This window comes from Rana temporaria, chromosome 1 (genome assembly GCF_905171775.1).
Source record: "Rana temporaria chromosome 1, aRanTem1.1, whole genome shotgun sequence".
NCBI lineage: Eukaryota > Metazoa > Chordata > Amphibia > Anura > Ranidae > Rana > Rana temporaria.
The window spans coordinates 242345707-242489885 of NC_053489.1; the positions used below are offsets into that span (position 1 = coordinate 242345707).

Sequence of the window (144179 nt, forward strand, 5' to 3'; positions counted from 1 at the left end):
TTTTAAATGACGTTTTTAAAAATGTTGGTTTTTTTTCATCACAAAAAACGACCATGTGTACGCGGCATAAGGGTGAGGCAGTGTGGGCCGAGCCTATACTAAAAATATCATTTGTGCAACCATCACAGGACATACAAAATTAGTAGCATCTTTTTTTTTTGTACTGCTCTTGTGCTTTCAGAAATTGAATTGTCCGAGATGGTGTTTTGCAAACTCTGAAAATAAATAAATAAAACAAGTGAAAAATTGCCAAAATGGTCTATTCACAGTGGAGAGCAGTGAAAAGGTTAAAGTGGGCGCTCTCTGTAGAGGAAGTCACATGACCCCGTCCGTGTCCATTCATTGGGCGATCTCGGTCAGAACGTGCCTGGGACTGTCTAACAATATTAGTATTGAGCTTAGAGCGCAGAGACCTGTGTGTATCTCTTGTCATGTATCGCTTCCTCAGAGCGGCTGCTGGGCTGTTATATAACGGGCAGCCTCGGTGACATTGCTGCAGACAACATGACTATTACAAGCCGTGACTTTACCACATAACCATTTTATATGTCTCTGTAATGGAGTGGAGTGAGAGAGAGGCGCTGGAGTGGTATGGCGCAGCCGCTGTAGAGTGGATGTTGCTTGTCTAGCGGTGCCGAGGGCAAAGTTATCAGTCTGTCCCATGTGTGTAGCCTCGCCTCAGTGTGTGTGAGGAGGCAGTGCTCATACCTGTGTGTGTGTGTGTGTGTTCTTATCTTGTGTGACTCTCCCTGACTGTCCTACCCCAAACCAGACTACTGACTTCCTGGCCAGCAGCAGGCATGGCTCCTCATACCCAGGAGGGTGCACAGCCTGACCTCTACAGGGACACGTGGGTCAGGTACCTGGGTAAGTGACTTCTGCTGGGCACACTCATAGCATAGGAGACACTCAGCATAGAGCCACACTGCTTTCTCCTTAATTACTTTGTCACTTCTAATGACCTTCACAGTGGGCTGAGAGAGAACATGTCACCCGAAATCCACATATGTGACAGCAAAGTATTTCACTCTCTGTTCACTTTCAGTTTTTATTGGTGTACTTTACTGACTTGGGCTCACGTCACCACTGTTAATTTTAGTCGACTAAAATACAGCTAAAACCATTCAGATGACTAAAACTCAAATGGCGTTTTAGTCTAAAAGACTACATCGAAATTTGATGTAAAAATAAACACTGCCTGTCACTCCGGAGGTCCAATCGGAAGCTCAGCAGGTAAATGTAAACAGACATGTGATGTGTCTGTTTACATGCAGTTACCTCCTAGGTCCAAAAGCAAAAATAGAAAAAGTGCTCTCCTTTTTCTTTTCCCCCTTCTTTTTTTTTTCTTCTCTCGCGCTCTCTCTTTCGCTCGCGCGCTTTCTCTTTCGCTCACACGCTCTCTTTCGCTCGCTGGTCGCAAGTTGGAGGGGAAAAAAAAAATGAACAGATGAGGATGGCACAAAAGTGACATCTGTTTTGTTTGGCTCCACTTCAGCAGCGGATCTGTTTATGGATCTTGCTGCCAAAATGTTAAAATAAAAAGATCCTTATAAGTAAAAATCAATAATACTCATTCTGGCAGGCAGCGAGTCCTATCTTTATTCTCCTTCAGCATGTGTCTTGTAGTGACATCGGCAGATTGAACTGCAGCGGAGGACTGGGAACCCTGATATATAGGGAAATGTTGGATGCCTAAAGTGGAACTATAAGCAAAACCCCCCCCCCCTTTTTTTTTTGGATAGAGCAAGGGAGGTTATAACTACTCTCAGATTTTTTTTTCACCATCTGTGTCCCATTGCGGAGATTTCCCTTCATTTCCTATACCATAGCCAAACATGAAGTTAGAGGAAATCTCTTCAAATCAAGGGAATTCCTAGGTCCCTGATCTGCCGTGCTAGTTCCAGCTATCGTGGAAGTTCCAGTGCATGCGCAAGCTGATGTGCTCAGATGGTTCCAGCTATCGGGAAGGTTCCTTCAAGGACTGCGCAGGCGCAAACTTGCTGACGGAAATCCCCGAACCGCGACGTGGATTTCGAGGTAAGTGGCCAGTCGGCCTCACGTCCTCGCTGCTCTCAGACGGCTCGCTCCGCTCGCTCGGCCTCCTGGCTCTTTTTTTTTTAACATCCTCCAATCCACGGGGATGTTAAAGAATGAGCCTGGATGCCGGGCGAGGTTCAGAGATTTCCGTCGGGAAGTTTGCGCCTGCGCAGTCAATGAAGGAACTTCCCCGTTAGGGGAACATTGAGGACAAGTCACCGGCAATAAAAACTGTCTGGTAATCGAATCCCTCTTCACTATCCAAAACAAAAAAAAAGACTTTTAAAGTGGTTGTAAACCCTTACATATACCCAGTGAAGGGACTGGACTCAGGTGGCCCACAGAGAATAAACAAATCCTCCTACATCAATTGTACCTGTCTATCTACAGTTCTCTCTACATCTTTTCCAGAATTATAAAGCTTGTCTGAGAGTTCAGAAAAAAAGGGGACAGAGAGCTGATGTTACACTGCAGAGCTAAACAAGGAGAGTTCTGAGAGCTGATTGGAGGAAAGACACACACACACACCATAGGAACAGAGCTGAGGCTGTCAATCTGTCGGAGGACCCTCCCCTGTCACCATTTTTTTTTCTCTTGGCATCAGAAAAAATTGTCAGAAGTGAATAATGCTGATGGCAGAGAAACAAAGCGGCAGACAGACATTACACATGGTGTTTTTTTTTTTACACAAGCACACACTATAGGGATATGCTTTGTTCATATTTCATGTCAGAGGTTTACAACCCCTTGAACCGCTTCGATACCAGGCACTTTTACCCCCTTCCTGCCCAGGCCAATTTTCAGCTTTCAGCTCTGTCACACTATAAATGACAATTGTGCAACACTGTACCCATAAGATTTTTATTTATTTTTTTCTTCACACAAATAGAGCTTTAATTCATTGGTATTTGATCACTGCTGTTCATTTTTTGCAAAACAAATTATTAAAGACTGAAAATTTAGAAAAAAAAACATATTTTTATTTGTTTCTGTTAGATTGTTTATTTGCTAAATTTTATTTCTTCATAAATTTCAGCCAAAATGTATACTGCTACATTTTGTTGGTGGAAATAACACAAATAGGTGTATATTATAGGGAAGTTATGGAATCCGTATGTATGTGAAAATCGATCAGTTCTGATGTACTAATGGCCTATCTAATTTCATGCACTTAAAAAAAACCAGGACAATTTTTACATACTGTCACCAGTGCGGTACAGCGTCTTCCTATAATTGGTGCAGCGGTGATCAGGGAAACTGGTGACAGAATGTAAAATATGTTACATTCAGTGACTGGAGCAATACAGAGTTACCATAGTAACACTACTACTCTGGGGAAGTGATCAGGATTTATTTTTCTTTACACACTATAACTGTAAATTTTAGAGTTATAAGCAACCATTTTTTTTTTTCCTGAATAAAGACTACTCATTCAGTGTTTACTATTGTGATTAGCCACAGTTAATTACATGGTACAAATGGACTGTGATTGGCCCTGTCTGTACCATGTGATGACTGTGACCAATCACAGAGCTCATTGCAATAGTTCACAATGAAAAGCCTGGGATTGGTCACATGGTATCGACAGCGGGCTAGTACAGTGATCTGTCATCGCCCATGTCCGGTGGACACAGCGGGTGACAGATTGCACTGGAGCATGGCCCGATCCTGACAGGGCGTCAGGTTAAGGTGGTTGACCCTTTTTTGTCTCATACCAACTTCCCTGTAAAAGGAAGTTGCATATACTTACCTTTTCTCGGAGTGCTCTGATCCAGTCATGTGATCTCCCCAGCGGCCAGCTTCATGGGAGTTCAACAATGACTGACATGCCTGTGCAGTGATGTCAGTGATCTGTCGTCGCCCATGTCCGGTGGACACAGCGGGAGACAGATTGCAGTGAAGCGTGGTCTTGCAGCCTAAATGACAGAAAGGGGGGGGGGGGGGTATAGGGCTGGCCAAAAAAAATAAAAACGGTCCCCACAAAATGTTTATTTATTGTGGAGGGTTTGGCAGCTGCTAAAATGGAACTGACCCTCTTGGGAGATGAGGCCCAGTTTGAATAGAATGTTTAAAGTGAAATATAACAGTATACATGTGCTAAAATTAGCCTACAGAAGTTAGAGATTGCCTAGCATAAAATACTGAACACACCTTTAACAAATATGGATAAAAGGGGTGTAAGTGCATTCATGTTCATTTCTTACTGCGAATACGCTATAGAAGTTAACATTCCTGTTATGTCTGTTTTTTCACTTTAGAAGCCACTGCATTTGTTTGCCTGTTTACAAAAAAAAATTACTCAACTTGAGTGCTGCAGATGTCATCAAATGCTCATCAACACTGGCATAAAAAAACATTACAGTGGTATAAAGGCACAATTTTTTTTTTTTTTTTTTTTACCTTAAAGCGGGGGTTCACCCTTAGAGGGCACTTTTTCCCCTTAGATTCCTGCTCGTTTTCTCTAGGGGAATCGGCTATTTGTTTTAAAATATGTGCAGTACTTACCCGTTTACGAGATGCATCCTCTCCGTCGCTTCCGGGTATGGGCTGCGGGAATGGGCGTTCCTTCTTGATTGACAGTCTTCCGAGAGGCTTCCGACGGTCGCATCCATCGCGTCACGATTTTCCGAAAGAAGCCGAACGTCGGTGCGCAGGCGCAGTATAGAGCCGCACCGACGTTCGGCTTCTTTCGGGTACGAGTGACGCGATGGATGCGACCGTCGGAAGCCTCTCGGAAGACTGTCAATCAAGAAGGAACGCCCGCTCCCGAAGACCCATACCCGGAAGCGACGGAAGAAGATGCATCTCGAAAACGGGTAAGTACTGCTCATATTTTAATACAAATAGCCGATTCCCCTAGACCGAACGAGCAGGAATCCAAGGGGAGAAAAAAAAAAAAATAATAAATGGGTGAACTCCCTCTTTAACCACTTAAGCCCCGGACCAATACGCTGCCTAAAGACCCAAGGTGTTTTTACAATTTGGCACTGCGCTGCTTTAACTGGTAATTGCGCGGTCATGCAATGTTGTACCGAAACGAAACTTGCGTCCTTTTCTTCCCACAAATAGAGATTTCTTTTGATGGTATTTGATTGCCTCTGCGATGTTAATTTTTTGCGATATAAACGGAAAAAGATCAAAAATTTTGAAAAAAAAAAGATTTTTCTTATAACAAAAAGTAAAAAATATCGAATAAACAAAATTTTAGTCAAACATTTAGGCCAAAATGTATTCAGCCAAATGTCTTTAGTAAAAAAAAATCGCAATAAGCGTATATTTATTGGTTTTCGCTAAAATTATAGCGTCTACAAACTAGGGTACATTTTCTGGAATTTACACAGCTTTTATTTTATGACTGCCTATCTCATTTCTTGAGGTGCTAAAATGGCAAGGCAGTACAAACCCCCCCCCCCCCAAATGACCCCATTTTGAAAAGTAGACACCCCAAGGAAACTGCTGAGAGGCATGTTGAGTCCATTGATTTTTTTTTTTTTTTTTTTGTCCCAAGTGATTGAATAATGACAAAAAAAAATAAAACATTTTACAAAAAGTTGTCACTAAATGATATATTGCTCACACATGCCATGGTTATATGTGGAATTGCACCCCAAAATACATTCTGCTGCTTCTCCTGAGTACGGGGATACCACATGTTTGGGACTTGTTGGGAGCCTAGCTACGTACGGGACCCCGAAAACCAAGCACCGCCTTCAGCATTTCTAAGGGCGCAAATTTTTGATTTCACTCCTCACTACCTATCACAGTTTCTAAGGCCATAAAATGCCAAAATAGCACAAAACCCCCCCCAAATGACCCCATTTTGGAAAGTAGACACCCCAAGCTATTTGCTGAGAAGCATGTCGAGTCCATGGAATATTTTATATTTTGACACAAGTTGCGGGAATATGACAAACTGATTTTTTTTTTGCACAAAGTTGTCACTAAATTATATATTTCTCACACATGCCCTGGTTATATGTGGAATTGCACCCCAAAATACATTCTGCTGCTTCTCCTGAGTACAGGGATACCACATGTGTGTGACTTTTTGGGAGCCTAGCCGCGTACGGGGCCCCGAAAACCAAGCACCGCCTTCAAGATTTCTAAGGGCATACATTTTTGATTTCACTCCTCACTACCTATCATAGTTTTGAAGGCCATACAATGCCAAGATGGCACACAACCCCCCCAAATGACCCCATTTTGGAAAGAAGACACCCCAAGCTATTTGCTGAGAGGCATGTTGAGTCCATGGAATATTTTTTTTTTTTGCCCCAAGTGACTGAATATTGACCAAAAAAATAAATAAAAAATAAATTACAAAACGTTGTCACTAAATGATATATTTCTCACACATGCCATGGTTATATGTGGTATTGCACCCCAAAATACATTCTGCTGCTTCTCCTGAGTACGGGGATACCACATGTGTGGGACTTTTTGGGAGCTTAGCCGCGTACGGGACCCCGAAAACCAATCACCACCTTCAAGATTTCTAAGGACATACATTTTTGATTTCACTCGCACAAATCTTGAAGGCGGTGATTGGTTTTTGGGGTCCCGTACGCGGCTAGGCTCCCAAAAAGTCCCACACATGTGGTATCTCCGTACTCAGGAGAAGCAGCAGAATGTATTTTGGGGTGCAATTCCACATATAACCATGGCATGTGTGAGAAATAGATAATTTAGTGACAACGTTTTGTAATTTATTTTTTTTGGTCAATATTCAATCACTTGGGGCAAAAAAATTAAATATTCCTGCCTCTCAACATGCCTCTCAGCAAATAGCTTGGGGTGTCTTCTTTCCAAAATGGGGTCATTTGGGGGGGTTGTGTGCCATCTTGGCATTTTATGGCCTTCAAAACTATGATAGGTAGTGAGGAGTGAAATCAAAAATGTATGCCCTTAGAAATCTTGAAGGCTTTTCGGGGCCCCGTACGCGGCTAGGCTCCCAAAAAGTCCCACACATGTGGTATCCCCGTACTCAGGAGAAGCAGCAGAATGTATTTTGGGGCGCAATTCCACATATAACCATGGCATGTGTGAGCAATATATCATTTAGTGACAACTTTGTGCACAAAAAAATCAGTTTATCATATTCCCGCAACTTGTGTCAAAATATAAAATATTCCATGGACTCGACATCCCTCTCAGAAAATAGCTTGGGGTGTCTACTTTCCAAAATGGGGTCATTTGGGGGGGTTGTGTGCCATCTTGGCATTTTATGGCCTTCAAAACTATGATAGGTAGTGAGGAGTGAAATCAAAAATGTATGCCCTTAGAAATCTTGAAGGCTTTTCGGGGCCCCGTACGCGGCTAGGCTCCCAAAAAGTCCCACACATGTGGTATCCCCGTACTCAGGAGAAGCAGCAGAATGTATTTTGGGGCGCAATTCCACATATAACCATGGCATGTGTGAGCAATATATCATTTAGTGACAACTTTGTGCACAAAAAAATCAGTTTATCATATTCCCGCAACTTGTGTCAAAATATAAAATATTCCATGGACTCGACATCCCTCTCAGAAAATAGCTTGGGGTGTCTACTTTACAAAATGGGGTCATTTGGGGGGTTTTTGTGCTATTTTGGCATTTTATGGCCTTCGAAACTGTGATAGGTAGTGAGGAGTGAAATCAAAAATTTACACCCTTAGAAAGCCTGAAGGCGGTGATTGGTTTTTGGGATCCCGTACGCGGCTAGGCTCCCAAAAAGTCTCACATGTGGTATCCCCGTATGCTTTGCGCGTGGGTGTAAGCGTTACTGGCACTAACTAGCTACCTAGCGGCACCAGCGACACTAATACAGCGATCAGAAAAATGATCGCTTTGTGACGCTGGCAATAGGGGGGTGAAAGGGTTATCTCTAGGGGCAATTAGGGGTTAAAACCTTTATTAGAAAATGTATGGGGGTACCTAACGCTATAAAAACCTAGCGGCGGACCTCAAAAAATAACTAGCTACCTAGCAGCACTAATACAGCGAACAGAAAAACAATCGCTTAGTGACGCTGGTAAAAGGGTTAACTCTAGAGGCAATCAGGGGTTAAAACCTTTATTAGAAAATTTATGGGGGTACCTAATGCTATAAAAACCTGTCGGGCGAACCTCAAAAAATAACTAGCTACCTAGCGGCACGAGCGACACTAATACAGCGATCAGAAAAACGATCGCTTAGTGACGCTGGCAAAAGGGGGGTGAAAGGGTTAACTAGGGGGTGATCAAGGGGTTAAAAGTGTTAGGTCCAGGGTAGCCCCCTACCCCCCCCCCCCAATAAAGGTTTTAACCCCTTGATCACCCCCTAGTTAACCCTTTCACCCCCCTTTTGCCAGCGTCACTAAGCGATCGTTTTTCTGATCGCTGTATTAGTGTCGCTCGTGCCGCTAGGTAGCTATTTTTTTTTTGAGGTTCGCCGCCATGTTTTTATAGCGTTAGGTACCCCCATAAATTTTCTAACGCTATAAAACATGGCGGCGAACCTCAAAAAAAAACTAGCTACCTAGTGGCACAAGCGACACTAATACAGCGATCAGAAAAACGATCGCTTAGTGATGCTGGCAAAAGGGGGGTGAAAGGGTTAACTAGGGGGTGATCAAGGGGTTAAAACCTTTATTGGGGGGGGGTAGGGGGCTACCCTGGACATAACACTAACTGCCTGTCACACTGACACTAAATGCAGTGATCAGTAAATGATCACTGCTATTTAGTGACAGGGGGGGGGGCTGGGGGGATTGTATGCCTATGTGTACAGGTGTTAGTGTAGTGCTTGTGTACTCACTGTGTAATTTCTCCACTCCTCCGCCGGACGAATATACCGGCGGGAGGAGCGGTGACATCACTTCCTCCTCTGCCTGTGTTTGCAATGCAGGCGGAGGAAGGCGGGGGAGGAAGCGGATTGGCTGGGGAGCGATCCGGAGGGGGCGGACAAAAACGAACCGCCGCCCCCTCATCCCGGATCGCTCCTGAAGCTTACCGGACCGCCGCAAGTACCGGGGGGGGTCCCGATTGGACCCCCGACCCACGTCAAGCAGAGCACGTACAGGTACGTTGATGTGCCTGTCCGTGCCATTCTGCTGACGTATATGTACATGAGGCGGTCCGGAAGTGGTTAAAGTTGATGTGTATGTGTGTGTGTGTGTGTGTGTGTGTGTATATACATATATATATATATATATATATATATATATATATATATATATATATATATATATATATATATATATACATACATATATACACACACACACACACACACACACACACACACACACACACACACATATATTATTATATATATGTGTGTGTGTGTGTATGTATATATATATACAGGTGGTTCTCAAAAAATGTGCATATTGTGATAAAGTTCATTATTTTCTGTAATGTACTGATAAACATTAGACTTTCATATATTTTTAGATTCATTACACACAACTGAAGTAGTTCAAGCCTTTTTATTGTTTTAATATTGATGATTTTGGCATAAAGCTCATGAAAACCCAAAATTCCTATCTCAAAAAATTAGCATATCATGAAAAGGATATCTAAACGAGCTCTTAACCTAATCATCTGAATCAACTAATTAAATCTAAACACCTGCAAAAGATTCCTGAGGCTTTTAAAAACTCCCAGCCTGGTTCATTACTCCAAACCGCAATCATGGGTAAGACTGCCGACCTGACTGCTGTCCAGAAGGCCATCATTGACACCCTCAAGCAAGAGGGTAAGACACAGAAAGAAATTTCTGAACGAATAGGCTGTTCCCAGAGTGCTGTATCAAGGCACCTCAGTGGGAAGTCTGTGGGAAGGAAAAAGTGTGGCAGAAAACGCTGCACAACGAGAAGAGGTGACCGGACCCTGAGGAAGATTGTGGAGAAGGACCGATTCCAGACCTTGGGGGACCTGTGGAAGCAGTGGACTGAGTCTGGAGTAGAAACATCCAGAGCCACCGTGTACAGGCGTGTGCAGAAAATGGGCTACAGGTGCCGCATTCCCCAGGTCAAGCCACTTTTGAACCAGAAACAGCTGCAGAATCGCCTGACCTGGGCTACAGAGAAGCAACACTGGACTGTTGCTCAGTGGTCCAAAGTACTTTTTTCGGATGAAAGCAAATTTTGCATGTCATTCGGTAATCAAGGTGCCAGAGTCTGGAGGAAGACTGGGGAGAGGGAAATGCCAAAATGCCTGAAGTCCAATGTCAAGTACCCACAGTCAGTGATGGTCTGGGGTGCCATGTCAGCTGCTGGTGTTGGTCCACTGTGTTTTATCAAGGGCAGGGTGAATGCAGCTAGCTATCAGGAGATTTTGGAGCACTTCATGCTTCCATCTGCTGAAAAGCTTTATGGAGATGAAGATTTCATTTTTCAGCACGACCTGGCACCTGCTCACAATGCCAAAACCACTGGTAAATGGTTTACTGACCATGGTATTACTGTGCTCAATTGGCCTGCCAACTCTCCTGACCTGAACCCCATAGAGAATCTGTGGGATATTGGGAAGAGTATGTTGAGAGACGCAAGACCCAACACTCTGGATGAGCTTAAGGCCGCTACCGAAGCATCCTGGGGCTCCATAACACCTCAGCAGTGCCACAGGCTGATTGCCTCCATGCCACGCCGCATTGAAGCAGTCATTTCTGCAAAAGGATTCCCGACCAAGTATTGAGTGCATAACTCAACATAATTATTTGAAGGTTGACTTTTTTTTTATTAAAAACACTTTTCTTTTATTAGTCGGATGAAATATGCTAATTTTTTGAGATAGGAATTTGGGGTTTTCATGAGCTGTATGCCAAAATCATCAATATTAAATCAATAAAAAGGCTTGAACTACTTCAGGTGGGTGTGTGTGTATGTATGTATGTATGTGTATATATATATATTATATATTATATATTATATATATATATATTATATATATATATATATTATGTATGTATGTATTTGTGTGTGTGTATATGTGTGTGTGTATGTATGTGTATGTGTATGTGTATATATATATATATATATATATATATATATATATATATATATATATATATATATATATATATATATATATATTATTTTTTTTTTTTTTTTTTTATTTTTTTTTTTTATTAAGGTTTGCATCTTGTACAGTATAGGATTTCATATCATCTGTGCCCAGTCTTGCCACCAACAGGTAATCCAGCTCTGAGCAATCCTCTTATCTTTTTTCGGTGAGATAAAAACTGACACACAGAGAAATAGGAGTCAGTTCTTCCCCCTTGCTGTGAGTGACAGGCTCATGCATAAGATATATAAATCACCTAAGGGAGACATTATGTGTACTTTAGACCCCCTCCTCCTTTCTTCTCCAGCTCTCGCAGGTTTGGCTGCTCCACCCCTCAGCATGATAGGGATTGCTGAATGTGTTGACTTTTGTGGGTTTTGACTGGATGTTAGTGATCATGGCAGAAGTTCAGTATAAGAAATGCACAGGAGAAAATGCATATTGACAAGGGGAGTGTAGAAGTGGGCGGGGAATCGACTGACATCGTGATTCCACCCACCGAGCTCCGGACAACAGAACCACCCACAGAATCTGCAGTTTTTTTAGGTCTCATAACAGAGGGGAGACATTTAACAGGTAAGGATACATGCAGGAAGCATGTATATCTTTATAGATAACCACTATGGCAGTAGTTTAGAAAGGATGAGAGTGGGTTTACATCCACTTTAATACATTCATTAACCACTTAAGCCCCGGACCAATATGCTGGCTAAAGACCCAAGGGGTTTTTACAGTTCGGGACTGCGTCGCTTTAACAGACAATTGCGCGGTCGTGCGACGTGGCTCCCAAACAAAATTGGTGTCCTTTTTTCCCCACAAATAGAGCTTTCTTTTGGTGGTATTTGATCACCTCTGCGGTTTTTATTTTTTGCGCTATAAACAAAAATAGAGCGACAATTTTGAAAAAAATGCAATATTTTTTACTTTTTGCTGTAATAAATATCCCCCAAAAACATATATACATTTTTTTTTTTTCCTCAGTTTAGGCCGATACGTATTCTTCTACCTATTTTTGGTAAAAAAAAATTGCAATGATCGTTTATCGGTTGGTTTGCGCAAAATTTATAGCGTTTACAAAATAGGGGATAGTTTTTTTTTTTTTTTTTTTTTACTAGTAATGGCGGCGATCAGCGATTTTTTTCGTGACTGCGACATTATGGCGGACACTTCGGACAATTTTGACACATTTTTGGGACCATTGTCATTTTCACAGCAAAAAATGCATTTAAATTGCATTCTTTATTGTGAAAATGACAGTTGCAGTTTGGGAGTTAAACACAGGGGGCGCTGTAACATTTAGGGATCACTGTGTATGTGTTTACTAGTGTAGGGGGGTGTGGCTGTAGGACTGACATCATCGATCGAGTCTCCCTAATAAAAGGGATCACTCGATCGATGCGCCGCCACAGTGAAGCACGGGGAAACCGTGTTTACACACGGCTCTCCCCGTTCTTCAGCTCCGGGGAGCGATCGCGACGGAGCGGCTATAAACAAATAGCCGCGCCGTCGTTCCGGATTGCTCCCCGAGTGGACCCGACCTCCGCATGTACCGGGGGGGTCCCGATCGGACCCCCCCACCCACGTCTAGGCAGGCATGTACAGGTACGTGATTGTGCCTGTCCGTGCCATTCTGCCGACGTAAATGTACATGAGGAGGTCGGGAAGTGGTTAAAGGGTTACTAAAGGGAAAACATTTTTTTTTTTTTTAAATAACAATCATGTTATACTTACCTTCACTGTGCAGTTAGTTTTGCACAGAGTGCCCCCGATCCACGTCTTCTGGGGTCCCTCGGTGGCTGTCTCTGGTCCTCCCCGCAATTAGTCACCACAGTCATGCGAGAGCTCGCATTGTGGTCACTAATTGCGGTTGCGCTCCCGTGATACAGCGAGCGGCCATAGCCATCACTGTATCACTCGACCCCGCCCCTCGGCGCGCCGCGTCACTTTAATGTGTACACTTTAAAAATGGTAAGGAACTGTACTTTAAAACACATTGAAGTATTTTGATATGGCCAAGCACATGGAAAAACTTTGCAGAGATTATACATAATATAATCTATATTGCTCTAAGAGTTGTCATCTCAGATCCGGGTTAATATAAGCATTGCTTAAAGCGGAGTTCCACCCAAAAATGGAGCTTCCGCTTTTCGGATACCTGCCTAATTCAGTCATTTGCTCCCACTTCGGGCATAGATCGCTGCAGTATCCGCGACGATCTACACCATGTCTGCACCCCCCCCACGCTGTCTTCTCCGTCCCTCCCGCAGTGCAACTCGCTTGAAAGCGCAGTAGGGAACCAGGAAGTGAAGCCACAAGACTTCACTTCCTGATTCCCTTACCAAAGATGGTGGCTCTTCCACCTGAGAGCTGAGGGACAGATCGGCTTCGGGTGCCGAAATTGCTGGCGCCCTGCATAGGTAAGTGTCCTAATATTAGGCAGCTGCAGTATTTTTAACTTCTGACTTAAAATTTTATTTTTGGGAGGAACTCCGCTTTAAGGCTCGGTTCACACTATGAATCGCACAGGAACCGCAACGCATTGGTGCTCAATTCACATGTGGTTCGATTTGAGCCCATTCATTTTGAATGGGCTCAAATCACACTAAAGAATTCAATGCACCTTTTTTGAGATACAAAGCAACTGGATCTTATGGTCTTTTTGTATTATGCAACCCGGTGCAGGCAAAAGCGCTGTGTTTAGGGTTTTGTTCGTTTTTTTATTGACACCCACAGCAGATTGCAAGGGCCTTGTGACTTGCAAGCACTGCATAAGTGTGTGATCTTAGCTTAAAAGCGTGTAGGCAGTGTCAGGAAGAATTAACCATTTTATGACCAGGCCATTTTTTGCATTACTTTAACTGACAGTTGTACAGATATGCAACACTGTACCCAAATAACATTTGTAATTTTTTTCCCCCACCAATAGAGCTTTCTTTTGGTGGTATTTGATCACCTCTGCGTTTATTTTTTGCACTATAAACAAAAAAAGACTGACATTTTGAATAAAAATTTAAATATTTTTACGTTCTGCTATAAAACATACCCAATAAAACTAATTTCTTCATCAATATGTATTTTGCTACATATTTTTAGTAATCCCAATAAGCGTTTATTGGTTTGCGCAAAAGTTTTCTAGCATCTATAAACAGTGGGATATTTTTATTTTTATTAGTTATGTCGGCGATCAGCGACTTATAGCGGGACTACTATTGCGGCGGACATTCCGGCACTAACTGACACTTTTTGGGAACCAGCAACACTAATATAGTGATCAGTGGTAAAAATACACACGGTCACTGTACTAATGAAACTGGCTGTGAAGGGGTTGACATCAAGGGCAATCAAAGGGTTAACTGTGTACCTAGCCTGGGTTTTACTACAGTGTGGGAGGTGCTTTTACAAGAGGAATACTTGGATCCTAGTCCCTGCTTTAGGCTCGATTCACACCTGTGCATATTGCTTTTGAGCACTTTTTGCGGTGCTTGCTGCGTTTTTTGACACACTTTTTTACCGCGATTTGCGTTTTTACATTTTTTTTTTTTAGCTGACAATTTTTTTCTTCTTACATTTCCTTTAACAACCAGCTATAAACAGGTTAAAAAAAAAACTCAGTACTTGCGTTTTGGATGCGGGTCCATTGAATTCTATTACATGCAAAACGCTGCTTTTTGCAGGAAAAAAGGTCCCGACCCTTACCAAAAATGCAGAGGCACAAAAAAAGCATTGATGTGAACATGTTCCATAGGAAACCATGTTAAAAACTTTCCCTGCATTTCTGCAAAATGCATAAAAAAAAGGCATTAGTGTGAATGGAGCCTTACAGAGACACAGGATCCATGCCTTTCCCCGTCAGAACGTCAGTTTGCCTTGTTCATATAGGCAGATTGCAATTCTGTCTCTGTGGCTGAGGATCGACGGGTGCTGGCGGACATTGAGTCCACTGTACCCTCTGATCGGCTCCCGCTGTGTGTAATCAGTGGGAGTGAGCCGCCGGCAGGTACGCACTTGCGCCTCCTACCAGGAAGCACAGGATCGTGTATGTATGTGTGTGTAAAATATATATATATATATATATATATATATATATATATATATATATATATACACACACCTCAACATTTCAAGTCCTGAGCTACTAGCCAGGCCTTAAGAGTTACTCGCCACAAGTTGCCCCACCCAACCTGCCCCTTGTAAATGATCATATTTTATTCAGATCATACATGGTCGTCTAATGTTAATTGGACCCTGGGCAAGCATTTCTGTGCCCACTGTAGAAACACTACAGGAGAGGGTCAGAAAAACTTTAGACATACTACAGGAAAGGACCAGAGAGACTGCAGACATGGCAAGGAGAGGGTCAGAGAGACTGCAGACATGGCAAGGAGAGGGTCAGAGAGACTGCAGGCATGGCAGGGAGAGGGTCAGAGAGACTGCAGGCATGGTAGGGAGAGGGTCAGAGAGACTGCAGGCATGGCAGGGAGAGGGTCAGAGAGATGGCAGGGAGAGGGTCAGAGAGACTGCAGGCAGGGAGAGGGTCAGAGAGACTGCAGGCATGGCAGAGAGATGGTCAGAGAGACTGCAGGCATGGCAGGGAGATGGTCAGAGAGACTGCAGGCATGGCAGGGAGAGGGTCAGAGAGACTGCAGGCATGGCAGGGAGAGGGTCAGAGAGACTGCAGGCATGGGGTACAGGTACTGTGGATGGTGTGGTGATGAATGGCTCCCCCATCCCTCCACATTTCTGTAGAGGGGGAGATGTTGCAGATCAGTGTACACAGCTCTAGGACCTGGGAGAGCATGTCTTCCCTCTACACTTGTTCAGTGTGATCCCTGACCCCTCCCCCTGCTCTGAGTGCCGGACTCCTCTGCTCACTTTCTCCCCAGGATCCTCACTCAAATTGTCAGCAGTGTCCAGATCCAGACAGCACACAGGTCCCCCCATACTCACAGCCAGTCATCTCAGAAGTGTCTGAGAGCAGACAGCATGTCCTCTCCTGTTCCCTTCCATTGTCAGCAGGTCGGAAGTCGGGAAGGAGGAAGTTACATCTTCATCCTCTGAATGCCGGGTCCTCCAAGCACCTGAATGGTTGTTGGGACGCTAGCAACCAATCATTTTAACAGGTGGGACTTGGGAGACAACAGGAGAAAGCCAGTAGTTCCACTTGATTGGGCACCTTTTCTGCTACTCGCAACCAGTTAAAATGTACTCGCCAAATGCGAGCAGGCGAGTACAAATTTTGAGGGATATATATATATATATATATACACACACACATATACATACACACACACTGTGTTTGATTCTGCACACAAAGGCCGCCCCCAAGCAGTAAAACTGCTATAGGGTGGTCGGCAAGTGGTTAAGGGCTTGTTCACATGAAGTGTGGTGAGGGAATGCACAAAAACTAGTCACAAAGGTTTTAGATATGTTGTCTGTTTACATATTTTTGTGTACAATTAAAATAAAACAATTTATTTGTATAATGCAAAAGATAATGTTACACTGATTAACCTCTTGACCACTGGGCACTTAAACCCCCTTCCTAACCAGATACATTTTCAGCTTTCGGTGCTCTCACAATTTGAATGACAATTACTCAGTTATACACCACTGTAGTCATTATTTTCACACAAATAGAGCTTTCTTTTGGTGGTATTTAATCACCGTTGGGTTTTTTATTTTTTGCGCTATAAAAGAAAAAAGACTGAAAATTCTGTAAAAAAAAAAAAAAAAATGAATTCTTGTTTCTGTTCTAAAATTTTGAAAATTTAGTTATTTTTCTTCATAAATTTTGGCCAAAATGTATACTGCTGCATATCTTTGGTAAAAAAAAAAGTACAAATTGGTGCATATTATTTGGTCTTTGTGAAAGTTATAGCGTCCACAAGCTATGGTGCCAATATCTGAAAATTAATCACACCTGAAGTACTGACATTTCTTGAGACCCTAACATGCCAGAAAAGTACAAATACCCCCCAAATGACCCCTTTTTGGAAAGAAGACATTCCAAGGTATTTAGAAAAAGGCATGGTGAGTTTTTTGAAGTTGTCATATTTTCCCCCACAATTCTTTGCAAAATCAAGTCTTTTTTTTTTTTTTTTTTAATTGTCATATTAGCAGGTTATTTCTCACACACAGCATATGCATACCACAAATTACACTCCAAAACACATTCTGCTATTCCTCCCGAGTATGACGATACCACGTGTGAGACTTTTACACAGCGTGGCCACATACAGAGGCCCAACATGCAGGGAGCACCTTCAGGCGTTCCTCTCCTACATGTAAAAATCATAATTTATTTGCTAGAAAATTACATAGAACCCCAAAACATATATATATATATATATATATATATATATATATATATATATATATATATATATATATATACTTGTTTAGTAAAGACCCTAGAGAATACAATGGCGGTCATTTTAAAACGTTATCTTGCACGGTATTTGCGCAGCAATATTTCGAACGCGTTTTAAAAAAAACAAAAACAGTTTTGTGCTTAACAGTTTTTTACTGTCTTTAAAAAATAAATAAAACATCCCTTGTGACCGTAATAGGCAGTGATAGTTACTCTTTATAGAGAGATCTGAGGTCTATAAGACCCCCCAAATCCCACCTTTGCACTTAAAAGCATTTTAAAACGCCAAGTTTGACAGTTTTGAATGCTCACATTTATTATTTTTTTTTGCGCCTTTTAGTCTTCAGTAAACCGGAGGCGATGTCATGACTGTACGTGCAGTACCCTGTTTTGCCTGAGGTGGGGATCGCTGAAGCCAAATGGCGCCGTTCGGAAATGCACAGAAAGGAGTCATTCCGAGGTGTGCTGAGGTGTACTTGGGCCTTTCCGACCATTTCCGAGGCTCTCTGGCGCGCCCCCCCCCCCCCCCACACCTCTGGCCGCATGCGGTATTGCATGCCATTGAAGTCAATGCGGAACAAATTATTTTCATTTCCATTGACTTCAATGGGGAAACTCGCTTTGATATGCAAGTACTTTGGATTATGAGCATTCTCCTGGATTTCCATTCTGTGACCTGTATATTAACCCCATCACCTCTGCCTTCCTCTGTATGACCTGTACAGTATATTAATAATGCACAGTATCTAGTACAACAATATCAAGCTTTGTGTTTTATGCACTTTGTGGCTAAAAAATTAGATCACCTTGGGGTGTCTACTCTTCAAAAAGATTATTTTGGGCGTTTTATTACCTTCTTGGCATTTTTATGTGCTATATTTCATTAAAAAAAAAGCCTGGTACACTTGGGCCAAATATCGGCCATTTCAACAGAAACCAGTCGACATTCCTGCATGTGTATTAGGGAACCGGGTAGTGAAGCTGCAACGCTTCACTTCCCGATTCCCTCACCGAGGATGGCGGCGGGGGAAGCCGAGAGAGAAGTGATTGCTCAGCCTCGGCTGCCAACATTGTGGGCGTGCTGGACAGGTAAGTGTCCATTTTTGAAAAGTCAGCGGCTGCGGTATTTGTAAATGCTGGCGTTTAGAAAAAAAATTAAAATTCGGATGGACCTCTGCTTTAAATAGTATAACATAAACAGCCATGGGGTTATTAAATATCCCAAAATAAAGCTCTGTCTCAAATCCCCGTTCTTCAGCTCTGTGACCCGATCACGGGACATCGAGCCCAGGGAGTCGGGGAGCTCGCGAGTGCGCCGCCGGTGGCAAATTAAAGGGGATGTATATATACGCCCATTTGCGCAGCCGTGGCATTCTGTCGATGTAAAAACTCATGCGGCAAGTGGTTAAAGCCAACCTCTGCCCTTCACACTTTCGGAATAAACCCACTCTTTCAAAGAATACATAAGCAGAAATTGTACTATATTGTTTTAACTAATGTAATGGTTTTAAGAAATGTTTTGTGAATTACACACCAAGGACCCATTTGAATTGTTGGCTGTAGTTCTGGAACCATGCCTTGGCTGCTACAGTACTGCGTCCTTTTTAAAGACCATGTTTTGTAAGTATGAGGTGTGAAATCACTCCTGACCCTGGATATAGGGAAAATAAAGGTCTCTGAAATGGCACTACTCCCTGCCAGCTGCAGGAACCAAAAATACAAGTTAAAAGAGGCCTATATATATATTTTTTTTATTTTTTTTTTAAATCTAAGAGGAAAAGAATTCTAATGCTAGCAGTTTTTGAAAATGTTCCCTTTCCCTCTTTCCTATTCTGCCTAGCCGGTGTATATAAAAAAATGTGAAGGAGGGGGGAAAGGAAATGTTTTAAGTTCTCTCTCTGGGGCCACTGTACTTTACTTAAATTTAGGCTTAGAAACACAAGAACATTTAAAGCGGATGTGCCACGGGAACAAAATATTAAAAGACAGCAGCTACAAATACTGCAGCTGCTGACTTTTAATATTAGGACACTTACCTGTCCTGGAGTCCAGCGCCGATCGCAGCAGAGCACGAGCGATCGCTCGTCACTCTGCTGCTCCCCCCGCCATCCACGCTGAGGGAACCAGGAAGTGAAGCGCTGCGGCTTCACTGCCCGGTTCCCTACGGCGCATGCGCGAGTCGCGCTGCGCCCGCCGATTGGCTCACACGCTGTGTGCTGGGAGCCGAGTGTTCCCAGCACACAACGGGCGACAGACGGGATGTGACGGAATGCCCGTCTTTCGCCCGTAGCGTGTGGCCGGAAGTGGGTGCAAATACCTGTCTTTAGACAGGTGTCTGCACCCCCCTCCCCCCTGAAAGGTGTCAAATGTGACACCGGAGGGGGGGAGGGTTCCGATCAGCGGGACTCCACTTTAGGGTGGAGGACCGCTTTAAAAGCATCAGACAGACAATATAAGCTCTTTACCGTACCTTTCTAAACATGTTTATATTTTTATATTTGTTGCCACCGTTGTTTATTCATTTATTGGAGATTATTCTTTGATGGTTTATTCTACAGTGGGTATAGAAAAGAATCACCCCCTTTTTAAAATCACATTTTGTTGCTTTGCAGCCTGAAATGAAGACAGGAGAAACACGTGAATGTCCTTGCTTGGCCTATTCAGAGCCTAGACTTAAATCCCTTCGAAAATCTGTGGAATGACTTGGAAGGCTGCAGTCTACAAATGGTCACATAACATTTAACTGAACTTGAGTAGTTCTGCAAAGAAGAGTGGGCAAATATTGCAAAGTCTAGATGTGCAAAGTTAGTAGAGACATATCCCAATGGATTAAAGAAGGCTGTAATTAAAGTAAAAAAAAAAGGTGCTTCAACAAAATACTGACACAAGGGTATCCTTATTTACAACTCAGTGATTTTTTTTTTTTAGAAGGTTTTATTTTTTTTTTATTTTTTTTTCTGTCACGTTGGTGTGTTATCTTTCACTTGCATGTTATACGTTGCACTAATAAATACAGCTGATTTAAAAAAAAAAAACGTGTCTGTCTTCATTCATTTTAGTCTGCAAAGCTACAGAATGTGATTATTTTACAGGGGGTGATTATTTTCTATACCCACTATACTCTTGTTTTGTAATAGAAACTGTTGGACACACATTGTTTTGTGTATATACAATGTTAATGTTATGCAAACAAAATGACTAGCCCTTCCTAAAATCAAAGCCCTTGTGGAAGAGAGGAGAGAAACGAAATGAAAATACACAGAGGGACTATAGTCACGTGTTGACTAGATAGACATAATTCTATCATAGCATATCTATAACAGTAGTTTTCAGTGATAGTGTTTGAAGATGATATTTGTCTCTTTCTTTTTTAGGCTATGCCAATGAAGTTGGAGAGTCATTTCGTGCCTTGGTACCTAAAGCCCTAGTTTGGGCTACCTATGGTGTGGCAACAGCCTATGTTACTGCAGATGCTGCAGATAAAGGACGTAAAGCAGCAGAGGTATCCACAGTTTTACAGCATTAAAAATTTAAAATCACAATAGCAACTCTTCTGTTATGAGATAGTATTGTTTCCTGTTTCTGTCAATTGTAGCTGAAAATCAAGCTGCCCTACTGTCTTCTTTAGATAATTCATGGTGATTTGGGAATCCTTTGTCATGTGTTAAATGATTCTTAATCGTATATTAAAGTGATTGTAAACCTTTACAGACCACTTTAACCTACAGGTAAGCCTACATTAAGGCTTACCTGTAGGTGCAACAAATATCTCCTAAACCTACACGGTTTAGGAGATATTTGCAGAAAGAACTGCACCGCATGCGCGCCGTAGACAACGGCGCAAGGGCACTCAGTGTGCCGTTAGTGAAGGCGATCGTGCTGTCACTGACGGCTCCAGCCAATCACAGCGCCGAAGCCGCGATACCCGGAAGTCACTCGGGTGTCATGGCGGAGGAGAGGAAAGAGAGTCGCTTTGGGGGCTTCGATCTCAGGTTTCATCCAGCAAATGTTTTAATTGGCTACAGAGCCAGAAAGGGCACATTTTGCAGCTCATCCTCGGCTCTACTACAGAAGACGTACTCTGTCGATTAGAATATGTAATGTGTCTTTTGGCACTGCACTCTGCTGAAGGTGCTTGCATTGGTACTTAAATGCACCGTGTTGGATAGGCCACAGTGTGCTTTGCAGGTCCAGGGCCATGGTGCATACCCATCTGGTGGAACCCTGTCCCTGAAAATCTCTTGTGCCTGCCAAGGGAATGAAGACTATCAGGAGTCTCAAGCTCCTTGGATCTTTGCCTGTGGGGGGTGCTGCCAGGCCTTTAATGGACCTTATCTCAGCGAGTAGGTTTTTGTTCTTGCTTACAGGGAGCCTGTTTGGTGCATACAGTACTGGTTTGCTCTAAGTAGTCAGTCTGCTTGGTTCTGACCACAATACTAATGATTGCACAGCTGGTGGTGGAAAGAGTAGCTGCACCAGTGTTTAAAATGGACACTTGAACAGCTTTTTCAATGGCTGTGTGGGCTCTGGGCCCTTCTACTCCTGCATTAGTCTCCTCTCTTGGGGCTATACTGCACGTGTGTACCATCTTTCTTTTTTGTACATCACGGGACACAGAGCTGGATACTAATAACTATATGGGTTATAGGCCTACCTTCAGGTGATGGACACTGGCACACCCAAGACAGGAAGTCCCCTTCCCCTATATAACCCCTCCCATACTGGGAGTAACTCAGTTTTTTTACCAGTGTCTAAGGTGTTGGTCATGGTTAGCTTGTGCTATCAAGAGCTTCGCTGGAGGATCCTTTTTTTGGGTAAAGCAAGCTTGTAACCGCATCCATCCAAAGTGCCATTGAGGCCAAAGTGGATGGTACCCAGGCCTCGGTAAAGAAGAGCAAGGTTTTGCCTGTAATGCCTCTCTTCGGAGGGCTGGATCCTGGTTTTCCAGTACCTTGGTTATACCAAAGGTTTTTCTGGCAGGATGCGGTACAAGTCCAGGGGAGTGAAAACCCTGTCCAGGATCCTGGTCTCTGAAGGTTTAATTACTTAACCTGCCGTGATGGATGAAGATTGGGTCTGTCTGAGTTTTCAGCATAATCCTGCGACGTGAGAGGTAAGTGAAGGTTCCTGAGGAACTTTGTTCACTCAGGAAACCTTTTAAGCTGATGGTGTCGTGCCTGTGCTACCACTAGAGGGTGTGAGCATACCTGGTTTACTTGTCTCCTCTACATCCACTCTGTGTGCTGAGGGGGTCTGTCTGCAGCCGCCTTGGTGGCCGGGTTGTTCACAAGCCACTGCTGGTATAGAGTTCTGGGAGTTCCCATAGCAACGGAAGCCTACCCACGCTCCAGGCCACTCGCGGCCGCCCTGCTCTAAGTGGTGTGCGCATGCGCTGAAATGATGTCTTGCATAGACAAGCATTTCAGGAAGGGGAAGAAAGGGGCGTGGCTTAGCGCCATAGACGTTGCGTGCCCCAGCGTCTACATTGCTGGGCTCGGCGCAGGACAGCCCTACCCTTATAAATCTGTTTTTAATATAATCTGGCTGTTGGAGGGACACAGAGCGTTGGGAGCAGGCTAAGCTGGTGTATACAGGCATTCCCAAAAGATACATCTTGCTCAGCATCAGGCTGAACTTTAATAGCAGCTCTTTTTAGCTGGACTATAGCTCAGCAGTTGATGCATGTTTGTTTGTAAAGTACCTCTGCTTTTGTGCTCAGGACTATTCCTCCCAAGAGTACTGGGGCTAAACTTCCAAAGAAGCCTCTAAGGGTATCGCTGTCAGGCTCTGAGGATCTGGTCATGCTTCCACAGTACCATCCTCCCCTGATAAAACCGATATGGATGCCCAGGGTGAGCCATCAGGGCTGTCAGGTGCTGTAGCCGCCCATGTCCCACCTGGTCCTGTGTATGTTGCTGAGGAGATTTTTGCCTCAGCCCTGGGAGGGTTAGAGGAGAGATTGACTGCATTGATCGCATCTTCTTTCCAGTCTTTGTTAAAGACCTCTTTTTCTTTAGCGGGTGCTGTAGCTCAACCTGCAGGTCCTCAGGGTTATCCCTGCTCAAGTGCAGGATTTAGCCGAGCTGCTGAGGGCGTTGTGTTTTTCGGCTGACGCCATTAAGGATTCTATTCATCAGGCCTCGTGTCTTTCGCTTCTGTTGCATATGCGCAGAATCCTGTGGTTGAAAAATTGGTCAGCCGAGGTGCCCTGTAATAAGCTCTTAGCTGGGTTTCCCTTTCACGGGGAACGGTTGTTCAGGGAGGATTTGGACAAATATATCCAAAAAATTTCAAATGGGAAGAGTTCCCTTTTACCAGTTAAAAGAAGCAGTAGGCGCCCTTATTTTAAACAGTCTTCCTCTCCAGTGCTGGGGTCACCAGCCTCTAGGCAGTCTTGACGGCCTCTGCCATCAGGTGCTAGAAGAGAGACTCAAAGTCAAGCCCAGGGGCACAAGAAACCCTGGGGGCGGAAACCAACTAAACCAAGCCCCAAGGCCTCTTTTTGAAGGGGCGCCCCCATTCGATCGAGTGGGGGGAAGGCTTCGGCAATTCTCAGCAACCTGGCAGGAAGAAATCCATCTTTACTGCATCTCTAGGTTACAGACTGGAGTTCACAGTTCACAATGGCCCGGATTCACAGACACTGGCGCATATTTATGCCGCCGTAGCGTATCTCCTTTACGCTCGGCCGACGCAGCGCAGAGAGGCAAGCACTGAATTCACAAAGCACTTTCTCCCAAATCTGCGCTGGGTTTCTCAGGCGTAAGTCGGAGTAAGTGGAAGTGGATGTGAGCCATGCTAATGAGGCGTGACCCCATGCAAATGATGGGCCGAGCGCCAGACGGATACGTATCGCCAACTGTGCATGTGCCGCCCCGTGGGCGCATCTCATTGTGCATGCTCACAATCACGTCGGAACAACTGCCTGAGATACATCGGATCACTGCCTACGGCGTGAACGTAACCTACGCCTAGTCATATTCACGTTCTACGTAAAATACGTTGGCTTGTGTTCCCTGCTGCACCCCTTTGCACCCCTTTTACGCCGGACGTATGACTCTATGTGCACTGCATCGGACGGACGTTCGTTCGTGAATCGGCGTATCTCCCTTATTTGCGTATGTGAATAGAAAATCAATGGGAGCGCCAAATACGTCCAGCATAAATATGCGCTCACTCTACGCCGGCGTAGGCAAGTTACGTCGGTCGGATGAAGCCTATTTTCAGGCATATCTTGGCTTTGTGGGCACGGCGCACAGATACGACGGCGCATATTTGCACTTACGCGGCGTATCTCGAGATACGTCGGCGCAAGTGCTTTGTGAATCCGGGCCAATATTTTTATTTCTGGCACTAGGTTCCCGCAGAGGAACACGGTTTGGGTTTTTATTCAAATCTCTTCACAGTTCCAAAGCCAAATGGAGATGTCAGACCAATCCTAGATCTCAAGGGTCTGAACCAATTCTTAAATGTCTGCTCCTTTCGCATGGAGACAATCCGGTCGGTTTTCCCCTTCAGGGGGGAAAACTACTAGCGTCAATAGACATCAAAGACGCAAATCTGCATGTGCCCATCTTTCCCGCTCACCAGAAACTTATGCGATTTGGAGTTGGAACAGCACCACTATCAGTTAGTAGCCTTGCCCTTCAGTCTATCCACTGCACCCAGAGTGTTTACCAAAGTTCTGGCCCCGCTTATGGCCAGGCTAAGAGCTCAGGGTGTAACAATAATGGCGTACTTGGACGATCTGCAGCTAGTGGATTAATCAGTAGCTTGCTTGAACCAGGGCATACTCGGTACAGTCAGGTATCTGGAGTCCTTAGGTTGGATTCTCAATCTGGAGAAATCGGCCCTGTGTCCAGTAAAAAGGCTGGAGTACTTGTGTCTAGAGATAGATACAGACCAGAGGAAGGTATTTTTGCCCCCGGCAAAGATCACCTCTATAAAAGAACTGTTCCAGGTGGTCAGGGCGAAGAGGTATCCCTCCATTCGCCTTTGCATGAAGTTGTTGGAAGATGGTGGCTTAATTCGAAGCTGTTCCATATGCCCAATTCCATTCAAGACTGTTGCAAAACAGTATCCTATCCGCCTGGAACAAGAAGATTCAGGCTCTGGAATTTCCGATGTGTTTGTCCTCAAGACTGCGTCAAACCCTCTCTTGGTGGTTGGTGCCCAGAAATCTGCAGAAGGGGAAATCCTTTCTCCCAGTTACCTGGAAAGTGGTGACAACAGACGCCAGCATTCTGGGTTGGAGCAGTCCTAGGAAAGATGACTGTCCAGGGCAGGTGGTCAGTACTCGAGAAGGCATTGCCCATCAACATCCTGGAAATTCAGGCAGCTCACCTAGCCCTAAGGGCCCGGACTCTCGAGTTGCAGGATTGTCCTGTCAGAATTCAATCCGACAATTCCACTGCAGTGGCTTATATCAATCACCAATGGGGCACCAAAAATCACGCTGCCCAGAACGAGGTAAACCAAATCCTGGCCTGGGCAGAGAAGCATGTTCCTTGCATATCTGCTGTCTTTATCCCAGGAATAGAGAATTGGCAGGCGGTCTTCTTGAGGAGTCAGTAGTTGGTTCCGGGGGATTGGTCTCTTCACCCCAACATCTTTCTGACCATATGTCAAAGATGGGGGACCCCGGACATAGATCTGATGGCGTCCAGATTCAACAAGAAAGTGAACAACTTTGTATCTCGGACAAGGGACCCACTCGCATACGGGTCTGATGCGCTGGTAACTCCTTGGGATCAGTTTTCACTAATTTATGTGTTCCCCGGATTCAGCTTTTGCCACGGCTTCTTCACAGAATCAGGGTGGAAGGGAAGCCGGTGATTCTTGTAGCTCCGGCATGGCCCAGAAGGTCCTGGTGCACAGAAATCGTGAGGATGTCCATGAGGGACCCATGAACCCTTCCACTTTGTCCAGAACTACTCCACCTTTCCTTAACGATTTGGCTATTGAATCCCACATTCTAAGGAATCGGTTGCTTTCTGGGTCAGTAGGGTCTACCCTGATTAATGCAAGGAAGCCGGCTTCCAGAGTCATATATTATAGAATCTGGAAGGCTTATGTGTCTTGGTGCAAAACCAAGGTTTGGCATCCTCGTAAGTATGTCATAGGTAGAATTCTGGCCTTTTTACTAGGGTTGTCCCGATACGGAGTACAAGTACCGATACTTTTTTTCAAGTACTCGCCGATACCGAATACCGATACTTGTTTTTAATGTGACAGTGTTGGTATTTTTTATTTATTTTTTACACAATTTTTTATAATTTTTTTTAGGGGGGGGGGGGGGGTTGTAGTGGATTGTCAGTGTGTTTTTTATTTGTTTGTTTTTTATTATTTACATTTTATTTTTTTAATTATTTATTGCAATTTTTTTTTAATCAGCCCTGTTGGTCTTAACAGACCTCTGACATCTCCCCTTTAAGACAGAGAAAGGGACTAAGGACACAGATTCCCCGGTCCCTTTCTCTGCAGCCTCAGCTGAAATTAATGGACAGAAGCTCCTCTCCATTCATAAACTGAAGCATCGTAAACACAGGTTACGATGCTCAGTTATGTGAATGGACAGAGTCAGTAATCACTGACTATGTCCATTCGGAAAAGGTAGGAGCCGGATTTAGCGGCTCCTACCTCCGCTCTCCTTCCTGACAAATTGAGGGGGGAGAGCGGCACGGAGGGGGGGAGAAGACGGCTCGGAGGGAGAGCACAGCACGGAGGGGGACAGAAGACGGCACGGGGGAGAGAAGATGGCACGGGGAGAGCACAGCACGGAGTTGGACAGAAGATGGCACGGGGAGCACAGCACGGAGTTGGACAGAAGACGGCAGGGGGAAGAGAAGATGGCACGGGGGGAGAGAAGATGGCACGGGGGGAGCACAGCACAGATTTGGACAGAAGACGTCAGGGGGAAGAGAAGATGGCACAGGGGGAGCACAGCACAGAGGGGGACAGAAGACGGCACGGGGGAGAGCACAGCACAGAGGGGGACAGAAGACGGCACGGGGGGAGAGAAGATGGCACCGAGGGGGGTAGAAGACAGCAGGGGGGGAGCACAGCACGGAGGGGGACGAGAAGGCGGCACGGGGGACGAGAAGGCGGCACGGGGGACGAGAAGGCGGCACGGGGGACGAGAAGGCGGCACGGGGGACGAGAAGGCAGCACGGGGGACGAAAAGGCAGCACGGGGGACGAAAAGACAGCACGGGGGGAGAAGACAACACTGAGAAGACTTGTAACTCCCCCCACCACCCGATACCTGTCTGCCCAGGTATCGGGTGAAGCATCGGAGCATTTCCCCCGAGTACAAGTACTCGGGGAAATGCTCGGTACCGGTACTGATACCAATACTAGTATCGGTATCGGGACATCCCTACTTTTTACAATTGGGTGTGGAAATGAAGCTGGCCTTGAGCACTATCAAGGGTCAGGTCTCGCCTTGTCAGTATTGTTTCAAAGACCGCTGGCTACACATTCTTCGGTTCGGGCCTTTATACAGGGGGTAGCTTGGATCAATCCACCAGTTGGGGGACCTTTGTGTCCATGGGACTTAAATTTGGTTCTGTCTGCACTGCAAAAACAGCCTTTTGAGCCTATATACGCCATATTACCTTAGTTCTTCTGACTAGGAAATAGATTTTTCTGGTAGCTATATCATCTGCTAGAAGAGTGTCAGAGTTGGCTGCTCTTTCTTGTAAAGAGCCATATATGATTGTCTATAAGGATAAGGTGGTACTTCCTCCTCATCCGGCCTTTCTGCCTAAGGTGGTGTCAGGTTTTCATTTGAACCAAGATGTGGTTCTCCCTTCATTTTTTCCAGAACCTAGTTCTGCAGAAGAAAAGTCATTACATTGTTTGGATGTAGTGAGAGCAGTTAACCGGTTAAGACCTGGACCAATATGTAGGTTAAGGACCTTGCCCCTTTTTGCAATTTGGCACTGCATTGCTTTAACTGACAATTGCGCAGTCGTGCGACGTGGCTCCCAAACAAAATTAATGTCCTTTTTTTTCCCCCACAAATAGAGCTTTCTTTTCGTGGTATTTGATCACCTCCTGCAGTTTTTATTTTTTGCACTATAGTTTTATGGCATTTTTATTAATAATTATTTTTTTTACTACTAATGGCGGCGATCAGCATTTTTTTTTATGACTGCGACATTATGGCGGACACATTTTTGGGACCATTGTCATTTTCACAGCGAAAAGTGCTATAAAAATGCACTGATTACTGTGAAAATGACAATGGCAGTGAAGGGGTTAACCACTAGGGGGCGCTGTAGGGGTTAAGTGTGACCTCATGTGTTTCTAACTGTAGGGGGGCGGGGCTGGACGTGTGACGTCAGTGATCGTCGTTCCCTATATCAGGGAACAGGCAATCACTGACATTGCCACAGAAAAGAACAGGGAAGGTTTGTTTACACTCACCTCTCCCCATTCTTCAGCTCCTGTGACCCGATCGTGGGACACCCACGACGATCGGGTCCACGGTTACGGAGATACGTCCATGTGCCCAGCCATGCCATTCTACCGACGTATATGGTCGTGCGGCGGTCCTTAAGTGGTTAAAGTCTATTTGAAGGCTACTGCTCAGATCCAGAAGACGGATTTTTTGTTTGTGTTGCCAGAATGGCCCAGGAAAGGGCAGGCAGCATCGAAGTCTACTGTTTCCAAGTGGATTTGGCAAGTTCTTGTTCAGGCTTATGGTTTGAAGGGGAAGGGTTCCAACTTTTCAAGTCAAAGCGCACTCTACCAGGCCTCCATGACTCAGGTCTGCAGGGCTGCAACCTGGCCTTCAGTACATACATTCACTAAATTCTATCAGTTGGATGTAAAAAGGCAGGAGGGTATCGCCTTTGGGCACAGTGTGCTGTGGGCAGCACTAAAGGTCCTCGCATCTGGTGGTGCCCTGCTTTATTTGGTATCTCCCTCCCCTCAGGGGACATTGCTTTAGGACATCCCATATAGTTATTACTATCCAGCTCTGTCCCGTGATATACGAAAAAGAAAATAGGATTTTTATAACTGCTTACCTGTAAAATCCTTTTCTTGGAGTACATCACAGGACACAGAGCTCCCATCCCTCTTCTTGGGGTACGTATTGCTTTGCCTCAAAACTGAGGTACTCTCGGTATGGGAGGGGTTACATCGGGGAGGGGACTTCCTGTTTTGGGTGTGCCAGTGTCCATCACCTGAAGGTAGGCCTATAACCCATATTGTAATTACTATCCAGCTCTGTGTCCCATGATGTACTCCAAGAAAACGATTTTACAGGTAAGCTGTTGTAAAAATCCTATTTTTCTGGGTGCACAGACTTTGCTGGCTTCCCAACATCTTTACGCCAATATCAGATCTACAATCCTCTGGGCATTACAGGGACTCCTAGCTGCCGTACTGGTCACAAACTGTATTGACCCTTCCTGATTACCCTCGTCGACAGTCTTTCGCTCTTTACCACAGTTCAGTAGATCCTGTGTGCAAGAGCAGCGGTCAAGGGAGCATGGACGACTTGCAATCCTCTAACAATGCCAGGGGGCTCTTGCAGTGTCCCCTCCAAAGGACCAGACACCAATAGCCTGAATGACTGTCCCCCTACCTAAATCGCAGCACTCATCTGAATTTTTCTTAAACCCTTCCTCAGTATTACCCTGGAAGATATACTCAGCTGGCATGTCTTGAGTTTCCAGGCAAAATTGGACATAATAGCAACCTCCGAACACAGGGGCCACATGCGTCCACCTCTAAATTTCCTAAGGCTCCAATTGCTTTTGCATAGTCAGCCGAGAATGAGGGGGGGTTTGAAGAATTGGTACACCAGGAGTCTGTCTGCAGACAATACTCCAAAACCCAAAGGCATTGTACACTTTTAAATGTTTTATTTTATTTTAGTGCAGTTATATTGCCTGTTCATTTGTCCTATTTTTTTAGTAATGGGCTTGTGTTGTGGCTGCAATTTTTGTAGTGTCATGACTTATCAATTCCTCCTATGTGTATTAATTCACCTAGCTTGTCCCTATTTGCAACTTCTTCCAGGTCACACAGCTTCCATTTTTTTTTATTTGTAAACTTGGAATATTAGCAATTTGTTGTCCTTCCCATTGGTCTGTCCACTGCACATCAAAACGCTGGCCCCTGTTCTTGCTCTATTTCCCTCTCAGGGCATACCCATCTTGGGATCTCTGGACAACCTTCTTTGGCTAACGAAACGCGTTATCACACACGTGACGTCTCTGGTGGGATCACAGCCAGCGGGCCAGCACGGACAGTGAGGTGGTTGGGACACACTACCTGGATTGAGCTGCAAGCCTGGTCAGCAATTGGTGTACCCGAGCGGTACTATAGGACGGGATGTACCGATGTGGACTATGAACTGGACTTGAGACATAGGTGGTGAGACCTTTTTAATATGTCCACAGCATCTTCCCTTTACACCCATCATCTATAGGAGCCCATCTCTAGCTGCAGGTCCAATCTACATCAGCATATCCGCCTCATTTGAGAAGTGATAGTCTGCTCAGATCCTCCATTCATAGAAGAGAATTTTGTTTGTATGTGGAGAGTCTGTCCCTATACTGATTAGGAGGCTTTCAGACAACTCTGCTCACAGGCTGACCCATCCTGACATAAGGCAATAATCTATGCAATTGTGTTGCTCATGAGAACTGAACCTAACTATGTATGAAGCGTTGTCTACATCTGACCATCTGATCATAAGTGGATACCTCGGATGAAGTCTTCTGTTTACCAAAACTGCTGCAACTGTGGTGTTATCAAGTTCTACATGAGAGAATGGCTGAATATATGGGTGACTGTGCAGCTGTTTTCCCTGCAATTAGACAACGTTAAAATGAGCCTATAAATGGCTTATGAGTCCAATACTCATGTACTGCAATGGTAAATTTGACTACACGACGATTCAGCTTGCTAGGCAGCTTAGCTTCTACCCGGGACTTACGAAGGAAAATTTGAGCCTGAGCATTTGGAGCCATATTCCTGAGTGAGCAGAGGCAGCAGCCTTCATGACAAGCGTCTTTTATCTTTATTTGTGTAAGCATGAGCGGGTAGCAGGGGTTTTACTGTTTAAATAAAAGGATTTTACACTATGCAAAGTTTCTCTTGCCTCCCTGCATGACTGCCAAGCTACACTGATTGAAGAGCACACGGATCATTACCACACACCAGAGGAGGAGAACCGATGCGTGATCACTACAAGTGGATGTATCCAATGATTTTAAAGTACTACATTCTGGTGAGTACAAAACCTTAGGGGGAAATCACAGAGAGTCCCTATCAGCATTTGAGCAGACAAACGTCTACACTGTGAGATCACTCCTAACAAAGAACTGTACATCTGAGGAATTGCATGGACTACCATTAATGAAATTACAAAGAGTGGGAACACATGTTATATATCCACTAGGCAAATTTAATGTGATGTATATATAGTCCTACAAACTTTTTCTCAAATTTACCATTGCAGTACATGAGTATTGGACTCATAAGCCATTTATAGGCTCATTTTAGCGCTGTTAATGTTTTGTTAATATCTTTTAATAACACATTGTTTTTTAGTACTATTTTATTATAATAGCTGCTTTTCTACTGCACAAAACAATTATCCATTCAACTATCTTTCCATTGAGCGCTAGGATCAGAATAATCCGTAGGTTTCTTTCTGATACAATTTTTTTTTCAATTAGACAACGTTGTTTTTATTTTTAACTGTGGTTGGTAAAGGTACTTATCGTTTGGTATTGGAATTTTTTATATAATTTATTAACGCTGTCATTCGTTATTTAACTGAATAGAGCACTAAGTGGCATGTCTTTTATAAGACTTTTTAAAACAAAACTATATGAAGTAATATATTCCCCTCTTATTAATATTATTGATAACTTTTTTTTTTTTTCTTTAGCTGAATGAAGGCAGTCGAGGAAGAACAAAGGGTGTGACTGTGGCAGTTATAGATACTTTTGTCTGGCAAGCTCTTGCATCTGTGGCTATTCCAGGATTTACCATCAACAGATTATGTGCTGCTTCACTGTATATAATGGGACGTGTAACCCGGTGGCCTCTCCCAGCACGAAAATGGGCTACTACTGCAATAGGTCTTTCTGCTATTCCAGTTATTATAACACCAATAGACAGGTAACAGATATTTTCTAGCTTTGTTTACCTGTGAAATACCAAATAACTGGCATTCTCAGTGAAGATGCTAAAACTGACAGTTTTTTGTTTTATTTTTTTAACAGCAATCATTGAGTCTTTACTATAATATGTTACATAGATTTAGATCAGATTTAGTCATAATGTATATGTCATATAAATACATTTTGACCTAATTTGATGTGATTTTAAGTCAGCCCTTCTTTTTTAGGCCTTGCTCACACTGACAATGTTGTTTAGCTTTTCTAAATGTAGGAAAAGTTATCTGGGAAGTATGAAAAACTTTTATTCCTCTAAGATCACTTTTTAGTGCATTCTTAGATGTTCTTGCTTGTGTTTATATTCATTTAGCATTATTAATCGAATCCTGTTTGCACAGAATTCTATTTTCTCATAATGCAGCTAAAGCCTTATTTTAAGAAACGCCAATGTACATATAAGTGATTGGAGGGGACTGAAAACATTTTGTGTTCTCTTTTTTTTTTTTTTAATACAGGTTAGGCAGCATAGGTGGGAGGAGGGGGAATGGGAACATTTCTAAACATAGTTTTAGGCTGGAATTCTACTTTAAGATCGTAATAGGATTTTTGTATTTGTCATAAAGGAATTTTGACTTCTCTGTAAATGTTGTATCTTGGAGTACAGGACACATGCTGATTATTCATAGACCCTGAATTATAGGCTCATACCTTTGATTGGACACTGGCAAAGCTTTTTAAGGACACTTCCCCTGGGCACCATCCCTGTGAGCCTACCCCACTCCATACCTTCAGGTGATTGGACAGTGAAAAAGCTTTTGAGGACATGCCCTTGAGTGCCTTTTGTATGACCCTACCTTATTCTGTGCATTCAGAAATAAAAGGGAGAGTGGCCTGTGTTCTGTGCTGTACTCCAAGATATGGACTTTACAGGCAAGTCAAAATTCCCCTTCTCTTGTACAGCACTGGACACAGGCTGAGTATTCATAGACCCTGAGATGTCCCTAGTGAATGAGAAGGGTGGGTGGGCAACACTTTGGCAAATAGAACTGTGTCAACAGACCCAACTTTATAGTGACGTGGCATTAACCTTACACCCAAAAACTGCATGTATAGAAGGGGGAGAAGTTTAAAAAGGTATGAACAGAGGGTCATGTGGCAGCCTTGCTGGGTAACAGAGGCTCAGGTGGTGTTTTTTCCTTTTTAGAGTGTAAGCTATAGTGAATCGTTGTCTTATCCATCTAATAAAGCTTCAGTTTTGGGGTAGACACTGATGGGTGTACTGACTAAGTACAAGCTCTGAAAAAACAGTTTCTCTTATGTGCTTCTAAGTAGGGTACAAAGATGGAAGACTATGTCTTGCTAAGGTGGTATAAGTCTTCCAACTCAATGATTAAAGTTGGTCTTGGGCATGATTACCTTGTCTTTGTGAAGAAATCTGTCACCCTTGTAAGGAGTTGTTCCCCTGAGACATTTCTGACATACGCGATGGCAACCAAGAAGGCTACTTTGAGAACAGGTCAAAGGCGAGGACAGATGATTGTAGGAAGCTGTGAATGTGAGGCACAGAGTAATCTTTGGAATTGAATTGCCTGTGTTCACATTGGTCAAAGAATGGTTTCTTGGTACAAAAATAGATCTTTCTAGAAGTGGCTTTTCTTGCTGTAAGCATAGTAAGGAATACTAAAATCAGAGATCCTGCTGTCTCTTAAGACCTGGTTTTCAACAGCCATGTAATAGAGGGCCCTGAGACAACAGGTCTGGCCTGTTGGAAAAAGAGCATGGGCCATCTCCTAGTAGTCTGGGTGTGTCTATGTACTAGGGGTGTTAAAAATAATCGTAGTAGCGGTGCAGCCTTGAACGATTCTGCATCGATGCAGAGACCGGCTGCATCGCGATTGCGAGAGCATGGCCCGCTGGCTGGGCCCGGAGTGCTTTTCCATTACCCCGGGGTCTGTATAGCAAACTGCCGCCCGTCTCACGGACGGCCGCCCCCAATAGATTGCTTGAGCAGACCCTGCCCGCCCTGCTCTCCGACGGCACCATCCGCTCCGCTCTGTTTTGAGCTTCGAGTGCCCGACATCATGAGGTTCATCACCTGGGACCTGTCCGAGCCCTACTCCCATCTGCACCTTCCCCCTCCTTCATTCACAGCTGGCTCTGTTTCCTTGTAAGTTAGGGCACTGCAAGGCCCAGCGTTCCTCCTCACCAGGGCCTCCTTCACCACAACTGGGTTGACTACAGGTCCCAGCATTCTTCCCCACCAGGGCCTCGTACAAGATCCAGCATTTCCTCTGTCCTAACCAGGGCCCGCTACAGTGCAGCTGAGAATTTGGGGAAGGGGGGGATGCAGCCTTTAATTCTGAGCTCTTGAATTTTTTTGGGAAAACAATGGGCAGTAATCGTGATGCATTGCGGAATCGAATTGTTGACAGGATAATCATAATCAAATCATGAGGCCAGTGAAGATGCACACCTCTATTATGTACCAGGTTCTTTTGGGCCAGTTTGGTTTAATGAGAATCAATGCTTGAAGACTTCATACCAGAGGTTCCTTGGTCCTGCCTAGCAATGAGCTCAGATGTCTTCAGGTCCTAGTCCCATGGACAGAGATTCTTTATCCAGGGATTACTGCTGCCCGCATCCCATGAAGTGGACAACTGGAAGGCGGATTAACTCAGCCGCCACCATATGGACCAATGGAAAATGGGTCTTTAACTGTGACAGCTTTAACCTGATATGTCAGAGATGGGGGACTCTGGACATAGATATCCTGGCCTCTAGATTCAACAAGCTACCTTTTTTGTTTTTGCCAAGGGATGAGATCCTAGTCTGAACTCGCCTGAGCTGTCCTGCTAGAAAGTTGTCACTGTGCACCGTCCAAAGCATTCCCTGCAATCGCATGTATACAAGGGGTTTGTATACATGCAGTTGCAGGGTCGGGAATACCTTGGCCGCCTCTGATTAGCAGTATGCAGTAACATCTTTCTGGAGGGCCTGGCTGAGCCCTGTGACAGATCTGCACGGTTGTGAGGATGTGGCGCGATTAGGAAAGTACAGGAAACACAAAGTTCTATACCTTCCTAATTGCATCGTGTTCACAGATATACAGAAGGTACTGAAGGCTAGAGAGAATCCTTTTCCACATCTGCACATGGGTGGATCAGGAGCAAAGTAATTCTCACCTAGGGGAGAAAGGCAGAAGTTCTGCCCTGCAGCACAAATAAAGTAGGTAATAAATACAAAAATAAATATCCACATACATACATGTGCTTTCTTGAGGAGGGGGACCTTGCGGGCACTGCACGATTTCAGTCCTTCATTGAGTAGTGTGTTACCAATTGTTTTCTTGGTGACTATGGTCCCAGCTGCCTTGAGGTCATAGACAACATTCTCCCATGTAGTTCTTGGCTGATTCCTCACCCTTCTCATGACCATTGAAACTCCACAAGGTGAGATCTTGCATGGAGCCCCAGACAGAGGGAGATTGACTATTATTTTGTGTTTCTTCCAATTGTAAATAATCACGCACCAACTGTTACCCTCTCATCAAGCTTCTTGGCGATGGTCTTGTAGCCCATTCCAGTCTTGTGTAGGACTACTATCTTGTCCCTGACATTCTTGGACAGCTCTTTGGTCTTGGCCATGATGGAGAGATTGAAATCGGATTGATTGCTTCTGTGGACAGGTGTCTTTTTTATACAGGTAACAAGCTGAGATTAGGAGCACTTACTTTGAGGCTGGGTTCACATCTAAGTCGCAGGAGTCTGGTGCATCTCTATTCACTGTTTCAGGTCCGATTTCAGCCTGAATTTTTAAGCACTCTTTTTTTTCACTGGACAGAGCTGGGCAATGATTTTGAGAGGAGTGAAAATGTTTTCTGGATATACTCAATAGTTAAAAAAAAAAAAAAGCAAGCCTTTGTGCACAGCAGAAATGCATGAATCTGCAACTTCAGGTGTATAGGAATCTGAGGTTGCAAAATTTTCTGCAGCCTCCTCTAGTATTGCCTCTGAATAATTTTCATTTTACTCTGTCCACCTATTTTAGATGTGACATATTGGAATCCAACTTGGGTAGAGATGGTGGAGCAGGGGAATGAGCATGGTTTTGGGAGCCCTGGACAGAGATGGCTGTATTAGAGTCATCCAAAGAACTGTAAATTGGATGCAGAAAAATCTGTCAGGTAGGCCACTTGTTGCGTGAAAAAGAAATAAAATCTGATGCAGAGAAAGGTGTTAAAATCAGGTAGTGCTCTAGTGCCAGATAAGTATCACTCTGAGGTTGAGTGTTGCACTGCAGCCTAGGTGCAGACCGTCCTTGTGGCAAAAAGGGGAGGAAGAAGTACCTTTTTTATAAAGGCTGTAGGCAAAAGTTGTGGTAAAGTGTGCAACCTGGGGACACAGTGGTTGATTTACAAAAGGCAGATCTACTGTGCACTTCAAGTGCATTTGCTCTGAAATGAGGGGAAGCTCTGCTGGTTTCTGTCATCCAATCATGTACAAGCAAAAATTTTCATATGACTAAGTATTCTTATCAAAGTGAAGCTTTACCTCATTTACAGCTCTGGAGCCAGTGCACTCTATTTGCCTTTAGTAAATCAATCCCTAGGAGAGATTGAATTTTGGCACCAAGTTTGAAAAGTTTATACTTTAAAGTGAACACATTCCAAATCAGCCCAATCTTTTTACAGTAACTGTTAGAGATGCAGGCTAACTACATGCATTGCACAAAGTGCTTAGACGAGCACCCATGCAGGATCCAGTGCCTGCAGCAACATTACAGGCCATCCCCAGGATATAGGGTCTGGGTACGGCTATTAATGTTTTTCTGGGCTTGCACTAATCCAGATGTAATGCTTCTATTGTTGTATCAGAAGACAATGAAGAGTTGATTGCAAGTGAATTGCTATCTGGCAGCGACTTCACCTTCATTTCATCACTGGTCACGTTTATGGCTAACCTGAGTAAATTGCCTGGTTATATCTAAGGGGTTCAAATCATTCATGAACTTACAGAACCAATACAAACGCTCTAGATCACAGATCTTTCAGTATCTCCAGCTAACATTTTTACACCACTAAATTCTCGTTTGCTGCTGCTGATCCTAGTGTTATCTTCATGTACAAATGATTTTGCGTGGTGGACCTCAATGCAAAGGGAGTGATTTCTAAACTCTACAAAATGTTGCTATCTACTCCCACAGCCTTCTCCCCCAAGCTATGTAGCCAAATGAACATCTGACTTGAGCTAACCTTAGATCTCACGCCTGAAGATTGTCAGGACATTTTTCAAGTTATCTACAAGGTATCCCAAAATATTGCAGCATTGGAAACTTCTAGTGTAGCGTGACAGTGGTAATTATTGCCATATAGGATAGCACAGTGTGTTTCGGGCTATAGGTCAGTCTGTTTTCGGGACTATGGCGATCTCGAAATTTACCTACTACACTCATGGTGGGCCTGTCCCTTAGTAGGTCCTTTTGGGACAAAATCTTTTCCATTTTAATGAACCTATTTGACAGAGCCATTCAACCCAATCCTCAGCCCTGTTAAATGTTGCACCTTCAGAGCCGGCCAGGAACTAATCTTATCTTCTATGTCACAACAGCTGCAAAACAGACAACTGGCAGAATCTTCAAAGACACCAGTAATATGCACAATTGCAGCTAAAAACTGAGTCACTTAGGCGATGGTATGCGTTGAGATCGAGGTATGAATCTATCTGTGACCACCCCCTATTCATGCGTCCGGCCCCTTTCAGGACACCGGGCACCTGAATTTACATCAGTGGGGATGTTTTCAAAATAGGGTGGGCTTGAAGCGCAGAGTATTGATGACAACAGCAAATTACTATTCGCTGTTGTAGCACTGATCCTCAATCTGGCCAATCAGAAGCAGGTCTGAGACCTGTTCTCCGATTGGTCGAAAAGAGAAGACTCCAGATTGGCCGCCGCCGAGGAGGGAGGGAGGAAACGGAAGCTGCAGATGCCCGTGGAGAGCAGAGAAAGGGAAAGCTGTTGCAGCTGCTGAGAAGCAAGGGAAGCCGCTGTGAAGTGCTGCATAAATGGGGTACGTGCACCAGACCTGCCAACCGATTGGGGGGGGGGGCCTTCTACTCCAGTGGGCACTCCTTTAATTTTCATAGCCAGATTGAAGGACACTGACATTTTTTTAACAATTAGTCAGATTCAGGTACACGTGCCTATCTTTAGGCGGGCGTAGAGCATCTCATATACGCTACACCCCCGTAAGTTAGAGAGGCAAGTACAGTATTCACAAAGAACTTGCGTCCTAAGTTACGGCGGCGTAGCGTAAATGGGGGCGTAAGCGCGCGTAATTCAAAGTAGGCTGTAGTGGGCATGTTGTATGCTAATGAATTGTGACCTCACGTAAATGACACGCCTAACAAACGGCGCATGCGCCGTCAGTGAACGTATCCCAGTGCGCATGCTCAAAATCACGTCGCAAATGGTCAATGCTTTCGACGTGAACGTAACCTACGCTCAGCCCCATTCTGAATCGACTTACGCAAACGACGTGAAATTCGACGGCTGTCCCGACGTCCATACTTAACATTGGCTGCGCCATCTTTACGCCTGAAAACGCCTCTACTGACACGACGTCGTAAGTCTTTATGAATCTGCCTAATAGTCTTTTATCAAGCACAAAAGGCTGTTCAGCAGCAAAAAAATAGCTCATATCCACAAAGGAGAACTCAAAAGCAAATTTTCAGGTCAATAAAGTCCATCTACCAGAAAAGAACATGCTTCCTTCAGCTAGGAAAAGCTTCATCCGAAAAGTCCAGACACAGTGGTGCCACATGGCCCAGCCAGCAATGAAGCTTTTCTATGTGTATCCAGACTTAATCATGTGCAGCGTTAGCAGGCCTCCAATCGCTCCCTTTCCGTCTGCTATTCCCTTTTTTAGCTTTTTCATTCATTAACTCCTGCTGTGTCTCTTAAAGCAGTAATAAATCAGAAAAATTATTGCAGTTTACCAATCCTTAAATGTGATGGCTACATTTATTTTCTTCTTTTAGGCTTCCCCCCCAGTTTTCACCTGGTGATATGACAGAATATACAACTTCAGAAGGGACGTAATGTGTAGAATAGTTTTGTATGTATTAATTTCTGAGCATGCATAGTTTTACTAATTATGGTGTCCGTTTATGAAGCAGTGAATTCTATTCACTGCTTCGTTCTCCGGCTATCACAGTGAAGATTTTTCTCCTCTGTGTGCCGGTTTATCAAGCGGAGAAGATCGCTTCACCCTCGGAGGAGTGAAGTGATCTTCCAACGCTTCTAACACTGGAGAACGGCCCCGGATACTGGAATCTCGTGAGACTTTACGAGATTACAGTACCAGAAATTCACAGAAACACCGAGATGTCAGTTGATTGAGCGGTGATAAATTATCACCGCTCATTACACTGACAGACTGCGTGGTCAATGTAATTTAAAATAACGAGTCCCCCTTCATAATATATATGTATACACACACATACACTATATATACACATGTATTTACACACACACACACACAAAATATATATATATATATATATATATATATATATATACACACATGTACACATTATATATATGTATACACATAAATATTACAGGGGACATGGTTACAGTGTTGAGGGGTCTGAACGAGGTAGAAGGAAGTTAAAAATCTTCCTCCTTCCTCCTCAGAACCCCCTCTTCACTCCCCGCTTCACCAGCTCTGAGATGGTGAATCAGGGAGTGTGAATTCTGACACAGATCACCAGTGAAGAGCTCAGATCACAGCTTCATAAACTGGCCGTTTCTGTGTCAGTCTATGAGACTTCACTGTGTGTAGAGATAATGGGCGGGAGAACAAATTCAAACACTTCTCCCCCGATTATCTCTGTTTCATAAACTGTTTATGGGCTGTGATTACTGGTGATCCCTGGGATCACCGCTCTTCACTGCTTCATAAACAGACACCTAAATGAAAATTGGACGTTGAGTTCACATATGACAAAAATGTTGTCTGTACATCCAGCTTTGGCCTGACGAAAAAAACAGAATCGGCTGTCAAAAGTACCCTACTAACGTCCCAAAAATTGTCAGGTCGTCCTTTCGACAAAATTTTACTTCCGATTTTTTGTATCGTGTGTACGAGCCTAGATGAACTAGCAGATTTAGGATGGCCATACATTATACAATTTTCTTATTCAATTTCCTTTGGATTTCCCTAACTATGTAGTGTGATGGCCTTCCTGATTGCATACACATTGAAAGTGTTTAGTGTGACCTCATATTACACGATTTTGGTAAATCTAAAGGAAAATTGAATAATGTATGGCCAGCCTTAGAACTAAAGCCAAACACCAGATAACACTTTATTTTTCTTTACAAATTTTTTATTTAGTCATCAAAGGGCATAGTTCAAGGACATACAGCGTCATATGAACAGTTTTGGCATACAATTCATCATTGCAAACATGCATTACATAGAGTGAAATGCTGTAAACCCAAGATGACAATATGTCTCAGATAACACTTTATAAGCAGTGACAGCAATAGTTTATGTAAAACCTTTATCCCAAAACGAAAAATAAAGAAGAAAAGCTGATCATTGAGACACAGCTGGGTAAAGGGATTGTTTCATCTCTGTAACTACTACATCTGCAGGAGAGCTTATTCTTTTGAAAACCAACAGACTTAGGCCCCTTTCACATGTGTGGACCGTATCTCCGTTTTTTCATCCATCCGTTTGCGGATGAAAAAGGCACATACCCACTCACCCCCTTGACGAATAACCCTGGATTTATACCGGGATTGGAAAGGGGATTCTTAGGTCCCAATGCTGCTAAAGTCCCTCTGCTCGCACGGCACTGCTTCAACAACCAAGCAATGAAAGACATGACACAATTTAGGACGGACAATAATCTGCCCCTACTGCCCTGGTGGTCATACCTTCAAATACGTAGCTTCGTAACCAACCACGCTCACGAAACTCACCTAACCAGAGACCTTACCGAACTTGAGAAGGTATGCGACAAGGGGGAACAGGTCCATAGATCAACTTCTGTGGCCTATTCGTGGCTACAGGAGGTGACAGATTCCGACTCGAACAAATATAGGGAGAGGTGGTCGGGCGCCTTGGGCATTCAGATCACGGAGGCACAGTGGGCCAGAGCTTGTGTCCTGTCTCACAAATGCTCTATTAGCACTAGACTACAGGAGACGGCATACAAGCTCTTAACACAGTGGTATGCCACACCGGAGAGGGTCAATAGGTGGTTCCCACAGGCCTCGGATGAGTGTTGGAGGTGCCATAGAGAGAAGGGAACTTTATTGCACATCTGGTGGCAGTGTGACATGATAACACCTTATTGGTCGGAGGTCAGGGAAGTGGTGAGGCGGATCACGGAGACCACACTTTCCCTGGATGCGGCATGTTGTCTGTTACACGTCTCTCATTTCTCCCTTGGAGCGTATAAAAAATCCCTATCCAGACACCTACTCAATGCAGCCAAATCACTGGTTCCATTGCACTGGAAGTCCACAAAGGTCCCCACTGTGTCTGATTGGTTACGCAAAGTTGCAGACGTCTGCGAAATGGAAGACACCACAGCCCAATCCACCGAATGTGTGGAGAGATATCACAAAACTTGGTCTCCCTGGTTCGCCTTCAGGTTTTCGCAAGATTACGACCTCCTGTTACAGAAATAAAAATGATTGACAGGACTGTAGGTCCCACTATACATGTGTAATGTTACTTGCTTTTATTTAACCTCATACTTGGTTATCTGTATGTCTTTCCTCAATGCTTAATGAACCACCCACTAATGTGACCCCGATGACCTCTAAAGATGCATAACTGTCCGAATTATGGTCAGCTGCCTCTTTGTAATCACGATCACTGATATACGTCTATACCCACTCTTCAACAAGCAAAGAGGTCTTAACGAATAATACTTCACCACCCTTCATGCTCTACTCTCATCCCCCCCCCCCCCCCCCTATTATCCCTCTTCCCACTATTCTTATTTTTTATCATTGCCACATGGAAGATCCTTTAGATCTTGTGAAGGGGAAACTCCTCATTTAACCGGACCCAGGGACCTGGCCCTACACCGGTACTGCCCTAGTTAAGCATACCCCCCTTACAGTGATATATGCTTTACATCTATATAATGTTACATGCTTTACAGCTATGCATTTCATTAATGTTTGATTGCTTTTCAAATACTGTCGGAATGTGACTTCCATTTGTACTTGTACATTTATTTCCTTTTTCTAATAAACTTTGATGTGAAAAAGGCACATACATGGATCCCAATGAGATTGGGGTGTCAGCGGATTACCTCCGCAAAGATCCGATTTTGCAGAGGGAAGAAAACCCTAATTTTTTTTCTTCCGTCTGCGGATCGGATGAACACGGACATACGGTCCGTGTTCATCCGATCCACCCATAGGGAAGAGTGGAGAAAAGACAGGACGGTCCCGCACAGTGTGCGGGGACCGCCCTGTCATCCGCCGGCTCAGCGGGGATCAACGGAGCAATCCCCGCTGAGCATAAGGAGGCGGATCATTACTGATCCGCCCCGTGTGAAAGGGGCCTTACTGACCAGATCACCAGGTGAAAATAAGGGAAAGAAAGCTTAAAAAATAATTATTATTAATGCAGCCATCACATCGTTTTCTTGTAGTTTACCTTTTGACTTTTAAATAGTGTGGGTCAAGCTGGCCTAATTGAACCATTTCCTTCACCAACGTGCGCCCACTGGACACACTGTATAAACACCACTTCCTTTGGCTGAGTCGGAGGGGTGAGCTGATGACATCATGATCTCTGACTCGGTCATTGATAGAATATAAAGCTGCCTATGAATGCATGCAGAGCAGGGTGGGGAATGCTTTGGCTGCATTCACACCTAAGCGTAGGCGATTTGCGGCGTTATTTACCGCGACAAATTGCAGCGTTTTTTACCGTGACAAAACGCAGCGCTTTTTACCGCGGTTTTGTACAGGTCATTGGTACCAATGGAAAACGCCCAAGCCGCCCGATTCGCGTGTCAAAAAAGGGTCCGGGACTTGTTTGAAATTCAGGAGTTTTGCGTTGGAGATGTGAACCATCTCCATAGAGAATAATGTTATTTTTCCCCTCTAGCGTCTTTGAGTGTCGCGCTTCAGGCGACAAAACGCTCAGGTGTGAATGCAGCCTTATGGTTTGTGGTGTGCTGTGAAAGCTTCCTGGTGGGATAGTTCAGGTAGGTATGGACTAGGAACCAAGCCTGAACCTCGTCCCTAGTCCATGACCAGCTCATATTCAACATCCTCCTTTTATTGGTTGTACAAGTTAGGCGCTGGTTCGGATATAGCCCTAGATGAACCCTTAAATAAGGGAAATACTGTACATTTGCCAATATGTCTGTTGATAAATGGTTGCAATGTTACATATGGCCACAAGATGGGGGAAGTTTACAGCAGCTGCTGCAAGCTCAGTGTGTAATGTAATTGACTAATCTGAAAAATAGCTCCTTTTCTCACCTTCCAAATGGATTGTTGATTGCAATGTGTTATATTTTAGACACAAACTTTTATAAATGAGGCCATGTTTGCTTCTGAAGATATTACACTAGCATCATCTCCCCAGTGACCGAATGATCAAAGTACAATTCTGCTTTACCTATTAGAGTCTTTCCCTCAAGAGCAGGATGCTGCAGACTTATTATTGCTAAGGAGGAAGCAGCAACAGTGCATCTTGACTATCTACAATAAAGAAGCACTTTTCTAGTTAGAATATATTAAACTAAATTTTTTGACTGTTTTTCATTGCTTTTCAGGTTTGTGGACATCTTGCTGGATTCCAGTCTTCGTAAAATCTATGACACTCATTCAGAAAAGCCAGATGGCCCCCGTACTTCTTGACAGACTGTACAGGAAGCAATACTTTCCTACCTTAATCTTTGTACAGCACAAGTTGAACCAAAAAGAAACGCCATGAAAGCAGACTGTGAAGTTGTATGCATCTAAGTTATTACCCCTCTATCAGCAGAATTTCCCCTTCTAGCCTCAAACAGCAATACTTCAACACAGCAACAAAACAAAGATGTTAAATAAAATCCATCAAAATGTCATGGGGGTATTTGATGTGTTCAGCTGCAATAAAGGACAAGTTAAAGCTAGAATACTGTCTAGAGTTGATGTTATTAGGGTTGTGTGATTAGTGCTAGCCATACCTTTCCTTCTGCATCACTAGAGAAAACACTAGCTGTCTATTTTATTTGGGCCACTAAAGCCTCGTACACATGGGGAGAATGTCAGAAGACATCGGCCTGTTAAAAAAAAAAAACAGCCAACATTTGGCACGTGTGTAATATCAGTCATGCCGACAGACGCTGGCCGAGCATGCTGGAAAAACAGCAGCTGAACGGCTCCCTGTCAAAACTAAACAGCCCGGCGGGGGAGATCGCTGTACTAACATTGGGTGGTTAGTACAGCGTCTCTGATCGAAGCTGTTTTTTATTCAACCTGCTGGGTTAGCGTGTGCCAGGTTTTACGTGAGTAAGTTTGCATTGTTTTAGGCAGCAGTTCAATGTTTTAAAGCCATAGATGGTGAGAGCATGGGAGCCAGGGAACTAGCATCTCGAAAAAGAAAGTGAGCAGCCCATGTGTATATCAACAGCTTTGAAGGAAGTTGAGCCAAATTTTGTGTACTTCTCCTATGGATCACAAGAGTGCTGTTCATTCTGCACTCCTGTGTCGTTTTTATCAGACGGCAGGCTGATGTTACAGCTGGTCCAGGCTTGGGCAATATCGCAACAATGAAGTTAGGATCCCCCCCCACATGCATGGGCAGACACCCGGCTAAGCCTCTCAGCGAGCTGCTGAGAGCCTGAACTAGCCACTCTTGCCCCCACCACAGCGCAGTGAGTGCGGGGGGCAAAGCAGAGAGCACTGAGAACCGAGCGATCTGCGGTGTTTGATTACTCGGTTTTCAGTGTTAGAACCTGTGGGGGACCGACGCTGCATCTGCCTAGGTAAATATGATTCGCAAAAAAAGAAAAACAGTAGGATTTTTAATAACAGCTTACCTGTAAAAATCCTTTTCTTTGAGTACACAACGGGAAACAGAGCCTTAGTCATTACATAGTGGGTTGAATGGTCACCAGAGGTGATTGGACACTGGCACAACCAATGAGAACAACTTCCTCTCCGTATAACCAACCAATACAGGAAGTACCTTCGTTTTTGTAACAAAGCAGTAGGGATCCCATAGAAGGGGGGGACCTCTATGTTCCTTGGTGTACTCAAAGAAAAGGATTTTACAGATAAGCCGTTAATAAAAATCCTACTTTCTTTATCGTGGGACACAGAGCCTTAGCCATTACATAGTGGGACGTCCCAGAGCAATGCTCAATATGAAGGGTGGGAGACACCAGATCAATCAGACTGCCAACGGACAAGAAGCCCTAGACCGCTGCCTGCAGCACACTACTCCTGAAGGCAGAATCCTTATGTCCTCTTACAGCTACAGGGTATTTGGTAAATGTATGGACTGAAGACCAAGTTGCAGCTTTACAGATCTGAGCCATCAAAGCCTGGTGATGCACTGCCCATGAAGCACTTATTGCCCTGGTTGAGTGCGCCTTTACAGGAAAAGGAGGAACCTCATTTCTTAAACCATAAGCTTGAACAATTACTTGTTAAATCCACCTAGCAATGGTGGATTTTGATGCCAGCTTGCCCTTCTTGGGACCATCTGGCACAATGAACAAAACGTCTGTTTTACATATCTGAGCCGTAGCCTGCAGAGAAAGTTTTACTGCTCGCACTACATCTACTGAGAATGCAATAACTTCTCCCCCGCTGTTCAGGAAAAAAAAAAAAAAGGGAAGGCAAAACATTTAAATTGAAGATTTTAATGAAACGTCAATGCCACCTTTGGAAGACTGGTAGGATGAGGGTGTAGTCCAATTTTGTCTGACAAATTAAATAACGCTCTTTACACGAAAGAGGTGCTAACTCCAATACCCTTCTAGCAGAAGAGATAGCAATCAGAAAGGCCAAATTTCCTGCTTAAAAGAATCAAAGGAATATGGCGGATAGGTTCAAAAGGTTGCTTTTGCAAAACTGATAATACCAAGTTCAAATCCCAGGGACACAAGGGCACCTTAACTGGCGGATTTATTCGTAGTACTCCCTGAATGAATGCCTGGACTAGGGAATGAGATGCCAATGGTCTCTGAAAAAAAGTCTGAGCCAATATTTGACCCTTGATGGTACTCAGGGCCAATTTAATATCCACTCCTAATTGGCAAAAGGCAAGAATCCTACTTATGGCATACTTTAGAGGATTCAATCCTCTGGATTCACACCAAGAAACATACGCCTTCCAGACTCTGTAGTATTTTAGCCTGGCTTTCTTGCATTAATGAGTGTAGAAAGAACTGGACCTGAAAGCCCTGGTTTCTTCAAAATGTGGGTTTCAGTAGCCAGACCGTCAAATTTAGCTTCTGTAAAGGAAGGGTGGAACACTGAACCCTGTGACAGCAGGTCTTGACGGAGCGGAAGCACCCATGGTCTTCCTACCGCTATTTTTATGATCTCGGCGTACAAAGACCTCCTGGGCCAATTTGGGGTCACTAGGAGTACTGGTATTCCCTCCTCTTTGATCCTGCACAGTAATCTCTGTAATAGAGGGATCGGAGGGAATGCATAGATCAGTAAAAACTGATTCCAAGGAATTGTCAGAGCATCTGTTCCATAGACCAGTGGATCTTTTGTCCTGGACACAAAGTTGTCCAACTATCTGCTAAGCCTGGAAGCTAGCAGGTCTATATCCGGGGTCCCTCCCATCTCTGGCATATTGCCTGAAAGACGTTTTCTACCCCTGGAATGAAGATTGCAGAAAGACAAGGAACATGTTTTTCTGCCCATATCAAAATCCGATTCACCTCTTTCTGAGCATCCCGGCTTGGGGTGCCTCCTTGGTGACTGATAAGCTACTGCAGTAGCATTGTCGGATTGAATCGGGTGTCCCTGTAACCTGCGTGTCCAGGTTCTGAGGGCCAAGTATACTGCCTGAATCTCCAGTATGTTTATGGGCAGGCTCCCCTCGGTTTTGGCACAGGTACCCTGGGCTGAAGCTTCTAAATACTGCTCCCCAGCCGAACAGGCTGGCATCCGTCGACACCACCTTCCAGGTGACTGGGAGAAAGGACCTTCCTTTCCACAAGTTTTTGGTCTTTAACCACCAACTGAAGCTTTGGCGCACCTGTGGAAACAGGTGCATGGGTAGATCCAGGGCTTGGCTTCTCCTGTTCCAGGCAGCCAGACTACTGCCCTGCAGTAGTCTTGAATGAAACTGGGTGTAAGGAACCACCTTGAAGGAGGCCACCATCTTCCCCAATAGCCTCATGCAAAGGCAAATTTATGATCCCTTCTTCGTCCTGACTTTGTGGATCAATTCTCTTAGGGACTTGATCTTTGGTTCTGGCAGGAATACCCTGCTTTGGTATGATCATACCAAAGTACTCTACCCTTCTTATGCCCCATACAGACGGTCGTTTTTTGTGATGAAAAAAAGACATTTTTGAAACTTCATTTTCAAAAACGATGGAGCATACACACCATCGTTTTGAAAAATGATGAACAAAGTGACGGCACTCTAAAGGGGAAGTTCTATTCGCCTTGAGGCTGCTTTTAGCTGGTTACTTGTTAGTAAAAGATGATTCGTGCTTTTTTGTCTGTTAAAGCGTGATGAATGTGCTTACTCCATTATGAATGGTAGTTTTACCTCCCGTCTCAAAACTTGCTTCTGGGCATGTGCGGGTTTAAAAACGTCGTTTTGCCCACACACTATCATTTTCATTGACACAAAAAATGACATTTTGAAAAACGACACAAAAAATTCGAGCATGTTCGAATTTTTTTTTGGTCGTTTTTCTGAAGACATAAAACGACATTTTCCCCACACACTATCATTTTAAATGACGTTTTCAAAAACGTCATTTTTTTTCATCACAAAAAACGATCGTCTGTATGGGGCATTAGGGCTTGTAGAGAGAATTTCTGTAGGTTTATGATCCATCCTAAATGCTCCAGGTATCTCACTGTATTGAGCACTGCGTGATCTAATCCTGCCACTGACTGACTTATCACAAGTAGATCATCTAGATAGGCTGTCACCGTTATGCCCTGTGCTCTCAAGTTTTGTAAATACCCGGGGTGCAGTGGCCAAACCAAAAGGCAGCGTCACAAACTGAAAGTGGCGATGCTCTACCGCGACTCTTAGGAACTTTTGGTGAGTGGGATAAATAGGCACATGTAAATAGGCATCCTTGATGTCTATAGATGCCAAATACTCCCCACTTTGTAGGGTGGCAACCACAGACCGAATGGTTTCCATTCGGAAATGACGAATGTTCAGAAACTGGTTTAGATACTTTAGGTCCAGAATGGGTCCGACATCTCCATTTGGTTTTGGAACCACAGAGTTTTGAATAAAACCCTGCACCTTGCTCTTTTAGGGGGACTTCCTTGATTACCCCCTGACAGCAAATGATCCAAACCTCAGAAGAAAGAATCTTTCTTGCATCTTTGGAGACCCCTGAACCGATAGGGTGGGGTGTCTCGAAATTCCAGCTTGTACCACAGGGATACAGCAGAAACCACCCATTTGTCCTGGATCTCTGTCTGCCAAGCTGCTGAAAACTGCCGAAGCCATCCCCCCCCCCACTTGGCCGAGCGGGGGCATCCCTTCATGAGGAAGATTTGGGGCTTTGCTTGTTATCGCTTTGCCCCCACTAATTCCTATTCTTCAGGGCCTGGTCCTTTGCCTTCACAGCTGTAAGAGAATGCCATCGCCACTGCTTTGAGGCAGATGTTTCAGGAGCTGGAGAGAGATCGCTCTCTCCCCAGCAATAGAGTAGTCTTTCAAAAAAAAAAAAAGTTGGCCCTTGCTAAAGCTAAGCGCTCATAGAAGCAGTAAAGCTCTGGTGAGCTATACAGTGGGAGGGTGGGACTACAATACACCTCCCTTCAACTAATATACTGGTGCCAAATGACAGCTGTAACTGCTACCGTTCCCGATCAATTGACAGGTAAAAACATAAAAAAAAACACAAGCACATAGGCAGCGCTGCAAAAGAATTAAACATACAACAATATACAAGTGCAAAACAAAAGATCTGAGAAAAGACCGGGTTTGAATCCCGTGATCAAAGCATATGAGAAAGTCCCAGCTGATTATGAAACCACCCCCGTTGAAAATGCTCTTACCAGACGTTGCTGGAAAAACAGCCTCAAATGGTTTCAGGTGTTACTGAATAGATGGGACTCTCCTCTCACAGACGCTGAGGGGGAGGATCTCAAACGGATACTCTCATGCAGAGGAAAAAAAGAATGACATCCATAGCGCAATTCCATTTAACCTTTTATTCACCATAAAACAAAACCCCGCCTATTGAAATTGCACTTACAATGTTAAAAAATAACTAAACTAAGGCAATACATCACTTAGACATCCATCAACGTCCGGGAACAGTGATATACCAGAGTGGCATCTCCTACCTGGTTCTGCCAAACTCACTATCGCACGCTAGTGCCAATCAACGTGGTAACGTCATTTACTGGCAGTAGTTATGCCCAACCCAGACGAGTTTTGTCATCACTCGACATCTGTGGGTTTGGCCTAACAGCGCAACATGCCATGTTTATTTACAGCACATTCCCAGCTAATTTGGTTTAATGAGAGATTCATTAGTGGACAACCGCTCTGATAACTCCTCAGTCAGTTGGTAACTGTATACACCCCTCCAGTTAGGGGGTGTATACAGTCAACACCCCAAATCTTAAGAGGGGTCTTGGTTGTGAAACATTTTGAAGTGTAAGCATACACTGAGGTACTTGAATCCAATTTCAATATTATGTATGTACTCAAATCCAAATTTTCTTTTGGTTCGTCCAACATATATAAAATTACAAGGACACCAACATACACTACATGTGTAGTGTTGTATGTAATGAACTCTGGGATACTAAAAGGTTTTATTGTTCCCTGAGGATACGAATTCTGACAAACCTCTAATCAGGTTGTGTAGTAGACAGGCACTACGCTTTCTACATGAATAAAAGCCTATAAAATTGCCAAAACATGCTTTTTCTAACTGAAGTGTCCAGTACCTTTTGAACCTTTTTATCTCCAAAATTGGGCACTTTCCAATAGATAAATGGTGGTAGTGCCAGTAATACATTTTGTAAAACTCTATCCAGACATAGGACGTGCCAATGCTGTTTAATTTTCATATACAATAAAGATATTGAAAAGATTTTTAGATATGAAACCCTATTCCTATTGTAAGATAGCGATCGGAGGAAATGCATAGATCAGTGAGAACTGATTCCATGGGACCACCAGAGCATCCGATCTGTAGGCTAGAGGATCTCTTGTCCTGGACACGAGTTGAACCTGGAAGCCAACAGGTCTTTATCCGGGGTCCCCCATCTTTGGCATATGGCCTGAAAGATCTTGGGGTGGAGAGACCACTCTCCTGTTGGCAGCTGCTTGCGACTTAGATAGTCCACTTGCCAGTTTTCCACCCCTGGGATGAGAATTGCAGAGAGACAAGGAATATGTACTTCTGCCCATGTCAAAATCCGATTCACCTTTCTCGGAGCGCCCTGACTGCGGGTGCCTCCTTGGTGATTGATGCAAGCTACTGTAGTAGCATTATAAGATTGAATCCAAACTGGGTGGCCCTGTAACCTGCTTGTCCAGGTTTTGAGGGTTAAGTATACTGCCAAAATTTCCAGTATGTTGATGGGCAGGCTCCTTTCGGTCTTGGCCCAGGTTTCCTGGGCTGAAGCTTTTTCCAATACTGCTCCCCAGCCTGTTAGGCTGGCATCCGGAGATAGTACCTTCCAGGTGACTGGGGGAAATGATCTTCCCTTCTGCAAGTTTTTGGTCTTTAACCACCAACTGAAGCTTTGGCGCACCTGTGAAGACAGGCACATGGGTAAATCCAGCGCTTGGATCTTCCTGTTCCAGGCAGTTAGAATACTGCCCTGAAGTAGTCTCGAGTGAAACTGGGCATTAGGGACAGCCTCGAAGGCGACTACCCATCTTCCCCAATAGCCTCATGCAAAGGCGAATAGATGGTCTGTTTGCCGTGACCTTGTGGATCAGGTCCTTTAGTGACTTGATCTTGGGCTCTGGAAGGAATACCCGGCTTTGGGCTGTGTCCATGATCATGCCCAAGTATTCTACCCTTCTTTGGGCTTGTAGAGAGGATTTTTGCAAGTTTACAATCCATCCTAAATGCTCCAGGTATCTTATAGTGGTGAGCACAGCGTGTTTTAATTTTGCCACTGACTGATCTATAACAAGTAGATCGTCTAGATAGGCTGTTATCGCTATGCCTTGTGCTCTGAGATTTGCTAACAGAGGGGCTAGTACCTTTGCAAATACCCAAAGGTGCAGTAGCCACACCAAAGGGCAGAGCCACAAACTGAAAGTGGCAATGTTTTACTGCAAACCTTAAAAATCTTTGGGGAGCGGGATGGATGGGCACATGCAAGTATGCGTCTTTGAGGTCTATTGACGCCATGAATTCTCCGCCTTGTAGGGTGGCAACCACCGATAGAAACGTTTTTAATTCAGAAATGGCGAATGTTCAGAAATGGATTTAGAGATCTTAGATCCAGAATGAGTCCGACGTCTCAGTTTGGCTTTGGGATTACAAAGAGGTTTGAATAAAAACCTGAACCTTGCTCCTTTAAGGGTACCTCTGTGATCACCCCTTGGCACAGCAAGTGATCCAATCCTTTGAAGGACGCTCTTTTTAAAAAGGATCCTTGGAAAGCCTGGAGCGTCAGAACTGAGAAGATGGGATCTCTCAAAATTCCAGCTTGTACCCTAGGGATACTACCCATCTGTCCTAGATTTCTGTCTGCCATGCAGCTGAAAACTGACAAAGCCGTCCCCCACTCGGCCGAGCAGGGGCGCCTCTTCATGCAGAGGCTTTGCTTGTTAGCCCTTGAACCCCACTGCTTCTTGTTTTTGTGGCTGGCTGAAAATGCCGTCACCACTGGCTGGAGGTAGATTTACCAGGAGCCAGGGAGAGAGAACGTTTGAAACATGGTCTCTTGTTTTTCTTCTTTTCTGGTAAGAGAGTGGTCTTCCCACTCGATATCTTTTGGATATATTTCTCCAGATCTTCCCCAAGGAGGCATTCGCCATGGCAGGGGAAACTAGCCAAAAGCTTCTTGCATGGTGCCTCTGCAGACCAATGCTTTAGCCAAAGAATTCTGTGCATATGCACCAGCTGGAGTGCGAGAAGAGATGCTTGCTGAATCGAATCTTTCATTGCGTCAATTGTAAAACATAAGGCTTCAGGCAAATTCTCCCACAATTTGACTTGTTCTGGAGGCAGCTCCTTCAGCCCGTTTTACCTGGTCCTTGAGGACCCAACACATTGCTACAGCAGGTTGGGCAACTGACCCAGCCAGAAGGAAGATTTCAGTAAAAATTCCAGTTTCTTTTCCGAAGGGTCCTTGAACACCTGTACGTTATCCACTGGACAAGTCAGGTTCTTTTTTACACAATAAATAGCTGAATCTACCAAAGGCAGGCTCCACCTCTTGGAAAACACTTTCTCATAGGATAAAGAATATCAAACTTCTATGGAGGTGAGAAATGCTTGTCCGGATGTAACCAGTCTGTGTAGATTAGCTTTTTTAATAAAGGATGAACCCGGAACAGAGCATGCACCCTGCAGGAATTTTAACGAGCCAAAAGAGAGTAGGCAGGTGATTCCATTAACTCCGAAGAGGGCAACCTGAATGCAGTACGCACCATTTCAGCACAACATTGCACATGTGACCTTAGCATTTGGGAAGCAGAAAAGGGTTTTATACAGGTATCTGCACCCCCTGAAAGGTGTCAAATGTGACACCGGAGGGGGGGGGGTTCCAAAAAGCAGAGGTTCACTTTTGGGTGAACCTCCGCTTTAAACAGTTTCATGCTATAGAGTAGGGCACTCTCTTGGTAGCGCCCTACCAACCACATGGATCTTATGTGCCCCGGGTGCTGTGTCCCCAAGGGAAGAGTTGCTGGCCTGAACTATCCTCTTATGGCTCAGTTTTGGATCCCCCCCCCTCCGCCAATAAAGTGCGCACGTGTGACATATGGTAGCTTGCTGGATCAGGGAAAGCCTCCCACTGCTTATTCCTGCTGTGCTGCACTTACCCAGCATCTGGAGAAGAGAAGCTGTGGCCATCCTAATACAGAGCTCTGTGAATGTGCTTGTCCTACGGATCTGACATTCTACAGAGTGAGGGGAGAATTTAGCGCTTTACTCCCTCTAGTGGCCTAAAAAGAGAAGACACCCTACTCCAAATTCGAAAAAGGTCCTTAAGCTTGTTCTTAGGATCCTTTTTCTCTTACCTTTATCCCCACTGCAGGTTTTCTGCTAAAATAAAAATTCAGACAGCACCAATCTTCACCCATCTCGGCAGGTTTGTGTGCCAACCTTCAGGGATATGGGTTCCTATTTAAAGGATTCCTTTCCCCTGGGCCTTGTAAAAGACTCCAACCAGGACTTTTAGCTGCTGTAACGAAAGTGCTGGACCCTAGAGCCCAGTCCTCCGAAGAGACATTACAGGCTACGCCTGCTCCATGAGGCCCGGATCCCATCCAGTTTCAGCATAATAGCGTCTTGGATGGATCCCAAAGCATAGCTCCTTCTACCCCCAGAGGGTCTTTAGCAGAGCAATCCTTTGCACATCCTCACGTGTCCAACACCTTTAGACACTGGCAAAAAAAAAAAAAGAAAAAAAGTGCTTCCCTGATAGGAGGGGGGGTTATATGGAGGGGGAGACTGTCTTCAATTGGTTGTGCCAGTGTCCAATCACTGCCAGTGACTCTTAACCCATTATGTAAAGATAAGGACTCTGTGTCCCGTGGTGTACAATAAAGAAAATAAAGTCCCCATCAGTAGTACAAACTGCAATTTTTTTGGCTTTCCAAAATAAAAATAAAAAATTCATGGCCCCGTTTACTTCCTGCCAAATACATCCTACCGACTTTCAGATGCCATTGTAACAAGATAATCAGTTATTCACTTCACCTTGTCAGCGATCTTAAAGCTAAGCTCCAGCTTTTGCTACACTTTACAAGTTGGCCCAAGCAAACCATCACTCACCAACATGTGAGGCCTCTGGATGCGAGATAAACACACGCTTACTGCACCATGTTCCAGGTTCAAGCCAAGACTTCCCTTCTCATACCTAGAACAAAATAGAGTCTCTGATCAGCACTCAGTCTAATCAGAGAAGCAATGTATTTAATTAATACAAAGCTTCCTCTGATTGTCTGGGTCAGCGGTGGGCTGCTGTCACAACCCGTGGCTCCGCCAGAGAAAGCTGTGTATTGATTGCCAATGTACATCACATTCTTGGACTGGCTGAGAGACAGACTTAGTGTGTTCCAGGTATGGGACAGGAAGGTCTCAAGTTGCACCTGGAACACCGTTCAGTATGATGTATACAACCTCAGCCCCACATTTTAGTGAGGAACATAGTTCTGCTTTAATGTTATTGATGGTCTGTGCATATTGAAGTAAACCTGTTTTTCTAAAAGCAGGAACTTTTGTTCAGCGTGCAACAATCTTGGTCTTTTATGCAAAAAACTGACTAGAGCTGGACACCATAGTCCTTTTCCCTGTAGAAGCCTCCGATCCACTGCTTTTGGCCTAATACCAACCAATTTATTAGCACTGCAAGGATGAGTTTGACACATCCGACACTTGAACTAAAACCCAAGAGGCAGTACTATTGAAAGACTTTTATTTAAAAAGCAAATTTCAGTGACAAGGCAGCATTCCGTCTTTTTGTTTGGACCAGCCATACAGTACAACTCCAATGCACAGCAGCAAAAGAACAGCCAGCTCCAGGAAAAGTGCTCCAACAGCAGGTGGCATAGAAAAGCCTGCAAAAAGAAAAATATATTAATAAAATTTGCCTTCTAGAGTCAGCAGTCAGGTTTACCATAAAACAGTGGGATTCAAAATAGTTGAAGTGTCAAAAAGGATAACCACAAGTTATTCTATAGGTTAGTGTGTACACCAATTTACACTAGTTTTCATGTTGTGACTTTACAAAGACCATAGGCAACAGGAACAGAGGTACATAACCTAGGTCAGCGATAGTGAACCTATTGCAATAGTCAACCTATGCCAAGCCCTCTGTTGGCACACATGGGGAATCCCCCAGGCAGTCAGAGGAGTCTGCTCCCTTCCTTGCGCCAGTGACATTGGCAGGGGGTGCGCAGTCAGTCATTTTGCCCCATGTGCAATGTTTTGGGGGGGGGGGGCTGTAAAATCCTTCCTCCACCAGACTCCTACGGTAAGGCATTTGGGCATTCCTTTCTGCAGGCACCCTATTCCAGCTCCAGAATGGCTTTGGTTCAGCCTGTGAAACAGTGGAGGGGGATGGGCACTGCTAGGAGATCAGCCATGGGGAGAGGTGCAGAGGCTGCTAGCTGACCTCCCAGCAGCAGGGATATCGACAAGCGTATGGATGGTGGGGATTCCTACAATACTGCTCAGGGAGAGCTGGACTATGAGGCCATGGATCCTCCAATCTAAATTCTATGGGGGGGGGGGGGGGGATGGGCATGAGTAGTGCAGGAAGTATGTGTCAGGTAGGTCAGTGCATTCTGAGCCTAATGCATTCCTGAACTGAGCGAATCTGATAGAATATGTTTTTGGTCCCATAGGGATGATCAGTTCCATCCCTGTACAGAGTCACTGTTAGGTTTAATTCTGTGTTGGCACTTTGAAAAGTTAGTTTTGCATCACGGTTTGGGCACTTGGGTTCAAAAAGGTGTGCCATCACTGACCTAGATCATTTGTAGTGTGTCACTGGTCCCCCACAGCAGGCCACTTTTTATACTTGGTTTAAAATAAATACCCCTAAAGAAATGGTACCAACAACCTACACTTTGTTTTTTAAAACACACAATCTTCTAAAAAAAAAAATAGAAACTAAAAAGCCTATGTACTGTACTGGCTGGTAAAAAGGTATACACAATACATGCTAAACTATGACAAGCTGTTATACATTTCTCCCCCCCCCCCCCCCATCGGACCTCACCAGTAACAAATTTACAGCAGGTTTAATGTAGATGTCCATAGATTTTTCCATTGTTCACGTGCAAATTTAATTTCTCTACCAGTATCCCTTTAATTGTTGTATGGCACATTGCCCATATGGGGTACACAGGTTTGGGTAATAGTTTAAGGTCGCAAACATATGAACACATTGCCAGCATTATCACTACAGCACATGAAGTTTAAGCTTGTTTCCAAAATAAAATTACATTACCTTTTTGTATACGAGTCTCTGAACACAAGTCCCAGGTTTATCCCCCACCCACAAAAAAATTCTCCATAGTTTAGGACACACACACACACACACACACACACACACACACACACCAATTGGTTTGCACAAAAGTCTACAAAATAAGGGTAGTTGTGGCATTATAATTTTTTTTCCCCCCTACTTGTTATGACGGCGATCTGCGATTTTTTTTTATCGTGACTTCGACATTATAGCGGACGAAATCTGACACTTGGCACCATTTTGGGACCACATTTATACAGCGATCAGTGCTATAAATATGCACAGTTTACTGTATAAAAGTGACTGGCAGTGAAGGGGTTTAACCACTAGGAGGCTAGGAAGGGTTTAAGTGTCCTAGGAGTGATGCCAACTGTTAGGAGGGAGTGGCTATGAGTGACACATCACTGATCGCTGCTTCCGATGAGAGGAAGCAGACGATCAGTGACAGTGTCACTAGGCAGAACGGGGAGATGCCCGTTTACATTTGCCTCTCCCCGTTCTGCAGCTCTGTGAACCGATCGTGAGACACCGGCAGACAGTTGATCCAATTCATCCCAAAGGTGTTCTATTGGGTTGAGGTCGGGACTCTGCAGGCAAGTTCCCCCCCCCCAAACTCACTTGTCCATGTCTTTATGGTTCTTTGTGCACTGGTCCAAATCATTTGGAGTGGGGGTTGGATTATGGCGTTGGGTTGTTTTACAGGTGTTGGCTTGTTGAATGAAGGGAATGCTTAAGGCGTCAGCATACCAAGACATTTTGGACAATTTCATACTCCCAACTTTGTGGAAACAGTTTAGGGATGGCCCCTTCCTGTTCCAACATGACTGCGCACCAGTGCACAAAGCAAGGTCCATAAACATGACTGGCCTGCACAGAGTCCTGACCTTAACCTGATGGAACACCTTTGGGATGAATTGGATCAGAGACTGCGAACCAGGCCTTCTTGTCCCTCAGTGCCTGAGCTCAATCTAGAACAATGGTCAAACATTCCCATAGAAACTCCTAAACCTTGTGGACAGCCTTCCCAGAACAGCTTCAACTCTTCTAGCTGCAAAGGGTGGGCCACCTCAATATTGAACCCTACAGACCAAGACTGGAATGCCATTAAAGTGCATGTGCCTGTAAAAGGCAGGCATTCCAATACTTTTGACAATATAGTGCATCCTCAAAGCAACAAATCACACATTGGAGCTAAAAGGGTTGGGTGTGTATAGAATCTGTAGAGTGGTATCCAGAGTGGCAACTACACCATTATTTCAGAGTTAACTACCCAATTTCATTGCAGAAAGTCTTTACATAATGTTTGGCAGGTAAACCTAACAAGGGAGATGCTTTAAAATGTGCCTACTGTATGATTGAGCATGCACAAAAATATTGTTTGCATCAACTTCACAGGGCCTAGCTTCCCATGCCTTTTTGGCAACAGCTTGACTATCAGCCTTGAATACAGCCAGAAAGCAGGATTCCAACCCCCCCCCCCCCCCAAGGAATTGAACCCAAGCATAAACCGCTCATCCATACAGACGGCCCTGTGACCATTGAATCACCAGTGTATGTCCTGTGAAAAAAAATAAAAACAAAGCTCATTTTAACAAAGAACAATTCAGCCATTGGTTTGGGGCTGATGCTTAATTACCTGTCTCTGCTGCTCTGGATTCATCAGCAGAACCAGATGGGCTGTGTACTTTGAAAGGTCCAAGAACCATTGTATGAACAAGTCCACCATCTTCATTTTCTTTACAAAAAGGAGGGGGAAAAAAAAAAAAAAAAAGGATATATATATATATATATATATATATATATATATATATATATATATATATATATATATATATATATATATATATATATATATACACACATACATACATATACATACACACACACATACACATATACACACACAAATTAAGAATTTTCATATGGGCAAGTCTCCACCTACCATCAACATTCCTCCTCTTTCTGGAGCTTTTGGTACAGACTCCATCACAGCAAGTGCATACAGTATTGTCAGCATTACCAAGTAGCTCCCACCTGAGGAGAGAATCTTACTGTCATTGGCAACTTCAAAGTTATTACTACTACTACTACCACCACTTTTTTATTGTTATCTGTGCCCATTAGGGAGATTAACACCCACAAAGAGCCAACAGGGTGCTCAGTTCAGTTTTTATAGGGCCCCAAGATGCTGAAAGTAATTCAACAGCACCAATTCTTAGATGGCTGTATTGGTTTCCTTTTCAGGGCTCCATTCACACCAATGCATTTTCTCATGCTTTTTTGCAGAAATGCAGGACTTCAACATGGGTTCCTATGGGAGGTGTGTTCACATCAATGCATTTTGTGCCTCTGCATTTTTTGGAAAGGGTCAATAGATTTCAATGGGGAAGCTGCAGAAAGGGATGTCGTGTAGTGTAATCTGCCCAACAAATTACAGCTTGTGAATGGAGGATTACAAGTTGCATAAACATATGCAAGCCCCCCTCAATCTTCCACATAATGCCTTAGAGAGATTGTGGGTTGGGACAGAGACATTTGTTTTCCTTGGAAACACTTTCCCCACAAGTTTCCTTTTTGGAAGTTTAATACAGGCAAAGGAAATATTAACCGCATTCTCCTACCTATTTCCGTCAGGTAAATAGGAACATGCCTTCCTGAGCTCAGTTACACTTTTAGGGTCCCAGACAACCAGCCTAAATGTAAGGTAGATCTGCCAAAATAAAGATGTTAAGTAGAGGCCCACATGACAAGGTTTACACTAAAAAGTTATATAGAAGAACACATTCTCAGCACAAATCTCAACCCCCCCCCCCCCCCACCCCATCACCTCTTCTAGCACAAATACTCTTCCCCAATTCCCCATAAAGCACCACTCTCCTAGCACACCCCAAATTTCCCCTTCTAGAACTATTCTTAACCCCCCCCCCCCCCCCCATATCACCAAATCTCCCCACAGCACCCTACAACCTCAGAGTGCCCAAGGCAGCTGTTCCTTCTGCCAACCCCTGGTCATGTAGCCCTAGAAAGTTTGAAGGAAATAAATACTTGCCTCATCACTGTCTGTCACAAATTTCATTGCTGGAAAAGTCAGCCATATGGAATTTATCTGATTCGGTTGATCTTGCATCACAAACTTAGAGTGTGCCACCTTTCCATCTACAAAACATCTGCAGAAAATAATAATAATGCCTTAGCCTTGTGCAGTTTTTGTATCCCACCCAGTAAATTAAAGTAAATCTAAACCCAATGATTTAAAGGTTTCAAAAAGCAGTTCCATTCCTGGAATGCTGGGATTGCCAACTGTCACATTTGCCTATAGCCTCAACCAAAAACTGTCAAACCATGAAATGGCTGGTGTCATAACTGATCACATGTGCAGCACCATGACAGTTGCAGAACGGATAGAAGTGTTTAATTGGGCTTTAAGGCCATCAGAGCTAAAAAATAAAGCAACCAAGACCATATTAATGGATTTTAAAACCGCATAGACACATTTTTTATGTTTTATAGCTATACCTGCAAAAGGGGACAACCTGAAGTGATGTAGCAGGACTTTATGCACGACTTCTGGACAAGAAATCGTGTATTTGTCAGAAGATGAACCTTCTTAACACACGTCCCCATTCAAATAGGATTTATTGAGGTCTTTGTTACATTTCTCTATATCTAGTCTTGGTTGCAGTTTAGGCTGGAAACAAATTCCTTCATTTTCTGAGCCTTGAGCTATTGATCTGAATACACCCCCATGAAAATCAAGCATGCCACAATATGCCGTGTTACTTTTCAGATTAGGAACTTAACACACACGATTTGTATGTGCATTTGGATAATGTTAAGACCAGAAGCCTTAACACAAATTGAGATAGAATGCATAGCTGAACTAGGACTATAAATAAGAAATCCACCCACAGTCTAGCCAATTACATGTCTAATTTGATATACAAAATGGTTACCCATGGTTGGTGATCAGATCATAACTTGGTGGTTCAGTGGTGTCTGCAGTTGGAGTCACTATGCCTTCATCCACAAAGAGTCTCATAGGCATGTGGTATCCTATATCCACAGAGAGTTCCAAGTTGATGGGAGAGCCCAAGAAAAAGACTTTTGAATTTGAAGCCCCTGAGAAGTCATCTGATGGGAGACATTTTTTTTAAAGAGAATGGTAATAGCGACAAGCCTCAGGTTATACACAAATGAAACAATTCCTCCAAAGCTGTACCCATTCATCTGTGACCATCTCTTCTCTACATCCATTTGAAGTCCAGAATTAACACAGCTTTTCTGAGCTTGCAGAGGGTGGGGATCCGATGTCACACTGCACACCCCAGGAAGGAGAGCAGAGTAAAGGCTTTGTCAATTGTCCGTAGGTTTATATTCAACCCCAATGTATTTACAACAGATCTGGAATAATCTTTGAACCATCAAAACAATGTGCCTGCGTTTTAAACGATGCCAAGATATTGGTTCCCAAATGTCCCACAAGTTACCAGCATGGCATGTCTGAGAAGCTCTGTTCATTAAACATTTGATTGAGAGTTGTAGTTCCACTCCCAAGCATAATCTGGGAGACACCTTTGAAGCATCAATGTATAAAAGCGTTGCTGTCTAGCAAGAAAGTTTTTGCAAACCCATTGACAGCATGAGCACTTTTTTTCACCAAAACACTCCCACCATGTCCCATTGGAAAGGCCGTACTGAAGCATAGCTTAGCAGGGCTTTCAAAGCAATTAAACTACATGGCCTTAGGTGGGCAGGTTAATTTTACTGAGAAAGTTATATTTAGGCACAGAAGAATTACAACCTTCAAAAGAGATTGCTATTCAATGTTGGTCATCCAAACTAAAAAACATGGGTTGCCAAACTGAGCCAAATCAAGCCTACCAGGCAACTATGGTCAGTGGCCCATCTTCAGGGCTCACTGTGCCCCCACACATTTGCTTCCAACCCTTACCATTCTCTGGCACAGATTTCCCCTGCAGCAGCCATCCAAATTTGCCAAGACACTGGCATCCCATCATTCCTCTTCCCAGATCTAGCTTGTTTTGATAGGTACCCACTCCAGCTCGAATCAGGTCACAGGTGTCAAACACAAGGCCCCAGGCCGAATTCAGCCCTCCAGGCCATTTCATGTGGCCCTCGCACCTCTGCTCCAGATGACCCCCCCCCCCCCAAACCCCGTACTTTCAAGCAATGCATCTAGCTTCTTTCCAGCAGCATAAGGAAAGAGGGTGCACTGTAATGCAAGGGAGAGTGGGGGACTTAAGTTCTGATGGCGGGATGGCTCTTGACATCCAATGTAAGGGGAGGGGCTGCACTGGACATCTTGCAGATACAACCGGCCCTTTTGAGATCATAATGCTGATTCGGCCCACAATTAAATTGCGTTTGACACCCCAGACCTATGTGATCCAAGCAAAGTTCTCGTCTTCCCCTCCAGTGTCATCTGGGGACGCTTTACAGGTCCCAGAAGACTGCAGGACCATTCACAAAGCGCAGCATAAACAGTGGGCACCTGGCACAGCTGGGTGCCCACAGTTGAGATGCTGGGGACAGAAGACTGAAGCACATCGCTGATCTTGGGACAGGCAAGTGTTTATCAAGTCAGCAGCTACAGTTTTTGTAGCTGCCAACTTAACACAAAAGGACTAGAGCACCTCACATTGTGTACAAAAAGCCATTTTATTTAAGCCCACAAATATTTGTAAATGACAGGTACGCAAGTTTAATAAGCTTTTTATGCAAGCATGGAAAGTGGAGTTTAGGTCTACCCCCAAACTGTTTTTACTGAAAAGCCAGTTAAGCCATTAAAAAGGAGTATAATCACCTTTTATAATAACATCCAACTAGTAAGTGGTGGTCCTGTCCACCCAGGGTCTCTTGTGAGCACAAAATGGCACTCACAATTTGTATCGAGTTGAATCACTGAATAATATTTGGGACTTTCTGGACTTTTTCCACACAGATCTTCAGCATCGCAACTTTTTGCCAATGTCCTCCTTCATAGGGTTGGTCATGGGGGGGGAATGGAGCATAAAATACCATCTCAGGAGGGAACTTATTACCATATTTCTGTTGTCCTCATATTTGAGGGTATACTGATGTTGTATTGTGCATTTTTTACATCTGACAGTATAATATACTTTTCATAAAAAAAATTTTAGGCTACATTAAATGTAAAACCCCCCACACCAATCCTCACCTTTCATGAAGCGGAAGCTGAAATTAAGGTTACCCATTCCAGATGCAGATGCAAGCAATGTAGTAGTCATAGGTATAGGAGCTGGGGTCATGGAACTGAAGGGAAAATATAAAAAAAAAAAATCTGCATCAAGTACACCAGTTGAGATGTTGCCCACAGGAAAAAGCTAAATCTTTCCTTCCGAGTGGAAATTTTAAGACTTCAATTTTTTTTTACTTAATCAGTTTCGGTTGAGATCGACTGATCATGCCCAGGGAACACACACGAACACACACACACACACACACACCTTATCAAGATTTTGCCTTGACCAGTCTGCCAAGCATAGAACCTCCAAGCCATTGCATTAGAGATCTACATGCCGGGCACCTCCATGGGTAAAATATGCTTGTCACAATATTACTTTCTAGATTGCATATATTTATACCTCATTTTTTTTAAAGAGTTTCAATTTTAGTACAAAATACAGAAACGAAAGACAGCACACATCTTGATTGATCAGTAGTACATGTAAAGTAAATCACAACATGCATGAGAAAAGCAGTAGAAATACAGCATAACTCAATAAAACAGGTACAATATGGCAGTATAAGAAAAGCCACATATGCAGAAAAGCATAATGCATGGGATTCCCACCAAATCTTGGTTGTGTCACTGGGACTGCAGGCCTGTCACCGCCAATCTGCGGTTCAAAACTTGGGTTGTCAGGATCGGATACCACTGCCGTAGTTCCACCATAAACTCCTTCCTGTCAGCTTCACCAGAGCGGGGGGGCGTCTCGTGACCAAAACTGCCTGTTTTGAACCGCAGATTGGCGGTGACAGGCCTGCAGTCCCAGTGCCGGGTAGGCACTTTTAAAGCAAGAGGCCATTTGGCTTTCCGTTGTTTTTAGTTGTTTATTATTAGAACTTTATTACGCTATCGGCGTCTACCGGTTCTCTTTTTTTGCATATCATCCTTATCTGGAACGCCTGGAAACGAGATTCAATAGTCCATATCCATGTGTGTGTAGGCACAATCCTGCACTAGCCCGTATGACCATCTTTTTAAGTAAAGTGGTCAACAGGCTCTGGTAAGAGCACTTTATATACAAAGCACCTTGGGTGGAAACAAGTGAAATTTGAAAAGTATGGTGGTGGCATTTTCTACTTTTCTCCACTAGGAAGATCACAGTAATTGTCAAGATTCGTTTGGCTTTCTATGCATGCTATTGGGACTCTATTTTTATTTTTATATTTTTTTGGTGTTTAACACAGTGAACCTCAGTGTTTTTTGCTTACACTGCAGAGGAATCTGCGTATTCATGCACATCTGTGTGGGACATTTCTGCTGTATATTGTTTCAGCAATCACTGTTCACATATGCTTTTGGAAACGTATTTTATTAGTTTTTAATATTTATTAATTGTTGCACGTTGTTGTGTGGTATCCCACATTTCACAATCACTATTGTGTGGTTGAGCGCCCTCTACCTTCCATTTTCATTATCACAATTCAGTATTGTTCTTTGAGGAGCAGCTTATTTAGTTTAATCTAGCACTTTATATTTGGCGCGGAATTTTCTATTTTACGTTCCGAGTGACACCCTGGCTGCCAGGCCTGTGAGAGGGACTTGTCCAGGGGCACTATACCCACTCCGCCTGGAGTGGCGACGCATCAAGAATATTCATTGGAGGCAGGACTGCTTCTTTATCTATAGCCTGAATCTGCAAAGTCCTTCATTTTCACCAACCTTTTTCTCTCTACCACACGTTGACTGTTGGCCCAGAGGCGATTAAGTTCGCATGTGTTACGCTATATAAGTTTTTCATTCATTCATGTTTGACCCCAAATAAAGGCACAGAAAACGTCAACTGTCTGGACATTCCGTCATTGCTCTCATCATCGTCATCACCCCTAGACACATCACAGAGGTAACATAATTATGCCGATCCCAAATCTAACCAGCGGCTTCTGAGGGGGTAGCGCTACACAGATTTATAGGCTATTTGTAGGACAGGGTAAGCATTTTAAATATTAAACAAAGCCAGAGTAATGAGAATCCTTCTCCCATTGGTCCAGAAAGGGCAATGGAGCCCGTGCTGCTTCTTGCAAAAAAGTAGTTGGTACAGCTATAATAAAATGGACCAGAGCCTCAACATTTATGTCCAAAGGGCCTTAACACTTGCAAACAGGCCACTTTTGATGGTTTGAACATTTGAAAGCTATCCATTCATATTTAACCACTTCATTACCAAACACTTTCACCCCTTCCTGCCCAGGACAATTTTCAGCTTCGTCACACTTTGAATGACAATTGGTCATGAAACACTGTACCAGAACAAATGTTAACATTTTCTTGCCACAAAAGACCTTGCTGGCAGTATTTGACCACCACTGGGGTTGAATCAGCGCAGACCCCCTCCAACAGGGAGAGCTGCCTGTCAGCACGAACCAAGAAAAGCCATTTACCGGCACTTCCTGGTTCATGCAATGATCAGCTGTGATTGGTCACAGCTGATCACCTAGCAAGAAGCCTTCGTCAGAGGCTTCATACTACAGAGATGGTGTGTCAGACTGACAGCACCCAACTTCGCAATGCGTGCCCCTGTGGGAACACGCCGGCTTAGTTATCCTGATCATGTCTGGTCAGGACAACAGAACCACTTTGCTGACGTCATTTTGCTATATGGTGGGCGGCAAGTGGTTAAAGTGACTGTAAAGGCCCCTTTTTTTTTTAAACATGTTATACTTGCCCCTCTGCAGTTTAGCACAGAGCAGCCTGGATCCTCCTCATCTTGGGTCCCACTTTGCTGCTCCTGGGCCCTCCCTCCTATCGAGTGCCCCCTCGGCCAACATCTCTCTACAGGGGCACCAGAGTCAGAGCTCCATGTATCCAGACATGGAGCCCTGCCCTCCACCCTGACTGAGACAGCTGCGGGAGCCAATGGTGCTGCCGTGTCTCAGCCAATCAGGAGTGTTCTGAAAGCCTTAGACACTCATGGGCATCGCTGGAGCTCAGGTAAGTAATTAGGGGTGCTGGGGAGGCTGTAACAAAAAGGTTTTTTATTTTCATGCATAGAATGCATTAAGATCCAAATAAAAACCTTCTGCCTTTACCACTCCTTTCATTTCTGCATTTGACTTTGTGATGAAGCTTCTGGTCCTTTCCAGCTTTATGAATCATATGTGGGCTGATCATGCTTCTGGTTGCAGAGGTGAGTGCTGGCACAAGACGTTGAATGCTTTTATAAAATTTAGGGGGCTTTGAACTTTATAGTACAGTAGGGTGAAGCCTTAAGGGCCTTTCCCATATTTAAATGCTTTGTCACTGAGGTGAACTCAGAGTCTGGATTTTTTTTAAAACTCAAGTTTAGTCATAACATTTAATGCCACAGAAAGGCAGCCAATATTATGGCTCCAGGTGTAGGGAAATCCCACACTACTGAAGATTTCAACTAAAAACTGCAGCAAGGGACACTTTGTGTTGACCAAGTACCAACCCTTGAGCCATTTTGTTGGCTATAAAAACACTGTTTCACAAAAGGCCAATTGCACCTTGCCTATTTAGGAACAGTCTGGGCTTGCTCACCCTTTCTACCAAGCCAATCCCTGGATAGCCACAATTCTTTGGCAGATGAACTACTTCGGGAAATTACTGTATGAAAAAAAATATTTGTTCCACCCTTTACCTGAACGTTCAAATCATTCATTATACTAGTATAATGTCCATACAGACCATCGTCTCACCTGTTTACCACGCATTTTATGGGGACAGAAAAATTCTCAGAATACTGGTTTTCAGTTGTATATGAAGGCTCGTAAACCAGATCCACAAAAAACTTCACAGCATTCCCAAGGGTCTGAGGAAGAAAAGCAACAAGAGAACTAGTTTATACCTAAATGTTTTGGTTTCAGAGCATTTAAGAATCACACAAACCTATCAGAGCGCAAGGATAAACGGTCCATCATACTATGAAATACATACTTTTAATGACTCTTCAAACAAATCATTCCAGTTTAGGAGTATGGAAGGGTTACATAATTAAGATTAGGGAAGATTTGAACCTGCCAAACAGAACCAGACAGTTCTAACCCTTCCACCCCCACAGAACACTTAATTGTTTGGGTTTAAATTTCAATATTTTTTGGGGAAAAGAAAAAGTTTAGCATGAATAGGCACAATAATGCAGCAAAAGCGACTCAGGTCATTGTCAACATAATAGCACAAAAACATAATAGGAAATACAGCCACAATATTTATCCTTACATCCAAAACAAAAGGCTGAACAACCGAGGGAGAGATCCCGGAGTACCTTACGGAAGCAAGTTATAGCCGATCCATGGGTCCCATATCTTGGGAAATTTTTTGGAGCAATTACAGGAGCATATCATAATCCAATTGAGTCAACTTTATGTAATCTAGAGGAATGATGGACTGTTTTTACAATGCCTAGCAATTATATACTGCTGGCAGCGAGCATTACAAGTGATCAATTTTGTTGATTTTTTGGGTACCTCATATGGTAGTTTGTGAAAATTGTTTGGGTTTAAAACCCGATTTAACTTCTTATATGCATTTGATCAAAAAAAGGGGGGGTCCGCAACCTGTAGATTGCAGACAGGCGTCTAGTTGATTGCAGTCTTTGCTTGCTGACCCACCATCCCAAAGCATCAAAAGTGCAATGCAGAAGGACTACTTGTAAAGTTAGAGCAAGAGCCGCATAACCAGTGCTTTAACTGGGCCGGAACGCGGCGGTACTCAGTACCGCCACTTCCAAAAATGGCACTGGAGAGTACCAGCACCTCTCCGTGCGCCCAGTACATGGGTTTACAGTACCGGATCGCAGCCGCTGGGCTTGAGTTGCGGGCCGGTAATGCGTGTCAGACAGGCAGCGCAGTCACAATAGAAACTGTATGCCGCCCCGCCGGAGCCGACTCACTGCTGCCGAGTGCGCTCCTGGCTCCCTTTCCTCTGTCCTGTCACTCCTGTCCTGTGCGTTTCCTTGACCCCCCCCCCCCCCCCCCCCCATGGAGGAGAGTTGGTTCATTCCCCGGCGTGCGCCGCGTGACGTCACGCCGGAGGCGAGAGGAGTACTCGCGCAGGGAGCTGTGTCGGCGGCAAGGAAAGAAGCCCAAGTCACGAGGAGCCTCAGCTCAGCCTGCGTCTACAGTTCCTAGTGCTGCTACTGTCTGGATCCTGGACTCAGGACTGCAACAGAAGAAAGTAAGAAAATAATTGACTGTATTGGAGGGAGGGGGGGGTTGGACTGAGGTGACCATCAGTTTTTTAATAAAAAAAAATGGCAGAAAAAAATATTTTTGCGTTATTTTGAGCTTGCCTTCGACTAAAAAAACCCCCCCATTAATTGCAGCCTCACTGTGCCACCAAACGCAGCCACTGTGCCCATCAATTGTCGCCACTGTGCCCATCAATTGTCGCCACCAAACGCAGCCACTGTGCCATCACATGCAGCCACTGTGCGAACACACGCAGCCACAGTGCCATCAATTGTCGCCACTGTGCCATCACATGCAGCCACTGTGCCCATCAAACGCAGCCACTGTGCCACCATCAATTGTTGCCACTGTGCCCATCTAATGCAGCCACTGTGCCCATCACACGCAGGCAAGGGTATTTTCATGTTCAGTATTGGGGGGGGGGGGGGGGGAGCACCGGCGCCTAATAGAGTACCGGCACCTCTTTTGGCCCACTTAAAGCACTGTGCATAACCCAATACCTCCTCTGTAGTGCTGGCTCCTGTCCCAATTGGAGTGACCCATTTACTTGAATTAGTCACGATTGGCAGGCGATAGCATGCACAAAAGCAACAGAGGGCGCAATTTCTGCTGCAGCATGTGTACATTTTTAGCCGCTGCTAGGGATTTGTGGCAATAAAACTGCAGGGTTTTACTTGAACGAGCTCCAAGAGTGCCACTGCCTGCACAAGAGGCAGAGCTGTGCCCTCTCCAAGGTTGTCCTGAAAGGAGATTTGAAAAAAAAAAAAAAAAAAAAAAGAAAAAAAAAAAAAAAAAAAAAGTCGTGCCCCCTTGCTTTCAGCATGGGCACTACGCTAAAGTGGGAATGGGAGAGTTACTTTGCTCCCATTCGTGGTTTGTCTAAATTTGGGACTTCTGTCATTTGCAGAAGTGTCCACTGGGTCAGTCTGTGGTCAGGGGGTGCAATACCACCCCTTGCTGCCAGTTGGCGCCAGAGGGCTTCTAGCAGTGCAAGGGCATGCTGGGGGGGGGGGGTATATCTGTGGAGGGGGTCACGTGTTAAAAAAAATAAAATCTTCGCGGGGTCCCCGTTCCAGGTGTGGTATCCACCTTCAGGGTACACACATCCATGGACCCCGCCAGCGCAGCCCACCTGGCCAAAGCCGAAAACTGCATCGAACCTCATCCTGAGGAGAAATGGGACCCCAGTGTTCGCTGGGTTCCATGACCTGTTGAGAAAATCCCAGTCTGGGATCGGGTGTCCGGACCACTGACAGGTATGCTTGCTGTCATCCGGGGCCTATATAGGAAAAGTCTACTGGGAGGATTCGCTCTTTGTTCACTTAAGTCCTTTATTGAAATTGGCCTGTGGCAGAGGCCCTAGAGCCGGGTCTGTGAGAGACCTGTCCCTCCCAGCTAGTTCAGAGTGACGCTTCGGCTGCCAGGCCTATTATAGGGGTCTGTCCAGAGGCACTTTACCCACTCCAAGTAGAGTGGCGACAAGTTACAAAATTGGTACTATACAGAGCAGTATTGACTGCTCCATTTAATATCCAGGCCCGATACCGCAATGTTCTCTTCATCAACCTTGACCTTCCGAATTCATGTTGGCCGTGTTTGGCCTGGACAATAAAAGCATTGAAAACCTTTTATTGGCTGTCTGGACCTTCCCTCACTACCACTGTTCTCACAACTACACCCCTAGACACCGCCAGGGTAACTTAGTAGGCCGATCCCAAAATCAACCAGCGGCTCCTTTGGGGGTGAGCGCTACAAGAAAATAAAAAAAATTTTGATCACTTATTCCCATTACAAGGAATGTAAACATCCCTTGGAATAGGGTGTGTCAGGTCCCCTTTATGGAGAGATGTTGAGGAAAAAATAAACTATGCCTTTCCAGCTGCATCCTCGGCTTTGATGACTGCCGGCCCAGACATCACAACGTTGCACCTGGGCCTCCGAGGGTCATAAAGATGACTGAGGATCATCTGGTAAATGGTAAACTTTTGGCGGCAACCGATAAATTCGATCGTACAGGTGAGCCCGAAGCGTTGGAGAGCCTGTAAGAACTATCAAGAGGCTGAACTGCCTCAGATTGTTCTTACTAGGGATGTCCCAATACCAATACTAGTATTGTATCAATACCGAGCATTTGCCCGAGTACATGTACTTGGGCAAATGCTCTGATGCTTCACCCGATACCTGGACAGTCAGCGGTGATTGTGTGGTGGGGTGGAAGTTACAAGCGCCAATCACCCTGTATAGATTTCCATATAACCTACAGCCCCCCCCCTTCCATCTGCTTTAGTGAAATGTATACAGGGTGATCTGTGCTTGCAACTCACCCACAGATCACTGCTGACTGTTCTTGAAGCCTCCTCCAGTCCCCCTTTGCTCTGTGCACCCCTCTGTCAGGATGGAGAGTGGAGATGTTCCAGACCATGTGGCACGCATTCCCCGGTAGGCCATAACACCGGGGCGCCGTGATGTGGTCACCCTAAAGGTGGGTGCCACACTGGAAGACCCAGACTCAATGGCGTCTGTTCCATAAGTAAAACAGGGGGTGTAATGGCGCTTGCTAATGGAAAGTTAATAATAAAGTGCAAAAGACAACGCACAGCAACGTATGAATGCTAAACAATATTATTCAATAATATAAACGTGTTCCACTCTTGAAGGCCCTTGATAACATCCACAACTGGGATGTAAAGGGTGGGAAAAGTGGGGATAATGGGTAAATGAAAGCTACAATGAAATAATCATAAAACAGGTGGGTGTTAAATCCAATCCTAATAAATTCCAGTGCTGTCACCAAAAACAAACAAAAATCGGTGAGAGAAGTGAATAGTGATGACCTAGAAATGGTCCAAATGATCCAAATGACACAAAATGAGACTCCTCTGTGTTGGGAAAAAAATTGTGCACCAAAAAAATTTTGTGCAAGATGAGCGTAAATATATAAATAAATAATTAAGCATTAATCAATAAATATAAAAAATAGTTCAAATAGATACAATGTTCAAAGTGAATAAACACTAAATGCATATAGTTCAAAAAAGTGTTCAAAGTGAATTCCAAAAACTTGCTGAAAAAATATTCCAAACGTGCAAAAAACAGTGTGTGAAGGGTGAAAATATTAAAGTGCTTAATTCCACAGTTTCCCCGAGATGTAAAGAGTTGCTGTAATCACCACACTCTCCTCCAGTGTAGCTATGCAGGCACAAGATAAAAAATGCTAGCCTCTCACCTCAGAACAGGTCAAGCAAGCCTGTTAATATATGGATGCAGCCCAGCAGCACACACTCTGAGTTCAGGAGAGCTCTGTTTGCTCCAATCCTCCAGATCCTTTATGTTCCCAGGATGCTCCCAGTCTCACACTTGTTCAGACCAACTGAACGAGTGTGAGACTGGGAGCATCCTGGGAACATAAAGGATCTGGACGAAACAGAGGTCTGGAGGATTGGAGCAAACAGAGCTCTCCTGAACTCAGAGTGTGTGCTGCTGGGCTGCATCCATATATTAACAGGCTTGCTTGACCTGTTCTGAGGTGAGAGGCTAGCATTTTTTATCTTGTGCCTGCATAGCTACACTGGAGGAGAGTGTGGTGATTACAGCAACTCTTTACATCTCGGGGAAACTGTGGAATTAAGCACTTTAATATTTTCACCCTTCACACACTGTTTTTTGCACGTTTGGAATATTTTTTCAGCAAGTTTTTGGAATTCACTTTGAACACTTTTTTGAACTATATGTATTTAGTGTTTATTCACTTTGAACATTGTATCTATTTGAACTATTTTTTATATTTATTGATTAATGCTTGAATATTTATTTATTTATATATTTACGCTCATCTTGCACAAAATTTTTTTGGTGCACAATTTTTTTCCCAACACAGAGGAGTCTCATTTTGTGTCATTTGGATCATTTCTAGGTCATCACTATTCACTTCTCTCACCGATTTTTGTTTGTTTTTGGTGACAGCACTGGAATTTATTAGGATTGGATTTAACACCCACCTGTTCAATGATTATGATTATTTCATTGTAGCTTTCATTTACCCATTATCCCCACTTTTCCCACCCTTTACATCCCAGTTGTGGATGTTATCAAGGGCCTTCAAGAGTGGAACACGTTTATATTATTGAATAATATTGTTTAGCATTCATACGTTGCTGTGCGTTGTCTTTTGCACTTTATTATTAACTTTCCATTAGCAAGCGCCATTACACCCCCTGTTTTACATATGTCTTTGGGTGCGTGAGCACCGTTTTAGTAGTGGCTGCTGCTTTACACACATTTTATTTATTTTAATTGAGTATATTTGCCCATGGTCAGTTTGGTTAGTTTGGTTGTGCGCATTAGTTCCCCCCTGTTTACATGTTCCATAAGTACCCTCTCCCAGCAAGGACACTCCCTCCTGATTGGCTGCTGGTAAAGGACACCCAAGTCTCAACTCCACTGCTGCCACCCATCATCCTGGGGTGGGAGAACACCCCAGCAACAACAGAATGAGCCCACAGTACAGCCAAGCTGAAACAGAGACCCTACTCGAACATTGTAATCGGAATCATTAGCACTCTGATTACCCTCCAAATTTCAATAGCACCGGTACATGGAAGTAACCAGGCGCTACAGTGGTATCGGGACAACCCTAGTTCTTACGGTGCACAGAATGGGCAGCTGAAAATGATATCTGGAGGCATCATCCAGATTTCCCCAGTCAAAGTCCATTACGTGGGAAGTGGTTAAAATATACTCAAAGTAAAAGTCCTGCCATCTTTAAATTGACAGTTCCAAATTGTGTCAAATCTTGTGCTTCATACCAATCTGATAACCACCACAATCCTCTAACCCAAACTGCTCACCTGGTGTTTTGACCCATTTGAGATTAGGTTAGAATGCACCTCCCCCCAAAACATCCCCTTAAGGTGAATTAAAGAGTTACTAAACCCACAACCGTAAAATCAGTCTGTATATGCAGTAAAGCATGGTCGTTATACTCACTAAGGAACATAAGGGGTTAGACCACTGTAATGTGTAAAAAGGCTGTTTGATTCAGTCCTCTGATACTCTCCTTCCACTGTCCCCAATCCACCTACTAATAGATCAGATCCTTGGGGTACCCTGCACATGCTCAGTTTGGGGTGTGTTGCAAAAGTCTTTCCTTGGGAGGGTGCATGCGATTGGCACAGGGTCAATCAGCACTGTCCAGACAGAAGGTCCCTGCAGCCTCAGGCAAGAGGAGAACAAACTCCAAGCTTTAAACCAGTGCTCGGTCGGACAATGATAGAACTAACAAGACTGCTATATACTGCTGATAAAAAAAATTTAACACCCCATGCATTTAGCAGTTTATATTCCCCAAAAAATAATTGCATGTTCCGTGTACTGTGGGAGACCAGATCTAGTAAATGCAGGGTTCTGGGTTTAGAAGGACAGATTCATCAGCCTCAGCTGCACAGAAGATGAATAACCAGGAGACAGAGGCTCCTGTTCATTCATAAATTGAAGCAGTTTACTATGCTTCAGTTATAAAGAGACAGTGATTGGTACCGCTCACTAACTGCATGGGGAGGGGGCCATTACAGAATGATTCCCAGTGTGAGGGACAGCTGAAAGTTGACAGAAGGGAACAAACACACACACAAAGTCAGGCTGTATCGCAAGCTTAAAAAAAGGTCCACAATGACCAAGCAGGTCTCAACTTCAGCAAAAAAATAAAAAATTGCCAATATACAAAAAGGGATATAGGTGGCAAAAAACAGGATTAAAAACTTAGAAAACTCACCATTCTATTAAATCCACAGGCTTGGTACGGGTATTCAAATACAAAGTAGCCCAAGAGTGCAGTTTTACTGGAGACAGGGCACCTCCCCAGGGTCAGTTGATCAGGGTTCAGTCTCTGATTTGAGCCCAGAGGGTCATCTTTAACAGCCACGCTTACGAAAGTGTTATTACACCCATAGAATACACTGTTTGGCGGAGCTGCAAAGAAAAAACACATTTCAAGTTGGGATCATATAATGCTTGTATAATAATAATAAAAATAAATAAAAAAAAAAAAAAAAAAGTTTGCCATCTTTTTTATTGGAGATATTTCCCTTGACTTCTGGTCCCACAGCCAAACAGGAGGTAAAAGGAACCTTCCCATCTTATTAGTCACCAGAACTAGTGTCCACCTCATTGGTAGGTTTCACCTCTATGGTTCTAGTGGCAACCCAAACACTGAGTTGGTGTCTTACTTTTGGTAAAACAGTAAACCGAAGAGGGTAAATCACTCCAACAGGACAAAGACTGAAATAAAAACCCGATAGCTGTTCAAGCGGAATGCTTTTTGAGTGGAGTGGATTTTCAACAATCTACAATCCAGTTGGTGAGATGGCTTAAAGGGGTTGTAAAGGTACACTTTTTTCCTAAATAACTTTTTTTTACCTTAGTGCAGTCCTCCTTCACTTACCTCATCCTTCCATTTTGCTTTTAAATGTCTTTATTTCTTCTGAGAAATCCTCACTTCCTGTTCTTCGGTCTAACTATACACAGTAATGCAAGACTTTTTCCCTGGTGTGGAGTGTCATGCTCGCCCCCGGACTACAGGAGAGTCATGATGCCCACTAACACACAGCTCCTTTATCTGCAATGTAGAGAGCGTCCCAACTCTCCTGTAGTCCAAGGGAGGGGGCAAGCACGACACTCCACACAAGGGAGAAAGCCTCACATTACTGTGTGGAGTTACAGACAGAAGAACAGGAAGTGAGGATTTCTCAGAAGAAATAAGGACATTTAAAAGCAAAATGGAAGGATGAGGTAAGTGAACGAGGACTGCGCTAAGGTAAAGGAAGCTATTTAGGGGGGGGGGGGGTACATTTACAACCCCTTTAAAGTGGTATTTCAGCTAAAAAGGGAATTTCAGCTTTATGGCCTCCACCTTCCAGCATTTTTTGGGAAACTGGTACCCGCTCCCACTTCTGCTCAAGTGCTAGGCAATGGCATTAAAGTTCACCCCTCTCCCACAACCAGAGTACAGCTTGGCTCACATATTTGTGGCTGCTGAGTTTCAGGCTGAACAATTACTTACAGTCTTAGCAGCTTGATCCAAATTACATCCTGCAGAACGTTGAAACCTTAAAGCCAAAGCTTAAGCAGATCATAACAGATTAACATCAGATAAAAGTATAAAATAAAAAAATATGTGTTTAGCTCTAGCAGACTACAGTACATGTGGAGAATCATGTGACCAATAAAGCTGTTACGAACCAATTTTAATAACACCCGTGATTGGTCCAGAACCATCACATTGTACCTGGGCTTATCAGTACTGTGTACCATGTGATAGCTGTGGGGCAATTATAGCATACAATAGTAAATCACAGATGTAACCCATTCACCAATTTAAAACATTGCTATTACAGTGATTGCTAACAAAAATCAAAGTGTAAATAAAAGGCCTAAAATTATGTTTTTTCTAAAATGCATGCAATTTTGCCGGACACTTCTTGGATTCAGTGTAGCCCCGGACCATATTGCTGCTGGTTAAAGACCAGGCCACTTTTTGCGATTCGGCACTGCGTCGCTTTAACGGACAATTGCGCAGTCGTGCGACGTGGCTCCCAAAAAAATTGGCGTCTTTTTTCCCCACAAATAAAGCTTTCTTTTGGTGGTATTTGATCACCTCTGCAGTTTTTAGGGCCCCGCAAGAACAACCCGCCAAAAGCATGCGCCACAGATGTATCCCCCCTCCCAGCATGCCCAACGAGGGAAGAAACCCCCCTGATTGGCTGCTGAAAGGAGGTGGATCCCACAGAACCCCTCTAGCGCCAACTGTCGCCCAGGGGTGTCAACACACCCCTGGCGCGCAGACTGACCTACAGAACAGATTCGGGAAATGGCAGCAGCCTGAATCTCCATAATTCGTGAATGGGAGTGATTAAGCCTCCCATTCCCCACAAATTTTATTGTAACGCCCGTACTGAAAGTAGGGGGGGACGATAATATATATATATTTTCCCCACAAAAAAAAGCCTGCAAGCATCTTTGGGGCAGTTTTGGAGCACTGTATACAGTACTCCTACACCACCCCTGCCCATTGGAATGAATGGGCAGCTCTTCAGAAGTGCCACGACACTGGGGCTTTTAACTCCTTCCTGGGGGGTTAAAAGCACCCCACTATCAGCAAAAAAAAAAAAAAAAAAAAACCACATACACGAGCACTGCTTAAACAGCGGTAAATCACCACTAAAAACTGCCACTACTTTACCGCTAACAGACCCGCCACTCCAGTGTGAAAGCAGCCTTACAGACTAGTTTGCAAGCCACAACAATTTTAAAATGATTAACTGGGTTATATTAAATTGAATTAGACAGCCACCAAAACAAGGAAAATCATTTTGTAATTGATGAATTAACACTTATAAGTGGCTTATCTGTCAAACACAAAAAGCAGATTAGAGAGAACAAACCGCACTAATCCCAAAATGGCTGCTAAACATAGATCACTCACCATCCTGACCCCTGAGAGAGGTGACCCAGGTTAGACAGACTACCAGGACAAACCAGAGCCCCATATTGAATTCACTCCTCTCTCCCTCCTGCCTTGGGGAGATATATAAGACTGCATCAATTAGGATCAGCTGATCCATGATTAACTCTGTCATCAAAGCACACAGAACATGTCTAGGAAAGTATGCTTTGTGGCTGCCATGTAATCCAGCACTGAAATATAAATTTAAAATCTCTTTACAGACTAAACTGCTCCTTTTGTACATGGTAGACTTGACATTTCTAGGTGCACACCTAATTTCTCTGTTTTGCTTGTTTCATTTCATCTGAGACTGAAAGATAAAATGAAAGATTGGTTACTACGGGCAACAGCTACAGTGTAGCTCTACTTTTTGTAAATCATCATTCCTGTGAAAAAGCATACACAGCCTTCTCATGAATCCATTTCACATCTCTGAAATTTAGGCACATTGCATTTTAGAATTTTACGTAAAGCTTACTTCTTTAATATCTATATGTACAAATCTTCAAAAACAGGCTCTAAGCCCAAATGTAATACTTAACCACTTGCCTACTGTGCACATACACCCCCTTCCTGCCCAGACGAGATTTTAGCTTCCGGGACTGTGTCGCTTTAACTGACAATTGCGCGGTCGTGCGACGTGGCTCCCAAACAAAATTGATGTCCTTTTTTCCCCACAAATAGAGCTTTCTTTTGGTGGTATTTGATCGCCTGTGTGGTTTTTATTTTTTGGGCTATAAACAAAAAAAGGGCGACAATTTTGAAAAAAAAACACGATATTTTTTACTTTTTGCTATAAGGCCCCTTTCACACTGGGGCGTTTTTCGAGCGTTATTCGAGCGTTTTTCAAATGTTATTACAGCGTTATTTGAGCGTTTTTCAAGCGTTATTACAACATTATTACAGCGTTATTCGAGCGAAGCCTCATCTGCAATCCCAATGTGCTGGTAAAGCACCACTAAGACCCTAACGTTTTAGGGCGTTTTTGCAGTGCCTTGGTGTGAAAGGGTAAGGCATTTTTACAGCGCTTTTCATTTAATTCATTTAAATGGAGAGGGGAGTTTTTGGAGCGTTTTTGTCAGCGCCCAGAAGCTGCTCCAAAGATGCTGCTTGCAGGACTTTTCCCATGCTCCGCCAGTTCAACGCCTCAGTGTGAAAGGGTAAGGCGTTTTTACAGCGCTTTCAATTCATTTCAATGGAGAGGGGCGTTTTTGGAGCGTTTTTTTCAGCGCTCAAAAGCTGCTCCAAAGATGCTGCTTGCAGGACTCAGTGTGAAAGGGTCCATTGAAATGCATGGAGAGTGTTTTATGAGCATTTTAAGAGCGCTATTTTTAATGCTAAAACGCTGTAAAAACGCTTCAGTGTGAAAGGGGTCTAATAAATATCCAATTTTTTTAAAAAATATTTTTTTTTTCCTTAGTTAAGGCCGATACGTATTATTGTACATATTTTTGGTAAAAAAAAATTTTTTTGCAATAACCTGGTTTGCGCAAAAGTTATATTGCCTAAAAAATAGGGGACATAATGATTTTTTTTTTGATTTTTTTTTACTAGGAATGGCGGCGATCTGCGTTTTTTTTTCGGGAGTGCGACATTATAGTGGACACATCGGACACTTTTGACACATTTTTGGGACCATTCACATTTATACAGTGAACAGTGCTATAAATATGCATTGATTACTGTATAAATGTGACTGGCAGGGAAGGGGTTAACCACTAGGGGGCGGGGAAGGGGTTAAATGTGTATCCTGGGTGTGTTCTAACTGTGGGGGGAGGGGGGTGACCGATCTGTGTCCCTATGTACAAGAGACACAGATCGGTCTCCTCTCTCCCTGACAGGACGTGGATCCCTGTGTTTACACTAGGGTTGTCCCGATACCACTTTTTTAGGACCGAGTACAAGTACCGATACTTTTTTTCATGTAGTCGCCGATACCGAATACCGATACTTTTTTTAAATGTCATGTGACAGTTTTCAAACCACAATACAGACTAAGGATATTTTCTTTAGAATTATGAAGAACTCTAACTCAAGACATTATAAAAGAATAAAAATTTGTAAAAATGAATAAAAATGTTTTATTTGCTTGTCACGCAGTAGTAAAAAACTCAAAGAATTTTCATAGAACATGTTGATAAATACAAAAAAAGTATTCTATTTAGGTATCGGGAGCATTTGCGCGAGTACGAGTACTCCCGCAAATACTCGGTATCGGTCCCGATACCGATACTAGTATCGGTATCTGGACAACCCTAGTTTACACACAGAGCTCCACGTCCCTGCTCAGTTACTGGCCAATCGCGGGTGCCCGGCGGCCATCGGGCACACGCACTGTGTTCTCAGTGACGCGACGGGCGCGCGTTCTAGAGGCTTTAAATGACAGGACGTCATATGACGTCCTGTCAGAACAATAGAGCATTCCGCCCGCCGTCATTTGACGGCGGGCGGGTGTCAAGTGGTTAAAGTAGGCAAAACGTTTTATTTTATTTTGGTAAGGGAGGGTTATAACCACTGTAAGGTTTATTTTTGCCATCTTTGTACCATTGGGGAGATTTACCTTCACTTCCTGTCCGATAGCCAAACAGGAAGTGAGAGGAAATCCTTGCAAATTAAGGGAATCTCTTGGGGACCCCCAGATCACCAGAACTATTGTCCCTATTGGAAGTTTTCTATTTTACTTTTCTGAGGACAACCCCAAATTTGTGTTTTTCTTTTACTTTCACTTTCAATGATAATGGTAAACAGGACAAATAGAGAGGATGAATCTCCCTAACGGGCACAGACAGCCATGAAAACTGACAGGTATTCTAATGCATCTCCACTAAAGCCCACATTTGTGGCACACTAGTGTGGAGTTCAAGAGATTCAGGCCTCACTGCCTGTCAAATGTTTTTTCAAGAGCAATTAGAGCACGGATCAATCTTCACCGCATCCAATTCGCTTGTCAGGAGATTGTGACCGGCTCTCTATGGAGCCGGTTCACACATCTCCAGAGTGGCTCCGGAGCGAATTGCACAGGAGTCCTGTGTGTCTTTTGGTCCAAGTTCAGGTCGGAGTTCAGCCACGAATTTGGGCTGTAATTGGACCTGAAACAATGAATGGAGACGCACCGGACCCCTGCTGTGATTTTGAACCCAGCCTTAACCACTTGCCGACCGCCGCACACCGATATACGTTGGACAGAAGGGTAAATGGGCGTACCTGTAAGTCCCTTTGAATTTGCCACCCAGCCGCAAGCCTCGTGAGTGCGTCCACAGGTCCCGGGAACTAGATGTTCCCAGGCGGCCCGCGATTGTGGTCGGCAAAGGCAGAATAGGGAGATGCCCTTGTAAACAAGGCATTTACCTGTTCTGCCTAGTGACATGTCAGGGATCTACTGTTCCCTGTGATCGGGAACAGTGATCGCTGACATGTCACTGATAGCTCCTCTGCCTAAAAGTTAGAATCACTCCCTAGGACACACTTAACCCCTTCAGTGCCACCTAGTGGTTATCCCCTTCACTGCCAGTGTAATTTTTACAGTAATCAGTGCATTTTTATGGCACTGATCACTGTATAAATGACAATATTCCCAAAAATGAGTCAAAAATGTCCGATGTGTCCCTCATAAAGTCCCAGTCACGATAAAAATCGCTGATCGCCGCCATTAATAGTAAAAAAATAATAATAATAAAAATGCCATCAAACTACCCCCTATTTTGTAGACGCTATAACTTTTACGCAAACCAATCAATATACCCTTATTGCGATTATTTTTTATACCAAAAATATGTAGAAGAATATGTATCGACCTAAACTTAGAAAAAAATTAGCTTTTTAAAAAAAAAAAATTGGATTTTTATTATAGCAAAAAGTACAAAATATTGCTTTTTTTTCAAAATTGTCGCTCTATTTTTGTTTATAGCGCAAAAAATAAAAGCTGCAGAGGTGATCAAATACCACCCAAAGAAAGTTCTATTTGTGGGAACAAAAGGACGTAAATTTTGTTTGGGAACCATGTTGCACGACCATGCAATTGTCAGTTAAAGCGACGCCGTGCCGAATCGCAAAAAGTGGCCCAGTCATTTGGCAGCCAAATGGTCCAGGGCTGAAGTGGTTAAATATATAACAACAACATGTTAGAAAAAAAATTCAAAAACAGAATCACTGAGTTGGAATAAGGATCACCCCCTTGTGTCAGTATTTTGTTGAACCACCTCTAATGCCCTGTACACACGATCGGTTCATCTGATGAAAACGGTCTGATGGATTTTTTCATCAGATATCCAATGAAGCTGACTTTCATCAGTCGTGCCTACACACCATCGGTTAAAACAACGATCCTTTCAGAACACGGTGACGTAAAGCACAACGACGTGCTGAGAAAAACGAAGTTCAATGCTTCCGAGCATGCGTCGACTTGATTCTGAGCATGCATGGATTTTTAACCGATGGACGTACCCACAGACGATCGTTTTTTTCTATCGGTTTTTTAACCATCAGATAATTTTAAAACAAGTTCCTAGTTTTTTCACCGATAGATAAAAAAACGATGGGGCCCACACACGATCGGTTCGTCTGATGAAAACGACCGAACCGATCGTGTGTACGCGGCATTACTTTATTACAGTCTTTAGTCTGTTGGGATATGTCTCTCCTAACTTTGCACCTAGACTTTGCAATATTTGCCCACTCTTCCTTGCAGAACAGCTCAAGTTCAGTTAAAACGGCGTTCCACCCTTTTTTTAATTCCCCTCTTTGCAATGCCCCCCGATGCACAGTGCTAATTGCCAATTTATTTTTCATTTTTTCGGTATGTAAATACCTTTTTTTGTTGTCTTCAGGTGGCACTTCCTGTCCCGGCCGCCTAGGCGATTACGTCACTAGGCGAGTCCTGGTATATTAGCATCATCTATCCCAGGAGTTTTTGGGAAGCCCAATATTTAAATCTCTTGGTATTTGCAGCTTTCCCCCGACTTTACTTGTCGGGTTCTGGTTTGATTGACAGGTTGTAATAACAACAGGGCGGGAACTTCGGCCGCCTCCGCCATTGCAGTGTCATTACTGCGCAGGCGCGAAATCGGGAAGTGTATGCTGGGTAGCCAGCTGCACCTAATCCCAGAAATTAACAGGAGCGGGCTTCAGATGCCCATATCTGAGATAGACCCTGCCTGCTTCAGAGATCATGTAAGAGATTAGTAGTATAAAATGTACTAGCATTAAGACATATAAGGAACAGAATACAAATATTATTATGCAAGAACTGATAATTAAAAAAATATATATTTGGGGGACTGGAGCTTTGCTTTAAATTTAATTGCGACCATTTGTGGACTGCAGTCTTCAAGTCATTCCACAGATTTCCAATGGGGTTTAAGTCTGGGCTCTGACTAAGCCATGCAAGGACATTCCCCCTTTTCTTCTTCAACCACAGTGTGGTCATTAGACATGTGCACAGCAAAATTTTTCGTTTATTTCTGTTTCGTTTCTGTTCGTTTATCGTGATTTGTAACGAGTCGTAATTTCGTAAGACGTTAGTTATCGTATTCGTACTCTTTAGTATTTTCGTAACACTTTTTTTTCCGTTTCTTTCTGTTAGTTTATTTTTCGTTGAATCGAGATTCGTATTTTCGTTATATTTTGTATTCTGCCGCGTTCGTATTTTTAAAATGATTTTATTCGTTCCTTCGTTTTTACGTTGTTTTGCTATTCGTATTTACAATATATTTTCCATCATGCCGCATTCGTATTTTCGTTGCTTTATGATCATTCGTATTTTCGTGTCTAATTTCCTTTGATTGTAAAAACTTACTTTTGTAGATTTTATTGCATTCGTAATTCTGTTAGAATACATTTTACGTTTATTCGACACACTACTCGTCGTCATTTTGTAATTTGTACTTTACTGTGATTGACCTGACTGTCTTAGTTAGCACACACACCCTGTCTAGAATGAAGTCTGACGTAGAAGAAAACTAAGATATGTCAGATTGTTCTGACTCCGATTGTTGTGATAGCGATATATCCCTTGCTGAGACCTCTATGCCTGGCCTGTATAAGCAGATATACTCACTGCGGACAATCCTTGTCAGACAGCTGAACTCGTCAATACCGATTCATTCAAAAGAGGTGTTTATTCTTTAAACTTCAGGGGTTACAGCAGATAACAGGAACAGCAGATGAATGGTAATAGTATTGTGCGGTCAAAAGATGATGCCTTTCCTACCTACTGAGCAGAGTACATGAGTGTCCTTCTACATGTGGCTTGCTGGCTGAAGAGATGACACAGGAAGTACTCCACACAGGAAGCAGGGAGGGGCATACATACAGTGAAAATATGTGGTAACTCAAAGAATCACATAAAAAACATGTGCATTGCAACAAAGGCCACTAGATGGCAGCATAGGATAACACATAGATTTAGCTATGAGAAAATAGTAGGCAAACCACACTATATAACAATGCTAATGTTAACTGAGGCTATGCATCTCATATTCTATGCCCCTATTGGGGCAGCACACTCCCCGTCTGGCATGATAATGCCACTATTTACATAATACAACGGTAGTTATGCAAATAAACAACAGCGCAATTTGCTTGATGTCTTGAAAACCTGAAAGACATAATGGAGAACATGCATATAATGCAACAACATCTATAATATAAGGCTTCAAGTTGTGACAACTAAAGTTCCAGATACTTCCTTCTCGAAGTCGCAGGTAGGATCCAACAGCATACCCAAGTAAGTTCAGTCTCCAAACGGCAAGAGCAAAATGAGTTCCGTGATAGGTCTGATGAAAGTCTTTACAGTCCCTTTTATCCAAAGGCCTGCAACTCTTATGGCTCCCTCTGTGAAGTGTCTACCTTGGTGTTTCACCCTTTCATGGTAGTGCCGTATGAGCAAAGTGGTGATGTGATGGCGAGCAGGTATAATGAGAGGATTCTGTTCTTGCTCACTGAACTTAGCCTTGTTTAGGCGTCCGCCAACCCTTAACGTGCCATCATTGTCAATGAATGGGTTCAGGTTAGCAATTGGACTGTTTTTTGGAATGTCCCCCTTGTCACGGATACGTCTGATTTCTGAGCCAAAGACATCCTGTTGTACACTGCGTATTACGATCAGTTCAGCTTCAGCAATGTCTTTTGCAGAAAGAAGCTTTTGGCACATGTGCCAACCTTGACAGTGAGCATCTGTGAGCTTCGTGTGAAAGCAGTGTGCAATATGAACTAACCTTGCGGTGGTGCGTACCAGCCTTGTCCACTTGGAGAAACGTTCAAAGCGTTGACAGCCCAAGGCACGTCTTTGTTCAGTTCTGGTGACAAGGGTTTTAACTTCAGGACGAACCTCTGGATCTTTGTCGGGTTCTAGAAGACTGAAGACGTCAGCCGTGGTTTCTTCTGGATCAGCCAACAAGAATTCAGGACCTGTTAACCAAGAAGAATTTACGAAGGCACTCGCAGACACTGGCCTGGTGCCATGATCTGCAGGATTCATTTCAGATGGAACATAATGCCATTGTTCAGGTTTAGATGATTTTCTTATTCTTTCTACACGGTTGCTGACATAGACATAGAAACGTTTAGTCTGGTTGTATATGTAACCCAGAACAACCTTGCTGTCTGTGTAGAATTTGATGTCATCTATCTGAATGTCTAGCTCACGCAGTATGAAATCTGCAATCTCTACAGCTAGCACAGTCCCACAAAGTTCAAGCCTAGGAATTGTGTGTTCAGGCTTGGGCGCTAACTTAGCTTTCCCAAACAGAAACCCTACATGGGTCAGATTAGCTGAATCCCTTACCTTGAGGTAGGCAACAGCCGCTATGGCCTCAGTAGATGCATCTGAGAAGATGTGCAGCTCTTTCCTCCGACTGGTAGCAAGGGAAGTCGGAGTGTAGCAGCGTGGTATATGGATTCCATCTAAGGCATGTAACGACTGTTTCCAGGACTCCCACCTTGAAAGTTTGTCTATTGGTAGTGGGGCATCCCAATCTTTGATAGTCTCTGAGAGCTGTCTAAGTATGGATTTACCTTGTATGGTGATGGGAGCCACAAATCCCACTGGATCGTATAGGCTGTTCACCACTGACAGAACTCCACGCCTGGTAAATGGCTTGTCTGCAGAGCTGACTTGAAAGCCGAAGCTGTCTTTTAATAAGTCCCACCGTAGGCCCAGACTTCTCTGCACAGGTGGCATGTCCATCCCCAGATTTAAGTCTTTAAACCCTGTGGCATGATCGCCAGGTTGAAAGGCTTTCATCACAGCAACACTGTTTGAGGCAATCTTGTGTAGTCTGAGGTTAGCCTCAGAAAGCATAACTTGTGTCCTTTGGAGCAGGTCTATGGCTTCTTCCGCTGTAGGTAAAGATTTAAGTCCATCGTCCACATAGAAATCTCTCTCGACGAAATGTCGAGCATCTGCACCATACTCCTGTTCTCCGTCAAGAGCAGTCCTTCGTAAACCGTATGTTGCGACGGCAGGTGAGGGGCTATTTCCGAAAACATGAACCTTCATGCGGTATTCAATCATCTCATTGTTCATGTTGTTGTCACGGTGCCACAGAAACCTTAGGAAGTTCCTATGGTCTTCTCGTACAATAAAGCAATGAAACATTTGTTCAATGTCCGCAGTTATGGCAACTGGCTCTCTTCTGAACCTCATGAGTACACCTACAAGGTTGTTAGTAAGGTTAGGACCAGTGAGAAGAATATCGTTCAGGGATACGCCCTGATGCTTGGCACTGGAGTCGAACACTACCCTAATTTGTTTTGGCTTACGTGGATGGTACACTCCGAAGAAGGGTAGGTACCAGCACTCATCGTGTATTTGAAGAGGTGGAGCTGGCTCAGCGTGCTCATTGTCAAAGATCCTCTTCATAAAGGTAATGAAATGGTCCTTCATTTCAGGCCTGTTCTTTAGTGTTCGTTGAAGTGAGTTGAATCTGGATAAAGTCTGTTCACGATTGTTTGGCAGTTTGACCTTTGCAGCACGAAGAGGCAATGGTGCAACCCAGCTGTTAGACTCATCCTTAAAGAATTCTTTGTCCATTATTTTGATGAACTCTCTGTCTTCAACTGACAAGGCTATTTTGTTGTCGTCACTTGTGGTACAAAACACTGTGGTACCTAGGTTGTCATCACAAAGGATAGGAGTGACATCAGGTACTTGGATGATGTCAAGAGGCTTCTCCTTTATTTCATAATGGTGAGGGCACTCTTTGAAGTGGGATGCACGTCCATTTCCTAACATGTAAGTTTTGAAGGAGTGGTTTTCAGATGACGTACACATTCTATCCAAGCATACATCGCCCACTATTACCCAGCCTAGATCAAGTATTTGTGCATAAGGGGCATCCTCAGGTCCATCACACTGCTCACGTACCTTATGTACTCTAAGAATGTCTCTTCCTAGCAAGACTAAGATTTCAGCATTCATGTCCATTGCGGGAATCTCATCAGCAAGGTGCCTTAAGTGAGGATGGTGATCAGGCCCGGACTGGGACAAAAAAATGGGCCCGGGCATTTTAGACTGAGCAGCCCGGGGGGGGGGGGGCACGCGGCGGGGGTTAATGATGGAATGCCCGAACAGAGAGAGAGACTGCTCCACATTTGTGGCACAGAGAGAAATCACTCCACATTGCTGGAACAGAGAGAAATCGTTGGACATTTCCCATTGTTGTACTGAAGTCAGTTGATAGATCGGAGTCTGTATAACCAGTCTGCACATTGATAGATTGAAATTTCTGCTGAACTGGCAGATTTTCAATCTATTTATGATGGCCTAAGTCCACCAGTCTCTGAGTTTAATAATATCCTCAAATCTTCTGAAAGGGGTTCTCAACTTAGGTTTAGAAATTCACTTTGAACTCCACCTTATTTCCAGAACTCTCATTATGTATTAGATGTGCAAAGAATAAGGTGAGAGAACATCTAATACCTATAAAGAGTAATGAAAATAAGGTGGAGTACAAAGTGAAATATCTGGAGGGACTGGCTGAGGTTAAAACAGGCAGGGAGGAAATTAGGCATCACCTCCTTACTGTCTGTCAAATGCCTCTGAAAAGTGAAATGAGAATTGATAACTTTTCAGTGGAGTATCTGTGAGTGCAAGCCTTTTGGCTCACACTGTTGCTCAACATTTTTTTGGGGGGAAGCAATCGAACTGAACAAAAACATCAAATGCAGCCACTGTGCCCCATTATATGCAGCCACTGTGCCCCATCAAATGCAGCCACTGTGCCCCATCAAATGCAGCCACTGTGCCCCATTATATGCAGCCACTGTGCCCCATTAAATGCAGGCACTGTGCTAATCAAATGCAGCCACTTTGTCCCATCAAATGCAGCCGTTGTGCCCCATCAAATGCAGCCACTGTGCCCCATCAAATGCAGCCACTGTGCTACATCAAATGCAGCCACTGTGCCCCATCAAATGCAGCCACTGTGTCCCATCAAATGCAGCCACTGTGCCCCATCAAATGCAGCCACTTTGTCCCATCAAATGCAGGCCAGCAGGCCATTTGGGCATTTTTTTCAACTGCCCCTGAACACATTTAATGTTATCCTATGTGTCCATGCACACATTCGTTTTTTTTTTTTTTTGCGTTTTAAAGCAGTTGGGTTTAGGCTCGTTTTTTTCAGAAGCAAAATTTTGGGTTCAGACGCAAAAGTTTTCGCGTTTCAGACGCAAATCGCGGCAAATCGCTGCTAAACGCGGCAAAACGTGGTACCGGCGTTTTGCCGCGATTTCGTTTATAGGCGTTTTTAAAGGTGACCTATTTTTTTACATTAGAAATCTCAAAAATTATGGCAAATTATGAAAAACCATAAAAAAAACATTAAAAATGTAATTGTTTGCATTGCATTGTGGACAATCCACAACTTGTGGCAGGTGACGTGGCCAGGTGACGTGGCCAGGTGACGTGGCCAGTGGACAATCCACAACTTGTGGCAGGTGGCGTGGCCAGGTGACATGGCAGATGACGTGGCAAGTGGACAATACACAACTTGAGGCAGGTGACGTGGCAAGTGGACAATCCACAACTTGTGGCAGGTGACGTGGCCAGTTGACGTGGCAGGTAACGTGGCCAGTGGACATTCCACAACTTGTGGCAGGTGACGTGGCCAGGTGATGTGGCAGGTGACGTGGCCAGGTGACGTGGCAGGTGACGTGGCAAGTGGATAATCCACAACTTGTGGCAGGTGACATGGCCAGTTGACGTGGCAGGTGATGTGGCCAGGTGATGTGGCAGGTGACATTGCAAGTGGACAATCCACAACTTGTGGCAGGTGACGTGGCCAGGTGACGTGGCCAGTGGACAATCCACAACTTGTGGCAGGTGACGTGGCCAGGTGATTTGGCAAGTGGATAATCCACTTGTGGCAGGTGACGTGACAAGTGGACAATCCACAACTTGTGGCAGGTGTCGTGGTCAGATGACGTGGCAAGTGGACAATCCACAACTTGTGGCAGGTGACATGGCCAGTTGACGTGGCAGGTGACGTGGCCAGGTGATGTGGCAGGTGACGTGGAAGGTGACGTGGCCAGGTGACATGGCAAGTGGACAATCCACAACTTGTGGCAGGTGACGTGGCCAGGTGACGTGGCCAGTGGACAATCCACAACTTGTGGCAGGTGGCGTGGCCAGGTGACATGGCAGATGACATGGCAAGTGGACAATACACAACTTGAAGCAGGTGACGTGGCAAGTGGACAATCCACAACTTGTGGTAAGTGACGTGGCCAGGTGATGTGGCAGGTGACGTGGCCAGGTCACGTGGCCAGTGGACAATCCACAACTTGTGGCAATTGACATGGCCAGTTGACGTGGCAGGTGATGTGGCCAGTGGACAATCCACAACTTGTGGCAGGTGATGTGGCCAGGTGACGTGGCAGGTGATGTGGCCAGGTGACGTGGCCAGGTGACATGGCAAGTGGACAATCCACAACTTGTGGCAGGTAACGTGGCCAGGTGACATGGCAGGTGACGTGGCCAGGTGACGTGGCCAGTGGACAATCCACAATTTGTGGCAGGTGACGTGGCCAGGTGACGTGGCCAGTGGACAATCCACAACTTGTGGCAGGTGGCGTGGCCAAGTGACATGGCAGATGACGTGGCAAATGGACAATACACAACTTGAGGCAGGTGACGTGGCAAGTGGACAATCCACAACTTGTGGCAGGTGACATGGCCAGTTGACGTGGCAGGTGACGTGGCCAGTGGACATTCCACAACTTGTGGCAGGTGACGTGGCCAGGTGATGTGGCAGGTGACGTGGCCAGGTGACATGGCAAGTGGACAATCCACAACTTGTGGCAGGTGAAGTGGCCAGGTGACGTGGCCAGTGGACAATCCACAACTTGTGGCAGGTGGCGTGGCCAGGTGACATGGCAGATGACGTGGCAAGTGGACAATACACAACTTGAGGCAGGTGACGTGGCAAGTGGACAATCCACAACTTGTGGCAGGTGACGTGGCCAGTTGACGTGGCCAGTGGACATTCCACAACTTGTGGCAGGTGACGTGGCCAGGTGATGTGGCAGGTGACGTGGCCAGGTGACGTGGCCAGTGGACAATCCACAACTTGTGGCAGGTGACGTGGCCAGGTGACGTGGCCAGTGGACAATCCACAACTTGTGGCAGGTGGCGTGGCCAGGTGACATGGCAGATGACATGGCAAGTGGGCAATACACAACTTGAAGCAGGTGACGTGGCAAGTGGACAATCCACAACTTGTGGTAAGTGACGTGGCCAGGTGATGTGGCAGGTGACGTGGCCAGGTCACGTGGCCAGTGGACAATCCACAACTTGTGGCAATTGACATGGCCAGTTGACGTGGCAGGTGACGTGGCCAGTGGACAATCCACAACTTGTGGCAGGTGACGTGGCCAGGTGACGTGGCAGGTGATGTGGCCAGGTGACGTGGCCAGGTGACATGGCAAGTGGACAATCCACAACTTGTGGCAGGTAACGTGGCCAGGTGACATGGCAGGTGACGTGGCCAGTGGACAATCCACAATTTGTGGCAGGTGACGTGGCCAGGTGATTTGGCAAGTGCATAATCCACTTGTGGCAGGTGATGTGGCAAGTGGACAATCCACAACTTGTGGCAGGTGTCGTGGTCAGGTGACGTGGCAAGTGGACAATCCACAACTTGTGGCAGGTGACGTGGCCAGTTGACGTGGCAGGTGACGTGGCCAGTGGACATTCCACAACTTGTGGCAGGTGACGTGGCCAGGTGATGTGGCAGGTGACGTGGCCAGGTGACGTGGCAGGTGACGTGGCCAGGTGACGTGGCCAGTGTACAATCCACAACTTGTGGCAGGTGATGTGGCCAGTGGACAATCCACAACTTGTGGCACGTGGCGCACTCGGCCAGCTCAGTGGCCTTTTTGCAGGACATTAGAGCAGCCCAGGGGGCAAATGCATTCTTGCAACCCAGCCCAGTCCGCCCCAAGGGCCTTGGTACACCTCTGGGTAGAAGTGACATGCGGGCCACCTAGGGCCGTTCGCGGGCCACCGAGGGCCGTTCGCGGGCCGCGATCGGCCCGCGGGCCATTCGCGGGCCACTACCGGCCCGCGGGCCGCCGCGGCCCACCGGGCATATGCCCGGTATGCCCTATGGCCAGTCCGGGCCTGATGGTGATATGCAGCCTCTGGAGTAGGAATCTCTTCTCTTTCATCTGGTATCTGGTCACACTCGACTAATGTTGGTAGTTGTATGCCCTCTTTCCCTTCGATATGAGACACCATGAACCCATCGACCCTTCTGCCGAAAGTCTCTACACGACCAGAACAGGTTCTGAGAGTATACGGTGTGGCATGACCCTCAATGCCAAAGATCTCAAAGAATTTAGGCTTGACCAGGGATCTGTTGCTCTGTTCATCTATTATGGCATACATCCTGGCAGCTTTTTCAGGTTGACCCTCTGGGTATACCTTAACAAGGCATATCTTGGCACAGCACTTGCGATCTAAACCTTCTCCACAGACTTCTGTGCATGAAGAAGAAACATTCTCCTGGGCTAGAGCGTGGCTTCGTTGCTCCCCGCCATGATTTGAGAGAGGGGTGGAGGTAGGTAGCTGCTGTGGGCTGTCTGTAAGTGGAGTAGGATGCATAGCTGTCACATGTCTTTCGCTGCTGCATTCTGTGCACTTGATGACAACTTTACAGTCCTTGGCAAAATGACTATAAGAAGCACAGCACCTGTAGCATACTCCAAGTTTCTGGAGAATCTCCCTGCGCTCTTGTAAAGTCTTTGCTCTCAGCTCTCGGCATTTCTTAAGAGGGTGAGGCTTCTTGTGAATAGGGCACTGACGATTAGGATCTTTATCTTTATCACCCGAATCACTCTGGTATGCATGAGAGGATACGGGTGGTGAGATGTCTGTCCTTTTAACAGATATTGCTCTATGAAAGTCTCTGTGTTTAGCTGCTGTGTTGTCATACCTTGGAGATGGTGATGAAGCAGGCAAGTTGGGTTCACTGAAGCTGAAATCATTTCTCATCCAGGCTTGTTCACTGATGAACCTGCAAAAATATGAGAATGGAGGAAAGGATACGTTATAGTCTCTTTTGTACCTTGAGCCCTGCTGCGCCCATCTCTCCTGCAGGCCGTATGGCAGTTTAGACACCACTGGATTGACACCATGAGCAGTGTCCAGGAAGCTTAGTCCAGGTAGACGTGGGTCTGTCTTTGCCAACTCTAACTCCATGAGGAGGTCACTTAGATCTTGGAGCTTGCGATGGTCTTTGTTCCCTATTTTTGGGAAGTTTTGCAGTCTCTTGAATAGAGCGCCTTCTATGGCTTCTGAGCTACCATAGGCTTGCTCAAGTCTTGCCCATGTGGCAACAAGACCTGCATCTGGGTGGTCAACATGTACTGTCCTCAGTCTTTTAACACGATTTGCAGATTCTGGCCCCAGCCACCTTATGAGCAAATCAAGTTCCTCCTTGGTAGTAAGGTTGAAATTAGCAATAGCAGCCTTGAAGGTTGATCTCCAGGCCCTGTAGCTCTCTGGACAGCCATCAAACCTTGAGAGACTGGTGATAATGAGCTCACGGAGCGCCATATGGCTGGCTAAGTCATTCAAGTCTGATCTCTCACTCTTTGGTGCCAAAGTAATCTGTGGAACCCCTTGGGTGTGAAAGTTCTCTGGTGAAGAAGGGTGAGGTTTACCAGGATGAAATGATGTTGCATGAGCGCTTAACTTTGGTGTAGTCTTTAAGGCTTCTGCTGGCTGTGGCTGGAGCTGCGGCTTGTCGCTGAAAGTCACCTTGTTGATGGCAGGAGTTGATGTGGTTTGCTGCATAGATGCTCTTGCGTTGTGGACTTGAGGAGACTCAGGCATTTGGAGCTGGGAGGTCCCTGAGTTGAGAGTCAGAACAGTGTTGTTAGTAGGAGGTACAGGAGATGACTCTGTATCTTTGTAAACATTATGCTTTAGCACATAATCACTGGTGCGATCAATTGGATCTTCCAGTTCTGCTGGGATAAGACAGTCTGAATTAGTACTTTGACCCATTGCTTGTTCAAGGACTTTCAGCCTTGCTAGCGCACCTGCTTCCTCTTTCTCTATTTGCAGAATCTTTATTTGGGCTTCCATCTCTGCTTCTTTCTTAGCAAGGGAGCTTTGCGCTTTTTTGGATTCAGCATCAGCGCGGGCCTCTTTCCCTTCGATATGAGACACCATTAATGTTGAACTTCTGGAGCGAGAGGATCTAGAAGAACGTGCAGTGTGCTTGGTTGATGTTGATCTGTGAGATCTGGTCTCTTGCAGTTGAGCAATGCGGAGTTCTGCCTTACACTGAGCATTTTGCACTAAGAGATCCCTTTGTTGGTTCAGTGCATCAGTCTTGGTCAGTTCTGCTGAAGAGTCCTCTATATTACAGTCTTGCAAGAAAGCAGTGTATTTTGCAGACAGCCGTTGGTAGTGTTCATACGCAGCAGATAGGCGAACTATAGAATCTCCTAGTTCAGCTGGTCGATCATTAAAGCGTGGCAAAACTGACATGCAGTGTGCAGTTCTGTCCCAGAAGTCTGATAGCTTGCTGGAGAACTTATCTCTAGTGTATTCGTAGTTTTCTCTGAGTTTCTGTATTGGTTTTATTGTACGCTTGGGTCTTACACTCTGTTCAGCAATATCTGCAGAGTCTGCTCCCTGTACGTCTGCGGGTTCAGAGGCATGATGAATCTGCGTTGGTTCAGCCGTAAAAGAGTGTTCAGAGCCTTGTCTAGACATTTCTCACGGTTTTGTAAAAAATGGTACTGTCTCTTTAAGAAGACGAACAGCAGCTTAGACAGGTGGGGTAACACAGTTCAATTAGAGAAACAGCTTTCAACATTCACATGAAGAGCAGTAAGCTTGTGCGACCATGTGCTTTCACAAGATGGCGGCTGGCACTGAGCTTGATTGCAGATTAGGCACACACATATACCCAGCAGGCTGTAAGAATTCTATGCATCTTTTGACTGTTCTGACTCCGATTGTTGTGATAGCGATATATCCCTTGCTGAGACCTCTATGCCTGGCCTGTATAAGCAGATATACTCACTGCGGACAATCCTTGTCAGACAGCTGAACTCGTCAATACCGATTCATTCAAAAGAGGTGTTTATTCTTTAAACTTCAGGGGTTACAGCAGATAACAGGAACAGCAGATGAATGGTAATAGTATTGTGCGGTCAAAAGATGATGCCTTTCCTACCTACTGAGCAGAGTACATGAGTGTCCTTCTACATGTGGCTTGCTGGCTGAAGAGATGACACAGGAAGTACTCCACACAGGAAGCAGGGAGGGGCATATATACAGTGAAAATATGTGGTAACTCAAAGAATCACATAAAAAACATGTGCATTGCAACAAAGGCCACTAGATGGCAGCATAGGATAACACATAGATTTAGCTATGAGAAAATAGTAGGCAAACCACACTATATAACAATGCTAATGTTAACTGAGGCTATGCATCTCATATTCTATGCCCCTATTGGGGCAGCACACAGATATTACAAATACAAATCTAGAAATTAGATGCACTGCAGTCTAACACAGAAAAAGAAGCTTATTGGGGGAAGGAACAAACCTCCTCAGAGGAAAGGGACAGCGCTCAGTGGCTATTGGTCAATGTCCAGAAATATTTCAGTACTAACGAAAGCTAATTTACATTATTTTGTATTTTCGTTGTTTTCATTTCAGTTTTCCGAAGATTCGTCATTTATTTTTCGTTAGTTTTGATTTTCGTTTTTTAGTCTTTGTTCGGCATTTCGGTTGTTTTCTTTTCGGTCTTCGAATATTAGTAAGTTTGCATTTTCGTTCATTTTGTTTTTCGTAATTATTTTTTTTTTTGGGTTCGGTATTTTCGTTGTTTCTATGTTTTCGTTTCTTTCATCTTTCGTATCTTCGTTGTTTTTCATATTCGTTATTTTGAAAATATCGTTATTCGTTATTAATTGCGCTAAACCATTCGTTCATTCGTATGTTAACGAATCAACTAAAATAACAAAAATTGACGGAAAACGTATTCGTAACTTAAAAAATTGCACATGCCTAGTGGTCATTTTTGCTGTGTGCTTTGGGTCATTGTCATGTTAAAAGGTAAACCTTCTTCCCATTGACAACTCTCTGGCAGAGGGCAGCAGATTTTCCTCAAGAATTTGATGGCATTTTGCCCCATCTATTTTCTTTTATCCTGACAAGTACTCCAGTCCCTGCTGCAGAGAAACACCCCCATAATAGGATATTACCACCTCCATGATTTACTATAGGAATGGTGTTATTAGGATGGTGAGATGTATTGGATTTCTGCCAGACATATCAATTGGTGTTGAGGCCAAATAATTACATTTTAGCCTCATTTGACCATAACACCTTTTTCTATGTGGCCTCAGATTGTCAAGGTGCATTTTGGCAAAGCGCAGTCGTGATGTGGTCTTTTTTGAGGGGTAGCTTTTTTCTTGCAATCCTTCTATACAAGCCACGTTTGTGGAGAATTTGTAATATTGTTGTCACATGTCATAAATTCCTGCAATTGCTTCAGAGTTGTTGTAGGCCTCTTGCTATCCTCTCTGATCAGTTTCCTCCTAGCTCTTTTATCCAGTTTGGAGCAATGACCTAATCCAGGGAGGGTTTGTGTTGCACCAAATACCTTCCACTGCTTAATCACTTAACGACCCGCCCATAGTCAAAATACGTCTACAGGCCTTTTCGTTAACTCTGGGAGGGCGTACATTGACGTCCTCCCAGAATCGCGCTCCCGCGTGCCCCCTGGGGCGCGCACAAGGGATGGCTGGATCTGTGACTGCAATAGTCACAGATCCAGCCCACAGATGGCAGAATAGTGTCTCGTATCAGTGGGAGGAATAGTGCCCAATTATTGGTGTCAGTGAGAGAAATGTTGACCCATTGTTGGCGTCAGATGGCAAAATAGTGTCTTGTATCAGTGGGAGGAATAGTGCCCCATTATTGGTGTCAGTGGGAGAAATTATGCCCCATTGTTGGTGTCAGATGGCAGAATAGTGTCTCTCAAATCAGGGAGAGTAGTAGTACCCCATTATTGGTGTCAGTGGGAGAAATGATGCCCCATCGTTGGTGTCAGATGGCAGAATAGTGTCTCTCAAATCAGGGAGAGAAGTAGTGCCCCATTATTGGTGACAGTGGGAGAAATTATGCCCCATTGTTGGTGTCAGATGGAAGAATAGTGTCTTGTACCAGTGGGAGGAATAGTGCCCCAAGGGCCAGATAAAGGCAGGCAGAGGGCTGCATTTGGCCCCCAGGGCCACAGTTTGGCGACCACTGTTCTAGAGATAAAAGAAGGGGTAGAATTCATTTGGGCAGAGCTGACACCTTTCCTTATAATTGCAGTCCAGAAACAGGCAGATGTTGCTTGTCTATAGCAGCAGGAAGTTAGGAGTGCAGAGTGCATTTCTGACAAATTAATGGGTATTTATTTTTCCGATGATACAATGATATAAACAAGGGTGTTGGGCTGGGCTGGGGTGTTTATTTAGAAGTGCAGCTACCTTTTACATGTTTCGACAGATATAGGCAATGTGTAAATACCAATTAACAAGAACAGGTGGATAGTAAGCGTCAGTAAGTCAGCAAATCTTTCCTGAATTGATGAGTCAGCTTAAAGCAGTTGAAAATCAGTTTTATGAGAGTCCAAAGGTCTGTGACAGAATATAGGAATAGAATATGTATGTACAATGGACAGAGGACAGAGGACAGAGGATAGATGATCTGTAGCAATAAAAGCAGACTGTATATGCAAGGAGCTTTGTCATTCTGAGAAAGCCACTGTTTTTAAATTCTGAGTACTGCAATATACAATAAGAGGGAGCATTAGAAAGCTGCAATAAAAGCTTATCAATAAGCTTAATCGTAGACCATGGAAAAATAAAAAAATCCCCGGTTGGATTGACATATATGTGAATTCTTGGACAAATGCACAATTTAACGTGCCATGTGATGTATGCGCATAACAATGCAAGGTATACAATGTTCAATGTGCTGCCTTCATCCTGAACCTAAACGTTGGGGGACTAACAGTGGTGTGGTGTCACTAATGAGAGTTAATTGTGACAAGGCCAAAATATTTGCTTCTTAAACCCTAGGATCACACCTATGCGTTTTTTAGTGCGTTTTGCAGTTGGCAGAAATGCACTACAGTTCATTTAATATGGTTTCCTATGGTAAACGTTCACTATGCGTTTTTCAGCCGGTGCGCTTTTGGAAAGGGACAGGGACTTTTTTTTCTGCAGCAGATTGCATTTTGTGTGTAATAGACTTCAATGGACCCGCAACAAAAACGCAAGTGTTGTGTTTTTGATGCGTTTTTACATGAGTTTTGCATTTTTTTTTTCTCCATAACAAACTGTGTATAGCTGGTTGTGCAGTGACGTCACCGCGTACAGGAAGGGCTCCTGTTAGATGCCGGCCGGCAAATGTTTACTTGCTTCCTATTTACCTTCGCTTGTAAGTAGTTTTTAACCTTTTTAATTAAACCTGTTAGTCAGGGCCGTCTTTACCGCAGGGCAAATGGGGCAGGTGCCCTGGGCCCTGTCACTGTTGGGGGCCCAAAGCAACCCCCTTTAAAAAAAAAAAAAAAAAAAAAAAAAAAATTTTTTTTTTTTTTTTTTAGGGGTCCGGAGGCCCCCAGGGGCCCGGAGCCCCCAGGGGCCCAGATGGCAACCCCCAATTTTTTATTTATTTTTAAATAAAAAAAATATATTTTTAATATATTTTTAATATATATTTTAATATATATTTTAATATATATTTTAATATATTTTTATTTTTTATTAAAGGGACAATTTTTAGGGGTCCCCAGGGGCCTGGAGGCCCCCAGGGGCCCAGATGGCAACGCCCCTTTTTTTATTTATTTTTAAATTAAAAAAATATATATTTTTTTAATATATTTTTATTTTATTTTTTATTAAAGGGCCATTTTAGAGGTCTGGGGGTCCCCAGGGGCCCGTAGTTCCCCAGGCCCCCAGGATGACAACCCCCCTTTTTTTAATAAAAAAAATCTTTTTTTATATATTCCTTTATTTCATATATATATATATATATATATATATATATATATATATATTTATTTATTTATTATATAATATAAATGTTATTATTATTATTAAAGGACCTAGTGGTCCCCAGGGCCCCCGGATGGCAACCCCCCTCCTTTTTTTTATAAAAAACATTTTTTTTAAATTTGTATTTCTTTTTATTTCTTTTATATATATATATATATATATATATATATTTATATATATATATATATATATATATATATATATATATGTATATATATATATATATATATATATATATATATATATATATATATATATATATTTATATATTTATATATTTATATATATAAATATATATATATATATATATATATATTATTTTTTTATTTTTTTTATTAAAGGGCTCAGAGGTCCCCAGGGCCCCATGTGGCAAACACCCTTTATTTTTTTTATAAATGTTTATTTTTTTATTTTTGTTTATATATTTTTTTTTATTGAAGGGCCCAGAGGTCCCCAGGGCCCTGGATGGCAACCCCCCCTTTTTTTAATTTTTTTTATATATTTTTTTTATTATTTTTTATTAAAGGGCCCAGAGGTCCCGGATGGCAACCCCCTTTTTTTGTAATTTATTTTTATTAAAAAAAAATTATTAAAGGGCCCAGAGGTCCCCATGGCCCCAGATTGCAACCCCCTTTTAAAATATATTTTTTATATATATTTTTTATTTCTTTTTTTCTTTTTATTAAAGGGCCCAGAGGATGGCTACACCCCTTTTTTTATATATATTTTTGTTTATTTCTTTTTTCTTTTTTTGTAAAAGGCCCCCGCTTCTAAATTCGCGGCAGCCCCCCCTGCTTCTCAATTTCAGGCGGCAGCACCCCCCCCATCCCGGTTCTCTGCTCCAGGGGGCCCATGCCTGAAGATGTGTAAGTGGCCCCATAATTCCTGATGGCGGCCCTGCCGCCCGTTAAGCCCCTGTGCTTCCCACAAATCAGGCTGAAAATCATCAGCGGCACGCAGCCAGTGACAGTACTGCTTCCCTTCCCAGTGTTTTAAAATGTACAGCACCCCTGGCTTCCCTTTAGATGTGCACTTCTCCCTTCCTGCCACTGGGTGCTGCTTGTATATAAAAGTGAATTAGAATGTGATTTTATAACATCCCCAGTTTGCTCTTCCCGAGGCTGACTTCTTCATGTCCTGCTCCTCAAGGTATGTCACTGTTTGCTAATCTATATTGTAAATAGAAGTTTTCTGTAGAGTGTGCCCAAAGTCTTTATAATATTTGATGATTCACTGCAGGTCTGGTCAGTGTTTTAAAAAGTTCCTCTATTTTACACATGGCATGGCATGGGGTCACAGCACCGTCTGTCCATTCTGCTTTAGCACCATGGGACCCCATGCCATGCCATGTGTAAAATAGAGGAACTCTTTAAATCACAGACCAGACCTGCAGTCCAGGCTGAGTAAGGCATCAGAGCACATGGCATTACTGTCTGTATTTAACTGCTTGATGGGTTTATTTTGGGCCTGGCTGGTTCACATGTATGTGTTTTGGCGGCCCACATTTGCGCAGGCATAGCAGCTCATTCATTTGAATGGGCCGCCATGCCTGCGTTTCCTGCAAAGAAAAGCGTATGCCTCATGTAATAGGCACGCCTATGCCCATCAAGCACTGAAATACAGCACTGTCTGTCCATTCTGCTGTCTGCTGTGACTTATCTGCAGTTCCCGCACTGTCAAACTTGCTGCATTTTTAGACGTTTAGGTCACGCTTTTAAAAACACAGTGCGTTTGTGTGTGCAAGAACTGCAGGTAAGTAGCATGGTGCAAAAGCAGAATGGATTTCAAGGCAACTGTATTTTTAAAATGCTGAATGCACCTTTTTTCTGCAGGAAACAAAGGCATGGCGGCCCATTCAAATCAATGGGCTGCTGTACCTGCACAAATGAGGATACATGTGAACCAGCCAGGCCCAAAATAAGCTGGAGGGGGGCCCAAAAAAAATGTTTGCCCAGGGCCCAAACCATATTAAAGACGGCCCTGCTGTTAGTGCATACTACCCTATGTGCGGTCTCCTTCCTTTTATGTTCACACTGACTGGGCTGTGAGAGGCTGTGAGATGGTATGAGGACGAATACTGTTAGTATATCCTGCTGCATCCCGTCGTGGATCTCTTAAAGGGCCGTGACCTGGTGTATACCTGGCTGTTATCCCGCACTCTGGAGTATCCTGCAGTAATTTGAATAACGCTGTTATTTAATTACCTATTGGTAAGCCTCAGTCCATATGGTGGCGGGTCACAACTGTTAATCATCTTCACACTGGGTGCTGTCCGGGTTGGATTCATCGTTTATGGACTTTGACACTGGATTTTTCACTTTTTATTCATTTATGTTTAAATTTTTCTATTTTTACTTGTAGAAAGCACAAAGGACTTCACTGTTTATATTATCATAATATTGGTTGGCGCAATTTTTTCCTTTCTTCCATTATTTTGTGTTAGTTCACGCTATTGCAGCCTTCCCATTTATTCACTTAATTTGTAATTGATTAGCGCAATTTTTTCTTTTCTGATAGCTGGTTGTTAACCACTTCCTTACTGGGCACGTATACCCCTTCCTGACCAGGTGAAATTTCAGCTTCTGGCACTGCGTCGCTTTAACTGACAATTGCGCGGTCGTGCGACGTGGCTCCCAAACAAAATTGGCGTCCTTTTTTTCCCACAAATAGAGCTTTCTTTTGGTGGTATTTGATCATCTCTGCGGTTTTTATTTTTTGCGCTATAAACAAAAAAAGAGCGACAATTTTGAAAAAAAGTCAATATTTTTTACTTGTTACTATAATAAATAGCCCATTTTTTTTTTTTAAAACATTTTTTTTCTCAGTTTAGGCCGATACGTATTCTTCTACATATTTTTGGTAAAAAAAAAAAAAATCGCAACAAGCGTCTGGTTTGCGCAAAAGTTATAGCGCTTACAAAATAGGGGACAGAATTATTATTCATTTTTATTATTCATTATTCTGCGATATTTATTGGGACTGCGACGTTATGGCGGACACATCGGACACTTTTGACACATTTTTGGCGCCATTCACATTTATACTGCGATCAGTGCTATAAAAATGCACCGATTACTGTATAAATGTGACTGGCAGTGAAGGGGTTAACACTAGGGGGGCATGGAAGGGGTTAAATGTATTCCCTTGGTGTGTTCTAACTGTGGGGGGAGGGGGGTGACTGGGGGAGGTGACCGATGCTGTTTCCCTATGTACAAGGGACACAGATCGGTCTCCTCTCTCCCCTGACATGATATGGATCTCTGTGTTTACACACAGAGATCCATGTCCTTGTCCCTGTAACCGCCGATTGCGAGTGCCTGGCGGACATCGCGGCCGCCAGGCACGCGCATCGGTATCTCAGGAATGCGGCGGGCACGCGCGCGCCCTCTAGAGGCCTGGAAGAGCGGAGGACGCATGTTTGCGTCCTGTCAGAGATTAAGAACCACCCAGCGGCCGCACATATTCGTACGGCCGTCGTGAAGTGGTTAAAGAGCAGACCGAGTTCTCCGCTAACAGCTGAATGTAGAAAAGGGATATAAACGGCGTGGAGTCCCGCCCCAATCTATACTAGGCCCTTCGGGTCTGGTATGGATTTTGAGGGGAACCCCACAGCAAAATAAAAAAAAAAGAATGTTGTGGGGTCCCCCCCAAAATCCATACCAGACCCTTATCCGGCAGGTCAGGAGGGGCAGGGGAAGAGCGAGCTTCCCCTTCTAAACTTTACCAGGCCACATGCCCTCAACATCAGGGGGTGCTTTGGGGCAGGGGGGCCTCTTCCCCACAACCCTACAACCCTGGCTGGTGGTTGTGGGCGTCTGCAGGTGGGGGCGTATCGAAATCTGGAAGCCTCTTTAACAAGGGGGCCTACAGATCCCGGCCCCCCAATGACAAAGGTGTAGTGTAAAAAATGACAGTAGGCATTTTTTGACAATTATAAAAAAAAAAAAACAATGTCCCCGATGTAGATCCATCATTAATCACGAAACCCGCTGCTACAGCCCTCCCCCCCCCCCCCCCCAGAAAAATAAAAAACGCCGGTTCGCGCCGAAGGCTCCCGCCATCTGACTGATCTTAAATCACTAAGGGGCACAGCCACCCAGCAACATAGGGACAGGGTGCTTTGCCCCAAAGCATCCCCCCAATGTTGAGAGCATGTGGCCTGGTATGGTTTGGGAGGGGGAGGGCGCTCGCTCGTCCACTCCCTTTCCTGACCAGCCAGACTGCATGTCCGGATAAGGGTCTGGTATGGATTAAAGGGGGGCATTTTTTTAAAAAGCGCACTTTTTTCCAGATTTTTTTATTGCTGCCAATTATTTATTTTTTACATTCAGCTGTCAGAGGGGAAACTTTCTGACAGCTGATGACTCAACGGTTGTTAAGTACACGACGGCCAGCTTTCCAGGCCCACTCCTTAACAACCAGCTATTTACAGTTTATTAAAAAATAATAAAAAAAAAACCGCATGAAAAATGCATGCAAAAAAAGCATTATAAAAACGCAGGTTTAAAAATGCAAAACACACCACATAACATGCCAGAAAAACGTATCAAACGCAGCCGCATAGATGTGAACCTAGGGTAAGGGCATGGTTTGATTGTGTGATTGTGTGGATTAGTATGGTCCCCTAAACAAACAGTTCTGATTGGAGAATTCGTAAATGGGCAACCCTGACAAAACATTGGCTACAAACAGGTAATCCTGACAAAACATCAATTTCCATTGATCCGATCCATCCTTGGACAGCAGCATTGTCAGTTTGAGGAAAGAGTTGTGTTATGCCGCGTACACACGGTCGGAATTTCCGATGGACTTTTTTTGTCGGAATTTCTGACGGACTTTGATAGAAAATCCATTTGTCTGTATGGAATTCCGATGGGAAAAAAAACATGCATGCTCTGAAACAATTCAACACATGCTCGGAAGCATTGAACTTCTTTTTCTTGCCTCCTCGTAGCGTTGTACATCACCGCGTTCTTAACGCTCGACAGTTCAGAGAACTTTGGTGTGACCATGTGTATGCAAGCCAAACTTGAGCGGAATTCCATCGGAAAAACCATCCAACTTTTTTCTGACGGAAATTCCGCTCGTGTGTACAGGGCATTAGGTACATTAGCAGGATTAGATGGACTTGACTAACAAATTAAAGCTAAACTCCAGCTGAATAAAAGGAAAAAAAAAAGAAAACAAATGCAGCCACCACATTTAGGAATTGGTAAGTTGTAATATGTTACATTTTTCTTTTGGGGTTCAATACCATTTCCAACCATTTTTGTTTAACCACTTAAGACCCGGACCAAAATGCAGGTAAAGGACCTGGCCAGTTTTTGCGATTCGGCACTGCGTCGAATAAACTGACAATTGCGCGATTGTGCGACGTGGCTCTTTATTTTTTGCACTATAAACAAAAATAGAGCGACAATTTTGAAAAAAATGCAATATTTTTTGCTTTTTGCTATAATAAATATCCCCCAAAAATATATAAAAAACTTTTTTTTCTCAGTTTAGGCCGAAACTTATTCTTCTACCTTTTTTTGGTAAAAAAATCGCAATAAGCGTTTATCGATTGGTTTGCGCAAAATTTATAGTGTTTACAAAATAGGGGATAGTTTTATTGCATTCTTATTAATAATTATTTTTTTACTACTAATGGCGGCCATCAGCGATCAGCGACATTATGGCGGACAAATTGGACAATTTTGACTCATTTTTGGGACAATTGTCATTTTCACAGCAAAAAATGCTATAAAAATGCATTGTTTACTGTGAAAATGACAATTGCAGTTTGGGAGTTAACCACTATATATATTTATAAATGATATTGGGTCTGAGATCAAAAGTAACATTTCTGTCTTTGCAGATGACACCAAGCTATGCAGTGGAATAACGTCCTTACAGGATGTCGCCAATTTACAAGCCAACCTCAATGCACTGTCTAATTGGGCGACTAAGTGGCAGATGAGGTTTAATGTAGATAAATGTAAAGTTAGGCACTTGGGGGCTAAGAATATGCATGCATCATACATACTAGGGGGAGTACAACTGGGGGGATCTGTAGTGGAGAAGGATCTGGGGGTTTTAGTTGATCATAAGCTCAATAATGGCATGCAATGCCAAGCTGCGGTTTCCAAAGCGAGCAAAGTCCTTTCTTGTATTAAGAGAGGTATGGACTCCAGAGACAGAGATATAATTTTGCCCCTGTACAAATCATTAGTAAGACCTCATCTGGAATATGCAGTTCAGTTTTGGGCACCAGTTCTCAAAAAGGATATTGGGGAACTGGAGAAAGTGCAGAGAAGGGCAACCAAACTGATAAGAGGCATGGAGGAGCTCAGCTATGAGGAAAGGTTAGAGGAACTGAATTTATTCACTCTTGAGAAGAGGAGAATAAGGGGGGATATGATCAACATGTACAAATATATAAGGGGTCCATACAGTGAACTTGGTGTTGAGTTATTCACTTTACGGTCAACACTGAGGACAAGGGGGCACTCTTTACGTCTAGAGGAAAAGAGATTTCACCTCCAAATACGGAAAGGTTTTTTCACAGTGAGGCCTCGTACACACGACAGAGTTTCTCGGCAGAATTCGTCGAGAATCTCGGTGAAGAGCCGGATTCTGTCGAGAAACTCTGTCGTGTGTACACTTTCGGCCCGATGGAGCCGCCGAGTAACTCGTCGAGCAAATAGAGAGCAGGTTCTCTATTTTCTCGATGGGAGTGGATTTTGGCTCGACGAGTTCTTCATCGGGCTGTTTTTTCAACGAGAAACTCGGTCGTGTGTATGCTAAGAAACCTGTCAAAAACTTAGACACTGGAGAACAACATAGGTAAAACTAGCGTTTGGAATGGAGATAGCACATTCGTGTCGCTTCCAACATTATTTCATCGTTTATTTGCAGCGCTTTACACAATTTTTTGTAAGGGCACAAAACAGCAATATTCTTTTTTTCTTTTTTTTAGGATATTCACACAGAGTTCCTTAAAATTTGGTGGAACCTTTTTCTTACTGATCTCAATAATATTTTTTGAAAATATTCTCACCTTATTTTGGTCCTGTGTTTTAAATCCTGCTCTTAATATTCACCTTAATTTTTTAGTTCTCAAAAATGCAAATCCTTTTATTTTTTGTAATGTCAAGTTCCCCCCATAGAAACCTTATTGCTTTGTCTTATCTCATCTGTCCCTTTCAAATTACACCTTATATCCAATTTTTTTTAAACATAACCTGCCTTCTCACAAGCAAAATTTTAAAGCAAAAAAAAACAAGGACAAGTATGAACTGTAAAATAAAAATTTACCATTTATTTTGGTTATAAAAATAAATTAAGTATGCAAAAGTCAGCACTGGAGAGCTTGCTGCCATTTGTGCACAGCCAGGTGTGGCCTGATGTGACTGGTGAGCAGTTGGAGGCCAAAATGGGGACTTGAGAGGTTCATTCAGGAAGGAACACATCAAGGTCTTGGACTCCCCGAGGTCACAAACTGGAGCAGGGCAGGCAGATGTCACCAGGTTGTGGTACTATAGCAGCCTGAACTCTGGTACACCACATGGAAGTAAGGGAGTCACTTTCTTGATTTCTTCAAGGCCTTCCTTGGTGGCTTCCCTGCAGCCTGCTCTTTGACCTTCTCTGCAGCCTTCTCAGCAGCCTTCCTCTTCTGCCTGGCTGGAGGTGGTGCCACAGGGGTAGTACTCATGCCAGGAGGAGGAGTAGACGAAGGTGGTGGAGGATGAGTAGACGACGGTGGTGGAGGAGGAGGTGGAGGAGGAGGAGGTGGAGCAGTAGAAGGAGGAGGAGTAGTAGAAGGAGGTGGAGCATTAGAAGGAGGAGGAGTAGTAGAAGGAGGAGTAGAAGGAGGAGGAGCAGTAGAAGGAGGAGGAGTAGTAGAAGGAGCAGTAGAAGGAGGAGGAGTAGAAGGAGGAGGAGTAGTAGAAGGAGCAGTAGAAGGAGGAGGAGTAGAAGGAGGAGGAGTAGTAGAAGGAGCAGTAGAAGGAGGAGGAGTAGAAGGAGGAGGAGTAGTAGAAGGAGCAGTAGAAGGAGGAGGAGCAGTAGAAGGAGGAGGAGTAGTAGAAGAAGAAGAGGAAGAAGAATGTTGAGAAGGAGCAGGAGAAGAAGAGGAAGAAGAATGTTGAGAAGGAGCAGGAGAAGAAGAGGAAGAAGAATGTTGAGAAGGAGCAGGAGAAGAAGAGGAAGAAGAATGTTCAGAAGGAGCAGGAGAAGAAGAGGAAGAAGAATGTTCAGAAGGAGCAGGAGAAGAAGAGGAAGAAGAATGTTGAGATGGAGCATGAGAAGAAGAAGGTGGGGGAGGTTGAGAAGGAGCAGGAGAAGAAGAAGGTGGGGGAGGTTGAGAAGGAGCATGAGAAGAAGAAGGTGGGGGAGGTTGGGAGTTATGTGGTGTGTGAGGATGGGGATGGCGGCAAATGACAGTGTCCTCCGTGAGAAGACCCCTCACCCCCTGATTTGCGAGGGTGATGAGGAGTCCCTCAAAGAGGAGGCGCTGGTCTACTGTCATTTCGGCCATTTTGGCCAAAACCACCGTCACAAATCCCTCCTGAGCAGTGGGAGGCTGTTGAAGGGTTGCATGGGCGTCCCGAATGAGGGCTAGTGAGGCGTCACGCACCCTCGTATCCCTCACCTGCCTTCTCGGACGCAGGCGAAGAGGAGACACCTGACATCTGGTACTTCGCCCAGCCACCTCGTCCAACCCACTTGGGCCTGCCACCTCATCCAACCCACTTGGGCCTGCCCCCACGTTCAAGCCACTTGGGCCTGCCACCACGTCCAAGATACTTGGGCCTGCAGCCTCCTCCAAGCCACTCACCCTGCCCTCCTCCTGCCTGGCATTTTCCCGATCCTCCTGCTGCCTGGTCTCGTCCTGTGTATGGAAAAAAAGTACAGTTTTACTTTCTTTTTTAAAAATAATACTCATTTTTCAGCTCCTGACTGTTGCATATTTTTTAGTCACGACTTAGCTAAGCCAATCATTGTGACCCATGTTTTATGGTGAATCACACAAAAATAATTCCTGGCCAATACTGACAAATGTTCTGTATAACACTTTTAGCTCTACCTTTTTTTTACCTTTAACATCTTAATTTACATCTCTTTAACAACATTTAAACACCACACATTTGCACATTGAAAGTACTATATACCTGGCTCCAGCTGGGCAAATCCGGATCTTCATCCAGGATGGAAGGCTGCTGAGAGGGTTCATCTGCAGAGGGAGCAGCAGGTTGGCTGGAGGGAAGGCTGGAGGGAAGGCTGGACCTTCTGTTCCTTCTGGGGTCAGGGCTCGAAAGTGACTCCCTTACCTCCAGGTGGTCATCCAGGAAGCTCAGTTTGCTATAGTACCACAACTTGGGTACATATACCCGCCCTGCTCCAGCTCCAGACCTCCTCGAAGCCAAGACCTTGTTACGTGCCTTCCTGTAGGTGCCTCTCAAGGTCCCAATTTTGACCTCCAACTGGTCAGTCGTCACATCAAACCCCACCTGTCTCCGCACAAGTGGGAGCAGGCTCTCCAGTGCGGTTTTGCGCAAGTCTCTGTTGCGTGATATGGGGTCTTTGGTGGCCCACAGAACTGGAAGTTCTTTCCACCGGTCTATAAATATGTCCAAAAATTCAGGTCTGTTAAACAGGTTCATCTTTTCCTGTCCAAAACCAAGGAGAAATAAATAATGTCAATACACAGTCTATAAAGTTAATTACTCTTTCTCACCAGCTAGCCCTTAAAGGGTCACTAATGGATAAATCTTTTTTTGATGAAATGACTGTTTACAGTGTCTAGAGACATACAAGTGCATACATATAATGTGCCTCTAGTTTCACTTTTGCTTTTAAAATGATTTAATGTTTCTGTGAAGTAAAGAGACACACAGAACAAAAACAAAGAAATCCAGGGCATATTTTAATTTAAAAAATTATTAGCATTGTTTCGGTGGATTTTTAGACACACAGCTTAGACCACAGTGACAAGCTCCCCTGATAAATTTTAGAGGGAGCCAGAGAACCAGGAAGTGAGGATTTATGCAAAGGATTACAGCTGCTTAAAAGCAAAAAGGGACAATGATGCCGCGTACAGACGGTCGTTTTTTGCGATGAAAAAAAACGACGTTTTGAAAAACGTCATTTCAAATGACCGTGTGTGGGGAAAACGTCGATTTATGTCTTGAGAAAAACGACCAAAAAAAAATTCGAACATGCTCGAATTTTTTGTGTCGTTTTTCAAAACGTCGTTTTCTGTGTCAATTAAAATGATAGTGTGTGGGCAAAACGACGTTGAAAACGACGTTTTAAACCCGCGCCTGCTCAGAAGCAATTTCTGAGACGGGAGCGCTTGTTGTGGTAAATCTACTGTCCAGAATGGCTTCAGCACATTCGTTCGTTTTAATAGTAATGAAGAAAAGACTGCGCAGCATTTGACACAATGCATTTAAATGCTACACTAAAACCCTAGTTTGTTGTGGCTCATCTTGTTACATAGTTCTGACAACCTTTTTTGTTTTTGAATTATTTTTGTTAATTTTCTTTTTTTTTTGTTTATGCACATCTCCATGTCCCTTTTTTATTTTGGGTTGTTTAATGTATTTGAGCAAATGAATACCATGTTTAATGTTTGTTATTTTGGAGTGTGTGAAGTCACCACAACAACATAATATCTTATTATGCAAATTACCCACAAGGAGGTTGTTGTCCCTTGTTAATTTTTTTTTTTTTTTTTTTTTGGTGAAATGTGTTTGCCTCCTCACTAATGATCTCTATATATGTTTCAAAAAAACACATGTGAACTTTTTTCAGAAACAAACAAATACATTTATTCATGTATAAAATAAATAAAATAAACTTAAACACATCTGTCAAACCAAAACATATAAAAAAAAAAAAAAAAAGCCCGGAATAAAGTAAAGGAGACCCTGCTTGGATTTTGCAAGGCAAGGGTCCAGCAAGCAAATAATCCAGGCTGGCAATGCCAATGTTTTGGGATTAGGGGCACCATCTCCTCACTTCTTCCTCTTTGGTTGAGGCTTCCCTGCAGGCTTCCCTGCAGGCTTCCCTGCAGCCTTCCCTGCAGCCTTCCCTGCAGCCTTCCCTGCAGCCTTCCCTGCAGCCTTCCCTGCAGTCTGCCTCCTCGGGGGCTGGGTTTCATGAGCCAAGTTTGTGGCAGGAACCAGAGCAGGCTCAGGAAGAGGAGGAGAAGGATCAGGAGCAGGAGAAGGAGCAGGAGTAGGAGAAGGAGCAGGATTAGGAGAAGGAGCAGGAGAAGGATCAGGAGCAGGAGAAGGAGCAGGAAGAGCAGAAAGCACAGGAGTGGGAATCAGCCCAAGATCTATATTTTCATGTAGGTTGCCCAGTGAGGCCATGCTTATGGCCTTGAATATGATATATTCGCAGCGCACACGCTGGGCCCGCTCTAGATTTTGTAGCTTGGCTGCGATGAGCGCTGCGAATCCCTCTTCCTCAGATGGTTGTTCTCTGATGGCCGCAGCTGCTTGACGGAGAATGGCCTGGGTCTCCTCCTCCATTTGCATCAGTCTCCTTGTTCTTTTTCCTGGAGCGCGAAAAGGAGGGATCTGGGAGATGCAATCCCGCCTGCGTGACTCCTGTATCCCACTGGGGCCTGCCACCTCCTGGCTCCGAGTGGCCTCTGCCTCACCCTGTCTCCTTGTTGGGCCTGCCACCTCCTGGCTCCGAGTGGCCTCTGCCTCACCCTGGCTCCCTGTGGGGCCTGCCTCCTCCTGGCTTTGCTCTGTGTGTGTCTACAAAAAAAAGGATATTATTTAATTTTTTGGCTTCATTAATCACACACATTTTACAAATCATGACATATGCGAAGTGAATGCGGAAATAGATTTAAATGAGGCCCGCCATCCCTAATTATGTTGCCCCTTACCCAGCTTCAGATATTTGCCCCCTGGAGTTGTGTGGGGGGGGGGTTGATGCTGACTGAACCTGCTAAGTAGGGTGCGTTTCTCAAAGCTAGGAATGTCTGTTTAGTTAAAAAAAAGTAGAAAAAATGTTAATGAACACAAAGTTTGTTAGATATCTGTGACCCCTTCCAGGTGTCTAGCGTTTACCCCCCTAATGGCGTAACATAAAATTACCCACAATCATTATGACCTCTGCATTTATGTATCTTGTCCCCATTCTGTTTTGGCCGTATTGGCTATTGCTATTTTACCAATGTTTTGACAACTCAGCTAAATTTTACACCACTTGTAACCTACATTTCTAATCATTATTATACTTTGCATTTCATTAATTAGTATTAAAATGCAATACCTGGCTCGATGGGTCACAATCTGTGTCCTCCATGAAGTCTAGATCTTCATCAGATGTAGCCTGCTCTTGGCTGCCGGGAAGACTGGACTGATTCCTTGGGGGAAGGGTAGACACGGATGCCCGTGTTTCGAGCTGGTCATCAATGAACTGCATCTGACCATAGTACCACAGGTTGGGTTTGTAGATGCTGTCAGCTGCAGCTCCAGATCTCATAGAGGCCAGGACTTGTGACCGTTGGGTCCTGTAGGTGCCCCTAATCGAATTAATTTTGTTTTTGACCGTGTCAGTAGTTGCGTGTGGGAGCCTTGGGCTAACAAATGCAAGCAGGGTCTCCAGTGCTTGCTTCCTGGCATCTTTGTTTTTGTTGATTTTGCTTTTTGTTTGCCAGAGCACAGGAAGTTCTTTCCAGCGTTGTATAAACTCCGTGAAAAATTCTGGCTCCTTGAAGGGGTCCATAATTTCTGTATGTAAAAATTAAATAAAAAACAAAGTGTCAGTAAAGCCACTACTACTACAACAAGCTTTTACCCCAGGGATCTGCAATTAGTGGACCTACAGCTGTTGCAAAACTACAAGTCCCATCATGCCTCTGCCTCTGGGTGTCATGCTTGTGGCTGTCAGAGTTTCACTATGCATCATGGGACTTGTAGTTCCGCACCAGCTGGAGGTCCGAGAATTGCATTTCCCTGTTTTACACCATATCATCTAGACCACAAACTGATCCACTCTTCAGTAATAGAAATGTCAAAAATAGAGTTACGTACCGTCGTATTTCACGATCGTTTACTTCCGCCTTTTTCTTCAGACTGTATACGTCGCTTTCAATGACGTCGGATCCCTTTAAACACTGCGCACGTGTGACGCAACGCACGATACCCCGCCCCTGACGTTCCGTCTCGTCCTTTACACGCCCCTTTCTCGTTCTTTTTTTGTGGGTGTGATTTATGGTGTTGGAAGACAAGCAGCAAAAAATGTCAGGCTCAAGACATGAGGTAGGCCAGGCCCAGGCAACAGGAAGATCCAGGCGGAGGTACAAGGCCAAAAACATGGCATTCCAGGAGATGGTAGAGATGGTCACCATCTTCACTAATGAAGATTATGATGGGAAGCACGGGCCTTACCTGCACCCCAATAAGGTTAAGGCGGACATTACTGATAAAGTAATCAGAAGGCTCCGGCTGAAATTTGGTGAACGCAGGTCAAGAGAACAAATAAGAAAGAGGTGGTCAGACCTGAAAAAAAGAGAGCCAGAGCAACTTCGGGCAATAAAAAGATTGATTCGAGCAAAAAGTAAGTGAATTTTATGTTCCCTAATTTTAGGTGTTTGTTCTTTGTGCCATGTGCTTTTCCATTCAGGTTGAAATGTATTTGTGTGGGCACTAAAAATTGTCGTATGTGTTGTCGTTCATTCGTTAATTTAACTAATATAAAACGACGAGATTCCCGATAATTTGCAACATGCCTATTTCACATGGACAAATTGTAGTGCAATCACTGTATCAGCCACAAATAAAAACGTATTTGTCTGATTTATGTTATAACGAACGACGACTCATACGACCATTTCCTGTGTTCCCAAATATTCCAGTTACAATAAATTTATTGGGTTTAATGTGACATCAATTTGTAAACATTTATGTACATGTTTACCTAATTAGATCTTAATAATTTCGATATAAAATATGCACAAAAAGGACAGTGTACTCAGCAGAGGATTTATACACATAGGGATTTATTTGTTTGAAAATTGTGAGCTAAAGTTTCATCTAAAATTTTTCCATTGTGTTTTCCCTTTCTTCAATCTCGTAGGGCGAAAGGAAGCATCAAGGCAGGACGCAAGTTCACAAGCCACACCCCCGAGGGATCTTGATGAATGTGAACCTGCCACCACATCTGGTAAAGTATCATATTCAAAAGATACCCAGGTAATGTAGATGTAGGAGAAACATATTTGTAATACATGGTTTGCTTGCACATTTCAGGAGCAACTCGTGCTGGCTCCTCAATTGACAGGGACACTGCCCAGCTCCTCATTGCCGAAATTTGGTCCTGCCGGGAAAAAAATGAAGACCTACAGATAGCAGCCCGGAAAATAATAAAAAATGCAAAAAGTGTGGAGGTCCAGTTGAAAAATTTACTGGATGTTTTGGGTAGGGTGTGAAAAAAACCAAAAAAAACAAAAAAAAATTATTTCATCTCATTCTTGAATTAAAAAAAAAAAAAAAAAAATAAAAATTTTTTTTATATGTTTACTGATCAAAAAAATACAAAAAAATGAAAAAATAAGATTTTATATGTTGATTGATCAAAAAAATACAAAAAAATAAATAAAAAGATTTTATATGTTGATTGATCAAAAAAATACAAAAAAATAAATAAAAAGATTTTATATGTTGATTGATCAAAAAAATACAAAAAAAAAAATAAAAAGATTTTATATGTTGATTGATCAAAAAAATACAAAAAAAAAAATAAAAAGATTTTATATGTTGATTGATCAAAAAAATACAAAAAAAAAAATAAAAAGATTTTATATGTTGATTGATCAAAAAAATAAAAAAAAATGAAAAAAAAGATTTTATATATGTTGATTGATCAAAAAAATACAAAAAAATGAAAAAAAAGATTTTATATATGTTGATTGATCAAAAAAATACAAAAAAATGAAAAAAAAGATTTTATATGTTTACTGATCAACAAAAAAAAAAAAAAAAAAATATGTGATTTTACTTGTTCGACCAACCAAAAAACACATGTGAGACTGAAAATTTGGTTTCACAAAATATGTAAAATAAAAATTATGCAGATCAATATATTTGTGGCTTGTTATTTTAGATCAATGATGACATTAAACCTAAAAAAAAGTGAAATTTAGGCTGGGAACATAGAACGAGGAAGGATATTTAGTCCATCCAAAACACATGCAACTATGATAACCTAGGAGACAAAGAAAATACACAAACATTCAAAACAATAAGAACAAAAAATACAATGTTTCTTGCATAAAATATTTATTATGTTCATTCACCAAAGATCAGGCATTGGAATGGCCCCCCTACCCATAAAATAGTCAACATATGCCTGGCGCACTGCACGTGCGTTTCGGGGGGCCAAGCCTGGATGGCCTGCCTCATGGGCCGCCTCTGGGACATCAACTCCCTCATCAGGCAATAATGTCAAATAATTTGAAGAATGTCTTCGTAGAAAGTTATGTAATATACAACAACATAAAATAATATTGTTCCACTTATATTCTGCCATGTTTATGGCGGTTAAAAACAAGCGAAATCGACTGACCATAATGCCAAACGCATTTTCCACCACTCTTCGGGCTCTGGCCAGCCTATAATTAAAGACCCTCCTCTCATGGGTGAGGGCACGTTGGGGAAATGGCCTCATGAGGTGGGGACCCAAGGCAAATGCCTCATCACCAATAAAAACAAAGGGCAGCCCCTCTTCATTATCCTCCGCACGTGGCAATGCAAGGTCCTCCGCCTGAAGCCGTTGGGCAAACTCGGTCTCGGCAAAGACCCCGCCGTCTGACATCCGCCCATTTTTCCCCACATCAACATAGAGAAAGTCATAATTGGCAGACACCACCGCCATCAGTACGACACTGTGGAACCCTTTGTAGTTGAAATAATGGGATCCAGAATGGGGTGGTGGCACGATGCGGACGTGCTTGCCATCAATAGCTCCTCCACAGTTTGGAAAATTCCATCGCTGAGAGAAGTCCGCTGCCACAGTCTGCCATTCCTGTGGTGTTGTGGGGAACTGTAAATAAAGCAGAATTTTTTTTTTAAGATAGTACATTACTAACAGAATATCAGCAAAGATTATTGGATCCTAAAAATAAAAAATATTAGTTCAGGTATTATTGTAAAAACAACAATATTAAGGGATCACTAAGCAGATTAATCACACCCTCTCATGGTAAGAAAAATTAACATAAAAGTGTGATGGGGGCCCCCCCCCCCAAGATCAGTTTGTGACCTCCAAAAAATGATGGTTTAACATCAAATTAATACAAATAGACAGTTACAAAAATAACATTGGGGGGGGGGGGGGGGGTTTGGTCGTGCACTACAATGGAGAAAAAAAATCAAGGGGGATATAGGGACTAAGCTAGGTGGGTTTGCCACTAACAAAATAACCCAAAATGGACATGTGGGCTAGATAAAAAATGCATGTAGGACCCAAAAAAAAAAAAAAATACATGCATGGAGACAAAGGTAACATTACCAGCATATTATTAAAAAAAGGTTAATTAGGGACTGTTTAAAAAACAAAAGAAGAAACATAGTCTATGCATTTAAAGGACAGAACTTACCTTAATATAGTCCTCCTGCAAAACCTGGATTATGGCAGAACACGTCTCCGGGATTATGACGCCCAGAGACTGGGGGGAGATGCCCGTCGAGAACTTCAAGTCCTGCAGACTTCTCCCTGTTGCAAGGTATCGCAACGTAGCAACTAGCCGCTGCTCAGCAGTTATGGCTTCCCGCATATTGGTGTCCTGCCTGGTGATATATGGCGACACCGAAGCCAAAAGCTGCTGGAATACGGGGTCAGACATCCGAAGAAAATTCCTGAAATCATCAGGGTTATTTTCTTGGATCTCCCGCAGCAGAGGCATATGAGAGAACTGGTCCCTGCAAAGAAACCAGTTCTTGGCCCACAAAGTCCTTCTCCTCCTCCTCAAGGACCGGAGCCGGGATGCAGCACACATCATAACAACATGCACAGCACGATCTCGGCGACGAGAACGTACCCGCAACATGGCTAGAAAACGGTCGTCAAATCAGATCGGACTAAAAATTCTGCCCTGAAGTACAGAAAGGCCTCTGAAGAACGACCTGCAAAACAGCAACGTGCACACAAGAACGCACTTGCAAAACAAATACGTCCTAAATACAAGCACTGTATCACAGATCCGACTACAAATACACAAACTGTACGACAGAAAACGAAATTTTAAGCACAACCACTGAAAAGCACGAATCGTCTCTCACCAAACTTTTACTAACACGCAGCAACACGATATCAGCAAAAGAGGGCGTCTTCCGCATGCAAATTACCCTTTATAGTCCCGTCGTACGTGATGGACGTCAGCGCGCATTGCTAGAGATTTTTCAAAAAACGATGGTCTGTATGCTACGTCGTTTTTTAAAATGAAGTTTCAAAAACGTCGTTTTTTTCATCACATCAAACGTCGTTTTTTTTTCATCGCAAAAAACGACCGTCTGTACGCGGCATGAGGACATGAAATCCAGACTGATATAATGTAAAGTTAGTTATTTCTGCCCCAAACAATTTGGGGTTATTGCTCCTTTAAATGTCTGTCTTTCCTGAATATGCCACTGCTGTCCCAAGTTCGAAGCATACCTACACGCTTGTCGTTCAAACGTCTTTCTTACGCAACCCGGTCGTATGGACGCTACGTGTGATCGAGCCTTATATACACTCCGCACACGACATCCGCCCATGCTTAAAAAATTAGATGTTTCCCCCCGCCCCTTATCTTCCGTCGCGAAAACGACAAGGAGGAATTGGCAGCAGATCATGTTGGGTCAGTTCCTAGGAAACAGATGACCAGTTGTGTTGAACTAATAAGCCAGATCTCATCCTCATTTGTGTATGAAACGTTAGAGAAAAGCACTCCGATCTAGTTTGGTCAAGACATAAAAGCGACCATTTGCATCATGTTTAAAACGACATTTTTTCTAAAGACATCCTGAGAACCGAGATTGCCCACACAACAGTAGTTGGATCAAAATGCATAAGCAAAGCGTTGTTTACGTACGACGGCACTATAGCGGACCATTACCTTCAATTTTCGAACTAGCTATGTTTTAATTTATGAACCTAAGATGTAGCCCACAAAATCATTCAATCAAGAATAACATGTAAAATGTAGTTACATACCGGTCTTTGACCCGATCGTTATCTCCGCCGTCTTCCACAAACTGTGAACGCCCCTTTTACTCACGTGGTAGCCCTTTATACACGCGCATGTGTGACTTTACGCACGTCTCCCCGCCCCTGACGTTCATGGTGTCGTCTTTTCCCCGCCCCTTTTCAATCTTTTTTTTGTTGGGAGCACATGTTAGAGAATATGGCAGCAAGACAGGAGCCAGGCCAGGCGGGACGAGGGATGACAAGGAGAATCAGATTTAAGGCCACCAACATGACCTTTGAGGAAATGGTTGAGATGGTCCTCATCTTCAAAGCAGAGGACTATGATGGGAGGCATGGGCCATACAAGTACCCGAACAAGGTCAAGGCCCAAATAATGGAGAAGGTGAGGAGGAGTCTCCATCGGAAATTTGGGGTGAAAAGATCGAAGGAGCAAATCCGAAAAAGGTGGTGTGACCTCAAAAAACGGGAGCCGGAACAAATGAAGAGGATCAGGAGAGTGATTAGAAGAAGTAAGTTTTTTATATATTTTTTAATATTTGTTCCGCGCCATGTGTTTTTAATTTCAGGTTGTACTGTATTATGTTTTTCTGCACAAGAATTTGTCGTCAAAGTGGACGTACATTCGGAACGACAAAATATTGTGTTTAAAATCATTAAAATGATGACATTTCCCAAAAATTGGGGTGAGATCAATATTGAAATTTATGTAGATGTGCTATTAAAAAAAAAAAATTATTGTTAAATTAAAATATATACAGTAAAATGAGAGTCTGCTCAGCAGTCGGTGACACATGTGGACTCATTTGCATAATTGTTGTCCCCTTTAATAACCCATTTTGGGGTTCACACAGAGGTGAGGTGATCCAGTGTATACTTGGTTGGCTTACATGTTTAAAAGTAGACCAAAGCTACAAGAATTGTCATGATCTTTGTGAATGCCTTCAATCCTGTGTTTTGCCCTGAGGGGTTTTTCAAAACATCAATAGTCCCAGAAATTGTATAAAGTGAATCATATTCCTCTTTCAGGCCTATAAGCTATAAAAATCCTGTTTCCATTTTCTTCATTCTCGTAGGGCGTCATGAAGCTTCGACACGGGAGCAAGAAGTCCAGCAAGCCACACCCCCGAGGGATGGTGATGATGCGCAGCCTGCCACCACATCAGGTAAAGTAACATATAACTAACCCAGCTTCAGGTAATGTAGATGTAGGCCTGCCTAATTTTAAAAAATGGTTTTGTCCCACATTTCAGGAGCAGGTGGTGGCTTGGACTTGGACAGGCATACTGTCCAGATGGTTATCTCTGAAATCTGGGCCTGCAGAGAAGAGGTGGAGGAGATACATCTGGCCAACAGAAAAATAAAAGAAAGAACAAGGAGGGTGGAAAATAAATTAAAAAATTTAATCGATGTTTTGGGGAGAGTCTGAATGTTAAAAAATAAATATATAAAACCAATAAAAAACTGATTTTTTAGTATTTAATCTTAATCATAAAAAAAAAAAAAAAAATTTAAAAACCAGATTTGAATGTTTATTTAATTAAAAAAACACCAAAAAAATAAAAAAAACAGATTTGAATGTTTATTTAATTAAAAAAACACCAAAAAAATAAAAAAAACAGATTTGAATGTTTATTTAATTAAAAAAACACCAAAAAAATAAAAAATAAAGATTTGAATGTTTATTAAGATAAAAAAGACCAAAAAAATTACAAATGATTGTATATTGTATGATAAAAAAGACCAAAAAAATAACAAAAATGATTGTATATTGTATGATAAAAAAGACCAAAAAAATAACAAAAATGATTGTATATTGTATGATAAAAAAGACCAAAAAAATGACAAAAATGATTGTATATTGTATGATAAAAAAGACCAAAAAAATAACAAAAATGATTGTATATTGTATGATAAAAAAGACCAAAAAAATAACAAAAATGATTGTATATTGTATGATAAAAAAGACCAAAAAAATGACAAAAATGATTGTATATTGTATGATAAAAAAGACCAAAAAAATAACAAAAATGATTGTATATTGTATGATAAAAAAGACCAAAAAAATGACAAAAATGATTGTATATTGTATGATAAAAAAAATCAAAAAATGTTTGGAGGGTATTTGGGAAAACAAACAAAAAAAAAAAATTAAGAAAATAAAGAGCTTTTGAACCTCAAAAAAGTGTGTGGTGTTTTTCCTAAAATACCTTAAATTTTCTATGTGTTTGGTTTGGGGATCACCTGGGAAATGTTTGCTAGTTGATAATGAAAATACACTTAGTTACACTTAGTAAACAACTCCAAGCAACACAAGCAAGACATAACAAGTTTAGAAAAAATATTTGGATTTATTTTTGGTAAAGATTAAATTATGGCAAATTGGCTTGAGATGGTATTGCCCCCCTAGCCATGAAATAGTCCATGTATTTGTCCCGCACTTCACGGGCACTCTGGGGGGGCAGTCCTGTGTGGCCAGCTTCAAGGCCCGCCAAAGTTTCTGATGGAGACAAAAGTTGTGCCTCGGGCCCAACCAGGGCCATATAATTTGGAGATTGTCTACGCAAAAAATTATGGAGAATGCAGCAGGCAAAAATAATTGTATTCCACTTATATTCCGCCATGTGGAGAGAGGTGAGGAAAAGGCGGAACCGGCTGGCCATGATGCCGAAAGCGTTCTCAACCACTCTGAGTGCTCGGCCCAGCCGGAAATTAAAGACACTCCTCTCTGGGGTGAGGGTGCGCTGAGGGTATGGCCTCATAAGATGGGGTCCCAGGGCAAACGCTTCATCAGCCAGGAAAACAAATGGCAGGCCTTCTACATTCTGGTCATCCGGTGGCAATGACAGATCATCATCCTAAAGGCGAAGCGCAAACTCCGTCTGCCTGAAGGCTCCCCCATCCGATATCCGTTCGTTCATCCCGACATCCACAAAAAGGAATTCATACTGTGCTGACACCACCGCCATCAGCACAATACTGTTGAACCCCTTATAGTTAAAGAACTGGGATCCCAAACGGGGTGGAGGCACGATGTGGACGTGCTTCCCGTCGATGGTTCCCCCGCAGTTGGGGAAGTTCCATCGGGTCTGGAAGTCCAAAGCCACAGACTGCCACTCCTGTGGTGTGGACGGAAGCTGGGGAAGAAAAAATGCAAAAATTAGCCACATAACCTTGCAAGCAGATTAGACAAAGACATTATAAGCATTATAACATTTCTGGGAACTAGCATATTATATCTAAATATATTTAGACAATTAACACATTAAACACCCCCTCTGATGGGCCAGTGCCCAAGTTTGGGGGAGGGCTAGATGAGTTTGGGAGTACAAAAATAATATAATTAGGATTATTGGTGAACATAGACTTTACAACACATTTGGGAGGGGAGGGCTAGATGAGTTTGGGAGTACAAAAATAATATAATTAGGATTATTGGTGAACATAGACTTTACAACACATTTGGGAGGGGAGGGCTAGATGAGTTTGGGAGTCCAAAAATCAAAAATAAAAATTATTGAATATTGGTGAACATATACTTTACAACACATTTTGGAGGGGAGTGGGGGGGACATTACAATGGATATAACACAATACATTGGGAAGTGACTAGACTAGGTAGGTTGGGGCCCAGGATAGCATGCTGGGGAGGTAAGTGATGGGAAATATGCATGTAGGCCAAAAAAGGGGCATCAATAAAGTTTACAGCATGCATGGGGGCAAAGGGGACATTCACAGCATATTCCAGACATGGTAATTAGGGAAGGAGGAGATAACTACAAGACATTAGCATACATTATAGACATAAAATGTGATATTAAAGGACCAAACTTACCCTCATATATTCCTCCTGCAGAACCTGGATGATGGCAGAGCAGGTGTCAGGAATGATGAGGCCCAGAGCCTGGGGGGAGATGCCCGTCGAGAACTTTAACTTCTCCCAGTTGCCAGATAACGGAGGGTGGCAACTAGCCTCTGCTCAGCACTGATGGCTTCCCGCATAACGGTGTCCTGCCTGGTAATATAGGGGGACACCAAAGCCAACAGGTGCTGAAAGACGGGATCAGACATCCTCAGGAAATTCCTGTAATCAACAGGATTATTTTCCTGAAGCTCCCGCAGCAAAGGCATGTGAGAGAATTGGTTCCTACGGAGCAACCAATTCTTGGTCCATGAACGCGTCCTCCTCCTGTTCATGAACTCCTCATCGTCTAGGTCATAAACAAACAGACCTACACACAGAAGATGCTTAGCACGAAGTCGGCGACGACTAGGTGCCTGCAACATGGCTACAAGGCTAGGAACGAACGACAAATCAGAATTGCACTAAACAGACCGCAGTGAAGAACAGCAAGACCTATGAAGAACGACCCTGACAATGAAAAACGCGGGGACAGGACCGCAATGTAAAACAATACGACCTGACCGCACGTCCCGATTGCCTAGATACGACCCCCACAAGCACAAACTGAACGGCAGAGATCAATCTGAAAGCACAAAGACTGAAAAGCACGAATCGTCACTCACCAAACTTTTACTAACACGTGTAAACACGGAATCAGCAAAAGGAGCCCCAAGGGTGGCGCCAACAAAATCAAACCTCCCCTTTATAGTCGCGTCATACGTCGTGAGCGTCACCGCGCAGGAGAACGACCAAATTTTGGTCTGTTACGTGTGTACGCAAAGCAAGCCTGTCGAGCTTCTCGACAAGTTCAACAAGGAACTCGACGAGGAACTCGATGTGTTTGACATGTCGAGTTCCTCGGCCGTGTGTACGGGGCCTGAGAGCTGTGAAAATGTGGAACAGACTCCCTCCAGAGGTGGTTCTGGCCAGCTCAGTAGATTGCTTTAAGAAAGGCCTGGATTCTTTCCTAAATGTACAGAATATAACTGAGTACTAAGATTTGTAGGTAAAGTTGATCCGGGGTAAATCCGATTGCCTCTCGGGGGATCAGGAAGGAATTTTTTCCCCTGCTGTAGCAAATTGGATCATGCTCTGCTGGGGTTTTTTGCCTTCCTCTGGATCAACTGTGGGTATGGAGTTGGGTGTATAAGATTGTACTGTGTTTTTTATTTTGTTTTTTTATTTTTTGTGGTTGAACTGGATGGACTTGTGTCTTTTTTCAACCTGACTAACTATGTAACTATGTAACTATGTAACTAGGGGGCGCTGAAGCGGTTAAGTGTGACCTCATATGTGTTTCTAACTGTAGGGTGGCAGGGCTGGATGTGTGACGTCATTGATCGTGCTTCCCTATATCAGGGAACACACGATCAATGACAGCGCCACAGTAAAGAATGGGGAAGCTGTGTTTACACACAGCTCTCCTCGTTCTTTAGCTCCGGGGACCGATCACAGGACTCCAGCGGCAATCGGGTCCGCGGATCCCGCGGCCGCGGTCATGGAGCTTCAGCCCGGGCCGCGGGCACGTGCCCACGACCCACGGCTGGGCATTAAAAGAGGACGTACAGGTACGTGATTGTGCCCAGCCGTGCCATTCTGCCAACATATATGTGCAGGAGGCGGTCCTTAAGTGGTTAAAAAGGTGAATTTTAGTATGTTTGTACCTTGTACATAGTCAATTAAGATGTAGTTTCTGCAACTTCAACCAGGTGGCAGCAGCAGATGGCCAATCCCTTCTTCAGAGCCAGTGGGGTTGACTTACTGAAGGAACGGAGTATATTCAGTTTGCAAAAGTGAATTTTCACTTAGCTCAGTGGATGAGGGGGTGCTAAGCAGTGTTGCCAACCGTCCGTATTTTTACAGACAGTTCGTAAAAATGGGCACTTTCCCCCCCCCCCGTTCGTAAATGTCCGTGGTTGCGGGAATGTGCCAGTAAAAATAGCCGAGATCGGTTCGGCTTGGAACTGCGCATGGAGATCGGAGGCAGGGGGTGATTGGAGGCAGGGGGTGATTGGAGGCAGGGGGTGATGGTGGCTGCGGTGGCACCGCAGAGGGGGATGGAGGCAGGGGGCAATGGAGGCAGGGGGAGATTGGAGGCAGGGGGTGTTAGTGGAACCGCAGAGGGGGATGGTGGCACCGCAGAGGGGGATGATGGCACCGCAGAGGGTGGGGGATGGAGACAGGGGTTGTTGGTGGCACCGCAGAGGGGGATGGAGGCAGGGGGTGATTGGAGGCAGAGGGAGATTGGAGGCAGGGGACCTGGGGGAGATTGGAGGCAGGGGGAGATTGTGGCACCGCAGAGGGGGGTGGAGGCAGGGGGCAATGGAGGCAGGGGGAGATTGGAGGCAGGGGGTGTTAGTGGCACCGCAGAGGGGGATGGTGGCACCGCCGAGGGGGATGATGGCACCGCAGAGGGTGGGGGATGGAGACAGGGGTTGTTGGTGGCACCGCAGAGGGGGATGGAGGCAGGGGGTGATTGGAGGCAGGGGACCTGGGGGAGATTGGAGGCAGGGGGAGATTGTGGCACCGCAGAGGGGGGTGAAGGAAGGGGTTGTTGGTGGCAGAGTGGGATGGTGGCAGAGGGGGATGTGACTAAATAATGTGCCCTTATTATATCGAAAATAACAAAAATATGTTTTTACCTTAATATCTACCTTAAATCACATTGCTATTTGCCTAGTGTACTTGTTTGTAGCCTAAATACTGAAATTTGCACCTAAAAATTTAATTTAGTAACTTTTGTGAAATGCCAGTAAAAACATGGCTGTGCCAGTAAATTTCAATCTGGTAGGTTGGCAACACTGATGCTAAGTGACAATTCATTTTCAAAGTAGACCCAATCAAGTGCAGGGAAAGAAAAAAAAAAGCAAGATTTTTGCTTGAACATGATTGGATGATTGAAGTGGGCACAGTTTTACCTATTTTACCAAGCTAAAGCAGCCCATAGAACAGCTGTCATCAAATGGCGGCCCGTCCGGCCGCCAGTGTAAAATGCCTCCGCTCTGCCGCCATTGGTTGCAGGTACCGTGGGCGTCCCTGCAGCCAATGACATTGCATGTGCACCCCGCCCTCGTGCTGCTGCCTATCTCGCAGTTCCTGGCGAGGTAAGGCATGTCATCACGTGTGTGCATGCTATATATATATTTATATATATATACATATTGTGCTTGGCTGTTGCAGGGCGGGTTTAGAGTGTGCTCAATGTCGGGTTACAGGGGAGGATTGGTGTCTTGAATTTTGGGTTTTGCCTGTGTCTAGGGGCAGGTTGCAACACAGGCAAAACCAATGGGAATTGTGTGATGACAGGCTGTTGTCAGAAAATCCGACCGTTTGTATGCTCCATCGGACAATTGTTGTCGGATTTTCCGCGGACAAATGTTGGATAGCATGCTTTAAAATTGTCGGCCAACAAATGTGTGTTGTCGGATTATCCGAACGTGTGTACACAAGTCTGTCAGACAAAACTCCAAAGTACAAATACGCATGCTCAGAAGCAATGCTCACCATAACACAACATTAGCAGAAGTTGCCCAAAGGGTGGCGCTAAAGAGCTGAAAAAACACGTGGTTTCGTGTTTGTTGGCCGACAAACTTTGCCATTTGTATGCAATACAAGTTCCTGGCCAACGCCGATGAAAATCCGATCGTGTGTATAAGGCTTTAGTATCCCTCCAGTGCACTTTTCAGCAGGCAAAGTTTCACCCCTGGTGTTCCAATCCGGGTAATCACATTCCTGTTCCACTTTTCCTGGATATATCGTCCAGCAGAATAGCAGAAGGCTTGGGATAGTTTCTATATGAACTTGGATGAGCCCTGGTTAATAATGCTGCTGTAGTGATAACACTTATCTAGCCTGGCAATAAAGTATGTCCAATAATTCACCAGGGAAGAAGAGTGCTCATTTTCAGTATGACAGCCTCTCCTGGATTAGAGTAGGGTGAAAAATTACTAAGAAAGTCGCAGCTTTATTCTACCATATTTTCCTGCAGGATTACCATTAAACTATCACTTTATTTTATATTTTGAGACTGGTAGGTTTTAAGGGATTTTAGAAGCCATTATAGGGGGCTATATGGATGAAAATACTCTTAAAGGAGTTGTAAATAAAAAAAAAATGGATGCTGAAATGACTGTTTACAGGGTATAGAGACATAATAGTTAACTGATTCCTTTTAAAAACGATTACAAATAGATAAAAATCAATCATATAATGTACCTGTAGTTTCTAGTTTTGTTTTTGCTGTTGTTTCCTGCCTCTCTGCTGTACAGAGCCACAGAGCCAATACAGGGCAGTGATGGTTTGTAAAACAAAACTGATTGGTGCTGTGGGGTTTTAGACACACAGTAATCACACCTCCTAGATTAGTGACCACAGAGAGAAAGCTCCCAGCACTGTGGTCACCAGGAAACAGACAACCAGGAAGTGTGGAGATCAGAGAAGAATTACAGCATGAGAACATGAAAACAGCACTGCATTAAGGTAAAGGAAGCTATTAAGATAAAAAAAAATCCTTTACAAACCCTTTAAGACAGTTATTACAACATAGTGTTTAATGAAAAACAATGTAGTTTCACATAGTTATTACAGTGCACTCTAATGATATTGTACAGCAGAAGCAAACAAATGAGATATACAGTAAAACCTTGGTTTGCGAGCAAAATTTGTTCCAGGAACATGCTTGTAATCCAAAGCACTTGTATATCAAAGCATTTTTTTTTACAAAGTATAAAAGAGAAGAGAAGCAGCTCTAAAGCCTTGTACACACGATCGGATAGCTGATGGAATCTAGTCCGATGGATTTTTTCGTCGGATATCCGATGAAGCTGACTTTCATCAGTCTTGCCATCAGTCAAAAATCCGACCGGACCATGTTCTATATCTAAACTCCGATGGAATTTATAGAAATTTCCGATGAAAAAATTCAGATGGGACTACACACGATCGGAAAATCCAATGGAAAAAAGTCCATCTGACATATAGCAGGGGTAACTATACGCCGGAAAAAGCCGAACGCAAACGACGTAAAAAAAAAGCGCCGGGCGGTCGTTCGTTTCTGAATCAGCGTAACTCCTCATTTGCATATTCGTCGCGTATACAAACGGAAGCGCCACCTAGCGGCCAGCGTGAGATTGCAGCCTAAGATCCGACATTGTAAGTCACTTACACCTGGCTGATCTTAGGGAGATCTATGCGTAACTGATTCTATGAAATCAGGCAATTTATAAACTGCAACACTGAAAAAGTTCTATACATGTTGGAATGCCCATGCCACAAGCTCTACATTGGCAAAACAAAACGCCCACTAAAGGTAGGAATCGGTGAACATCTATCAAGTATTAGAGGAAAAGATGACGAAAAGCCAATTGACAAACATTTGAAATTATCAAACAGAAGAGGAGACTTTGACACGGTCTTAGTACATGGCCCCAAAAGGGCTAAACAATTAACTAAATCTAAAAGTCTTCATAAACCCCTGATCGCATTGATCGATTGATGTGATCTTCCTCTGAGTCATCATGATTGAAAATTCTATAATACATTTTAACTATAATGAATATTACACTCTTTATGCATATATGCACTCTCTATATGTATATACCCGACTGGATTCTAAATCCATAAACATTACTAGTTGTGTTGAAATTTGTGGCAAAAAACGGTTGCAAACTGAAATTTACACTTTGATTTGCCATGTAGTTGTACCCTATTTAAACTATTACATGATGTGGTTCTAATCTTCCAGATGGCGACAAACTATTGCCCAACGCATTGCCTCTGACCAGTCTACGCAGGGTTAATACAATTAACCCAAGGACTATCTGCGCCCCCGTGCTCTATTTTCGTTTTGGGATCATTAGAAAGGGTATAAAATACCACAATTATGGGGGGCTCGCTACTCTGAACAGTTCACACCCTATGTGAAAGAAACGCATCTGTGGTAGCCACAGGACACCCCCAGACATCAGCTATGTAACTATTTGGTACCTAACCCCCTCCTTTTTGGAGCAGCGAGGGCCACTTGAGGACTCTCTGAAAGGAATTTAGCATCTAGCATATGCCTCCCTGCTTGGAGAATTTCCATCTGTATTTCAAATTGGTCCCAGCCACCTGTATCCATGCCAGGGTCCCCCAGACTTGCCTGGACTTTGAGCTGTGTTTACAGATTATGGACATTCCAAAGGTAGCCTCGCACTCCCCGAGGCTCCCACTAAAGTGGAGGCAAGCAGGAAGTTGAGCTGAACTTACGAACCACGGAAATTCCAATGGTAGTTTTGTGCTCCTTGAGGCTCCCATGGTTCTAGGAGAAGCTTGTATGCTACATGCGCACAGCGCGGCTTATCACGGCCACATTGAGGATCCCTCCAGCTTGACATAAGGTATAAAAGTTTTTTATTGATACAAGCCCAGGAAACTGGGTGGTTGAATCAACAATTACAGTACAGAAAAACAATATATAAAAAAACATATATTTTACTACATTAAAAACATTGGTAAGCATAGAATATCTCTAAAATGCTAATAACCCAGAGGGGTTATACAAAAACCACAAACAGTCCACAAGGGACAACAACAACAGTTGGTGAACAAACGTAGACTTCAATTGGCGTTTTTTGATAAATAGGCTCTACATGTTTCGCATGTTACTGCTTCTTCAGGAGCTTAAAAAGAAAACTTTCTGGAAGGAAAAACATAGACTATTATTGGTTTCAGATTTTAATTTATCATTGTGTGTTTTCTAAATAGAGACAAATAGTATTCCTTGTGCATAAGAGCACCATAATATATGACTCAGGTTGCCACAGACTGCCATGCGAACGGTGCTAAAAAAGCTTCAAGTGAGGGAGGTGTAGGGACATGCCACATACCCATATAGATAGAACAAATGTGTTCAGAAGTGACCCGTCTTCGCCAATGTAAAGGGTTAGCGAGTAATTGCGGGTATGCCTAAATAGTGAGGCAGAAAAAGAAAAGTATATATATATATATTGCCGGTGATGATAGAGGCAGGGAAAGATGATAGCGAAGCTATCTCCATTGATCCAGAGTTTCCATTGGAAATCCTATATATTTTTTCTTATCCATTATCGTGGATGGTAGGTTCACTACATTTTCTATGATATAATCTCGCCTCTTTCTATACACAAAGCGGTTAACTATCACTTCCTACTGGTGACGTGTGAAGCTTCGCTATCATCTTTCCCTGCCTCTATCATCACCGGCAATATATATATATATACTTTTCTTTTTTTTTTTTCTGCCTCACTATTTAGGCATACCCGCAATTACTCGCTAACCCTTTACATTGGCGAAGACGGGTCACTTCTGAACACATTTGTTCTATCTATATGGGTATGTGGCATGTCCCTACACCTCCCTCACTTGAACCTTTTTTCGCACCGTTCGCATGGCAGTCTGTGGCAACCTGAGTCATATATTATGGTGCTCTTATGCACAAGGAATACTATTTGTCTCTATTTAGAAAACACACAATGATAAATTAAAATCTGAAACCAATAATAGTCTATGTTTTTCCTTCCAGAAAGTTTTCTTTTTAAGCTCCTGAAGAAGCAGTAACATGCGAAACATGTTGAGCCTATTTATCAAAAAACGCCAATTGAAGTCTACGTTTGTTCACCAACTGTTGTTGTTGTCCCTTGTGGACTGTTTGTGGTTTTTGTATAACCCCTCTGGGTTATTAGCATTTTAGAGATATTCTATGCTTACCAATGTTTTTAATGTAGTAAAATATATGTTTTTTTATATATTGTTTTTCTGTACTGTAATTGTTGATTCAACCACCCAGTTTCCTGGGCTTGTATCAATAAAAAACTTTTATACCTTATGTTAACCACTGGTGCCTATAAAGTCCATTATTCCTCCAAAAATTAAAATTCTCTACTTATGCTAGGACGTGGCACCGTAATACCTTAGGACACCCATAGTCCATGCTATGGTTGGTGTTCCTTCATCATTTTTTTTTCATCCCTCCAGCTTGCTGAGTCACCGTATATACCATTCTGGTATTTAATTACACTTTCCCTGGATACTGTTTAATTCCATCTTTCAACAGGGCGGACCTCTCCTGTATCAACTTACTGTGAGTAATTCACTTTGCGCTAAGTCTGGAGAACTGTCATATAAAGGTTTATTGATATATAGACTATGGAACAGATGGCTGAATACCTTTTTAAGTTTTGAACTCTGACCTGCTGTTCCATATATATTTCCTTCGTATGCGGTCTACATATCAACTTGGGATTTCACTTTAGTTCCATCAATATTCTCAGGAGCTTCACTTTAGTGAACTGGTCATAATGCTAACCCTCTTGGCCACTTGGTTGATCTTGGAAAATTAGCTAATGGAGGTTCGCAGTGTGTCTGTTTAAGCCAAATACTTGGCTAACACCACTGCATGATACCTGTCCTGGCTCCCCTCTCGGATCCCATGCATGCATGTCTTGTGATAACTGTTAAGGTTGTTATGATCTAGGGTACCCTTTATTCCTGTAATATCTCCAATTGCTTGGTGGAGCTTGGGAACTATGTGTCATGGACATGCAATAAAGTCTGGCAGCCTACCTGTCTCCATGTGTTCATTAGAGGCCTGACCCTCTTTCTGACTGTCTTTTATTACCTTCCTCCCTGTATGGCTCCACCCCAGGCCATCCCAGGAAGCCTATATTAACCACTGCACTGCAGGTCTGCTTGGCTGTTCAACCTTTGTTTGTAGCTTGTTCCTGTCTGCAGTGTGCTACATTTACCTTCCTGTGTACCGACCTTGGCTCGTCTCTGACTTCTCCTGTTTGCCTGTTTCCCTGACCCTTGGCCTGTTCCTTGATTACCCTTGTCTGCCTGTTGCCCCGACCTCGGCTTACCCATCACAATCGCTTGTCCTGGTTGCTGTTTCCCCTCTCTCCCTGCGGAGCGTGACCTTGGGGACCCCAGGGGTCGCGACCTAGACCCAGCTTTGTGTTCACCAGAGCCTCTGGTGGTGAGGATGGCCTTCGCCGCAGCTGGATCCAGGTCGCGACCCCTGGGGTCCCCAAGGTCACGCTCCGCAGGGAGAGAGGGGAAGCAATAGGAAGTCTGTATGGTATTTGCATATGCCAATTACTGGTGAATACCTTCGAAGAACATCTCGTGTTGCTCCTTCCCTTGATCCTTTCAATATGTGCCTCTTTTAGGTGTCTCAAACCACAATGACACCTGAGGCATTATATGCATATACAGTGTGACTTGTGTTTGGTGGGTGTGCACACCTGTGGCTATGTTGTTCTTAATGTTTTTTTTTTTTTATCATCTGCCTAATATCGTTTTGTGTACATTTTTGAACTTTATGTTTAAACATTAAATAAATTCTAGCACTAGGTGAAGATCGCTGTCTGCCCGATCCTCTGTCCCAATTTGAACTTTATGGGCATCTGCCCTTTTGTTTGTTTCTAGTCAATACAGCCTACTATGAACATTACTCATTTAAAAAATAAACACTTCATATTGAACAAACACAAACTAACTTTTGTTCTCCAGGCATTAACAGATGGCTCTGTACACATTTACTACCTGCACACTTTTATAACAGGATGTTTTAGACTTTTTTTTTTTTAAATAAGGTCAGATTATGGGATAGTAGGGGGAAAGCAATTGTTAGTAACTGTAATAGGGTCCTATGGTGTTAAAAATAAAGCATTAAAAGGTTGTCAAATAAATTAGCTACTCATGTAGAACATGGAATCGGTTTGTGACATAATACAATGGCATTATGTTTATATACCTATAAAATTAAGCTGCGCTGCTGTAGTATGACTTAAATACAGTTTCTATCCCAATTGTAACACAAAATTAGAGATATAACCGTATATATATACAAATTGTTTGTATATATATACGGTTATATCTCTAATTTTGTGTTACAATTGGGATAGAAACTGTATTTAAGTCATACTACAGCAGCGCAGCTTAATTTTATTTTTATTTGCACTTGATGTTTATCCAACATTTTTTTGCTGCAGCAGCAATTATATATATTCGTTTATTTACATTGTGTTACTATTTAAATCAATTTAATTTTCACAAAACTTTTTAGACCAGCGCAGTATCACTCGAACACAAATGTTTATATACCTGTCTGTGACTGTTGGTGTCCATTAAATATCCACTTCCTTACAGGATACTTTTTTTTCTACACTAGATAGACATCATTATAATTGCTATTAATTATATCTTTAAAGATCCTAACACATAGTTCCCAGCTGTCCCTGATTTGGAACAATGTCCCTCTGTCCTCCTCATTTGTCCCTCATTTTGGTCTGATCTATAGTGTTCTATATAAAATGCACTTTTTATCTATAAATAAGTGTTTCCCAGTGCTAAACCTTTCATCCAATTTTTTCATTGCTCCATTTGTAAATTTTAAAAAGCCAATATAAAGGAATAGTTGTGGTAAAAAAAAAAAACCCTTGTGGATTTAACTAACTTTTTTTTGTTAAGTCTCCTTTAAGGGGGTGTGGTAGGGGGCGCCTACATACGTTTGTTAGTAGGTGTCCCCCATTCCCATCTCAAAATTTTGGGAAGTATGCCTAACATGATGCCACTTTTAGGTAAACCCAGTGAAAACATTCACAGTATGTTATTTTATTTACAATAAACACATTATTAATGTCAGCCATGAACACATAACATTGTTTATACCTTAGTGGTAAAAAAACGAAGTCTTTATTGTGAGCAGTATATGTATATTTCAAGTCTTATAGTATGGCTGACTCTGTACAATGTTACAACTCTTAGTGCTAATTTTACCCTATTATAGAGTATATTATTTACTTTGTTGAAAAACATAACTGATTTATGGATATCATCTATATATGATCTATAACTGTATATGATCTATAATTGAAGCTTAATTAAAAATCAATACAGGTAAAAAGCCTACTTTCTGATCTGTAAATTAGTCATATATTGTAATTGAAAAGAAAATGTTGTCAATTCTGTACATAATTGTATTCTAATTTGTATATTTGCCTGGTTGTACCCAGGTTGATTGATCAATCGACGGTACATTTAGCCTGCTCGTTAACAGTTTGAATCTCGGTCGGTTCCCGATGAACTGGGCAAAATTTGAACCGTGTATGGCTAGCCCTCCTGGCGTTGTACAGTTTAGCTGCTCCGTCGAATCTTATTAGAACATTCGACAGACACCATAAGGCCGCGTACACACGACCGGTTTTCTCGGCAGAATCCAGCAAGAAACTCGATGGGAGACGTATTCTGCCGAGAAAACCGTGTGTACACTTTTCGCCGAGAAACCCGTCGGGAAACTCGTCGAGCCAAAAAGAGAGCATGTTCTCTATTTCCTCGACGGGCAATGGGAAAATTTGTCTCGACGAGTTTTTTGACAGCCGAACAAGGAACTCGACGGGGAAAACTATGTGTTTCACCCGTCGAGTTTCTCGGTCGTGTGTACGCGGCCTAAGCCTTCAATGACAGTTTTGACCTTAATTAATTCGGATTTTCGGACAAATTTATTTTTTAACTAAATTAAATAAATAAAAACGAATTTCGGGAGTAACTAAATAAATTTATTTTTTGGACAAAAATGAAATTCCGAAACGTAATATTTCAGTGTGCACATGTCTAGTTTGAACACAGTAGACTTAAATTGCAGTCGGTATGAGGCAAAGACAATAAATACTTTGTGCAATATACAAATATTACCTGTCATCTACACTTCAAACATTAATAAGCAGTATCTAACCAAATATATTTTACAGGTATAAACACTCCTCTATGATCCCACATTACTGCTCAGATATTTAGTACATTATAATTCGACCTATTTAAAATGCAAAGAGCACAAAGTGCACAAACCTCTAACTACATCATCAACATCAGTATTTTTTTTTTTTTTTGCTGTTCTGCTTATAGTGGGCTAAAATCTGATTAGTTGCTACAAGCTGCTGCACTTTGCACTTTATAATCCAATAATAATAAAAGATCAGTTCCTCTTTTGAAAAAATACCTCACCTCCTCTAACCCTATTATCTACTTCAGCTCCAGAAGATTTAACCCGCTTCATGGCCAGGCCATTCTTTGCGATACGACACTGTGTTATTTTAACTGAAAATTGCGCACTTGTGAAACACTGTGCCCAAAAATAAATTTGCCCTTTCTCCCCCAAAAATAGAGCGTTCTTTTGGTGGTATTTATACACCTCTGCCATTTTTATTTTTTGCTCCATTAACAAAAGGACCATCAATTTTGAAAAAAAATAAATATTTTTTACTTTCTGCTATAAAAAATATCCAATAAAAAAAATTTAATCAAATTTCTTAATCAATTTTGGCCAATATGTACTCTGCTGCATATTTTTGATAAAAAAAATTCCAATAAGCGTATTTTGATTAGTTTGCACAAAAGTTATGGCATCTACCAACTATGGGATACGATTATGGAATTTTTATTTATGTATTTTTTTATTTTACTAGTAAAAAGTAGTAGCGACTTAAAGCAGGACTGCCACAGACCAATCGAACACTAACTGACACTTTTTTGGGAACCAGTGACACTAATACAGTGATCAGTGCTAAAAATATGCACTGTCACTGTACTAATGACACTGGCTGGGAAGGGGTTAACTTTAGGGGTGAACAAAGGGTTAATTGTGTGCCTAGCTAGTGTTTTAGTGTAGTGTGAAATGTGCTTTTACTAAGGGAAGGCATGAATCCATGTCCCTGCTTTGCAGGAACACAGGATCCATGCCTTCCTTACTAACAGAACAATCTGCCTTGTTTACATAGGCGGACTGCCATTCTGCCTGTGTACCAAAAGATGAGCAGGTAACAGCGGCCATCGAGTCCATGGGACTCGCTGATCGGCTCCCCGGCAGCCCACTCCCGCTGTGTAGAATTATAGTGGGAGTGGGCCGCTGGCGGCACGCACTTTTGCCTGCTACCCGAAAGTGCAGGATCACATATATATATGATCCTGCACAGTGTAGCTACCCTGTAGCAGTGAAACTGCTATAGGGTGGTTGGCAAGCGGTTAATACACTAAATTGTGTCCTCTCCCCTCCCTGCCCAGTTAACGACCCTAAATGGGACGTTGCTGCTGCAACCAGGCTTTCAAAAGGGCAACTTGTCCTTTAACCTCAAAAGGAAGTTGATGAAAAAGTGAACTTTACCAAGAGCATGGTCACGGTGCTTTTGAATAATTTTATTGCACAATAGCAATGTGTTAGCATACAGTACAGTTTCCTAAATTAATACTGAACAACTATTAAGGCTCCGTGCACACTGGACTTAAAAACCTTTGTTCCCTTGGCAGTAAAAAACACTCACATAGAGCGCTTTTTTGTAAAGAGTTTAGCAGAGTATAGCATGTTTTCTGCCAGAAAGCTTTAATCAGAAATGAGAACCAGAATTGTTCTTTTCCTGTCTCTAAATGCTGAGCTTGAAATATGCCTGTAATTGTCCTAATGTGTATGGACACATAGGATAATATTGAGCTGCTTCTACAGGCAGAACACAAAACTCCTGTAGAAGCAGCAATTTGTGCATGGAGCCGTGTCTCTTGGCATAGCTATTCTCATCTACAAGGTAAAAAGAACAGATAATACTAAGGTTGCAGTAACACCAGATTTTCTTAATCATACATCACGGGACACACAGCCCTAATTACTTAATGGGTTATGTAGTCACCACAGTTGATTGGACACTGGCAAACCCAATTCAAATTGAGTTCCTCCCCTATATAACCCCTCCCAAATGGAGAGTACCTCAGTTTTTTCGCCAGTGTTTAAGATGGTTGGTCACGTTCAACATGTGCTAAGAAGAAAAATGCTCTTTTGATGGTCTGGCTGCGGAGACCTACGGGCTATAACCGGATCCATTCCTCGGGCTGATATCAAAGGCCTAAGATGGTTGGTACCCGGGCCTTGTGTAAGAAGAAACAAGATTTGGCTGTAATGTCTCTCTGCGGAGGTCTGGGTTCTGGGATCCAGACTTTGGTGTACTAATACATCTGTGGCACAAAAAGTTTCTGGCAGAGTCTTCTACAGGTCCAGGTATGAGGTTTCTCTAATGGAACCCTTGATAAACCTGAAGGTTGGCACAACTTGCCCGCAGTGATGGGTGAAAGCTGGAACTACTTTTAGTAGCTTTCCTGCGGCGTGGATAGAGTTTTATTATATTATCTCCTGTGAGTAGGATGTCTTTCCTGGTTCTCACCACTGGAGGGAGTAAGTGCAATCCTGGTGTTTTCTTACATAGCCATCCAGGATACAAGCTCAGTGAAGTCAGTCAAATTTAAACACCACTCACCTCCTTCCGCTGCAGGCTCTGCCACAATAATGCATACAGGGGCCGACAATAAGTCCCCAGTAATCTCTCCCTCTTGTCCTGGTCTCCTGGGTGCCGCCATGACAGCGGCGCGTGCGTGCGCCGGGAGTGCGCTTTTGCTGTCTAAGTGAGACAGGAATAGGAGGAGGGCCGTGGTTGCTAGTGCTCCGTGCACACACGGGACACCTGTGTGCAGGCGCCAAGAGGCTGGTTTCAAAAGCTCAGCACGCCAGAATCTTCTGTGAGCGGACACAGAGCTGTGGGTTGTAAGCATCCCTGTGGATTGAACCAGGTAAACCTAAGAGTCCTACTCTGCATCAGGTTGTGCAGTGAGCTGATATTTTTGTGTATTGTAAGACTATAGCATGACAGTGATTGCATTTATTTTTGTGGATAGTACCTTTGCTTTGCAGGAAGGACTATATCCCAGAGAAGAGGGTCTAGGGCTTGTAAAAGAGGCACCAGAAAATGCCTGCTTACTGCTAAGGATTCTGAGCTTGCCTGCAGTTTACCATCCCCCTCTGTCAGCCTGATAGCAGCCTCACCGTGTGAGCCCCTGTCTGGTTTTGCAGCTTCTCCTATGGCAGCTCCTGTATACGTCACTGAGGACGCTTTAAAAGTTGCTTTGGATGGCCTAGAAGGAAGGATTGCTACTATTATCGCAACCTCCTTGAAAGATAGCAGAAAACGGGGTAGATCCCCTTCATCTGCTCTGGCTCTCTTATCAGATGAGCTTTCTGAGGGTGAAAAATCCCTCTCAGGAGATGAGAATCATGTGCAGTCTGAGGATGAGAGGTTTCCTGCTACTTCTCGCTACAGACGCAGGTGCTATTTTATGCAGAGATGTTGCGTAACACTTACAAATTGCCTCCTGTTGAAGCTTCTAGGCCCTCTGTTTCCTCTTTGGGATCTCGGAAATCCCTGCAGGCTGCATGTGCCTTTCCAGTGCATCCCTTGCTGGATAAACTGATGTATGATGACTGGGTTCACCCAGATAAACTGTTTTCTCCTCCTAAGCAGTTTTCCCTCCTTTATCCTATGGGGGAAGGTTTCACTAAGAAAAGGGGGGTACCTGCTATTGATGAAGCTATTTCTTGTGCAAACAAAAGCCTGACCTGTCCTATAGACAATGCTCAGGGTTTTAAGGATCCAACTGACAAATAGCTGGAGTCCCTATTAAATGCCTCCTCTTCCATGGCTAGGGCTGAAGTATAACCAGCAGTTGCAGCCAATGGAGTATATCAGTTCCTCAAGGAACAAATGAAGCAGATGTTTAACCTCCTCCCTAGAGAGGAGATTGAGGTTTATGAGGACCTTCCTAAGGCCTTGTGTTTTGCGATTGATGCGATTATGGACTCTGTTCAACAAGCATCTCGCTGGAATCTCCTGCAGGTACACATGTGCAGGTCCCTGTGGTTAAAACATTGGGGGGCTGAGGTTTCTTGCAAGAAATACTTGGCAGCATTCCTCTTTGAGGGAGAACGCCTGTTTGGGGATGACCTGGATAAATACACCCAAAAGATTACCGGAGGCAAGTCTACTCTATTGCCGGTTAAGAAGAAGGGTAAGCGTCCCTTATTTAAACGTACTCTTTCTCAAGCCCCTGGAACCTCAGTCTCCAGGCAGTGGCGACGGCCTCCCCAGTCTAACACTAGGGGGAAAGCCCAGAGCCAAGTCCAAGGGCAGAAAAGGACCTGGGGTCCAAAATCTAAACAGAAGCCAAAAACTTTGCTATGAAGGGATGCCCCCCGCTCGGCCGAGTGGAGGGGAAGGCTGCTGCAATTTGCAAACACCTGGCGGAACGAAGTTCGGGACAAGTGGGTCATCGCCAACTCTACAAACTAGAGTTCAGAGAACTTTCGCCACCCCATTTTCTGAGATCAAGAATTTCCAAAGATCATCCAGAGAAGAGAAGACCTCTACTATTGGCCTTGGAACACCTGTTGTCCTAAGGGGTAATCATAGAGTTACCCCCAGAGGATCAGGGGTCAGGATTCTATTCAAACCTTTTCACGGTTCCAAAACCAAACGCGGATGTCAGACCTATCCTAGATCTGAAAAGCCTGAATACGTTTCTGAACATTTGCTCATTTCGCATGGAGTCTGTCCGTTCAGTTGTTTCCACCCTACAGGGAGAAGAATTCCTGGCATCAATAGACATCAAAGATGCATATCTACATGTGCCAATATTCCCCACTCACCAAAGGTTTTTAAGGTTTGCGGTGGATCAGTGTCAATTTCAGTTTGTGGCTCTTCCTTTCTTGCTGGCTACAGCACCTCGAGTGTTCACAAAAATACTGGCCCCGGCCCTAGCAAGGCTAAGGGCACGAGGCATAGCAGTAACAGCCTATCTGGACGATCTGTTGATCATAGATCAGTCTGCCGCACGCTTGGACCACAATGTGCACAACACAGTGGAATATTTAGAGTACCTAGGCTGGGTCCTCAATCTGGAGAAATCTTCCTTGCAGGCTCAAATAAGGCTAGAGTACTGGCATGATTATAGACACGTTCCTGAGCAAGGTATTACTTCCCAAGCCAAAGGCAAAAGCCATAGGAAACTTGGTCCGAGTGGTAAAGGCAAAAAGAAGGCCTTCCATCTGTCTATGCCCTTACGCCCAGTTTCACTCAAGATTGTTACAGGGCAGAACTCTGTCAGCTTGGAACAAAGATGTTCAGGCCCTGGATCTTCCTATGATCTTATCTCCAGGGGTTCACCAGAGCCTCAATTGGTGGTTGCTCCCCCAAAATCTGTCAGAGGGAAAATGGCCTGTTTGGGTTCAGTCCGACAATGCTACGGCCGTGGCCTATATCAATCACCAAGGAGGCACCAGAAGTCTGGATGCCCAAAAAGAGGTTAATCACATCTTGGCCTGGGCAGAAAGGCATATTCCTCGCCTATCTGTGGTCTTCATTCCAGGGGTAGAAAATTGGCAGGCGAATTTTCAAGCCGCCAGCAGCTGAGTCCAGGAGAATGGTCTCTACACCCCAACATGTTTCAAATCATATGTCAGAAATGGGGGACCCCAGATGTGGACCTGTTGGCTTCCAGGTTCAACACAAAGCTGGACAGCTTTGTGTGAAGAACAAGAGATCCATGTGCTCAAGGGTCAGATGCCCTGACAATATCATGGGATCAGTATTCCCTGATTTATGCATTCCCTCCAGTTCCACTTCTCCCACGATTCCTTCAGAGAGTCAAGAAGGAAGAAAAGTCAGTGATTTTGGTCACCCCGGCTTGGCCCAGGAGACCCTGGTACGCAGAAATCATAAGGATGACAGTAGGAAGACCTTGGGTTTTCCCACTATGCCCAGACCTACTGTCGCAGGGTCCAATATTCCATCCTGCCTTGCAAAGTCTAAATTTGACAGTTTAGCTGTTGAGACCCACATTCTGAGGAAACGTGGACTCTCAGGGCCAGTCCTTTCCACTCTGGTTAATGCTAGGAAGCCGGCCTCCAGGCTCATCTACTTCAGAATCTGGAAGGCATATGTTTCCTGGTGTGAACCCAGAAAGTGGCATCCTAGGAAGTTTGCCATTAATAGGATTCTTGCCTTTCTTCAGTTGGGCTTAAAGTGGAGGTTCACCCTAAAAAAAAATTCTAACAATACATTGAGAAGACTGATTACACTGCGGGTATGCTGTTTTTTTTTTTTTTTCGTGCATACCTCGTTATTGCCGTTTCATCCCTCGGCTTCCGGGTATGATTCTTGCTGGACTGGGCGTTCCTAGTTGATTGACCTTTCTCCGACGGGCGCATACTGCGCGTCACGACTTTCCGACAGAAGCTGAACGTCATTGCGCAGGCGCCGTATAGAGTCGGCTCTATACGGCGCCTGCGCAGCAACGTTCGGCTTCTTTCGGAAAGTCGCGACGTGCAGTATGCGTCGGTCGGAGGAACGTCAATCAACTAGGAACGCCCAGACCCGCAAGAATCATACCCGGAAGCCGAGGGTGGAAAAAGGCGATAAGGAGGTATGTACGGAAAAAAAAAAAAACCCCAGTATACCCGCAGTGTAATCAGTCTTCTCAATGTATTGTTAGAATTTTTTTTTACGGTGAACCTCCACTTTAAATATGAAGTTAGCCTTGAGCACTATCAAGGGCCAAATTTCAGCCTTGTCAGTATTTTTCAAAAACCGCTTGCCTCTCATTTCTTAGTCATGGCCTTTGTTCAGGGTGAACTGCGTTTGAATCCGCCGTTTAAGTCTCCCGTGTGCCAATGGGATTTGAATTTGGTATTATCTGTTTTACAGAAGCTACCCTTTGAACCTTTACACCAGGTTTCTCTAAGTCTGTTGACACAGAAACTGTTTTTTCTTGTAGCCATATCCTCAGCAAGCAGAGTATCGGAATTAGCGGCTCTTTCGTGTAAAGCACCGTATATGATTATTCATGAAGACAGGGTGGTGCTGCGTCCTCACCCGACTTTCTTACCTAAGGTGGTTTCAGGTTTTCATATGAACCAAGATATGGTCCAGATATGCAGTCTGCGGAGGAAGAGAGTCTACACTTTCTAGATGTGGTAAAGGTTTATCTCCAAGCTACGACTCAGATAAGGAAGACTGATTGTCTATTCATTCTGCCACAAGGCCCAATGAAGGGCCAGGCAGCGTCGAAATCCACTATTGCAAGATGGATTTGACAAGTCATTATTCAGGCCTATGGTTTAGAAATGAAGATCCATCTTTTCAGGTGAAAGTGCACTTAACTAGAGCAGTTTGTGCTTCATGGGCAGTGCATCACCAGGCCTCCATGGCTCAGATCTGTAAGGCTGCTACTTGGTCTTCAGTCCATACATTTACTAAATTCTACCAGGTAGATGTGAGAGGTTATGAGGATGCTGCCTTCGGGCGTAGTGTGCTACAGGCAGCAGTATAGATCCTCTGGCTCGATAGCGGTCTTATTCTTCTCTGTGTCTCCCTCCCCTCAAATTTTAGCATTGCATGCTAACCCCCCTGGCGGTATTCCCGAGTCTAACTCGGGGTAAGATTTCTGTACCAAAAGAGGTATCCCCGAGCCAGACTCGGGATCGCCTCGCAGTAGCCACAGACAAAGTTACTTACCTTGTCCCTGGATCCTGCGATGCCTACCCGCTGTGTGAGTGAGCGGCGTCCTCGCTCGATTCACACAGTGTCCCTGTGTGCCGCCGATCTCTGTTCCCTGCGACGTTACGACGCACCGAGCTTAGATCGGCGCCAAATAAAAAAAAGTAAATAAACACATTACATACAGTATACTGTAATCTTATAGATTACAGTACTGTATGTAAAAAATACACACACCCTTTGTCCCTAGTGGTCTGCCCAGTGCCCTGCATGTACTTTTGTATAATAAAAACTGTTCTTTCTGCCTGCAAACTGTAGATTGTCCATAGCAACTAAAAAGTGTCCCTTTATGTCAAAAGTAGTTTTAGAGCAGCTAGAAAACAGCGATAATAAATTATAATCACTTGCAGAATTGAGCGATAGCGATTTGTGGGGAAATTCGTCATAAAAAAAAAAAGTAATGACAGCGACAATTCTGCAACTGAGCAAATTTCAGTGATTTTGAGTTGATTACATTATTGAATATTTTTTATTATAATTATATTATTATTTGTTATAATTATTTATAATTATTTATTATATTATAATTTATGATTTTGTTTTTCAAACTTTTTCATAACCGGGATGCCTACTAGACTCTTGTTTGGACAGATTTAAGTGAGTTATTCCTAAGGATTACAGGCCTACAATGTAAAACACCAAATTACCTTGCAAAATAATGGTACCACTTTCAGCACCTAAAATCTGAAATAATCATACCGCCAGTGAGGTTAGGTAATTAAGGCTCTGTGTCCCGTGATGTATGATCAAGAAAATAGGATTCTTTAATACAGCTTACCTGTAAAATCCTTTTCTTGGGAATACATCACGGGACACAGAGCTCCCACCCCTTTTCTGAGTTAAACGTGGAACACTTATTGAGGTACTCTCCATTTGGGAGGGGTTATATAGGGGAGGAACTCAATTTTAATTGGGTTTGCCAGTGTCCAATCACCTGTGGTGACTACATAACCCATTAAGTAATTAAGGCTTTGTGTCCCGTGATGTATTCCCAAGAAAAGGATTTTACAGGTAAGCTGTATTAAAAAATCCTATTTATTTTAATAAGAGTGACCCAAGTGAAAGTGCAAAGTAAACCCCCTGATAAAACCACATAAAGACAAGTTGCCACGGAATGACCTTCACCCTTTGCTCCCAGCTGTAAATATAATACTATCATATTCCAGTGAAGTTTCTGGGTTTTCCTTTATATGCCGCTAACTATTTTATCTTACAGTCAATACAGCCTTTTATGAACATTACTCATTTAATAAACCACTTTAATAGGGTGAAAGTCAAATTTACTTAAGCTTGCTGGCTCAGTTTCTTTTAACTGCGCAATAATACATAGAAAGCTTGCCATAAGTTTGTGTTTCTTCAATATGAAGTTTGTTTTTTCTCTAACTAGCTATTTTCTTGAGGCATTAAACAAAATGGCATAAAGTTGTCAAATAAATTAGCTACTTATGTAGAACATGGAATCGGTTTGTGACATAATACAATGGCCTTTTGTTTATATATCTGTCTGTGACTGTTGGTGTCAATTAAATATCCACTTCCTTACAGGATACTTCACTAGATAGACATCATTATAATTGCTATTAAATACATCTTTAACCACTTCAGCCCTGGAAGAATTTACCCCCTTCCCTACCAGAGCATTTTGCGATTCGGCTGTGCGTCGCTTTAACTGACAATTGCACGGTCGTGTGACGTGGCTCCCGAACAAAATAGATTTCCTTTTTTTCCCACAAATAGAGCTTTCTTTTGGTAGTATTTGATCACCTCTGCGGTTTTTATTTTTTGCGATATAAACAAAAATAGAGCGACAATTTTGAAAAAAATGCAATATTTTTTACTTTTAGCTATAATATATATCCCCAAAAAATCTATAAAAAAAACAAAAATTTTCCACAGTTTAGGCCGATATGTATTCTTCTACATTATCGCAATAGGCGTATATTGATTGGTTTGCGCAAATGTTATAGCGTCTACAAAATACGGGCTAGATTTATTGCATTTTTATTTATTTTTTTAATAGTAATGGCGGCGATCTGCGATTTTTATTGTGACCTGAACATTGCGACGGACATATCGGACACTTTTGACCAATTTTTGGGACCATTCACATTTATACAGCGATTAGTGCTATAAAACTGCACTGATTACTGTGTAAATGTGGCTGGCAGGGAAGGGGTTAACACTAGGGGGCACTGAAGGGGGTTAAGTATGTTCCCTAGTGAGTGATTCTAACTGTAGGGGGAGGGGACTCACAAGGGGAGGAGACCGATCTGTGTTCCTCTGTACTGGGTACACACATCGGTCTCCTCACCTCTGACAGGACATGGATCTGGGTGTTTACACACCCAGATCCACGGTCCTGACGTGATTGTGGGCAATCGCGGGTGCCCGGCAGACATCACGGCCGTCGGGCACGCGCACTGGGTTCCGAGCAATGGCACGCGCACGCCCCCTAGACGGCCGGGAAGCCCAGGATGTCATATGACGTCCACCCAGGATGAGACATCCCATCTGTGGACGTCATATTACTATTTAACGGGTAGGGAAGTGGTTAAAGATACTAACATGATGCCTCTTTTAGGCAAACCCAGTGAAAACATTCACAGTATGTTATTTAATCATATTACGAACAGTTACAATAAACACTTTATGGATGTCAGCCATGAACACATAACATTGTTTATACTTTAGTGGTAAAAAAACAAAGTCTTTATTGTGAGCAGTATATGTATATTTCAAGTCTTATAGTATGGCTGACTCTGTACAATGTTACAACTCTCAGTGATAATTTGACCCTATTATAGAGTATATTATTTACTTTGTTGAAAAACATAATTGATTTACGGATATATATATATATATATATATATATATATATATATATATATATATATATATATATATATACATACATATAGATATATACATATATTTATATATATGATCTATAACTGGACAATCTATATGATCTATAACTGTATATAGCCTACTATTTGATCTGTAAATTAATCATATATTGTAATTGAAAAGGAAATTTGCAAATTCTGTTTATAATTGTATTCTTTTTTGTGTTTGCCTATGTATTGCACACTGCACTCACTGTGACAGGGGGTGTCCTACAGACTTTTGCTAATAGGTGTCCCTTGTTCCCATATAAGAAAGCAATGCAATATGGGCTCCTGCAGACATGTCCTCTGCCTTTCGGCCCATACCTCTGTACAGGCTTTCTATTTGAAAGCTGAAAGGCACGTCATTGAACTACGAGAGCGCTCATCGGTGCGCCCACAGCCTATTGAATCTACAAGTCAGTCTTGTAGATTCGTGGTGGAAGACAGTACTTTTCGTTTTTTTTTTATTCACAGGAATCTGTGAATGAATGATGTAGCTGTGTGGGTAGAGCCCCACACAGCGAAGCTGTTTTTAAAAAGTGACAGCTGCTGCTGGGAGAAGAACCCCCACTTGCTGTCACAGGATAATGTTACATGTTCCACCATAAATATGGGTGTAACATGTTTCTAAGGTGAACTTAAACTTTAAAAGCAATAGACATCCCTGTGGAACACAGGTTTCAGTATTTGTTTGATGTGTTTCTAATTTTTGAATACAAGCTAAAGTATGTGCTCCAGGCAAAGAACAAAATACATAGTTGAAATACCTGAATGGGAGATGTTTTACCATCACAATAATTGTATTTCTGTCCACATTCATGTTATTTACAGAACTCTGACACATAGGAGTTGATTTACTATTGGAGAGTGAAAAATCTGGTGCAGCCGTGCATGGTAGCCAATCAGTTTCTAACTCCAGCTTGTTCAGTTAAGCTTTGACAGAAAGAAATGGAAGCTGATTGGTTTCTATGCAGAGCCGCGCCAGATTTTTTGCTCTTTAGTTTTAGTAAATCAACCCCTTAGTACAAGTTGGCTGGTGACCTAACTTTTCTTTGTTATAGATAAGCAATAAAGCTAGGTCACCTCCCTGTTCCCAGCCTGCAATTGGACAGTGAAGGAGCAACAATAGTTTATCTCTCTGCCCTCATTGCTCCTTCTATCAGCATGTTCCTTGTCAGCAGTGTCCTGTGGTGTTTTTTTTTTTTTTTTATATCTGCCTGGATTCCAGCTTGAAAAAGTTGGTAAGAAACTGCACCTGCATCCCCCTAGATGAATTTGTATCCTCTGCAAGATGCCCTCATAAACTTCAACCAGCAGCCCTTAGTGCACAAGGTGGGAGCTGCAGAGAAGGCCTGTAATTTTCTGACTGATTTTAATTTGTATCGGTCGAAAAATTATCGGCTCATTAGAATTCTGTGTGAAGAATAGCTGGTTGTTAAAGAGGGGTCTGAGGAAGCTGGCCACTGCATCATTAACAACCAATGACTTAGGAGCTGTCAGCGGGCTTCCCCGCTCAGAGCTGAAATGTAAGCAAAAGATTGCGGCAGAACCCCCTGTGCCAAAGCACCCCCCATGTTGAGGGCATGTGGCCTTATATGGTTAATTAGGGACTTTCCTGGCCTGCTGGACTGCATGCTCAGATAAGGGTCTGGTATGGATTTTGGGGGGGCCGACACTGTTATGAAATTTTTAACATTTTTATTTTGGCATAGGGTTCCCCTTACAACCCATACCAGACCCCAAGGCTTTTTTTTTTTTTGAATTTTCTATTGCCGGAATTCTTTTGTTTACAGTTTAGCTCTCAGCGGGGGAAGCCCGCTGACAGCTGGTGAGTCATCAGTTGTTAAGGAGGCGACGGCCCGCTACTTAACAACCAGCTATTCTTTACACAGAATTGGAATAGGTCGATCATTTTTCGACCTATACGAATTTGAATTGTTCTGAAAATTTGAATTTGTTAGAAAACAAATAAACAAAACAAAATAAATGAATTTCAACAAAATGTGTTACTGTTTCATTCGGAGATTTGATTACATCGGATTCTCGGAATAAGCAAAAATTTGAATTTACATTCGGACCAAAACTAATTGCACATGTCTAGAACTGGTGAATATTTCTGTAGGCAGACCATCAGTCTGACACACCGCTCCACCGATCTCGTTAAAGAGCCTCCACGTGATCAGCCGTGTCCACGGCTGATCACAATGTAAACAGGAAGAGCCGTTGATTGGCTTTTCCTTACTCGCGTCTGACAGACGAACTGGACCACCAGTCCACACCAGTCCAC

General features: G+C 43.5%; 2 protein-coding genes across 2 annotated transcripts; one reads left to right on the forward strand and one right to left on the reverse strand.

The window, feature by feature from the left end:
- Window positions 1-571: 571 nt before the first annotated feature.
- On the forward strand, window positions 572-44749 carry MTFP1 (mitochondrial fission process 1). The gene is made up of 4 exons (XM_040352050.1): window positions 572-867; window positions 20809-20936; window positions 32351-32583; window positions 44405-44749. The coding sequence occupies exons 1-4, from the start codon at window positions 801-803 to the stop codon at window positions 44487-44489; spliced, it is 513 nt and encodes a 170-aa protein (XP_040207984.1). The 5' UTR covers window positions 572-800; the 3' UTR covers window positions 44490-44749.
- Window positions 44750-55392: 10643 nt separating this feature from the next.
- On the reverse strand, window positions 55393-77020 carry LOC120939729 (zona pellucida sperm-binding protein 3-like). The gene is made up of 10 exons (XM_040352060.1): window positions 76867-77020; window positions 74158-74354; window positions 66897-67009; window positions 63169-63263; window positions 60923-61100; window positions 60019-60136; window positions 59591-59679; window positions 58912-59003; window positions 58606-58704; window positions 55393-55551 (listed from the first exon to the last, which is right to left on the reverse strand). Exons 1-10 carry the CDS (start codon window positions 77018-77020, stop codon window positions 55427-55429), a joined length of 1260 nt encoding a protein of 419 aa, XP_040207994.1. The 3' UTR covers window positions 55393-55426.
- Between the last annotated feature and the right edge of the window lie 67159 nt (window positions 77021-144179).

Coding starts and splice junctions, on each gene's coding strand:
- MTFP1 (XM_040352050.1), top strand. CDS start 801: ATGGCTCCTCATACCCAGGAGGGTGCACAGCCTGACCTCTACAGGGAC. Junction 868..20,808: donor CACGTGGGTCAGGTACCTGG/GTAAGTGACTTC, acceptor TTTCTTTTTTAG/GCTATGCCAATGAAGTTGGA. Junction 20,937..32,350: donor AAGGACGTAAAGCAGCAGAG/GTATCCACAGTT, acceptor TTTTTTCTTTAG/CTGAATGAAGGCAGTCGAGG.
- LOC120939729 (XM_040352060.1), bottom strand. CDS start 77,020: ATGACAGAGTTAATCATGGATCAGCTGATCCTAATTGATGCAGTCTTA. Junction 74,355..76,866: donor CTCTCTCAGGGGTCAGGATG/GTGAGTGATCTA, acceptor TTTTCTTTGCAG/CTCCGCCAAACAGTGTATTC. Junction 67,010..74,157: donor CCTGTGGATTTAATAGAATG/GTGAGTTTTCTA, acceptor TTTCTTCCTCAG/ACCCTTGGGAATGCTGTGAA.